We start from the raw sequence: 121,896 nt of genomic DNA on the forward strand, positions 1-121,896 counted from the left end.
GAGCAAAAATTAATTTAGAGGAGAATAAAATAAGCAAATGCAGGTGATCAGATGTTTGAAATTCATGTCCTTTTGAAGCTCCAGTTCAACGACACACTTATAGTAATAACTTAATGTTAATCCTTTGGATTAGCTCATCTGTGCAACCAAAAAAGGGTTAGAAATAAAAATGGATTTCAGCCATTATTCCAAATGCTAACACCAAAAATGTCAGAGGTTCAAAATTCCGATATATATTCAGCCCTAGATTTTGCTGCTTGAATTACAAATAGATACTGATGTTTAGTTATAAACTGTCACTTGTAACTAGTTTATAAGTATCTACTCATTTTTCTCTAGTTGAGAGCTCTTCTTTAAAAAGTCCAAGTTAAAAGAAAAAAAAATTCTTCAGATTTCTTCTACTCTTCACAACATCAGACTTTATGGCCATTTCATTCTTTTTTCTTTTAAGCACTTTTCTGAACTTTTTTGAAAATCTTCTAAGAGGATGGAGTGCTTTTTAAAATATTTGTTTGCTTCAAAGAATTCTGCTGGAAGGAATCATTGCCATTCGCATGCTGTAAATCTTTATACTTACAAGTATTTATTGGATTGTTATAGTAGTTTTATGTTTTGCAGGAAAAACTTGTGACAAAAAGAATGCCTGTATCTTTTGGATAACATGAGAAACAGGTTAGGAAGCTTAAGATTGGAAATAAAAATAAAAATCAAGCTGCTTTAAACAAAAGAAATCATAAGTAGTTGTCCACTTCTATGATAGTAATTTGTTTCCACTGTGACAGTTAAACAAATCGTTGTTAGTTTGCAGCACGAGGATATAATATTGAATCTGAAGGAGTGTGTCGTGTGTGACGCAACATAACATTTTCAATTTCCTGGGAGACAACATTTCCTGGGGTAACTGACAGGTCCTTTGGTTCTTCATTAATGCCTGATTTTGGGGGCGCTAATCTGATTAGCATTTTTGAATGTCAGGCCACCAACTTTTTACTAAAACACTACTGGATATCTAGGTCTATCTGAACAGCTGTGTCAGTGATACAATATAATATGTCTATCTAGGGCAGTGGTTCTCAACCCATAGTCCATGGGCCACTTGCAGCCCGATCAGCACACAGATGCAGCCCATGTGACATCCTTAGGGCCATAAACGTAGCATTCATATTATTTGGAGGCAGCCCACATAACACATAGAGAGCTGCATATGTGGCCTACAATGGTAAATAGGTGGAGAACCACTGACCTAGAGAGACTATAGTGTAGGCATGGGGCAATGGATAAGAGAGCCATTGTGTATACCAATTGTTAGCTGTACCCCAACCCATCATACCAACAGATCTAAGACTCCAAAAAGGTAATCCTGCTAGATAGCAACGAGACCTGATGTTGTATATATTTCTGAGAGACAGAAAGAATACATCAGGGTGGGGTATGATAGAAAGGCTTTATTGTTGTGAGTTTGGAATGGCCACTTTAGTCATGAATGGCTCCGCCATTCCTTCCTTATGCAGTCATCTCAAACAAGTACCAATAAAACAAACATACCAATAACATACCATGCATCATGGATCTGTATACATCACATATTAGTATTGTTTATATCTAATAACTTTGAAAATGTACATGGAATGCTCCACTGGTAATGTCTTAGACATAATTCCCAAATCAACATAACTTTATTAATTAACATATTTATTTAAACACTGGTGCCTTGCTAAGAACTGATCAGCTTACCAAACATGGCTAGAAAAAACAGGCATTTAGAGGCTAAATTTTCAAACACAAGCAAGCAAAAATGCACATGAACACAGCCATCCGCAATTAAATGCACAGTACATTTTTGTGTGTTCAAACACAGAGGTGTTTTGTTTGTCTGTTCGCAGAAGCAACTTAAGTCAAAACCATCTTATCAAATGTATTGAAGCATAAATCACGGGAGAGAGCATAGCTCTCTAGCTGGAACCAAATGTGATAGGCCACAATGAAAAATTATCTTAAAGTTCAAAAGTAAGTGATTCTTGAGGTTTGTAGTTAAAGTGCTATCATGAGCTGGAAGGGAGCACTATCCACTGGTTAAAGAACATGACTGAGAGTCAGGATTTATGGGTTCTATCCCTTCCTCTGCTACTAACTCATTCTGTGGCCTTATCCAAATCACTAATCTCTCTGTACCTCAGTAAACTGAGGACTTACCATGCTATTGGCAAAACTGGCATGATAATATTTGCCTCACTAGAGTGTTTAGGCTTGCTACTCTAATAATATTTGTAAAACACTTTACAATCCTCGGAGGACAGGTGCTACATAAAGGTCAGATTCTGATCATTTTTATGTTGAATAGTACCTGACTGTACAAGTAGGCCCTTGAAAGTCAGTGGAACTCCTAATAGAGTAAGGGTATCAAAATCTGGTGATGATTGCAAAATATTCTATAAGCAAGTTCCATTTTGATGCATGTATGTGCTTGTGATGGGGTGTGTTCCCCTCACAAGTGATGAAGAGATTAATGGCAGTCAGAGAACTTAAGTAGCCCACATGGCTGCACCTGGAGAGTGGTCCAGCCCAGCACTAATTAAAGATGAAGCCCAGATGGGGAGGAACTGGGCAGTGGTTATAAAGACAGGAAGTTTGGAGCAGAAAGAGGTGGTAGGCAGATAGGTAAGAATTCTGCAGTCACTCTCTTGTCACATTCTGGGGAACAATCCAGACCAGTGAGAGGTTGTATCACAGCCTGCCTCATAACCTGGGGTGCCTCACAATGCTTTGCTGATGTAACTCCTAACCTGGGCTGCTCACAAACAGCCCACCAGCATGCAGGTCATACCCTGAGTGTCTGTGTACAGCTGCAGCCCTGGTCTAGTAGCTCTGATCCCAGCAGCCAACCAGCAACACTCCAGCCACACTCTGGCTTCCACCAACCTTGCTTACTACTTGCAGGGTGACCCCAACACACTCCCAGTCCTGAATATTCCCAAAAATGTGTGTTCTACACTGTCCAGCCCTCTCCTGGACAGTTCAGATATTAAATGTCCATTGCCTCTGTAAAGGGTCAATATTCAACCGTTTGCCCCTTTAACTGGAGTTACCAAATAGTTCACACAAGACTGGATTTGTTTAGATTAAAAATAAAATAAATTTATTTAACTACAAAGATATTTTAAGTGAATACAGGTATAAGGTAGCTAAAACTTAACAAGCTAGACTTGGTTCAAGATTCCCTTACCACACGTTCCCAGCAACACAGCTGACCAAATCCTCAGGCCAGGATCTCCTCCCAAAATCAAAGGGCTGCTTCCTGTGACTTCTTAAGTGAAAGAGAAAGAGAGAACCTGGGGTATTTTTGCCCCTCACTTCTATAATCCAGTCACCCTTTGAAATACATTTTCCTGAGGGTTACCCTAGATAAAGTTCATTCCAACTGTGAGGATGGAGACATGATGTCTCATGGTGAAAGAGGTTCCATGTTGTTGTTTACTAACATGCAGATCCATCTATTCCTGCCCCCCTTTGTTGACAAAGAATGGCCACTTGATAGGTGATTAACAATCAACTTTGATGATATCTGGCTAAGATGTAAGCATGTCCTTTGTCTTTGAGAAACCAGTTTACCCCCTCCCCAGACTTGTCTGGTAAACACATTATAGTCAGAATTTCAGCTTATGTTCATAACGCTTAATACGCAGTTTGTACATACATTAAACAAGAATATTGCTGACCCTTGTGGTATTTAGTTTTTAAGTGGTACTTCACATGAGGCATATTTTGCAAAAAGAGTTTTGCAATAGCGTGTAGGGTGTGAATACAGGGGTGCTTTCAGTACAGAGTGAGAAACCTGTGGAGAACAGGAAGGCTCCCACAGGACAAGGAGGAGCCCAGGGATAGACAATACCTGGGAGACACTGGACTGGAGTAACCTCCTATAGCTGACCCTGACACAAAGTTAGGAACTGGACCTCTGGGGAGAAGCCCTGGTTGGTATTGCTCATTACAAAGAGCCCAAGAAGGGGCTGGGGGAAAGGCCTGAGGAAAGACTATGGTATGAAGGAGTCCAAGGAGGTAGCAGTGGCAAGGTATCTGGCAGAGCACACCTTGGCTGCTCATCCCAGAGTCCCTGGACTGGAACCCAGTGTAGAGGATGGGCTTAGGTTCCCCTACCAGAGAAGGTGGCAAGAAGCTAGGGTTGCTAGGTGTCCAGTTTTCAACCGGAACACCCAGTAGATAAGGGACCCTGGCGGCTCCGGTCAGCACTACGGACTGGGCCATTAGAAGTCCAGTTGGCGGCACAGCAGGGCTAAGGCAGGCTTCCAGCCTGCTGTGGCTCCGCACAACTCCTGGAGCAGCGGCTTGTCCACCACTCTGGCTCCTACACGTAAGGGCAGCCAGGAGGGTCTGCAAACTACCACCGCCCCAAGCTCCAGCTCCACAGCTCCGAGTGGCCGGAAACCATGGCCAAAGGGAGCTGTGGGGGTGGCACCTATGGACGGGGCAGTGTGCAGAGCCACCTGGCCACACTTCTGCATAGGAGTTGGAGGGGTACATGCCACTGCTTCCGAGAGCTGCTTGAGGTAAGTGCCGCCTGGAGCCTGCACCCCTCACCCCCCTTCCATGCCCCAACCCCCTGCCCCAGCCCTGATCCTCCTCCCACCCTCTGAACCCCTCAGTCCCAGCCTGGAGCCCCCTCCTGCACCCCAAATTCCTCATCCCCTGCCCCACCCCAGAATCTGCACTCCCAGCTGGAGCCCTCACACCCCCCCCACACACACCCCCTAACCCCCTGCCACAGCCCAGAGCCCATACTCCAAACCCCTCAACCATCCCCCAGCCCAGAGCCCCCTCCCGCACTCTGAACTCTTCATTTCTGGCCCCACCCCGGATTTGGCCTGAACCCCCAGCTGGAACCTTCACTCCCTCCTGCATCCCAACCCCCTGAGCCAGCCCAGTGAAAATGAGCGAGTGAGTTAGGATGGGGAGAGCAAGCGACAGAGGGAGGGTGGGATGGAGTGAGCCGGGGCGGGGCCTTGGAGAAGGGGTGGGATGGGGGCAGGGCCTCAGAAGAGGGGCAGGGCAGCAGGTGGGGCAAGGGTGTTCAGTTTTGTGCAAGTAGAAAGTTGGCAACCCTACAAGAAGCCCCCTGACAAAGGGGTAGAAGGACAATTCAGAGTCTGAAGAGAGGGGCGTAAGGCTCACTGTCCCAGAGTCAGGCCCAAGGACATTAGACTGTTATTTGCTGGACTTTTTCTTACCCCAGAAGGGATGGACTTAAATATGACTTGGCTGGAGGGCCAAGCGATATGAAGAGAGATCACCGAAAGGCTAGCGCAGTGGTTAGTAGGGGGCACTAGGTGACAAAAGAGCTGCTACACCATGCCTAGCTATGAGGGGGCATACCTGCCGTGAGTGCACTCTTTCCCAATGCTGCGTCTGGGTTATGCTCTCTGCTAGATAAGACAGGAGCTGTACAAATTAACTGTTCATATGGAAAAACAATAGAACCCTTGACATAGGAATTTGAAGATGAAACCTGGCTGTGTGACGAAAGAATCCATAAATCGTTTCTCAAGTGAGTCAATGTAGTAATGATGCAAACTTCTTATATGGCAAAAATAACTACAGTCAATGAGTTAAATGCCAACAGTCAAAAAGACTGTGCATAAGTTAATACTATATTCCTCCCTTTTTTCCATCACTTCAAAAAGACACAGCATTGCCTGATGAAATCAATGACGTGGCATTTCATGTGGTCATATAATGTGAAGCTTCATTTGACATTGCATATCATGTCACTTCCTGTCAGGTGATGAGCAAACTGACACTGAAAATTAAGAAAGAAATGTCTTTTGTTCAAATCAATCATTGTCACTTGGAGATTAATGGATTGTAACCTGACCTATTTTATAAACTGCTGTCATACCAATGGATAATGGAAACTGGTCACTGATATCTCAGAAGAAAATGGTCTCAAATGCTTATAGATCAGTGTCCTAACAGATAAAGCACAAGATGGGGTATTATTTATTGGTCTGTTCTACAGAAAACCAAATTACACTAGGGAGCAGGATATGACTGCCTTCTTACACAGCTATGTATAATGTGTAGGAAAAATACACTGTGTGATCATGGGGGGGCCTTCAGTTTGAGTGGCATATACTGGAGGTCTCATGCTGCCAATACTAAAACATCCTTGGAATTTCTAAATGTTGTAGATGACAATTTCTTATTTTCCTATTTTCATAGCTGCCTTTGCTTTCCCTTCCATTCCACTAGTATCTCAGGAGAATGTTAAACAGCAGCTACTAAAGTTACCTTTTTAAGTCAGCAGGTCCAGGTAACTTGCATCCAAGAGTTTAAAAGAGCTGGCTGAGGAGTAACCTGGATCATTACGTTGATTTTTAATACATCTTTGTACACTGTTCTAGAAGACTGGAAGAAAGCTAATGTGCCAGTATTTAAAAAGGGTAAACAGCATGACTCAGGAAATTATAGGCCTGTCAATCTGATATTAATCCTGGGCAAGATAATAGAGTGGCTGATATAGGACTAGATTACTAAAGAAATTAAAGGACAGTAATATAATTAATGCCAATCAACATGGGTTTATTGAAAATAGATTGTAAAATAACTTTATCTTTTTTTGATAAGATTACAAATTTGGTTAAGAACATAAAAATGGCCATACTGTGTCAGACCAAAGGTCCATCTAGCCCAGTATCCTGTCTTCCAACAGTGGCCAATGCCAGGTGCATCAGAAAGAATGGAAAGAACAGGGAATCAAGTGATCCATCCCCTGTTGATGGTATTTTATGACTTAATCTCATTTGATAAGTGCAAACGGAATAAGTCTCACCCAGTAATATATATATATACTTGGTACTTTAAAAGGGCCAATTTCACATAGCTGAAAACAATTATGAACCAGTTGATAAAGTAAATAGTGTTGATGTAATATACTTAGATTTCTGTAAAGCATTTGACTTGGAAGGGCATGGGATCCTGATCTGACCCAGAGTCAGAAGAAAACGAAGGAAAAAAATGAGGGAGTACTGGGTGATGCTAGAAATGTACTGAAATAAAATAGCTGCCAATGCAGGAAAGGTGAGGGTCTATTGCACCTATCTTTAGACCCTGCATAGATTTCTGGGAATGGCAGTGACCAAAACTCTATATGAACAATCCACTTGCACACTGAGGCAATAAGGGACAGGAGCTTTTGAAGAAAAAAAGTTCCCGTCACACATTAGCTGAGCAGGTACAGCCGGTGTCAGAGGAAATACAGACCCTACAAAGGAAGCGTAGTACAAATGGGAAGTTGCAGAAGGGCATAGGCTGTAGTAGTCAGTTGGAATATTTCATCAAAGATTATTTGAGGCACCATTTGCCTGTAGGCTACAAAAAAAAGGCTAAAATAGTACGAGATCTGGAAAACTATTGGTTACTTTTTAAGGAAGGGCATTTTGCTGTAGATATTTGAAGTGCAGTTAACTATGGGTGAGTTGATTCAGTATTTCAGGGGTTCTCTTGGATAGTAGCGCTGTGTAAAATAAAAGCACTTCAGAAGCATGATTAACATCAGGGCTTTTAGGAATAGTCTAAATCTTCTGAAAAAAATTAAATTATAGAAAATATTAGATTGGAGACCTTTTGAAAAATGTTTCTCTAAAATGGCATCTTTATTTTATTAGAGAAAGAAGATGTTGAGAGATCATCATTCTAACTTCTTCTACACATGCTTTTAAAACAAAGACAGATGTTACTGAATATCAGATACTTCAAAATGACTAATGCACCACTCGGTCTTCTGTCCACACATCCTTTAGATAGAAATAAATCTATGTATTCAGCCTGTCTATCAGGCTACACTGTAGGCTGAATTTTCTGTTCAGCTGGAGAAGAACAGATCTGTACACTTGACTTTAAATAGTCAGTTAATATAAGATACTAGAATTCCAGTAGCATCCTTCTTTCAGATATAAGCCATGCTACATCCTCATTAAGACAGAGACAGATAATGCTATATATAAAAACTGGATATTTTTCATTTATTTAAGCCTGAAAAAATGAATAATATTTTAAAGTCTACTTAGGATCACCGGCATAGGCATACCAGAATAGACCAATGATCCATAGCACCCCGGATAATAGTGGGAAAGACTGGGACAGACAACAGTAAAAAGGAGCCAGGGGGAGAAAACATGACAAGTAAAAATAGACATAAGAAGAAAGGGCAGAAAAAGAAAAGTGACTTTGAGTGGAAAGGTTTGTAGGGAAAGGGGTGAAATGAATGAGAAAAATTAGACTGTGGGAAAATAGAGACACTGAAGAAAACTGGGGAAAAATACCTCAAGACATTGTAGAGAGAGGGAAGAGGAAATAAGACAAGAGAGATAAGGAAAAATCAGCACTGAGAGTCAGATTTTACCACACTCACTCTTGTTGAGATTCACCTTGCTTCACAAGTAATTCCATTGATTTCAGTAGGACTGCTTGTGAAATAGGGTGCTAGTCCCTCTGAGTCAGGGTATCAGAATCTGGCCCTTAGATACTGTAGGACAAGATTGTGAGCCCTATACTCCCTGTGTTGAAGAGTTACTTGCCCAGAGAGTACAACAGGAGTGACTGGGGCTAAAGCAAATAAGGGGTTCACAATCGGGTCCTATCCAACAGGCACTATAGATAAAATAAAGATAGAGAGATTGAAAACTGGGACTTGCACCCACTGTATACTGTTCTTGAAATGTAAAGGGTCCTTAAGGAAGCCCTTAGTGTCATTGAGATTCAGGCCCATGGAGCATAAATCCCCAGGTGGACTGGTGTAAGTAACCCCATTATCCTAGTGTCATTTAACTGAGAATAGAATTCTACCCATTGTCATTTATGAAAACATTGTTTTGTACACAGGCTCATTTGCACAATATTTTGACTCTGGCTTCATGGTGTCCTGGTTGTTTCTAGGGGGAGGCAAATAAAACAATTCTAAAACATTTCCCAGCTTTGTACTCAAAGTGCGTGGCACTGTACAGAAGGCCAAAACAAATGAGCCCTACACATGGAGTCCTCCTCAAAAGAAAAAACAAATCTCTGTGTCAAAGATTTTCCTTTTCAGGCCTTCTAGATTGTTGCATGGATTGGCTACATAGTTCTCCTCCTCTAAACAAAAATGTGTACATTAGACAAGTATACCAAACAAACCAGGTTATGCCCCCTTCTTCTAGGAGATAAGTCTCTCCCTTTGTGGATTCCTGAAACTCTTTTCACTTCTCAGGATAAGGAGCACTTTTCATACCCCTTCCCATTCCCATCATGCCTTGCCAGACTCTAAACTATAGTTCCTAGCTGCCCTGGGAAATACATATTAATCCTTTCACACCCATAGTGCTTTGCAAAGAAGGGAGCTCCAACCCACCTTGAACTTTGGAACTCCAGCCTTGGGCCCTGAATAGAGACAGCAGTCTGCAGTTCTTCCTCATGTGCCAAGTGCCCTCTCAAAACCACTTCTTCCCTCTCTCAGAAACCATATTCTCTGACCACAAGTGCTTCTTCTAGAAACTCAAGTGAAAAACAGATGAAATGGAGAGCTGAATATATATATAAACTGCTAGTTATGAGTCTTCCAAAAGTTCAGACATGCCATAAAACCACTTACTGGCTCAATCTGCATTCTCAGAATAAATCTGAAAAACATAACTGTTTAGTAATAACTAAATTTTGTTCAGCCCACCAAACTGCACAGTAAGAAAGCAGTCTTCTTGTTGATTTTTTTCAGCCATACAAGTCTCTGAATAGTGGTGAGAAAGCAGAGTTCCGAGCAATATACCTGGTGGTGGAGCAGTTTTTTGAAAGCACGGGGGGGGGGGGGGATCTTAAATAATAGAAATATATTATAGACCTTTTGTTTTTTCAAATAAGCTTGTTTTCTCAAGAGGTAAGAATCCTCTCAAATGTAGCTCTATTTTGGCATTTCCCAGGCATTTGGGGAAAACCCTTTCCTTTAATCTCAAAGATGTGCAAAAGGGCTGCAGCTGACTCACTTCTGAATTTTGAACAATGCAGACTGATCAGTGTTGAACCAAAAAATGCCCACTGGTTTTGGCTGCTTATCCAAAGCAAACTTCTTCTAATTCCATATGGAACTGCCCTTGTTTGAGTGAAAGATATTCTGGGGGGCAGAAGGGGAAGTTATATCAGCATCCAAAATTCTCTAGATGTTTAGTGGTATTGATACTCGGTGGTTTGTCAGCAAATGGCCTCAGGCAGTTCTCAGTTAGAAAGTAAATAATAAGACTGACATACTCTGAGAGTTATAGGAGATGGAGCAATACCTTATGCACTTCCAGGAATAAAAAAAGTTACTATTGCACACAGCAAATTTTTAGAAAGCAGAACATACACTGTACTTCGATTTGATTTAATTGTGCAGCCTTTCTTTCAATGTGGGTTGAACAAATTCTTGCTGGGGCCCCATTTCTGTCTTTTCTTCATTATGTAACAGGCAAATCATGTTTGTTTGACCCCTTTACAATTCATTTTTCTTTCTTATTAATAACATCAAAGAAAAGAAGAAACACATCGCTGAAATATTTGTTCCATGCTGTCCAAGAAGAGGGCCTCTGCCCTCTCCTTTCAATGGAAAATGGCCTCACAAGCACACATACAATCTAGGTTTGAACTGAGTAATTTTCAGAAAGGATAATAAAGCCCTTATAGTAGACTCCAGGGATACTTCCCATGGGAAATTGTTGTGAAACTACCTGCCATTTCATGCAATCAGATTCATTCCAAAGGCAAAAAAGAGAGAGAGAGCTTTTTAAGGAGTATCTCTATCAGCTAAGTATAAAAGTCATTCTTAGTAGGGATGGTTTGACAATAGCCAGAGAGTGATATGATAGGTTAAGGGCCTTGGGGTAGTCCTATGCATATTGGTGAATTGGATCCATTGAGAGTACCCGAAAGTAAATACAAATCCTAGGAACTAATCCCTGTAAATTTCTAATAGATGTATGACATTCTGGGGTGCAATCCAGATCAGTGAGGGGTGTTACTCCTGCCCTGCCAGCTGTGGTGCCTCACAATGCTTTGCAGCTTTAGGTCTTGACCTGGGCTCCTCACAGCCCAAGACAGCCAAAGAGCCTGTAGGTTACACCTGCGTGTCTGTGTAAAATCACAGCCCTGGTCCACCAACTCTGACCCCAGTAGCCTGTTAGCAAACACCACTCACACTGTGGCTTCCAGCAACCATGGTTACTACTTGCAGGGTGACCCCAACACTCTCCCAGTCCCAGATTTTCCCAAAAAAGGGTGTTCTGCATTGTCCAGCCCTCTCTTGGACTGTCCAGATATTTTAGGTCCATTGTCCCTCTAAAGGGAACAATATACAAGAGTCTGCTACCCTAAATGGAGTTACCCACACTGTTCACGACACTGGATTAGTTTTCATTAAAGAATAAAATAAGTTTATTTAACTACTAGGAGATAGATCTTAAGTGAGTCCAAGGGATAAGGTGGCATTAAAGTCAGAAATTGCTACTAGAGAAATAAAGATAAAACACTTTCTAAACTTAACAAACTAGGCTTGGTTCAAGACTTGATTCTTCCCACATGGCCCCAGCAACAGGGCAGACCAAATTTCGGGTCAGAATCTTCTCCCAAAGTCTATAGGCTGTTTCTTTTGTCATTTTAGGTGGAAAGGGGAGAGATAACTTGGGGTGTTTTTGCTCCTCACTTTTATATGCCTTTTCCTTTCCCTGAAGGTTACCCCCAGACAGAGTTCTTTCCAGCTGTGAGTATGCAGACATGGGGTCTGGTAGTGAAAAAGATGGCACACTGTTTCTTCTCACCTCTGTTTGCTGAATGCAGATTTTCCTTGTCTCCTGTCTTCCCCCTCTCACTGTCCAAGGACCCTGTTTACAACTTATATGTAAACTGAGGTAAACACACATTCCTTTGTTTAAGAGCTGTTTGACCAGTCCTGCCTAATCAGGGCTACGTGAGTTTGAACATGTGCCCAACATCATTCCGATGGGAATTCATCACTTTACATACAATGCTGTTATATACATTTCACCATGATATTGTTGACCAGCAAGTTATTAGTTTTCAAACGATACCTCACAGGGCATGTTCTGTACACAGATTACTACAATAGTGTGTAGAGTGTGGATACAGGCCTGCATGCCATCACAAGATGTCTGGGTGCTTACTTGCCATCAGGACCATTTTATTATTATTTGTTATTATTTTGCAGAGAATTCTTAAAAGATAGATAATGTAATTTCTGATTTTTTTGTTAATGTAAATTGTCAGGCCATGTTGTGTTGTGCAGCTACACAGTTACCAATGAACAACTTCCCCTAAGAGTCTCCACATGGCAGCAGTTTACAATTTTAGTCCTTGTATCCCCTTGAGCACAAGGAATACTCTTAGAGACGGCCTCTAGTGGTATTAATTATCTCAAGGAAGCAGATGATTCTGCACCCTCTCAATACTGCCTGGCTGCAGAGAGGAACTTACCTTGCACCTCCTTAAAGTAACACTTCTCCAGCAGGCATGCTTCCCCTGGGCACCTGGCAGTTTAAGGAGCCATTGTTGTACATTGCCTCCTGAACAGTTCCACATCATCCCAAATGCAGATCAGTCCCTTATGGTATGATTAAGCTCTCATGTAGCAGAATATTCCTTTTGCCAACATGTAACAATGCTACCAGCATTTTGACCACATTGATCTTTGTCAACATGGAACAGACACAATGAAAGTCACACACTTCACTTTAAACAATACTGAAAACATTATTACCATGGAGATGGAAAATGTATCATTAGCAGTGAAGTGTCATTGAAGGTAGTATTGCTTTCACTTCTGCCTTTTAAAGTCTGTTCTTTTTATTTATTTAAGAAAAGCATGCAAAAGGAACCGTATACACACTTACAGAAACAGTTCAGAATCATTTTTAAATGTGTGAAAGGAAGATAAAACAGAGCAGAAGTAACTTTAATCCTTGCTAATATATAGGGTGCTACTCCACCATTTAACACCGCTCATAAAAAGTGTATTGTTGCCATAACAACTGCCACATCACATGCCAAACTGTCTGAGATACTGTACCCTTAACAAATAAGATGCATGCACACACACATCTTAAAGTATCTCATACACTACCAACTCTGTTTTCTGGTAAATTGTATCCCCATGTGAACTTAAATTCCCCCTGCCCCTCTTTTATAATCATTACTTTTAAAAAATGAATCTACACTCTACATATTTTAATGATCTTTCTTTTTACTACTGGACAATTTAACAATTATACCAAAAATAACCTCAAAGAATAGAGAACTCCTTTAAGCTAAATGGGAGATCTGCGTGTATGCAATGTACATTCACTTCATTTTCATCATTTTGCTGAGGTTTAGCAAAAAGTAACAAATGGCTAGTTCCACTCATCATTTGAGTAACACTCAACACAAATCCCAGATAGTGACCCTGACTACAAACTGGATCCAGATGGGCAGGTCTCTGCACCCACACAGGGACCCACTGAAGTTGAGGGGACTACTTCTCTGAGAACTGCACACAAGTGGGAGCAAGAGGAATGCAGTCTGGCTTTATATGACAAAAGCCTTACTATAATGTTGCCACACATCCCAGTCCTGAAACACTGCTACAATGTAGGTCCCAACAGAGCTACCATTTTTTCTCTCTGTCTTTGCATGGCCATGGTGTCCAATGTCCATTGGCTCTATTTGTAACCTACTTCTTCTTGCAATAGAGATATTGCTTTAGCACCTAGCTTCTTTTCAGTCTTTAAGATGACCACCTTGGTTTGTAACTTTCGGCAAGTCACTTAATTTTTTTTTGCTCCACTTTCCCCTTCTTATGAAAAGTGCTCTGAGATTTAGAGGTGAAAATGTTTGTATAAACATAAAGTACGTTTCCATGTTTCATTCTCCAAAATGGAGCTTCTGATTTTGGGTGGCTTGTTTTGTTTTGCTTTAGAGAGTGGCCATATTTCTGCTTATATAATCATTCTTAGGTAGGTGTCCAAACTCATTTTTTAATTATAAGGAATGTTGATTACAATTCATTACACTGTTCAGCCTTCAGCAGAGGTTCCATTTATTTATTTTATTGATTGATTGAGATGGAATGGTCCAGAAATCTGTTCCTACTTCACCTGAAATGCCTCAGGTATTCTGCCGCTGCATACAGATATTCGTACTTCTACTGCATATGCAAAGGCCATACCTGGAGTCTACTACAAGGTGAAGAATTTAGCAAGATTCTGCGTGGGACTGGACATTTATATGAATAACAAGAATATCCAGAATGCAAATATTTTGGAAGCGACATAAGACCTTATGCTTCGAGGTTTAAGACCATAACTAGCTATTAAGGATTAGGGTGAGACCTTCATAGGGAGCAGACTTTCTGCATCTGCTTACTGTGGGGTTTCTTGCACCTTCTTCTGAAGTGTCTGATGTTGGCTACTGTTGGAGATAAGAACTGGACTAGACGAACTATCAGTCTGATCCATTTTGATTATTCCTGTGTTGTCTATGTTACTCTACATGAAGCACGTGGGCTTGTAGTAGGACACCAACTAGAAGAGTGTTCCCTGTCCTGCTTCAGGCATTAGAGTAATCCTGTGAACCACACTCCACTCCATGATTTGACTGCATGTTTCCAGGCAGAGCAAGAAATGGAACAGAGCTGGTTATGTGGTAACTTCCTGTGCAGTGCTCCTAACAAGAGAGAGGGGATGAGAAAGGAAGGGAGAAACAAAGAATGGAATGTGGAGACGTGGTCAGAAAGGAAGAGTTGAAAGTGGTCAGAGAGGGAGTGATTCCGTCATGGCTGTTTATGGAATACAAGGACACAAAGAAAAAGTGGCAAGAAAGATTCTAATTTAGCTACTAATAAACAGACTGCTTCTCTCATGAATAATTGCCAGAATACATGTCCTGTGTCACTGGTACTATAACCAATCATTATAGAGTACTGACCTGTTCTGTTTATAACCCCGGGACAGGTCTATAAAGCCACTTGTTTGTTGCTGGAAATGTTTTCAGTCATAAAGGGGGAAAATACACACACACACAATCCAGACCTCAAAAAACATTCAAACTATAAACGGCTTCCTTCCCTTGTACTGTAAATGTTATGTGTTAAAGTCAGTGCTAATTAAAGAAAAAAATAGTGGTGTTCACCCAAAAAGAACTCCCTCGAGAGCTCTTTGATGTAAGCGTCCAGATCTTTATGCAAATGTATTTCAGATTTACACACGGGCATATTGTAGTCGCATATTTAAATTTGTTTTCCAATACAAAACCTGCTTTCTGTCTTACAGACTAAATCACCAGTTCGAACGTCCCTCCTGGCCATTTTAAAACCTTTATTATAATTCTTGATAAAAGAGAGAAGTGAACATTCATTTTATTTAATCATAATCGATTAAATTAATGAGCTTCCCTGACAAGTCTATTCATTTTCCTATGGACGTAACTCTGTTAGTTGATCATATATAACAGAGTAAGAAAATTTCTTATATAAAGAAGTTTAACATTTCTAACTGATAAATGTTCCAGTTACTGTAGAACATATATTTTCCTGAGGAAGGTTGAGTGAGTTTGTGTACTGTTTCTTTACGTTTGTAGCTGGAGGTCAGAAAAGAGTGGGACTGGGAGAGGTTCTGCGCCAAAATTCCATAAAGAATCAGAAAGATCTAGATTAGCTTTAGAGATAACGTTGTTGTTCTCATAACATTCCTTGTTCAGCGTTAGAAGGAAGCAACTTTATGAAGGACAAATTTATGAGTGCAGTTGTCTGACAGGGCTGCTTGTGATGGAAGGGGGACAGGGCTCAACTGCCCTGGGACTCCCTTCTAGTTTATGTCTGATGTTCCTAAAGTTCATGCTTCAGGGTTCAGCCGACCAACAGCAGAATTCAGGAAGGGATTTTTCCCCCCAGTGTATTCTGGGAGAAGTTTTAAACAATCTCTTTCCTCTGAAGCCTCAGGGATGGCCACAGCTGGAGATGGGACATAGGGAGGGGTGCCAGCACGGTGAGGTGGCACTGAGCATGCGCTCTCTCTTAGGTACTTGGCTGGCTGGTTTTTGCTCACATGTTCAGGGTCTAACTGATCTCCGTATGTGGGGCCATGAAGGAATTTTCCCATAGGTCAGATTAGCAGTGACCTTGGGGATTTTTTGCCTTCTGCAGCATGTGGGTATGGGTCACTTGCCACAATTATCTGGGTGTATCTGACTAAATTATTTTTCTGCCATTGCAGGACCCTCAAGCACCGGTGCATGTCGGTCCCTCCTTTTCTCTACCCGAGACACATCATAGTCTACTCTCCTGTGGGCTGTAATACTTTGGTCTCATTTCAGTGGTTGGGTTAGTGTGCAGGTCCTGGGTGGTGCTGATGTCCTGCAATATACAGGAGGTCAGACTAGATGATCTGAGGGGGAAGGGGTCCCTTCGTTGCCTTAAACTCTGACTCTTCTTGTGATTATTGATCGTTGTCACATGACAGGATGTTCTTGTGGCTAAGGCACAGGACTGGGAGCTGGCAGATTTGGGTTCTATTCTTCACTCTTACATGGATTTTCTGTGTCACCTTCAGTGAGTAATTCAATATCTCTGTGGTTGTAAATGCACACCTAATGAAGGATTCACTATGCACACAGGCATGGTGGCACAGTGACAAATGTGGAGCCAGGAGACTGAGCCTCACTCTGATTTACTTTGTGAGCTCCACTGCTGGGGAGAGTGCAAAGAAGTCATGGAACAAGATCATGACTTAACACTGTGGGAAGAGTAGGCTGATGGTGGAAAAGACATCAGGTATTTGCCAATGTGAAGTGACTGTCCCACTGGGAGAGATGTGACCATTCGAGGACTGCCTCAGGCTTCAGCCAGCAGTAGGCCAAGGGAGGGACTGAAGAGGGTGAAAGAATTAAATACAAACAAGAGTTGGAGCTGCTGAGGACATGTGGAAATCCCTACGCTTGGGATTCAAAACCTCCAGCAGATTTAGCTTTTCTCCCTTGCCATCTTTTCTCTCCATCCCACCATTTTCCCCCAAGCAGCTGAGTGTTCTGACTGCCCGTAGTTCTTTGCTGGGAGTTTGCCCCCTCCCCTTTGCAGACCTAAGCAGCCTAACAACATCCTTATGCTCACTATACGTTCCTGGGTTTCCATTCAGATTCATGGACCAGAGCACTTGCACTTTCATAATTCACCATTGCTGCTCTCCCTCTTCCCTCCCCACTTTATCCACCTTCAAAAACAAAAACTTTTGGAAATAACCAGAGCAAAAGAGTGACCAGACAGTGAGAGTTACTGTGACCAACTCATTTAAGCCCAAACAAATTCCCTACCAAGTGACCGAGACAAGAATCACATCCCATCGTGACTCAGACTCAGGGTCGTGGTGGGAAGGGGAGTGGGAGGCATGCCCCCTCCAGTAACAGAAGAAGAGATTAACTGTACACTCATGCTCTCTTTGCAACTCTTAAAAAGGAAAATAAAACTGCCTGCAGCTGGGTAAGAATCACAACACCAAATCAAACGCCGCATGCACACACGCTGCTACAGATCCTGTACACACCACTTGCTAGCTTCTTCATGCTGCTTGTTGAAGCCAGTAGTTCAAAACAAGAGACCCTACAACTTCGGTTCTAAAATACCCTGGCCACTGGTGTGTTTTTAACCATTTCATTCTCAGATTCCTGCTTTGTATTAACGATTTCATCCCTGATCACATTATTAAATTTTAATCATTCATACATAGTCCAGCTCTGGCCAGTCATTTTAGACTGAATAATGCAGGTTTCAAAAATGTCATCTACATTTCTTTTCATAGGTATTTTGTGGAGCAGGCACCTCATTAGAGGAAGCAGGTAACTTTGTTTTTTACCTGCAGCCAGCAGAAGTTGTTCCAGTTCCTCATCTGTGAATTCATTCAGAGGGTTTCCTATGGCATGGCGCCATTGAAGTTTTGATGAATAAATCAACTGGATGCTAGTTTGGGAGTGGAGTCTCTCTTTATTTTTTCTTAATTTTTCTTACCTGTTGAGTTATAGGTAAAAGAAAAGTCTTTCATCCAGTAGTAAACCAAGGAACTCAGGGACTACGGTGAGTAAGAACCTAGACAGATAGGTTAGACTAGTAATATAAAAACGTGATTTTGTAGTAGTGGAGCTCAAACTATGACTATTTAAATTCATTAGGTTTCACACACCGGTTTTCTCGCTTGCTAAGCCTCTGTTCAGACTCCTATTTAAATTCTACTTGAGAGCTAGAAATGGTGTGCTATCAGTCTATTTACTGACGCCAAACACATTATCAGAAACAACGTTTAAGCAGGGGCAATCATGTGGAAGTCAATGGTATACTCTGAATGTGGCTCATTCTGTGTTTAGTATAAGGGCTAGTGCAGATTATAACTATAATTTAAAAAAAATACAGCATTTAAAATGAACCAGTACAAGAAAAATCCCCACTAACATAACATGCATCCTGAATCCCTTTTCTTAGAGCTTTACTTTTTGATTACTGAATGAAGTAAAGTTAGCAAGAAAATAAATCATAATTGTCTCAAGTTCTGTTTAATTCTTGCTGGTAAATATTGTGCCCTTAAGATGGTTAATAATTCAACTTTAGTACTTTGAAATAATTTCATTAGTGTATAAAAGGTTACCTTCGGGGCATATTCTAACTACAGAATACATCCTGCATAAAAATATGCAGAATTATTTCAAAATGTTTACTATCCAAAGCCCCAAAGCTGTTGCTCATTTTGCAAGGATGGTTTAACTGCAACGTATTCATCTACCCTTGTTTAGTTTTCAGATGTTAACATTAGGTTATTTCATCTGTGGATTTTCTAGAAAGGAGGTCCCTACCAGGTGGCTGTTAGACTAAGTTCTGCTTGAGAGGATAGTATTAATCAGTATATTGCAAAACACTTAAGAACTGAGTCCCATTAAATCCATGCTTAGTCTCATAAGACACTAATTATGAAAATGCATTCATATATTTCAATGATATTAGTTACACATCCAAAGCTGCCTCAGACAAATGAAACATTAAAAGAAGTCTTAACTGAAAGACAATTAAAGATGCATGTTAAATCTATAGCTTCTGCTGGTTTGTGAAATAGATGCAACACTGCAGGCTTGCAATAAATATAATGGATAGTTGTAATAAAACCATAATTTTCCTGCAGCTGATCCAAAAGAATGCAAACAGATACTAGCCAGGTTTCAGCAGTAGTTCTCTAGGAAAATAATCTCACTAACAGTATTTTTTCAGATGATTTTTACCCTATTTAGAGTTTTACGATAGACCCACCATTGTCCTAGCTGCTGTTTGTTTTTGTGATTAACAGTCTAGCAAGCACAGTTCACTGGCAAAATAAAGATACTTAAAATTCAATTATAACATTCCTTTATATTATATAAGTAGGTCCTATTACATATCATTAGCATACCTATAATATATCATTCTCTTTGTATAGATTTGAAGTCACTTGCTGATTTAGTGAAGAATCAGGTAAGTTAATAAATTATGGCATAGTTAGTTTGATGATGATCAGCAGAATCTTCTGGAGCCCTGCCTCATCTATACATACCTTCCCTTATCATAGTCACATGTTAAAGGGTCAGTTTGATACCCAATACAGTCAGTGGAAAGACCCACATTGATTTTAATTGGTATTGGATCAGGCCCAGAAAATGAAATTCCACTCAATTAATATGCTCAGAACCCAGGGAATGCTGGCAGATCATTAGTTTAAAAGAAGAAAAATCAGCTATATTGCAGATTATTATATTGTTGCTATTATTATAGGGGGTTGATATGAACACATTTAGCACAAAATTGAGATATTCAGAAAAAAAATTAAAGAAGCAAAGAAGGTGAAGAGAAGAAATTTTGTAATTGCCTATACACCATTGCTGGGGAGCATGGGTAACAAACAAGAGGAATTGGAATTGCTCATTTATGAGCATAAATTCAATCTAGTTGGTATTACTGAAACCTGGTTGGATGAGCAGCATGACTGTAATGTTAAAATCAATAGTTATAACCTACTGTATTTAGGAAGGAAAAAGTGGGCAAAAGAGGAGCAGGAGTGCCACTCTGCCAAAAATGGTATTACTATTTCTGAGTCACTGATAACTCACAAAAATATGGTCTTAAATGCTTATGAATCAATGTGCTAACAGGTAAAGCACAAGATGGGGTATTATTCTTTGATGTGTGCTACAGACCACCAGATCACACTAAGGAACAGGATGACCGACTCCTTAAGCCCCTATCTGTAATGTGTAGGGGAAAAAAGCTATGTGATCATGGGGGACTTCAATCGGAGTGACATATGCTGAAGGTCTCCTGCTGCCATACTAAAACATCCTTGGAATTTCTAAATGTTGTAAATGACAATTTCCGAACTTAGAAAGTGTTGCATCCAACATGGGGGAATTCTATAGACTCTGTCTTGACAGATAAAGAGGAACTGATCACAACTAAAATGTAATAGTAGCTTAGGTACAAGTGATTCATAGATTCATAGATATTTAGGTCAGAAGGGACCATTATGATCATCTAGTCTGACCTCCTGCACAACGCAGACCACAGAATTTCACCCACCACTCCTGCAAAAAACCTCTCACCTATGTCTGAGCTATTGAAGTCCTCAAATTGTGGTTTAAAGACTTCAAGGAGCAGAGAATCCTCCAGCAAGTGACCCGTGCCCCATGCTACAGAGGAAGGCGAAAAACCTCCAGGGCCTCTTCCAATCTCTCCTGGAGGAAAATTCCTTCCCGACCCCAAATATGGCGATCAGCTAAACTCTGAGCATATGGGCAAGATTCACCAGCCAGATACTACAGAAAATTCTTTCCTGGGTAACTCAGATCCCACCCCATCTAATATCCCATCAAAGCCCATTGGGCCTATTTACCATGAATATTTAATTACCAAAACGATGTGACCTGATCACACTTGTTATGTGCAAACAGAATAAACTCCAACCCAGTAGTATATTTACTTGCTTTAAAAAGGCCAATTTCACAATGCTGAAAACAATTATGAACTAGAAGGAAGAATTTAATCAGAAAAATGTGAATGATAATTATAAATTGTTTAACACTTTACTGGGTGTCCAAAAAGCAACAATTGAAGAAGGACATATTGGTTAAAAAACTGACCTGGTTTAGAAGGGTAGTGACGGCACCTGTAAAAAATAATATAACAAATGAAAGAAAGGGGAATTTGATAGTAATGAATATAAATTGGAAGCTAGGAATTGTAGAAAATTAATGAGGGAAGCAAAGGGACAAAAGGAGAAATCTATGGCCAACAGTGTTAAGGACAATAAGGGATTTTTGTTAACTAATTAGGAACAAAAAGAATCCTGACAATGGTACTGGTCTATTACTACATGGAAATAATACAATTATCATTCTGGACCACGAATGTTGATTTTCAGAAAGTCTTTGGAAAACCGGAAGAAAGCTAATTTTGTGCCAATAGTTTAAAAGGATAAATGGGATGATCCGGGTAACTATAGGCCTGTCAATGTGATATTGATCCCAGGCAAAATGGGGGAGTGGCTGATAGGGGACTCGATGAATAAAGAATGAATGGAAGGTACGATATAATGCCAACTGATGTGTTTATGGAAAATAAACCCTGTCAAACTAACTTAGTTTTTTAAATGAGATTACAAGTTCATTTGATCACAGTGATCGTGTTGATGTGCTATACTTAGACTTCTGTAAGGCATTTGAGCTTGTACTGCCCTGAAGTTTGATTAAAAAACTAGATTGATATTAATTTAATATGGCACACAAGCGGAGTAACTGATAGGTCTCAAAATGTAAATGCAAGCTTGGAATCATCGTCATCAAGCAAATGTGTTATACAGGAAATTATTAGACGAGATGATCAGTCCCTTCTGGCCTGGGAATATGTGAAAAATTGCTGAGGTGCTACAACTATCTTAAACTAAAGAGGCAATTTTTTTTTTAATAACAAAAGTGGTTTTCTCTGTTTGTTTTTTTCTTCAGATTTCAAAATGTCTGATCCACTTTTGCTCAAACCTAAAAAAAAAAGTCATCTTGGCTGAGATCAAGTATGTTCAACTTCAGCCTGAAAGGTGAATGTTTGACAAAGTTGTAAGCAACTGAGAAAGACCCTTTCAAATGACATCGCTATGACTGTAATTACTTTACATCCACCCAGTTGTTTAGCCTCATTAGCAGGAGTGAACTAGAAGGCTGTGGAGCATGGGCAAGGGGCCGATCTGCAGCTAATTTCAGAATTTTCAGACCTAAAACATTTTTGTAACAAAGATAGAAGGAGTTCAAATGTATGAACTAGAATGGAATCAGCCTGTTCAACCTCACCATTGTCATGACTTTCTAATAAGACACATACTATGTCAGGAGCTGTGGAGCTTTTCCCTGGTCCAGACTGTGCCAGCACAGTGAGAGCTATTCCACCTTCATCCATCTATTGCTATGCTCTACGTCACTTCTTCTTGCCAGGCAAGTGTCTCTAAAGTTGTGGTGCACAGACTGCAGCCCACTACTGTCTCCTGTGGTCTACTCATAATGACAGGTTTCAGCGTAGCAGCCGTGTTAGTCTGTATCCTCAAAAAGAAAAGGAGGACTTGTGGCACCTTAAAGACTAACCAATTTATTTGAGCATAAGCTTTCGTGAGCTACAGCTCACTTCATCGGATGCATTCAGTGGAAAATGCAGTGGGGAGATTTATATACACAGAGAACATGAAACAGTGGGTGTTACCATACACACTGTAACGAGAGTGATCAGGTAAGGTGAGCTATTACCAGCTATTACCAGCAGGAGGGGGGGCGACCTTTTGTAGTGATAATCAAGGTGGGCCATTTCCAGCAGTTGACAAGAACATCTGAGGAACAGTGGGGGTGGGGGGAAGTGGGGGAATAAACATGGGGAAATAGTTTTACTTTGTGTAATGACCCATCCACTCCCAGTCTTTATTCAAACCTAAGTTAAATGTATCTAGTTTGCAAACTAATTCCAATTCAGCAGTGTCTTGTTGGAGTCTGTTTTTGAAGTTTTTTTGTTGAAGAATTGCCACTTTTAGGTCTGTAATCGAGTGACCAAAGAGATTGAAGTGTTCTCCGACTGGTTTTTGAACCAGTTAAATTGGTTAGTCTCTAAGGTGCCACAAGTACTCCTTTTCTTTTTGCGAATACAGACTAACACGGCTGTTACTCTGAAACCTGGTTTTTGAATGTAATAATTCTTGACGTCTGATTCGTGTCCATTTATTCTTTTACGTAGAGACTGTCCAGTTTGGCCAATGTACATGGCAGAGGGGCATTGCTGGCACATGATGGCATATATCACATTGGTAGATGTGCAGGTGAACGAGCCTCTGATAGTGTGGCTGATGTGACCACACACCACACAACAAAACCACTAACCCAGGAACCTATCCTTGCAACTAAGCCCGTTGCCAACTGTGTCCACCTATCTATTCAGGGGACACCATCATAGGGCCTAATCACATCAGCCACACTATCAGAGGCTCGTTCACTCTTGTTACAGTGTGTATGGTAACACCCATTGTTTCATGTTCTCTGTGTGTATAAATCTCCCCACTGTATTTTCCACTGCATGCATCCGATGAAGTGAGCTGTAGCTCACGAAAGCTTATGCTCAAATAAATTGGTTAGTCTCTAAGGTGCCAGAAGTACTCCTTTTCTTTTTGCGGATACAGACTAACACTGCTGCTACTCTGAAACCAAAGATTTTGAGTGAATGGGATTGGTGGCACTGCAGGGAAGTTCACACTATACATTCTTCTGAATTTTTAGAAAGGTCTTCAGTTTCCATTTCAAATGTTGCCTTGAACTTTTGTTAATTATTGAAACTTGATAATTAGAGAAACAAATATGTTTAAATAAAGACTGGGAGTGGATGGGTCATTACACAAAGTAAAACTATTTCCCCATGTTTATTCCCCCACTTCCCTCCACCCCCACTTTCCTCAGACGTTCTTGTCAACTGCTGGAAATGGCCCACCTTGATTATCACTACAAAAGGTCGCCGCCCCTCTTGCTGGTAATAGCTCACCTTACCTGTTCACTCTCGTTACAGTGTGTATGGTAATACCCATTGTTTCATGTTCTCTGTGTGTATAAATCTCCCCACTGTATTTTCCACTGCATGCATCTGATGAAGTGAGCTGTAGCTCACGAAAGCTTATGCTCAGATAAATTGGTTAGTCTCTAAGGTGCCACAAGTACTCCTTTTCTTTTTGTGGTCTACTCATGACTCCATTAGCGACACAGAATTAAGTTTTCATTTTAAAAAGAAACCGTTTCGCCTTAGCTAACCTTCCTAACATGACTTGCTGCCACACGCCTGCCTGAGTAAAGAATACCCTTTCTCGGAGATATATTTAGGATCCAATTCTGAGCTCTTCAGAACTGAACTCAGAGAAGTTTGGGGTGGGGAAGGACAGCTCTAAATTAAGGGTTGTTCTGATCTGTGGTCACCTGTAATGGCCTGGAATAGCTTGCTTGCCGTGTGTTCTGGTCACATCTGCTCCCTCCCCGATACATCCTCTCCCTTCCTCCTTGTGATATCATTGAGGCCTAAGTGTTCTCAGCATTGCAGAAACCTGCATTGTGGCCTACATCATCACCAGCTTAAGGCCTGCCTGAGGAAATCAAGCTGAATACAGTGACTCGCTTTACTACCCTGCAGTTTAATGGCTCTGCAGATGAAACATTTTGGAAGAGATCAAGGCTTGTATGATAAAGAAGAGCCAATTTGTGCATATGCCTGAACACTGCAAGCAGCTCTGGGCTCCTTTATTTCACACTGACATGACGTTACACCTAAATGACTTGAATCTCCAACTTCAGGGCAAAAATCAGCTAGTTTCTGATCTTTTTTGTCTTCCAAACAGAGCTTTAGCTTGCTCCTGGGCAGATTCAGTGTAATGAGTATTGGCAGAATAAAGGGTGTTAAACAAAGCACAAAGATGGAGATGGACATCAAGAAGAAGTCAATACACTCTTTTCCCCTCCAGTCTTTGGAACATATTTTATGTGTGTCATCTACAAAGCACATACTTCTCTGGATCAAGAGGAGCCAGTTGAGGTGGTTCAGGCACCTGATAAGGATGCCCCCTGGTAGGCTTCCTTTGGAACTCTACTGGGCACGTCCCACTGGAAGAAGGCCCTGAGGCTGACCCAGGATGTGCTGGAGGAATTATATCTCCGGCTGACCTGGGAATGCTTGGGAATCCCCCAGAAGGAGCTGGAACCTGTTGTGGAGGAAAGGGAGGTCTGGTCCTCCCTATGCTGCATGCTGCCGCCACGACCCTCACCAGGAAGAGTGGCATAAAAGAAGAAGAAGAATGCATAAATAAAGAAGAACCACGTGCATTTATTGCTGATGAAATACAATGTAAATTCCTATGCAAAGTAGGAGTAACCCTCACCCCAGGTACATTCCCTGCACAGTCTTTAGTGTCTGTAAAGATTGTGTTTGAGTGTTCTAAAGAAAACTTGTCCTCATTGGCTACATCATTACGATATTCCTAGTGACCCCCTTGAACTAAAGGCAGGAATGAAATTAAATGAAACAAACAAAGGCAATTTATTACAGATTCACCATATCTGTTACACCAAAAGTACAAACAAGAACATAAAAGCCCTCTACTAGGATGTAGTAGTTCCAGATCCCCCTCTCTAGACTGGGATTTTAGCAATTCCCAGCACATTGCTGCTCTCATTATGACTCTCTCCCTTTAAAATGTCAAGTGCAGGGAGTGCTCTTAAGACTGTAGTGTAATTATTACAGGGGGTATTTTAAAAAATAGGTTCAGTATGCATAATACACATGTGAGAATATTTTGTAATATTTTAATGAGGCCTATTTGTGCCTCAGTTTCCCCATATGTTGCATTGTTCCCGGGCGGGGAGGAAAGGACTGTTTGCCCTTGGGGCAGGCTAAGAGAGAGAAGTGTGGGTGTTGCCTAGCTTTCTGGGCCTTAACCCCCATGTCAGTGGAGCATCTGAGAAGATAATGGAAAATCCAATCGCCAGGACATTGACACCTAGCAACCAGTGACCCAGAGGGATAGGGAATTCCCTGCCTCTCCTTAGGGAAGCTGAACAATAATTCCCCAGCTCGACGTCAAAGGACTGGGAATGTGGGAGTTGGGGGATAAGAGTTGGCTGCTGGAAGCAGTCAGGGCTCTCACATCGAGACAAAGGAGGTCAGATAGAGAGAGAGAGACAGAACTTTGAACCAGAGGGTTCACTGCAGCTTGGCTAGGCTATGGGTTAACCAGAATGGACGATGCTTTAACCTTCATTTCTCCAGACCACCCTAAGGACTTTGTATGCTGTGTTCCAGTTAACAAATAAACCCTACTGTTTTAACAATGCTGTGTGAGTGTCACTGCAAATGCTTGGTGAGGTGCATTGATCCCCGAAGAGTCTCCATCAGGTTCTGTCGCAGTTGGACTCGCTGAATTCAGCTTATGGTGTGAAGGAGGAGTGCTGCAGGCCCAGAGGGCAAGTCTAAGGAGGCAGTGAAGCTGCATGATTTACCCTGGAGGAAAAGTGGGACCCCAGGGCTCCGACACACACCATTCCAAAGCTTGGACTAGAGCACTAATCCTGTGGCTCTGTGACAACACATTATTTCAGATACATAAATTTCCATTGTTCTGCTGGGGTTAAATCCTGATAAAAAATATAGGGGGACAGATTCATTTTGGGGAAATCTTTTTCAATAATCCAATGTCCTAAATTCAGAAGTACCAAATATTTAGCCCCACTTATAAAGGGGTATATTTATCTCTAATTTTTATTTTGCGAAGTTTGACACAATGTTACTTTATAGGTCGGTGTCTTGCTGCCTGATGGGTACCATACGAATAATAAAATATTAATAATTATTAGTATAAATTATATTTTATGCACGTGTATGTCCCATTCTCAGGAGCCCAATTCTCCCTCACTTACACAAGAGTTACTCCATTAACTTCAGTTGATTTACTCATAATGCTATTGTAAAGGAGTGGAGAATCAGACACAGAGATGTTTGTAAGTTTACTGTAAGCCAATTCTTTATTTCCTTATTAAATATTGTAAGCAACTTGGAATGCTGGGACTTGAATTGCAGTGTCCAGACTGGTTATGTGGTGGTTTTTATCTGACAGTTTAGTCTTCACTTCGGGCATTTAATTACACCTGTCAATGGACTGGAAAAGAACTTCTCCATCCAGCCTTATCTTTTAACACAATATCAGTTTGCTTTCAACTATAGTCTGTCCATGTTCCCAGTGTCTGACCCTCATGTTCTTTCGCTCCCTATTTCTAACGTGAGCATTACTGTGGTATGTGAGCACCTTTGCAGGAGGAAAAATAACATGGTATATTTTGAACAAGAAAATACATATTACTGTTTCTTTAACCTTACATAAAATTTGTGATTCTATGGATGTTGGTAAGGGCATGGAGGCCGTGTCTTTAAAATATTCACTCTGGGCATGATCTAAAGCTCACTGAAATAAATGGAAAGACTCCCACTGACTTTCCTGGGCTTTAGATCAGGCCCTAGATTAAGGGTTGCCAACCCTCCAGGATGGTATTGGAGTGTCCAAGAATTAAAGATTAATCTTTAATTAAAGATTATGTCATGTGATGAAACCTCCAGGAATAAGTCCAACCAAAATTGGCAGCCCTACCTAAATGCCTTCCAGCCATCATTTTCCATCATGTTTTTGTACTTTCATGCTAACTGAAGATGTGTGCTTACCAGAGGAATATAAGTCTGTGTCAGTGTAGAGCAGGAAAAAGAAATACATTTTCAAAGAATAGCTATTACTAAAAAAAAAGTGTTCTATTAATATTTTACCATTAAACTGCGACACTGTAGAAGACAGCTTATGGAAACCTTGAACAGTGACATAAGAAATCCATTAAAATCCTAATTAAAGTGCATTTTGCATTACAGCAAGCCTTGGTGATGGAAGTAATCTACCAAATACTATTAAATGCATTTGAGAATTGGGAGGTAAATTTGTAATCCTTAAAAAAATCAGGATATAATTTAATTCATGAGGGAAAGAAAATTAACAGCATTTGACTCACCCAGTATTTTAAGTTTGACTGAAATTATGCATTCGTTACGTAAGCAGATGCTTACTACAATTATTATTTCTACTGTAATAGTGCCCAAAGTCTCCAATAAGGCTTGGAGCCACAGTGTGCTCAGCACTGTACAAACATATGGGAAGACATGATCCCTTCCTTGAAGAGGTTACAGTCTAAGGCCCTGAACATCAAAGCCCAAGCTCTGGTCTACACTTGAATAACGTAGCTGAAGTTGACGTACTTAGATCAACTTACCGTGGTGTCTTCACCACAGTGAGTTGACTGTTGCCGCTCCCCCGTCAACTCTACCTGCGCCTCTCGCGGCAGTAGAGTACAGGAGTTGACAGGAGTTGATTTATCGCGTCTAGACTAGAATTAATGGGACATGTGCCTTTTAAAAAAATATATAAACTAGACCCAGTTACATTAAAAAAATTAACTAACAATAACTTAATATATGAGTATCTGCTTTTCTTTGCCTGTTTTTAAAAAACAGATTCCAAACATTACACATCTGCCTTTTTGTTTATTTTTGGAGGTTTGACAGGGTTTTTTTTTTAATGGAAAAAATAGTAAATTTCCTTCCAATGCCAAAGTCTCCTCTCTCAAGACTCTGTTCAATGTCCACTGAAGCAGCAAATCTTCTCCTCTCTAAGGGTCCTTCATAAGCCTCCATGTCAGCAGCAACGCCATTCCCTCCACATAATGGCCTGGGCATTTTTGATGTCCAAGGGGAACTCCGAGGATTAGGACAGCGTGTTCTTGCTCCTCATCCTGCTTCTCTAGCAACCACCTGAGTCAATCTCTGGCTTGCCAGGGGGGCTGGGCTTCAGCGCAGAGGGCTGGTGGGAATTCCTAGTGCACATGGCTATCCTGGAGTAGATTGAGCATCTAAGGTCTATGTCTAGGATTCAGGAATGGCTTAGAAAACTGCTCATACCTGAGCTAGCACATCACAGTCACACATAGGCAAAAGAGAACACTGTTTACTTCTTTTTAAAAAGGGTTACTGTATCCTTGTGAAGAAACGTTATGAACAAGGAGATATGTAAGTACTCTGCCAGAGTCAACACTTGTTTCTAAATCCTGAGCCTTTGAAGATAGCAAGTGTCATAAATATAAAGGGAAGGATAACCACCTTTAATCCCTCCTGGCCAGAGGCAAAACCCTTTCACCTGTAAAGGGTTAAGAAGCTACGATAACCTCGCTGGCACCTGACCAAAATGACCAATGAGGAGACAAGATACTTTCAAAGCTGGAAGGGGAGAACAAAGGTTCTGTATGTCTGTGTGATGCTTTTGCCAGGAGCAGATCAGGAATGCAGCTCAGAACTCCTGTAAAAAGTTAGTAATTAATCTAGCTAGAAATGCGTTAGATTTCCTTTTGTTTAATGGCTGGTAAAATAGGCTGTGCTGAATGGAATGTATATTCCTGTTTTTGTGTCTTTTTGTAACTTAAGGTTTTGCCTAGAGGGAGTCTCTATGTTTTGAATCTGATTACCCTGTAAGGTATTTACCATCCTGATTTTACAGAGGTGATTCTTTTACTTTTTCTTTAATTAAAATTCTTCTTTTAAGATTGTTTTTCCCTTGATCTTAAGATCCAAGGGTTTGGGTCTGTGTTCACCTGTGCAAATTGGTGAGGATTTTTATCAAACCTTCCCCAGGAAACAGGGTGTAGGACTTGGGGGGATATTTTGGGGGGAAGACATCTCCAACTGGGCTCTTTCCCTGTTCTTTGTTTAACGCGCTTGGTGGTGGCAGCATAGGGTTCAAGGACAAGGCAAAGTTTGTACCTTGAGGAAGTTTTTAACATAAGCTGGAAAGAATAAGCTTTGGGGGTCTTTCATGCAGGTCCCCACATCTGTACCCTAGAGTTCAGAGTGAGGAAGGAACCTTGACAGCAAGTATGATCATAATTTTCCTTTGGCTGTAAAAATCAACGCACTTAGGGGGTGGCAAGATAGCACGTCACATATCATGGCTAGAGAAGAATTTCTTTATTTCAAAACATTCAGTCAAACCTTTGACAAGCTGAGAAAGAACAGCTTCCAGAATGGCTGTGAATTCAGCAAATTACCCCGAGCCCAAGAAGAAGAGAGCTGAAAAAGACATCAGCAGGATTTCATGACAGTGCTAACTTTAAGGCCCGCATTTTCAAAAGTTTCAATGTACATCCATAGACAGTGGCACACAGGCTAAAATCTGCCTGTGCACCTATTAACCGATCCAGGGGGGAGGGGTTCAAAAAGTTGGAGTGTAAAAACATTTAATAGAGAAAATACAGCCATAGGAAAAATGGAAAGGCCTCCTTTTACTTGATTAGGCACCTGCCCAAGTGACATAGCTGGCCTGACACAGTCATATTTGAAAACACCCTGTGGAATTGCAAATTGTACCTTTAAGTGGGTTTTCTTCTCAGACAGAAATCTGGGGGAGGGGTGCTACAGAAGCCCCTTGGGCTCAAAGTGGTTACTGACCACCACACCCCAGGTAACTTGAGATGGTGGAACAAGGGAAAAGGCCATAGAAGTTTCAATTCAGAGCAGCAGAGTCAGGTTATTAAATCTTAAACTGTGGTGCTGCCAGGGGGTGTCACTCTGATGCTTTCAGATTCAACCCAGACCAGTAAGGGATACACTTCCTGTACTGTAGCTCTGGACATTTTTAATGCTCTGCTGCTGTGGTTTATAGCCTTGACACCAACAGCAAACAAGTGTGCAGATCACATCCTGCCTTCCACTGTCCAGTTACTTTATGTAGGGAAACCCCAACACTCTCTGTCCCAAGTTTCCCCCAAACTGCCTGCCTTCTCGCTGAACACTTACACAAGTTATAAAGTTTGCTGCTCCCCTTAAGAGACAGTACCCAGCAGCTTATTACCTTAACTGGGGTTAACACTGGGAGTTTCTTTCAAAGCACTTAATTGGTTTACAGTAAAAGAAGAACAACTTTATTTAATAAAGAGTCACATTCTATCAAACGCTGATTTAAGAAACCAGAGTCTTTTGTTCAAAGGAGAGTTTCTCACCAAGTCTCTTTTCCAGCATGGCTGGCCAGGCACTCTGGTCAGGACCCTTCACAGAGCTCAAAGTGCTCAGGTCCTTTGTCTCCTCAGGTGAAGAATAATTGTGGGGTTCTCTCCCTGTAAAACTTAGAAATGTATTCTTTGAAAAATAAGCCCAAAGCTTCTTTCTTTGTTTATATGATATGTAAAGTGACCTTCGTTGTCTCCACCTGAAGACCAGGCTGCTCAGAAAAGCAAATACATATTCCTTTAGCTAGGGCAGAGTGTCTTTATGCATTGTTTGCCAAACACATCAAGAACATAATTTCAGCACGTTTATAATTCTTTGTACACTACCCATATATACATCATGCAAGAATATTAATGATCAGTGAGTTATTAGTTTTCTAATAATATATTACATGCCACCTTTTGGGTATATATCATGACAACAGTGTGTCAGATGTAGTGAGTTTGTCAGGCCTGACAGAAGTTGCTGACACAGAATAGTGAACTATCAATGGGCCTCTGTGTTACAGTCACCCCAGGCATGACCAAGTAATAATTTCCAACCAAGATCTTATTTTCTGCTGCTTTCTCCCAAGTGTTGCCATTGGCACCTGTGCAAAGTTAGTGTAAAATGTCACCAACTCAGAATTGCTATGGTGATGAGGGCTATATAAGTACCTAGACTGATTCCAGGCACCTGAACCAATCACTGAAAGGCCAATACTATCTACTGTAGACCAGCCCCTATATTAGTTTCTGGGTTAACAGGGAACTGAGTAATGTTGAAAAAAAAAACCCCACAAGAAGGTAGGATTAAATGAGGTAGGTAGATAATTTAATTAAGTGTGGACATCTTGGATTTGATATACTGTGGTCTTATTAGATAATGTATATTCGGGATCTGAACTGCTTTCTACTTTACTTTTCAGACTCTTTCTACAGATCCCAGTCTCAATTCTACTTCATGATGTAGCAACGTTTATACTGCCACCACAGACTATGCCTCTCTAAAGGAGGCTCTCTAGCCAGTGGGGAGATAGCATAATAGCTCAACATCCACCACCTTCCCAGTTTTAGGAGCCTGTCAGGACAAGCTGGAACCAGAACTGGGGGGGACCAAGGGACCATGCCCCCACCATATTTTAACATGGGTGTAGCTTGGAGGTGGTAGAGCGACACTGGGGAGAAGGGGCACAGGAGTGCAGGGGTTAGGGGAGAAGGGGCACAGGAATCCACTTTGGCCTTGGCCCTCCCCGACCCACATCTACAAAGGTTCCAGTACCCTTGAGGAAGTGTGGTCAGCTAGCAGCAAGCTCCAGCTATTCTGCACCAGCATAATGTGCTATGGTGGGCTCTAAAAAGCCAGCACAATTTAGAACAGCCCCAGATATGCTGCAGAATTAGGTTTGCTCATTTTGTGGGCCTCAGTATCTTTCAAAAGATATTGGGGTGGGTTTCCTGTTAAGGTCTTTTTTTAACCATTACACAATAATCTAGCTGAAAGAGTACATGCATTTCAATACATCCTTTGGTTTTCTCCAGATGCTCTTCACACAGATGGCAATGTTTTATCTATTTTTATACATGTATTTTACTTTGAGGTGGTAAGAAATTGTCACTAATACTATAAAAAATATTTCTTTTGGTATGCAAAGTTATTTTTAATCCTCTGATTGGTTTGGATGCTTACATATGTCTTCTTAGAGCATTGTTTTTGCAGGCCTAATGGAGAAAAGATATGCATTTGGGCAAACTAATTGGATTCTAGCTAAGAAGCAACATTTCTGAATACAATCAGTAAAGATTTTTGTCATCTAATATTTTAAGTTTTGTATATTGTGCATACTGTAGGTCAGTGTACAATTATTAAAAATTGATGGAATGCCTCTTGAATGCATTGGGATATCCTGGGATGACATGGAAGACATTGCCTAGGAAGCCAGAGATGAACCTTTGAGCATCTTTTAGGTGTTTTAAATTAATAGCTATGTTCTATTGAGATTATCAGACATTGTAATACAAGAAGTTGTCATGGAAATGAAGTTCAGTAAGTAGTTAGTGAATAGCCAAGTTAGACAATTACTGGAAGTGGCAATGTCAAAATCAGTACAGAATTAAATAACCCTGAAAAATTTCAACCCAAAACTGTGTGGTGTTTTTCCCCCTATGCAAGAAGGATCACTGCATGGTAACAGACGTCTTAGGAAAACAGTCAATAAGTAAATTTCTTTTTAATCTGGATGATAATTTTCCTGCACCAAAACTCCTTGACTGACATCTGGAAACTTCTCAATAGCCTGTTTTGATTATTTCAGGTTCTAAATATACCTCTGTTCTGTCATTGCTGTTATATTGAGCACAATGTTTGGTGTGTGATATTTTTAAAACTAGATTTCTTTTCTTGATTGGTCTCTTCTATCTGCCAAGGTTTGTTTTGTTGTTGTTGGGGTTTGGTAATTCCCTGTCTCCCCCTGCCCCTTAATAATGTTTTCCTGTTGCAGTTACTTTAATCCCTGTAGCTCCTGTGGCAGAGCATATTGATTGTTTCCCATCACCACCCTACATAGAGAGTTAGCATTTTATCTCCCTTTGTTGTTGTATTTGAACGCCTCCATTTTTCTTTGCATCTTTTCCTCTCTCTTTATTAGGAATCATCTGTTTCTTAGGTTTACTCACACTGCTATGAGGCTCTGTTTTAACTCGATACTTTTATAATTGTAGCTTTCAAATTCAAAAAATCTGCAATCTCTCTTCTTCATAATTTAAATGAATCCCTGGCATTGACACACTCAGGGAGGTTGGCTGACATAAATACCACAGCTGTAGGGGTACAGAGCACACATTAATTCTGTCAGAGACAAATAGGGTAACATTTCCACTTGGAAATTCTTTTCCCAAAGCTGCCCACGATTTACCGTAATTGTTGTTTCTCAACAAACAAAATAAATTAATCTCTTCTTTAGCCCTCTAATATTAGTCTGCTAGCAAGTTTTCCTCTCAGATCAACTGTTTCAGAAAGACACAGTATCCCAGTTTCCATAAAAATCGCTGATTGCTACCTTTTAGAACTAGCACTGTTATGTTAGTTGACAAATACAACAATTTACTGAAAAAAAATTTGTTATTTTCATGTGCCTACTAATACCAATAATTTTAATTCACTTATATTTAAAACCATACACTCTTTTCCCTTGACCTTGGAGGCTCCAGGCAAGATGCATCCCTGCACAGGGATGGAGGAGGTACAGTTTACTATATAGAGGGCTGCCAGAGACCCTATAGGGCATTCATGGGTAAAGGTTTTCACTGACCATGCTTCCACCCCCACCACAGAACACTGCTGTGCTGCTGGAGAAACAGCTCAGAGTTGGTGGAGCTTCACCTGCACCTCTTAGGGAGCCAGACTAGGCCATCTGGCCCCTTTGCCGTTACTGCACCAGCTGAATTGATGCTTGCTGGTGCAAAGTGACCACAAAGCAGAGGTGAATTCCTCCCTCCCTGTATCCCACCTATCTGTTGCATTCACAGCCTCCTGTCCATTCCCTCATCCTACCTTTCACTGATCAGAAGATGCGATAATGTAAAACTGGTCTATTAAAGTAGAGAATCAGGTCCAAAGATTGCAAAGTGTTTTAACAAGACAGGGTGTGGTTCTCCAGCCATGTGTATTCTTTTACACCTGTGTAAAATGCTAGGAAATTAGTTTCAGCTTTCTATACCCTCCTCACACTCAGCTTGCACAGGTGTAAAAAAGGCTACACAATTGTAAGGCATCCCCAGTGTTGGCAACTCTGGTTATATTTAGTCTTTCCTCAGCTCCTGGAATCATATTACTTCATAAGGCCTGGTCTACACTACAAATTTGTCGGATTTAGTAGGGTTAAATCGAATTAATCCTGCACCCATCCACACAACGAAGCTGTTTTTTTCGACATAAAGGGCTCTTAAAACTGATTTCTGTACTCCTCCCCAATGAGGGGATTAGCGCTGAAATCGACATAGCCGTTTCAAATTAGGGTTAGTCTGGATGCAATTCGAAGGTATTGGCCTCCAGGAGCTGTCCCACAGTGCACCATTATGACCGCTCTGGACAGCACGCTGAACTCGGATTAGCTGGCCAGGTGTACAGGAAAAGCCCCGGGAACTTTTGAATCTCATTTCCTGTTTTGCCAGGCGAGCTCATCAGCACAGGTGACCATGCAGAGCTCATCAGCACAGGTGACCATGCAGTCCCAGAATCAAAAAAGAGCTCCAGCATGGACCGAACGGGAGATACTGGATCTGATCGCTGTATGGGGAGAGGAATCCATGCTATCAGAACTACGTTCCAAAAGACAAAATGCCAAAACATTTCAAAAAACCTCCGAGGCCATGAGGGACAGAGGCTACAGCAGGGACGCAACACAGTGCAGCGTGAAACTTAAGGAGCTCAGACAAGCGTACCAGAAAACCAAAAAATCAAATGGACGCTCCGGGACAGAGCCCTAGACATGCCCCTTCTACGCTGAGCTGCATGCAATTCTGGGGGGCCGCCACCACTACCCCACCCCTGTCCATGGACTCCGATGATGGGGTATTCTCCGCCATGCCTGAGGATTTTGCGGAAGGGGAGGAGGAGGAGGAGCTTGAGGAGCGCACACAGCACACTGTTCTCCCCGACAGCCAGGATCTTTTTATCACCCTGACTGAAATACCCTCCCAACCCAACGAAGCCGGAGAAGGGACCTCTGGTGAGTGTACCTTTTTAAATATAATACATGTTATAAAAGTAAGTGTTTTTAATGATTAAGTAGCCCTGAGGACTTGGGATGCATTCGTGGCCAGTACAGGTACTGGAAAAGTCTGTTAACGTGTCTGGGGATGGAGCGGAAATCCTCCAGGGACATCTCCATGAAGCTCTCCTGGAGGTACTCTAAAAGCCTTTGCAGAAGGTTTCTGGGGAGAGCAGCCTTATTCCGTCCTCCATGGTAGGACACCTTACCATGCCATGCTAGTAGCAAGTAATCTGGTATCATTGCATGACAAAGCCTGGCAGTGTATGGTCCCGGTGTTTGCTGGCATTCAAGCAACATCCGTTCTTTATCTCTCTGTGTTATCCTCAGGAGAGTGATATCGTTTATCGTAATCTGGTTGAAATAGGGGAATTTGATTCAGGGGACATTCAGAGGTGCCCGTTCCTACTGGGCTGTTTGCCTGTGGCTCAAAAGAAATCCTCCCCGCAGTTAGCCATGCACTGGGAGGGGGGGGCCATTGGCACTGAGCTGTTCGCGTTTGGCTAGCAGGAATCTTCCCTGATACTAGCCACATGATGGGGTGAGGTGTAAAGCAATCATCCAAGAGAATTGGGTGGGGGGTGGGGGTTAGTTTGGTTTCTGCTGCTGCACGTTAACAGGAAAACCACAGCACTAAATGGCCAACTCAACATGCTTTGCTTGGTATGCGAGAGGAGGGTGCTGCTGTTATGAAGGTTGCAGAAGCCAAAAGACTATGGCTTACCATGGCCACCTGCAAGCCGAATTCTGTTGCCCGGCACTGCGTGTGTGATCTCTTAACACCAAAGCCGCAGGCGCTCAATATAAGATACAAAATGCGACCTTGTTCCAAAATCACATGTGCTATGTAATGCTAATAGTGTTGTTCACTGTGAAAGAGTATAGCCATTGTTCTGTAAAATGTATCTTTTTAAATACTTCACTCCCTTTTTTTCCTCCTGCAGCTGCAAATGTTTCAAGCCTCCCTCCTCCATTCCAAAGGCTATCTCAGATAAGGCGGCAAAAAAAAAAAAAAAAAAAAAAACACACGCACAGTGAAATGTTCTCTGAGCTCATGCAGTTGTCCGGCACTGACAGAGCTCAGCAGAAAGTGTGGAGGGACACAACAGCAGAGTACAGGAGAGTGGCTGATGAACATGAGGAGAGGTGATGGCAGGAAGATCAGAGGATGCATGAGGCAATGCTGGGGCTACTGCAGAATCAAATGGACATGCTCCAGCATCTGGTGGAGGTTCATGAATGGCAGCAAGCTCACAGACTGCCACTGCAGCCCCTGTTTAACCGCCCTCCCTCCTCCCCAAGTTCCATAGGCTCCTCACTCAGACACCCAAGAACACAGGGCGGGGGGGAGGCTCCGGGCACCCAACCACTCCACCCCAGTGGACAGCCCAAGCAACAGAAGGCTGTCATTCAATAAGTTTTAAAGTGGCCTTTCTTTCCCTCCTCCCACACCCCACCCAGGCTACCTTGTGAGTTATCTCCCTATTTTTATAATTAATTAATAAAGAATACATTTTTTAAAATGATAGTGACTTTATTTCCTTTGCAAGCAAGCTGTGATTGAGGGGGGACGGCGGGTGGCTTACAGGGAATTTAGAGTCAACCAAGGGGGCGGGTTTTCATCAAGAGAAACAAACAGTGTCACACAGTACCCTGGCCAGTCATGAAACTGGTTTTAAAAGCTTCTCTGATGTGCAGCACTTCCTGCTGTGCTCTTCTAACTGCCCTTGTGTCTGGCTGCACGTATTCAGTGGCCAGGCAATTTGCCTCAGCCTCCCACCCAGCCATACACGTCTCCGCCTTACTCTCACAGAGATTGTGGCACACACAGCAAGCAGCAACAATGGGCATATTGGTTTCGCTGAGGTCTAAGTCAGTCAGTAAACTGCGCCAGCAGCCCTTTAAATGTCCAAATGCACACTCTACCACCATTCTGCGCTTGCTCAGCCTATAGTTGAACAGTGCCTTACTACTGTCCAGGATGCCTGTGTATGGCTTCATGAGCCAGGGCATTAAGGGATAGACTGGGTCCCCAAGGATAACTATAGGCATTTCAACATCCCCAACAGTTATTTTCTGCTCTGGGAAGTAAATCCCTTCCTGCAGCTGTTTAAACATAACAGAGTTCCTGAAGATGCGACAGTCATGAACCTTTCCCGGCCATCCCACGCTGATGTTGGTGAAACATCCCTTGTGATCCACCAGTGCTTGCAGCACCATTGAAAAGTAACCCTTGCAGTTTATGTACTGGCTGCCCTGGTGGTCTGGTCCCAAGATAGGGATATGGGTTCCGTCTATAGCCCCACCACAGTTAGGGAATCCCATTGCAGCAAAGCCATCCACTATGACCTGCACATTTCTCAGACTCAATGATTGCGCTGGCTACTTGCATCACAGCAACCCCCACAGTAGATTTGCCCACTCCAAATTGATTCCCGACTGACCGGAAGCTGTCTGGCATTGCAAGCTTCCACAGGGCTATTGCCACTTACTTGTGAACTGTGAGGGCTGCTCTCATCTTGGTATTCATGCGCTTCAGGGCAGGGGAAAACAAGTCACAAAGTTCCATGAAAGTGCCCTTATGCATGCGAAAGTTTCGGAGCCACTGGGAATCATCCCAGACCTGCAACACTATGCGGTCCCACCACTCTGTGCTTGTTTCCTGGGCCCAGAATCGGCGTTCCACAGCATGAGCCTGCCCCAGTAACACCATGATCTCCAAATTGCTGGGGACCGCGGTTTTAGAGAAATCTGTGCTCATGTCCTCCTCACAGCGCTGCTGTCGCCTCCTTGCCTGGTTTTTCAGGTGCTGGTTCTGCATAAACTGCACAATAATGCGTGAGGTGTTTACAACGGTCATAACTGCTGCGGTGAGCTGAATGGGCTCCATGCTTGCCATGCTATGGCGTCTGCTTGGGCAATCCAGGGAAAAGGGCGCAAAATGATTGTCTGCTGTTGCTTTCACGGAGGGAGGGAGGGTGGACTGACGACATTTACCCATAACCACCCGCCACAAATTTTTGGCCCCATCAGGCATTGGGAGCTCAGCCCAGAATTCCAATGGGCAGTGGGGACTGCGGGATAGCTACCCAGAGTGCACCCCTTGGAATGTCGACGCTTGCCACGGTACTGTGGACACACACCGAATTAATGTGCTTAATGTGGACGCCTGCACTTGACTTTATACAATATGTTCCCAAAAATTTACTTCTGTAAAATCGGAGTAATATCGTAGTGTAGACATGGCCTAAGACTCTCAGCTTTCATTTCAAAAGTGTCTAGCCCACATAGTTGTGGAGAAAAGTTTAAGAACATAACCCAAATGCATCCTAAAGCTTCAAAATCCAGAAAGAAAAAAAATACAAATTGTATTATTTTAAAAAATATTTCATGATGTTGTGGGGGCCTGACTTATGATTTTTTGAATGGTTGGGTTTGGCAATTTTGAAAATCAGGCCTATAAATGTTGCACATTTTTGGCATGAATGTATGCACTTGGACAAGACACTTGACTTCCTTTTGCCTCGTTCATCCCAGCAGAAAAATGGAATAAAATGGGGACAATACTGAGTATCTGATGCCATACCTGCGCTGTGTAGGCTAAAATAAGTTAGAAAAAAAAATCACTCATTGTCATTACAATGCCATGGTTAAGACTACTTTGTCATCTTGAATGTATTTTGCAACTTGCATAATTCTGTAATCGCACAGCTTTGTGTTAAGCATAATAGAACAACCTTGAATCATGATGTCTGACAACAGCCAGTTAACTATTTACATGTGGACAAATGCTTGACTATTTTCTATTGCCTCTTGATGGTACCTTAAGCTCCTTTCGCACATTGCATTCAATGAATTCAAGGCTGTTGATTGTTCCAACACAACACATCCAAGAAGTTAAAGTGCTTTTGAGGAAGGGCACTTGCCTCTTATGCATCAACATTTTCAAGCTCTCTGACCCTGAACACTGTGGAGATTTACTTTTAACTTTAACTTTTAACATCACATTTAAAGCTGAGAAGCTTGGGGTTTTTTAATGTTAAACTTTAGTTTGAGACACTGAGGAAGGGCAGCAAACCAGTGTTCAGGATTCAGGGGAGGTTCAGTGATAGCCAGACAGAGACACATAAGTCTGTGGACAAAAAAGGTTCAAATGGACTTTGAAGCTTTTTCCTGTTTGCTTTTACCTTGGAAACATCAGAACTGTTGGGTCTTCCTTGGTTTTGCTTGCATCCTTACAAATATCCATTGTGAGCTTTCCATCCCCTTTAATTAAGGTCTAAATATGTGTGGAATCTTAAACAAAGTTAGTCTTTCTCCGCAGGGTTTCTCAGATGTTAAAATTAAATGGGTGTTAACAAAAAGCAAAAGGTCCAGTTGGGAAAACTTTATTCACGCCGGTGGTGAGCACTTACACAAGCAAGGAGTCCTAATGATATCAATGACACTACTTACATGAGTAGCTGTCACCAATGTGAGTAAAAGTAGCACAGCTTGGCCAAAGCATTCTTAACACTCTGTATAAAAACCACTTGCCCTCTTAGTTATTCAGGTTTCAGTTCCTTGGTACTCATAATGTAATTATGCTATCAGTTTCCAGTCCCTTTTAGGGTAGATAAGACCTGATTTTCTATATAAAAAGAATGGGGGAACTCTTTAATAATAGGAAAATGGTTAGTCCTTCCTCATGTATCACACAGAGACCAAAAAGGATACACCCCATTTCTTTCATATTTGTGGGTTACACTGAGCCCAGGGTTTGAGGTGCACAGGGTCTGTACATTGGGGTGAATTTCACCTTTAAGTTGTCTCTATTTCAGCTTGCAAAGCCTGAATAAGGAGTGGTGTTGAGGAAATTCTATTCATAGAATGGCTAAAGAGCTGCCAGTTTGGTCTCAGATTAATCAGCACAGTCTTTAGCTGAGAATCAGGTTTGGGGTTTGTTTGGTTTTTAAATAAAATTCAAAGCACAATCCAAAGACACACACAGCTGCTTCTGCAACTTGAAAAATAAGCAAAGAAAACAATGCATGATCAGTTCCCCCATTCTCCACCCACCCTAAGGATATGATACATTCCATACCATACCAGTGAGCAGTGCAGAATTCACATTAATGCACTGTGTAATAATCAAAACAGACATTAAAATCATTTTGCTGTTAGCATTCCAATGGTTGCTTGCAGTAATGTGGAGGAGTTGTCCCTGTGCAGTCTGAATTTCAGAGTGAAATGAAAAGTCTCTAAGATGATTGATGTCTTGGTGACCTTTTCATAAGGATTCATTCTTGAGAACAGATTAACAGCACCAAAGCCTGTCTTCACTGCCCTTTGCAGGGACGTGGAATGCCTAAAAGGCAGCAGAATCACCAAGGTTCCATAAAATGAGGAAGCCCAGTAGGAAGATTCTACATGTCCCTGAGCACCTGGGTCTACCGCACAGGGCAGAGGCTGTCTGCACCTGCATGCAGGAAAGTTAGAAACAGGATGAGGTGGTAGAGTAGACACAGTAACACTACTCCGATAATCCTAGTTGCAGAACTTCTACTTGGTGGTTGGGAAGTTCCCCTTCACAAGAGTCCCATGGTTAGACTGTCATGAAAAACTATGGAGAGACTACTCATAATCAAGTGAAATAGTTTTAATTGTTATTGCACAGGATTTTCTCAAGTGTCACAGAGATCTGCTAATTTCTATTAGATTAACATCACAGCTAGAGTAAATACTGCAAACAAAAATTGCAGCTATTCATTTGAATTTTTAACCCAATTTGCTTTATCTTTGTTTGTATTTGTCACCGGGTAAGATGTCCCTTTAAGGTTTAGGGCTCAGCTTTATCTGTAACAGGTTTGGCCAGCCTCCCCAGGTGAAGGGAATGGCACCAGGGTCATGTGATTGTAGCAGGTGACTAGAATCCAGGCTTTCTGGAGACTATAAGTGTGGCTTGCATTCCACTAGATAGTTTGAGGGTAGGGGCTTGGTGATAGCTCCTTAGAGCTGCCAAGCAGATTTGCAAGGAAGCCTGTTGAGTGATAAGCCTTAGCTGAATAGCCTGCACGGTGAGAAACTACAGATAGGAGGGCTCTAAAGGACCATGCACCTGGAGGGAGGACTATAATGAAGGGGAGGACTTTGTAAAGAACTGACCACTGTTTTGAACTAGGGGAACAGCTATATGAATGCTGAAGGCAGTTGTTTCAATTTATAAACAGACTGTGCTAGGGGAAGAGGTTTGGAAGGGTCTGAGTGTTCTATTATGGTAATAAACCAGACCTAGTGTTCTCCAAGTAATAGCCCCCTCCTAAGTGTAGTGGTTTGTGTAATGTAAAATGGAAGGCAAACTGAGGCAGTAGCATAGCCTAAAGCCCTGTGACAGTACCCCTCTTGTGTTCACTTTCCATAAATATTCTAAGGAACAAACTTCACTCCTGTGAATACTAAGAAAAAGTGAATTTTAAATCTAAATGGTTGAATAATCACTGAAAGCAAATATCTGATTGTATAACTAAATGGGAAGAGTTCAAAATTTTACTCTTGAATATGCATTTTAGAACTGCTACTATTCTTGGTCTTTAGATAAATCATCCTGTCATGGAACTAGAAGTAATACCCCAGGCTTTTGTGTAACTAATACAGTATGAATTTCAGATTTTGAATATTCACAGTGAACTGTTTGCAAACTTCTGTGGGCCAAGAATTATTCACTGAAGAAATACATGAATAAATCTAAGAAGATTGCAACTTGTTTGTGCACAAAAAGGCAAAATTCCTCAAATTATTCATTATGAATTATCCATCCAGCTCTAATCAGGATAACTGAACATTTAAAAATATCAACAATGCAAATTTCAGTTAGCATAATTCTCCAAGTGTGATCATTCATGTGTTTTTATTCTTGACAAATAGTCTGAGTGTTCAGAACAGTGCTACCTTCCCCGGAGGTATGTGTTAAATGATAAACATAAAACCAATCACTTCCAGGCTCTTCAAACCAGGAGCAAAATAGAGGAAACTTGCAGTTGTTAATCAGTACATTGGAATTGGTGCTTCAGCCCATTAATATTCACTTGTGCAATTTCAGGTGTTTTGTTTTCTGTGTTATGTGTCATTCAAAGACTCCATAAAGGAGGAGAAGTCTAAAATAGTTCATATGTAACACCCCATTAGAAAGAGTATGTTTAGACAGACAATCTTGGTAAATAAAAAAAGGAACATTAAGGTTGTACACCAACCCATGAAAGAAAGGGAATTCTTCACAATGAAACAGGAATTTATCACGTTTCCACAACATAGAGGCAAATCTTACCATTACTTCCATACCCCTAGAAAAGCAGTGTGATTCTGCAGCAAAAGGGAAAGGTTTAGGTTTAGTGAGTAGGCGTGCAAATTATTGTACTCCTTGCACTGTGTGGAGCCCTGCTCTGCAGTAGATCTTTCTCCAAGGGGCTAGGAGAACCAAGCCCAGCAAAAGGTCTGGGTGGGGCCAGAGGATCTGCTGATAAGAAGATTCCTCCAGTCCTCCCCTGATTCTCCCTACAGGACAGACCTGTAAGGGGTGTCATAGGCTACCCCAGCCACTGGGTTGCAGTAGGCTCCATTGTCACTCTACCCTCTGAACCTGCTTCCTACTTTTTTCCTGTCTCATCAACAAAGAAGGACATCCCCTGTGCCAGCTCAGCTGCATTGGCACAGTGGTTTGGGAGCAGGACCACAGCTCTGTACATTCCCTCACCCACTTGCTCCAGAGTTAGTAAATAGGCATGTAGTGCCCGCTATCCAGAGTGCCTAGATCCGAGGTCTGAGTAGCTCATCTAGTATGTTCTTATGGCTCTGCAAGAGCATGTGATCCATGATATAGGCCTAGCCATAAGCCATTTAGCCAATGCCATCTGGTATCTAGGATTTGAAGATATAGCTTGTTTTTCACTGTGTTGCTTACTTTTAATGGATTGCATCAATACCGTTTCTTCCAATGTAGTGTGTGTGTATGAATACTTTCAAGAGATAGGTCTGTATTGAATTATATGACTCATCTGGCTCGCTGGGGCTATTTGAAAAATGTAGGCGGATGTAACGGGCCGCAGACTCACCCAGTGGCGCCTCCTGCTGGCTGGCTGGGAATTAGCTCTTTTTACCAGCTCTGGAGCACCCTCTGCCAGCATCTCGCTGTTGCTGGCCCCTGTGTCCCTCCCGGACCCCAGTGCCCTTTTACCTGGGGTGCTGCCCCTCCAGGCAATACCCCACAGATCTGGGTCTCCCCTCCCCTCCCCACCCCAGGGAACCCCCCACCCTCTATCCCCACCTTGCCTCAGCCTATGGGCTACTGCCAGTCACCATCTTTCACTGGGGCTGACTGCAGTCTGTATAAGCCAGACATCGTAGGCAAGGGGGGTTTGGACCTGCTGCCTCTGCCAACCCTTGGGCTGCCCTGTTGCAACCCCAGTACCCCATCTTAGGCCATCTGCCAGGCCTGCAACCTGGGGCTTTTCCAGACCAGAGCCTCCCAGCGCCTCTAGCCTTCCCCAGCCCTGCTTCACCTCAGGTACCCTAGTACCCTTCCCAGCACCCAAGCCCATCTCCCTCCACCACTAAAGGAGACTCTGTGTGCTCCTGGCCCACTGCCCTCTTATAAGGGCCAGATGGGCCCTGATTAAGCCAGCCACAGCCTGATTGGGGCATGGCCCCCAGCTGAGGCTGCTTCTCCCAGTCAGCCCTGCTTTTCCTTCCCTGCCACAGCTCTCTCCCTGGGCTGTTTTAACCATTTTAAGGCAGGAGCAGGTGACCAACCTGCTACAGTGGGTAACAAGGTAACTTCATCTAGCTTGTCCTGGAAAACTGCAGGTTTAATGTGCAGCATACAAATTTGGTGTAGTACCATATTTTTATTGTTCTAATTTACAGTCGCTAGCATCAAAGGAGGGAAAGAGTGAAACAGAGAGAGGAGATGAAAAAAGAGAAATGTGCATTTTCTTTCTTCCTCCTGATAATCCTTGTGTCAAAAAACACATGATATTTTTGGAGGCTGGATCAGCAGTTCACACATGAAATACAAGGTCCCTGTTTCTTGTACATGCCATACATGTTCAAGATTGTAGTTTTCAGCTAACCAGTGGACAGTGTTGGGTGGAGGGAACAGGAAATGGGTGTCAAAATCACCCAGTTTGTTTATGAAGGAGAAAGTACTGGCCCTGTCCAAAGTCACTAATTATAATAATAACTTAAAGCAGGCTGAGGAGTGAGCTTGAGACACTTTTCTCAATTCCCTTTCCACTGTCTTCTCATTCCTCAGTGTCAGATTCTTTAACTTTTGCCACAACTTGCTGGTAACTAGTCTGGGCTGAAATTAGGTGTTACCATCTGCTCTGTGTCACTAGTTCCTGATGGCCCAACAAAAGTTATTTTTGAGGCTGTTTGTTAATTTCCAGGGGATGAGGATGAAGGGCCTGCCATGCCACCATTAGTAGTTTTCAATATTTGCTACTTTTCTTAGGTTGGCAGTGAGCATTGCCATAATGCTGTTTTTTACAAGGACAGTAGCCCAGCGATGCGCGTCTCAAGCACCAATAGTCGAAGAAGAGGCAGTAAAATACCAATCAAGTTTAGGTTTGTTTTATAACCAGTGTGTCTCCCTTCAGTATAACTGTGGATAATTTTCTCCTTTGTGATTCTTCCTTCTCTCTCTTTCATTATGTTTGGCACTTGAATCAGAGCGTGGCTGGTGAGATGAAATATCACTCAGACATGAAGCAAAATATATGCCAGTTGCAACTACAAACTTAGGCTGACAGCAAGTGTTGATGTATGATAGCCTAGGTAGCTTGTTGAATGCTAGAAAAGATAGCACATTCAAGCAAAATAATAGTTGTTCTGTTATATTAATTGTGAGGGTCCCTAGATCTTTTTTGTTCTGGTATTTTTATTGTTTAAATATAAAGAAATAAGTAAAGTATTCTTATTAACACAGGCTGCATTTTCAAAGGAGTTTGAAGGAATTAGATGCCCAAATCCTATTGAAATTGAATGGGATTTAGACACTTAAATCCTTTATGCTCCTTTGAAAATCCCAGCCTTAGTGATTTGATCTCTAGCATGAAGTGGTAACGAGATCAGCTGCTATTCCCAGTGCAGCATGTTGCATGTTTTCGGAATGTTTCATTAATATCTAATGTAATGTAATCTCTTTCAGTTACTTTTAGGGTATCCATCATTATAGCATCTAGGTACAATCATCCATGCTTTTTGTTATCCTCATGCTCACCAGCATTAAACTTAGGGTCACAGGTATTTTAATTGACATCTGACTTGGACGCTCTATTTTCATTCTCCCATTAAAAGCATCTCCAGTAAGGATGGAGCAGGTAAATCGTATGAGTTGCTCAGCATATCTGATTATAATCCAGCTAATTGGCTCTGATAATGTAGGAGGAATTCCTTTAAAAATGTCAGCTGGAGCCCTGAGTTACCTTTCTGACATCTTCCATCACACATGGTTGAGCATGTTCTACCACACATGATTGAGCATGCTACCCACTTAAGCTGGTGAGACATTCATCTACAAATGAATTAAAATTGTATAAGTTAGGGTAAAATTTTCATTAGAAGTGAACCTTTTCCAGAAATGTATGAAAGGTTCACTAAGGTCAGCAATTAAACGAGTTGGAGAAAGTCTATATCTATTGTGTTACAGTCAAACTTCCAGTTATTCAACTACCATTAAATTCAGGATTCTTGTCCACACCTTGAAGCTCTACGCAAGTCTGCCCCTCTTTATATGTCTTGTCACACAGCATCCCCCACACCTTTGTTCTGTGACTGATGCCTTCTTTGATTCCTCATTGGTCTGCTCTTCCTAAACCTACCTGTCTGCATGCTACGCCTTATGGTTAGAATGCTCTTCCTGGACCTATCTGTAGGGCAAATACCCTCTCCTACAAAGCTCTCCAAAAGACTTCTTCCATTGCATCTACATGAAATATGCAGCTCATAAGGGACTGGTTGCGGGGGTAGTCAAGTACAGCTGTCTACAATCTCTCCATTAATGACCCAGTGAAAAAGCTGTGCTTCTCTGGGATACTGAAGTTAACAGTGCCCTTCACAAAGAGATAAGGCATTCTAATACTATAGAGGACAACCTCCCAGAGCAGATAGCAACAACAGTAAATGTGAAAAACCAACAACACTAAAATAATAAAGATACCAAACCAGGGAGAGGCAAAAAGGAAAGAGTCAACTATTGAGTCCTCTGTTAACACCTCTGTGCAAAGGTAAATTAATATGATACTTAGAGTATTATACTAATGGCTTTCCTAGAAACACCTAAGCTAGATATGAAATATCTGCAACCACAATAAACTTGTGTTTCAGATAGATAGGTAAGACACTTTTATTTATATGGATTTCTAAAAACTATGCTCATCCTTGAAAACTAGGCATACATAAATTAAATGTGAATAAATCACATTAAGACAGATGAGATAAAATTAAGTGGAAACCGTTCATAGGCCATACAGCTGCAGTGAGAGACAGGTGGACATGCCCAGTCTATGCTGCAATTCACAGGCCTGCGACACTGCATGCTTTAGCCTTACACAAAAGGCCATCCTTTCTCAAGAATAGACTGGCCTGCTAAGGAGCTTTCCATAGCCTTCTACAGCCTGAATAGCTCAGAAGGCCATAGAAGCACATGGAAAAGGGAAACATTAACATGTACCAAATTGGGGGCCACATCCTCAACTGGTACAAACCAGCATAGCATTATTAACTTAAATGGAGATCCCTTGATTTAAACAAACTCAGGATTTGGCCCCAAGAACTGTTACTACATTAAACCCAGAAAGACTAAGGGTGTCACAAAAGTGTAGTCTCTACATACAGTAGCTACTGAGAGAGAGGAAAATAACTACCAATATCCATCAGTCTCACACACACAAAGTACGCAAAATGATAAGCTCTGTTTGCTAATCCCTGACTATTGCAAATGAAGATAAGTAATCTTCTCTAATCAGATCTGTATGAGGTTTCTATTTTTTCATAATAAAGCATTTATGTTACAGATGCCCTGACAGATTTTACCATCTTGCCATTTTATTGATTCTTAAATAGGAAAGCTATCATAGTTCTGACTGCTTCTCATGAGGAGACTAATTAGATTATTTGATTGTCTGGTTCATCAAAGCAGGAAATACTTAAGTGTCACAGCTGGTCTCAGACTAAATAGCTTGTACCAAGATTTTAAATGAAAACAATTCTATCTTCACTGGGTAAGCATTTCATAAATGACTAGACAGTAAAAATTATCAAGACAACAACAGATATCATCAGATGACTGCAAAGGAAGTCCAAACAGCACCAGAGCTCATGGATTTATTTTCACTTGCTCTTCTTATTACTATCATGCAAAAAGATTTTGTATAATAAACAGCCTTTAAAATATTCAGACAGCTATTTATATTTCCAGTAAAGACTTAAGATTAACTTTTAAAGACTCAGAAAGAGGCAATTTCTACATTTTAACTGATTCACCAACTCCTGTTACTGTTGCAACCTTTGCAAATTGTGTCTGTTACTACACAAGGCCCTGCTTTAATGAAAATGAAACAACCTCCACAGACTGAACCCAACTCCATCATCTCTGCTTCTCACCTCCCATCTTTCTCTCTCCAAATTTGTGGATCTGGGTGGATCTCGTTCACTCTTTAGCATACACACATCTCTATTGGCTCACAGTATAAAAATCAAACCATGGTGAAAAGAAGAAAAATCTAAATACTTACATTGTGCACCCTAACCCAGCTAAAACACGCCTTGTCTTACACCTACACATGTGATGCCAATGGGAAATTTGTTCATTTAAAGGAAAAGTTGATCCCATTGGCTCATCTCAGCTATCAGCTCATCTCAGCATTGGCAACTTTTCCTTTAATATGGAATGAAATGCCCTTCCTCTTCTTCCCCCAGGGCCAACACAAAGTCTGTGCACTCACGATCCACTTTAGGCCTCAAAATAGCTGTGTGACCTTGGACACATCATTTCTCATTTCTATGCCTCATTTCCCCCCACATGGGGATAATGGTTTGCATCTTCCTTTGTAAAGTACTTTGAAATCCATAGACAAAAAGTGTTATGTAAGAGCTAAGTATTATTATTATGTAATAACTATGCTATGGAATGATGATACAACCCTAGTCTTTACAGTGCTATAACATAGTTCTGTAATATGTTTACAGATGACATCAAATTATGTGGTAATGCTGTTCCCTCATGGTAAATGTTACTGTTCATATGGGCCCTGCAGCACTGCAAGAATTGAAAGGTTGCTCCATTGACCTTTTTTCTTTAACTTGTTGATTCTACCCTCTCTTAATTGTTTGGTTTTTGTTGTTTGCCTAGAGAAGAAAATATAATAAAGGTTCACCATGCAATGCAATTTATAGCTGTATTTAGATTGGTGTTCTGTTCTTCCTCTCTTTGTCCTTATCAAAATCCAGACATCCTTGTAACTTTGCTCATCAGTTGGCAAAAATTGCCCTTTCTAATCTAATCCAGTCCAATTTATTTGTCTTTAATGAGTTTGGCTATAGGCCTCACAGCTTTTGGGATAGAAAGCTAGAGCTGGTCACTTTGATGTGGGAAAGTATCATTTTTTATTGCAGAATTGTCTCTTTGAAGTGAAAGGAATCAGTAGATGAGTTATGAACTATAAAAAAACAGCTACTTTCTTTCTGAATTTGGCCTAGCATCAGGAGTACTGTAGTGTAAAGCAGGGGTTCTCAAACTGGGGGTCGTAAGGTTATTACCTGGGGGTTGTGAGCTCTCAGCCTCCACCCCCAAACCCTGCTTCACCTCCAGCATTTATAATAGTGTTAAATATTTTAAAATGTGTTTTTCATTTATAAGGGGGCGAGGAGATCGCACTCAGAGGCTTGCTGTGTGAAAGGGGTCACCAATACAAAAGTTTGAGAAAGTGTGTACAGAATAACAAAGGATACAAAGTTACATAGGTAAAATGATACATGTAATACTTTGAGGGGATTAACATTGTCATAATGTTATTTTCAATGAACTACCTCTTGCAATAATAGTAATTATTTACCCTAGTTTAAATATTTACTATGTATCTATTCAGCATCTCTGAAAATAAGCCAATTCTTAGATGCTTAAATAAAGACTTAAGTGGCTACCTTTAGACACCAAACTTTGAAAATTATGATCCATATGTCTGGCTGATTTTTTTTTAACCAATGGTTGTTATAAACAACACTTAACATGACTATACCTGAAAGAGATTTGAGACAAAACACTTCATGATTTTGATGTCATTTATTTCCTCTACATTTGAGAGTAGTTTGTCAGTTTCCTGTTTTGGCCACAATCCTACAATCACTATGCAGTTCACATGAATAACATTACTCACACACATTAGTGTTTGCAGATCGAGGCCTTTCTTTTATGTGGGCCTTTCACTCAACCAAATATCCTTTTTTTAAAAAAAGGAGGTGGGTGGAATATGATTGAAAAACCACACGAATTAGCAGGGGTACTCAGAGGTCAATTTGTACCTAAATCTTTTTTGACTAGATTTTCAAATTGAGGGTATCCCTTGAATTGGCAGAATATCACAATGTGCTGGGGTGGGTTGTTGGCAGCAGTGACTGAACTTAGGATCCGTGGATCTAAAAACAGAAGCTTTTGTTAAAAGACAAGCCTCTGAAGTCTGTAATGACTCAACCCTGCATGTGGTGCAGCCATTAGTGGGGGCTGGAGAGCCACACTCGGTAAATAGGTTGCAGTAGCACTTCCTGTATTCTGAAGTGTAACATTTGTTATTCCTCAGCATGCTGGATCTCTGCTTCCAGCTTCACCTTTTGTTTCCTGCTGTATATTCTCCTTTTCTTCTATATTCACTTTAATGGAAGAACTCCCTAGGCCAGAGGTGGGCAAACTACAGCCCATGGGACCATTCTGCCCAGCCCCTGAGCTCCTGGCCAGGGAGGCTTGCCCCCGGTCCTTCCCCTGCTGTCCCCCCTCCCCCATAGCCATGCCGCCATGCAGGAAGCATGTCTTGCACCCACCCACCTCCCAGGCTTTCCAGTAAGCCTGTCCTGCCGCTCTAAGTGGCATGGTAGGGGGAGGGGGGGTTAGATAAGGAGCAGGAGGTCCCAGGGGGCAGTCAGGGGACAGGGGGCAGTTGGATGGGGCGGAGGTTCGAGTGTGATGGCATGTACAAATCATGCACTGGAAAGGGAAGAGTTAAAGAGCTATGTTGGTCCCTGGCAGCTCTCATGCTGCCACACCTGCAGAGCATGCAGGAGGAGCTTAAAAGGGAGCTGAGTAACCCAGTAATAGGCAGAAAGTGGAGATGAGTTGACCTATGCTCTGAGTTTCTGGGAAGGAGCACAACACAGCACGAGCACCTACTGCCTGGCTGTGACAGCTTGGTCAAACTCACAGAGAAGGGACTTGAGACTCTCAGGTCTGAGATTTTACCTTTGATTTCAGTTATTTATAGTCTTTACTTTAGCCACTGGGGAAAAGAGGATACTAGCAGGAAGTGATCCAGGAGGCAGCAATATTGCACTTTGGGGCGAGGGATTTAGCTGTTTTCGAATGGACCCTGGATTGGAAAGTGGAGAAGAGGGTGGGCCAGGTTCATTTACCAACCCCTAGGCAGGGCTGGAGACAGTAGCCTGCCCCTGCTATGGGGAATCCAGTTGAGACAAGATGCTGCAGGAAGAAGTATCAAGATCATGAGTTCTTGATCCACTGGCAACCCAGAACTCCTTGCTTAACCCAGAAGCCTAAGCGCATTGCTGGACTCCTTATATTTCCCCAAAAGGGGTGGACATAAATATGCCAGATGAATGAGTCACCGAAGGGCAGACCACTGAAGGGTGCAAGTAGCTATGAACATGGGTACCAGGAAAGGCTCCGACCTTGCCTGACCAATAGGCAGTACCTGTGGTGAGTGATCCGATCCAAAGGAGATTCTTTTTGAATATATGACACTGTCTCATAAATGGTCGGAATAGCCCATCAGTCCAGTGTGATTACAGAATTTGCCATTTCCACCAGCTTCATTGTGGTGCAAAAAAGAAATTGATTACAGCACAAAATAACTTGTCTTTCCCTCCCTCATCTGAAAATTCTCTCTCTTCTCATGAAAAAGAGCTGAAGCAAAGGTGAATTATATTTTTACCAGTGGTGTAGAAGGATTATTATTAGTATTATATTGGTTGGTTGTGCATAAAAAAACTATAAGATGAGTTGCACAAAGAAAAATGTCACTAAAAATATCTACCTCTCACCATGGGTCTGAGTAACAATAGCAAGTTAAACATGAAGATCATGTTCTTAGATGATTTGAAATAAATGATCTGTTTGCAGTGTCTTGCTCATCATATTCCTTGTGGTCCTAGATGATACCTTGCTTTGTTCTTCTGTTATCACAGAGCATTGCTCCTGATATTTCATAAATTAATTCCACCTCATTGCATGCATTCATGTCCTATTTCCATTGAAGTTTTTCTACTCATGTCTTAATTACTGGTGGTACTTTTCAATTTCTATTATTTCACTCACATGGAGATGGTAATACATAGCAAAAATTCAAAGGCAGAAGAAACATATGGCTGAAGTATTATTAAGCATTGTGGTAGTATTTAGAAGCCCAGAATTGAGACAGGTCCCACTGTGTTTTGGCACTGTATAGCACAGAAAGAGACAGCCCTTTACTACCATGAGTAGTCCAATTGAAATGGCAATAAAATTAATGTGGATATTTTCAGGATCCATGCCTTAATAACAGTTTGTCCTCTACAGGAGAGATTTTTACTTTCAAAGAAAGTTGGGTACCTATCTGTCCTTGGAGCCTTTGAAAATCTCCCCCAGATAAACTCTTACAGTCCTTACACTCCCTCAGTAACCCCTTGGGGCCAGGATTATACCCCAACTGTGAAGTTAACAATATGTATAACTCAGGGGTTCTGAATACCTTTAAAATTATTTTCTATTACACAGATAAAAGTTGAGTGAGAAAAACTGCAGGGGGAAGGTATTCATCTGGTTAAGGAGGAGGAAGGAATGGAGGACAATGCTTATAGAAAGCTATAATTTATTTCCAGATCAAGTCTTTTTTGCACTACTCCAGTGGTGCAAAGGGGATTTAAATATACCCTAATGGGATCATTGGGTATTCCCTTGATGGGGTTGGAAGGAAACCACCTGGTTGCCTAGTTACTGATATACCACCTGCTCTCCCATGGGACAAGGGGACGATGGGGACAAGGCCACATGAAGGAACCACAATGCAACGATGATGTCTGTGTTGCTCTTTACATTACAAAATATCAATACCAGACAGATTAATAAGACTGGGAATTTTCTGCTTGGAAAAGAGATGACTATGGGGGGATATGATAGAGGTCTATAAAATCATGACTGGTGTGGAGAAAGTAAATAAGGAAGAGTTATTTACTCCTCCTCATAACACAAGAACTAGGGGTCACCAAATTAAATTAATAGGCAGCAAGTTTAAAACAAACAAAAGGAAGTATTTCTTCGCACAACCTGTGGAACTCCTTGCCAGAAGATGTGGTGAAGGCCAAGACTGTAACAGGGTTCTAAAAAGAACTAGATAAATTCATGGAGGATAGGTCCATCAATGGCTATTAGCCAGGATGGGCAGGGAAGGTGTCCCTAGCCTTTATTTGCCAGAAGCTGGGAATGGGCGACAGGGAACGGATCACTTGATGATTACCTGTTCTGTTCATTCCCTCTGGGTAAGGCGGCGTGTCTGTCATGGAGGTCACGGAGTCCATGACTTTCTGCGACCTCCGTGACTTCTGCAGCAGCCAGTGCGGCTAGCTCCGGGGCTGCTCAAGCAGATCAGGCAGCCCCGGGGCCAGCCGCTGCTGGGGCAGTTTGAGTGTGGGAGGGGACACAGGGCTGGGGCAGAGAGTTGGGGTGTGGTGTGGCACTTACCTGGGTGGGTCTCCCCAGAAGCAGCAGGCATGACCCTGCAGGGGGGCCAAAGGGCTTTGAGCGCTGCCTCTGCCCACAGGTGCCACCCCCACAGCTCCCATTGGCTATAGTTCATGGCCAATGGGAGTTGTGGAGCCAGATCTTGTGGCAGGGGCAGTGCGCAGAGCCCCCTTGGCCTTCCGTCCCCCTAGGAGCTACAGAGACATGAGGAGCTGGGTAGGGAATCTGCCAGCCACACCACTCCTCCCCCATCCCCCCACCCCCAGCAAGGGACCCGGGCCACCCCACCCCATCCCCCAACCCCTGAGCACCAGTGGGGGTCCCCGGCCACGCACAGCCACCTGGCCCCTCCTCTCAGCACCAGCGGAGGTCCCGGGCCACCCCCCAACACCCACAGTGCCCCTGAGTGCCGCCCCAGAGCACCTGTAGCCCCCCAGACCAAGTTTTAGTTAGGCGTATATAATACAAGTCATGGACAAGGCATGGCCCATGAATTTTTGTTTACTGCCCATGACCTGTCCATGACTTTTACTAAAAATACCCGTGAGTAAAACATAGTCTTACCGCTGGGGCACCTGGCATCGGCCACTGTCGAAAGACAGTATCCTGGGCTAGATGGACCTCTCGTCTGACCCAGTGTGGCCATTCTTATGTTACCATTGGTTTAAAAAAGTACTATGTGAAACATTATACCCATATCTTATAGTCTAGTCAAGAATATAGACTAGGTTTGCTTTCAGGATACGGCTAATCAAATAAATGCTTGTTTCCTTTCAAATGTTAACATTAAAAACACTGGAAAAAACACCTTCAAAAGGATCCAATTTTAAATAGTGCACAAGCACTTTTGGCTGCACCTGATTTAAACAATGTAAACTGAACTATAATGTTCCTCTCTAAACCCAGATTTTGATGCACAAATAATTCTCTGGCAAAGCAGAGGCAAAGCAGGGGTTGTACACTGTCATAGATACAGGGCTAGCTAGGATCCTTCTCTGGAACCTCCAAGTGCCCCCCTCCAGATGACAGGGCCCCTGCCTTTGCCTCCCTCAGAGTGGAATCTCACAATTCGCCCACTCTTGTACAGGATTCCCAGGCTGCAGCCTCCTGCTTATTTCCTGTGATTACTCAGCAGGCCTGACTCCTGGTTTCTCCTGTGGGACTATGACCAGCTGTTAACATGCAGTGCCCAGGCAGCCTTCTCCAAAACAAGTATTGCTTACTGATCAATAGTAGGAACACAGTTTTGCACAAGAGTGGAGTTTTATGTACTGTGCAGTACATACACACACCTAGCTTAGTCTTGCTCTCCTTCTCTCCCTCTCCCCGCAATCCTCCATAGCAGCCATGAAGGCCCAAGTTAGCCAGATCCACCCACGAGATCTGTCTCTCTAGCAGGTCACTTTTTAACTGTTTAGTGTCCATTTGATCTTTAGGTTCCAGCCTTGGCAGGACATAGGGGTAGCTGTAAGTGGGCCATTTACAGTTAATTGCTCAGCCTTGTTTGTTGGAGAAGTAATTTAGCTGCACCCATTGTCTGGCATTCTTGGTTGTTTTTTCTAACCCTCTGCTCTTAAAGTGAACTAACCTAAGTATCTAGTTTCCACTCCGTCAACATAGCTACTTCCCCTACCCCCAACTGGACCATCACAGAAAATATATAGTACTTAGGGCTGTCGATTAATTGCAGTTAACTCACGCAATTAACTCAAAAAAAATTAATCGCCATTAATCACAGTTTTAATTGCACTGCTAAACAATAGAATACGAATTGAAATTTATTAAATAGTTGAGATGTTTTTCTACATTTTCATATACATTGATTTCAATTACAACATGTAATACAAAGTGTATATTATTTTTATTACAAATATTTGCACTGTAAAAATGATAGAATAGTATTTTTCAATTCACCTCATACAAGTACTGTAGTGCAATCTCTTTGTTGTGAAAGTACAATTTACAAATGCAGATTTGTTACATAACTGTATTCAAAAATAAAACAATGTAAAATTTTAGAGCCTGCAAGTCCACTCAGTCCTACTTCTTATTCTGCCAATCACTAAGACAAACAAGTTTGTTTACATTTACAGGAGATAATGCTGCCCTCTTATTTACAATGTCAACAGAAAGTGAGAACAGGCATTTGCACGGCATTTTTGTAGTTGGCACTGCAAGGTATTTACGTGCCAGATATGCTGAACAATCATATGGCCCTTCATGCTTAAAAAAAAAAAAATAAGTGTTAATTAAATTTGTGACTGAACTCCTTGGGGGAGAATTGTATGTCCCCTGCTCTGTTTTACCTGCATTCTGCCATATATTTCATGTTATAGCAGTCTCGGATGATGACCCAGCACATGCTCATTTTAAGAACACTTTCACTGTAGATTTCACAAAATGCAAAGAAGGTACCAATGTGAGATTTCTAACCGACCCAAGGTTTAAGAATCTGAAGTGTCTTCCAAAATCTGAGAGGGACGAGGTGTGGAGCATGCTTTCAGAAGTCTTAAAAGAGCAACACTCAGATGCAATTACAGAACCCAAACCACCAAATAAGAAAAATTAATCTTCTGCTGGTGGGATCTGACTCAGATGATTAAAATGAACATGCATTGGTCTGCACTGCTTTGGATTGTTATGTAGCAGAACCCGTCATCAGCATGGATGCATGTCCACTGGAATGGCGGTTGAAGCATGAAGGGACATGAATCTTTAGCGCATCTAGCACATAAATATTTTGTGACGCTGGCTACAACAGTGCTATGTGAACACCTGTTCTCACTTTCAGGTGACATTGTAAACAAGAAGCAGGCAGCATTAGCTCCTGAAAATGTAAACAAACTGGTTTGTCTTAGTGATTGGCTGAATAAGAAGTAGGACTAAGTGGACTTGCAGGCTCTAAACTTTTACATTGTTTTATTTTTGAATACAGCTATTTTGTACATAATTCTACATTTGTAAGTTCAATTTTCATGACAGATTGCACTACAGTACTTGTATTAGGTGAATTGAAAAATACTATTTCTTTTGTTTTTTTACAGGGCAAATACTTGTAATCAAAAATATAAAGTGAGCACTGTACACTTTTTGTTGTGTTGTAATTGAAATAAATATATTTGAAAATGTAGAAAACATCCAAAAATATTTAAATAAATGGTATTCTATTGTTTAACAATGTGATCAAAAATAATTTTTTAAATTGCTTGACGGTCCTAATAGTACTCACAGATTAATGCAGAGCACCTCCATATCCCATACCCACCCACTTGCAGTGGAGTTGATGTACATGGAAAGATATAAAAGTAGCTTAATTTGGGAAATTTTGGTAATCAGGGCCCAGATGTAACCTCCTGACACAAGGTCTTACAGAGAGTCAAGCAAGGCTCTGCCACTCAATAAGGATCTGCCAATTGAGTCATCATGACTCTTATAACAGTTTGGATAAATATGATCTCAGATCTTGCCCACCTCTATCAATTTATATTTAAATTCAGGTGTAAAATAGTAAGTAGTCTTAAATGATGTGTTAAGGTTGATGAACACAATACCCAGAGCATATTTGCAGCTGTCATCCTTGTATCTCCTGAATTATCACAATATCTTGGAAGCAATTTTTCATAGCTTGTTCTTTACTGTCCTTGCCATTTACATAGACTGAAAACTTATGGAAAGAGAAAAGCACATTAGACTGCTACTTCACTTCTAAAGTTTTATCTTCTCATAACAGAAGCTTTGTAGTGTTAGTGGATAATTTCAAAAGGAGCTCATATCACAATCAACACCTAGAAATATAACTATTCCAGAAAGTATCCTAACAGTATAAAATATTTTTATTTATTAGATTTTAAAAATAAGTAAAGGTCATATGATAATTTGACATTTCCAGATCATACTCAACCCTTCAGCTTGATAAATTCTAAATATGAAGATAGCTTTAAACGACTTAATATTGCCTTTATGAGCTAATATTTTAATGTAATTATATAATTCTCTAAGGATCTTAAGCATTGACCTTCTGCAATTCTTCGTCCAATAAACCCTCATATTTTGATAAAAGGATATGCCAATTTAAAAATCTCACTTGTCTGAAAATGACCTACCAGACTTCTAAAGACCTAATATTGCAAAAAGTGAAAATGAGAAACACTGAAGAATATTTTTCTATGTTTTGTTCATTAGACAGCACTCTGCATGAAGTCAAGGTTCCTTGTTGCTGCGTTGAGACCCACGCAAACAACAAGAAAGAGGAAAACCTTTTAAAAATAGGAAAATGATGACAAAACAGAATTTGTCAGGAAAACTAAGGGGCACACATAATACATAGGCAGCTGCTGTGTATCACACTGATCTGAATTAAACTCATATCATCTTGTGCTCCTTTATGTATTTCCAACTGTTCTGTCATTTTATGCCTAGGTTGCAAGGTCTTTGGGCCAGGGATTGTCTTTTTATTCCATGTTTGTACAGGCCCTGGCACAATAGGCCGGGGTTCCTTTCGCTATGACCACAATACATAATAAGTACCTGTAATCTCTTTTAAAAAAAAAAATTAACTAGATTTCAGGCAGACAGGGGTCCACTTAAGTTCATTTGATTTTACTCTGCCCTGAATTTTCAATGTGCATCAGATATTTGTATGGACAACACAACTGGCATTATAGAATGATTTGGCAGCTGGTAAGAGACAGATGGAAACTTTTTGCAGCCAGGAAAGTGTTGGAAGCAGTTTGGGATTATGAGACAGACATAATAGCTGGCTATTTCTGCTAAAATAATCACTGACAATATCAGTGTCATTAGGTTTCAGAGTTAACTGTTCATTGAAAAAATGAGGGCAACTCATACCTTGTTAATGCCATTGTTTTAGATTGGCTGCAGACTCAGAGGACAATACATCTGTTTACACTGCTTCATGTTTGGAAGTATTTCTCCACAGCCATAAGGACCAGGAATGTAGTAGTTTTTTAAATAAATTTGACTCTGCCACATAAGACCTGATCGTGGATAAGTCACTTAAGCCTAATCTTTCAACTTTTGGCAGACCTGGTTTTCAAAGATGAGCTCATGGTGCATCTGCTGAGTTTAACTGGAACTCTGGATCCTCATCTTCTAAAGATCAGGTCCCAACTCTCTTCAGATGGAACCCTGAAACTGAGACACCTAAAACTAGTTGACATTTTAAAAATGAAGGTACCAACTCTATGCAGGTGGACTGTGGCACCCACCCACACTCCACAGGTTTCAGTGGTGTCCCTGCTGGCCCAGAGCTCTGCCTGCCTGGAGCCAATAGGAGGATTAGGCCCTCAGACTGTAATCTCTATGGGTGAAAATATGTGCTGTGTCTACAAGAGGTGCAGCACAAAACTCAACCTCTGTGGGACCTATGGGGGCTTTACGCTCCTTCTGACTTCTCCATATTCTGGACTGCTATGGCACCCAGAATAAGTCATACAGCCCTGGAAGGCAGCCTAAGTTATAGCAGCCGGTTGCCAGCTGCCTATGGGTGGTAGCAGCACCTCCAGTCCCCAAAATACTAAGTGCTGTAGCCCTTCCGCCAAAACACCCTTCTCTCTGCTAACTCCATGGCACCACACCCCCTTGCTGGCACTTGCAGTAGAGGCTTTTTAGAGCTGCATAAGATGTGTTAAACAAAGCCCAGAATAAGTCACACAGTCCTGGTATTGTGAAGCTTATATAATTACATGTTTATAAAAAAGTGTAGTGAGATCCTCAGTTTGGGAGCTGCTCTAGACATTCTGAGTTTTATATGGTATTTATTTTCCTCTTGCAGTCCTTGACATTCAACTATCTTAAAACCATATTCTACACTTACTCTGTAAGCAAAGCTCCCATGATATCAATAAAAGTTTTGCATAAACATTTTTCCCCTTTATAATTGTTCTGTGTTAATGTTTTTTTAACTACGAGTTTAGCTTCCTAAGGGAAGCCTAAACAAACCCAGGGAAAACGTAATATATACACCCAGACATATTAAAAGCAAATTATATATATTGTACATACTTAGCTTTTCCCCCCTTACACTTCGGACAATTCAAAAACCCATAACTGTTATTTAATACTATAGCCAACAGGAGGTTTTTGCCCACTGGTAGGATTATAACAGCTTGCACTTCATTGTTGAAATATTTGTGTACATTTTTTGTTTTGAAAATGACCTATCTAGCATAAAAACAACCATTATTTCAGCTTTGCTAATTCTACTGCCCAAATAAAGAAAAAAAAAGTGAAATTGAACCACAATATAAACTATAACAGAGAAATTGAAAACCCGTGCATAATACACTGACAAAACAAATTAAATTTTAAAAATTTGTGTTAAAGTTACAAAAGAGAGAACTTGTAAACATCAGGCTTTGGTTAAAAACAATCAAAAGTTTATTTAATTTGAGGTGTATGATTTATTTTGCTTCTTGTTATCAATAATGGCAATGTATCTTCTGAAGGATCTCTTTGCCTCTAATGTTGCATACAAATAGCAATGTTTCATTAAACAGTTATCTTTTTCATAGTAAAACTTAAGGGAAGCAAAGGACATATGCAGTATATCATTCTAAAAATAATTTAATTATTGCAGAAGTAGTTATCAGTTCAAAAGAAAATATATAAAACTTTAAATAAATATTTTTCAAGAACATTACAAGAAAGAGGAGCTAAAAAAAGTAAGTCAGGTATAAATTGAAACATGAAGCATAGCTTAGTTTTTAAAATGTTTTCAAGAATGAGGAAACAGTTTATAAAATATTTATATTCTGCTAAACTTTTGCAATATATATATGCCTTAATATGCAGAATTTGTAAGATGTTGAGACCATACTCAAAGTATTAACAGCATTTAAAAAAAGATGGAATGGTTGACTCTTTTAAAAGTGTAATTTTTAGAAATATAGACTATGTACCAGTCAACGTACCTTCTTCTCAGCGGATAGAAGGGCACATGACTATGTGGTAAGATATGCTGTATTTATACTTATTTACTTCAGTTTCCCCTGTTTTCTGATTTCTCACAGATCCAAAGTAGTATTTTCTTTCAGAAAAATCAATCTGATTCAGAAGCATGTACTTCAAGTGATCTGCCCTGCTTCTCAAGGGGAATCAAAATATAGGAACACCTTGTGAAACTGAAGACACCACCATAATCTAATCAGAAGGCTAAGCACTACAAGGATTGCAATTTAAGTGTCTGTTTCATTTACATTGCCTTCTGAGTGCACCCCTCATAATAAAATCGTGTTCTAGAACTATGGGGAGTGGGGCAGTTTTCAAGTTAAGCTAAAAGATCCTACTTCATTTTCGTTGTGCAGAGCAATGAAATAATCAATGTGTTGGAATTTAAGAACCTCATTTCCCCAACTGGTCCAACCAGGCTGCAGGCAGCGAGCAAACAACTCCAAACATTCCGCATCAGGTTTGATATATTCTGTCAGAATCTCTGTGCAAAAGAAAAAAAAAAGAAACAAAGATGATGATGAAAAAGGAGAAAAAAAATCAATTTCCTCTGAGCTGTTGGGAGATGAAAAAAGGAATGTTGCATTAAAAAAAAAAAAAAGACAGCAAATTAATTTCAAGGATTTCATCAACCAGCTTGACTATTTATAGTCAGAAAGTCATTTGAAATAAGTGCCCTTGAGATTTTGAACAATACTGTCAAAGCCTTCAATAGCCCTGATTTATTGGTTTTCATTTGGAGTCAGGGAATGAGGATTTCACTGCCTACACTGGTGACTTTTCAATTTCTCAATATTGTCATCGTAACATCTCCTGAGTACTGACTTGACTCTCTTTTTAAATACATGGACATTCAAAAAAATATATATAGTTTTCCTTCTTAAAGAGCAATTGCTTCTGATTATTTATTAGGGCTGCAGTACCCCCCACCTTTTGCAACACAAAAAGGATAGAGCAATTCATGATGACATCCTATAAAAAGGATAAGGAGAAACACCAGTTCAAGCATCTAGGAGGTAGTTAATACAGAGACTTCTTCATAAAACTAGAACCATTCTATCCTGGAAGCATTAGGAGAAAGATCTATTAAAGTGTTCTTTCCTTTAGTGATACAAATATAATCATATTTCTCTTACAATTTAGTATTTTTTTAAATGTTTAAATCTAAATAAATAGATATTTTCTGTTAAAATACCAATTACTTCACGGATTATGAGGAATATTTGGTAAGGGGGGGCAGGTAAGGTATCTTGATTGATTGATTTTATCTGAAAGGTATTATTTCAAATATTTCTTACATTTTTGAATGGGGTACTTGTCAGACAGATCAATATAGCTCGCTGCTGGGTCAAAGGGATTCTTAATTGTTATGTTTCAGGGAGGTTTAAAGTACAAAAAAAAAAGCTTACTAAGTAAAAGGTTTCAAAAAGTGACACAGTATGTAGGAGTGGGAAAGCCTCAAAAATACCTCTAGAACAAAAATATGTCCCAGCAATGTAATTTCTACTTCTAACTATGACTAACTACAGAATTGAAAAAACTCCCCCTTTCTCAACTTTCCTCGAGAACTCATTCAGAATATTCACTATTCCTCATGAAACATGAGGTATAGAAAACAGTTCATTATTATATCAGGCATTTTGTTACCTGAACTGATCTCTCCCTCTCACTATCATTTCAGAAAGCAGAAACACATCTAATCAGCATACATCAGAGCAAGGGTGGGAACATTTATGGCTAGAATCCATTGTTTGATTTTCAGGTCAGAGTTGCCCATCAAAGAATTACACTGTTCTATCTCATCTGTTCAAACGCACATCATGAAATGCTCCTGCTGCTGGAAGATGAATATTCTCCCAAAGATCTTACCACATGCTTTTTCTACCCAAACATTTTCCCTCCTCTGAAACCTGAAACCCACTTTAAACTCATTCTAATATTGTATTTTTAAAGTTTTTTTCCCCGTTAAAGTTTCCATACTTCTCACATTTTGGTACAAGCACAGGGCATGTAAACCTGCCCCAACTCTTTTAAAAACAAAAAAACAAAAATTCTGTAGATGACTTATTCACATTGGGTTTTTTTGCCACATAATACTGCTATTACTAATAATCTCATATCGGAAAATCTATTCCTTTTAATAAGCAGGCTAGAAAACCTAATCCAATCTAACATTTGCATAAGCGTCTGGCAGGTTTAGAACAAAATGTGCATTCTGACAGCAAGCCTGCTACACTGAACAGTGCTTTTTGGTCTCACAAGAATTTCCCTCCCTCCACCTAATTAGACAGCTAGATAGTATTCCTTGAAAAGTGTGCCTGTACCATTTTGCAAAGCCATCACCTAACAAAACAAAAAACAAACAAAAAAAGTAAAACCTGTCATTCTTTTCCATGGTTTCTTTAGTTAAGGATTGTTTGTGTAAAGATATGTTGTCAGTATTTTAACAAACATCTCCCAAAAAATCTATTCCCCCAATCTAAGAAAGCCCATCTAGTAGGGGTATGTGCCCTTCCAAAAGAGGGAAACTCTAAAGCCCCAAGCTTTCAATAAATTTGCCCTGGGAAGAATTCTGCTCTTTTGACTTCAACAGGGACCAGCACATGCAGCGCTTATTGAAACATCAGAGCTTTAGTTTCTTTTCCCCATTTAGAAATAAAACCCACTTTTCATAACCAAAAAATCCAAATAAGGAGACAATACCATTTGACCAACAAGGTTTTATTAAATATAAATTTTGGAGTACTTGTATTTTGTTTATATATGTATATATAAAAATGAGAGAGAGAGAGAATGAATATTGTTGCCACAACAGGAAGTCCAGCGGCACTAGTATTACTAATTATTGAGCACCAAAACTTCCATCTTCTGAAAATAATTTTAAAATACCTACTATCTGACACAGCACAAGGGAGAAATTACTTCTGATAGGGATTACTTAGCTGTAACCAGAGGTGTGACGCCAACCTTTCCCTCAATTTTGACAGAAATTTAACCAGGGGTTCCTAGGAGTCTCCCCCACTTTCCCTTCCCCTACAGCCCCTAAAGATCCCACTCTAGTACATGACGACTGTGTGCACAGATGCAGCCAGATTATATTTACAATAATTCAAGCTATCACAATATAATTTTTCATAGCTTGGATTGGGTATTTACATAATCACATCAGGCAGTAACCCTCAGTGCAATGAAAATTAACATATATAGAGGGCAATAACATGGCCATATTTTGTTGGTATAAAATCTAATGCCACCAGTTTACTTGAACATTAACTTATAGCTTAAAATAGAATGTTATAGTAGTATCTTTGTTAGGGTCTTATGGCCTTCCTACCTTCACAAGTATATGTTAACATACACTCGGGGACTGATCTTCAGACGTTAAGCAAAACTAAGTTTTTCAACTAAGTAAGGACTGAAGGGTCAGGCCTTTGATACCAAAAGATAAAAATATTATTTTCTCTAACAGCCACACATTAAAAATACTTTTACTTTTTCAGTTCTATTCACTATAAACACAAATGTCACTGAAAATCAATATTATTTTAACTTAAAAAGCCACTATCAACTTGCACATTTTGGGCCAAGTGTATTTTAGAACAACACTTATTTTAAATAAGAATTCAAAGAAAGGGTCGGTTTTGAAACAAGCAACCATTCCCCTGTAGTGTTTGAAACTCAAATACTGAAGTAGTAGGAACCTAGACAGGAAATGGTCTATATAAATGCAAGTGAAAAAACTTCATTGATTCATGGTCTGAAATGTAAACATAAAACAAACAGTGAAAGGAAATCAAATGACTGAAATTCTCTCATGTTTAGTAATATATTAGGAATATTGTTCACAACATGTGGGCCAGATTATCTGTGCAGACTGATTTGTGCTTAGCACAGGACCAGAAAAGGGTGGCAAGGGAGTGTTGGAGGTTGGGCAAAGGTGGCATTATGCCACCTAGCCTTTGTCTAAGCCTCCAGTTGGCTGAGTTCCAATTTATGCCTGGCTGCCAACAGCCCCACAGACTATTGCATAGCACGGTACCACATGGGACATAAGGACTCCCTGCACATGCCTTCTTTAATTCCCTCTCAGACATGTCTCTACAACATGGCTCAAGGGGCACAGAGCTGCTACAGGAAGCAGGTTTTCTCTGGGCTTCCAACTGTTTTGCTCTGCTAGAGCAGGGTAAAGTGGCTAGGGCAGACCCAAGAATAAGGCCCAGGATTTTTAAGTTGGCTGTCTCTTCATAATTAATAGCTTCTTTACAAACTGAGGAAGAAATATGAAATCTCAAGAGCCAGTATATGAACCCGTACAGAACAGTTAAAAAAAAAAATCACATTATTTGAAATTCAACATTGCTCAGTGTCCTCCATGTAAGAGAGCCACCTTTTACATATCCTAGCAGCAACAATGAATTGGACTAGAAGGAAAACCTGCTGTTATTTGAATCAAAATCATAAGTGATAAAATTTCATTTTAAAGTATTTGCATAAAGCAGTTTAAGTACATTTATAATGACATATTAAAGCTGTGAGCACTGAACACAGAACCTGTATCACCAGAAACCCCTACAGTCATGATTTCATAGTTAAATGCACTGCAGGAACCTGAATGTCTCCTTTTGATGGCTTGCTTTAATTTGCATCTTCCTCTTCCCCCAGAGAAATAAATTGTTATAATCAGTCATTAAATGGCTACATATGTACCAACATAAAACTTTACAATAGTAACAAGAAATCAAGTGCCAGACAGTAGCAATAAATACTAATATTTTTGGCTTTGTTGCTACTTAAACAAAAACACAAAGAATGTGTGTGTGAGTCATCAAGTTTCCTTCTCCCCATCCCCAAACTTCAGCTTCTGTTCATGTTGTTCTAAATAATCTAGGAATGTGGATCAGCTGCTCTCTACTGGCAAATCTAGAATACTGCCTTAAAAAAAAAAAAACAACCACTACCCTGTGTAATACTACTACTAAGAACATTTGCAATATCTTTAGACAGAGGCAACACCTTTATTCTTTAATTTTTGCTGTTCTAAGAGTAACCTTTACTTATTGAAAATATACATGTACATTAGAAAAAAAAAGTGTAAATCACTGGCCAGATCTGTACTCAATGGCAAATTTCTTCTTTCAGCAATAAAAATGAATAAAGTACAACAGGCATGCAGCAATTCTCCAAAAGAATTTTTGGCATGTAATGTACACACATCTACATCAGATATTATGTGAAAGCTTATTTTATGTACCTTTATAGGAATATGATGTGGAGCTGTCAAGTGGTGCGGTAAGGCTGAAGGACACAGTGAAGCAATGGTATCCAAAATGAGAGTGTCTTTTTTTTGCAGTTCTGGAAACACTACAATATGACTGACTATAGTTTTTACTGTTCATGTTAATGTCAACACCTTAATGTGGTGTTTTATTGGTCAAAACTACCAAACATCAATGTATTAAAGTATTTTTAATGGTTCTGCATGGGCAAATATTTTTTCCAGCAATGATTAAGCTATTTCGCACCTGGCAAAAATGGCAAATATCAACATTTTGCAATATACTAATGTGAAATGTTTTCACATCATTCTTCATTGTCAAAGTATCTCATGAGTGATAACAGTTTTCTATACTTTCAGTTGAAATTTGCTAAACTGATCAGTCTCACACTGAAGATTGTGCACTAGTAACAGTAGATTGTGTGCCTATAGTTTGTACTACATAGTGGGCAGATATAAATGTACATGAATTTTTAACATAATACTTCTCCATTTGTAAGATTTTGTACATTCAATGTAGCCTCTAGTCTGCCTGGTAGACTGTTTTAATTTGTAATTGCCTATGCATGCAGTACTAACCTTTGAAATACACTAGAAACTAGCTTTTTAATTCAGTGACACACATGCACAAGTGAGTGTTAGTGATCATAATACACAGCTTCATATTATGAAAATGCAAAAGCTATGAGAGAAAGCAGCGGCCTAATGAAATAGTGACGACAAAGTCCACAAACAAGTCCTTGCCTCTAAACTGCAGATGAAGAGCATCATACAAGAGTCTCGACTGAAAACAGCAGATGCTGAAGTATAAATGGAAAGATCTCTGTAAGGTGCATTTGATTTTCATGGGACATGTAGCTTCTTCAGCCCTGTCAAGAAATTTGCCATCAAAACATATGCTGACATGATGAAAAAGACCAAATTTAAGTCTGGCAAGGGAGGGACAATCACAGCAGCTATCAGTCTTGAAATTGTTTTCTGCAGAGCCCAATCCTTAGCAAGATACAGAGACGATGTTTCAATACCAGCTATTCTTAGTCTCCCATGGGTACCTGAGCCTATGTCCCTCTTACATGCTGATGTAACAATAAGAAGCACAGACAAAGCTGAATTAGGGAAGCTGAAAGAATCCATGAGCTAAGAGCATGCAACAAAGAAATGACAGTGTATAGCAAAGACACGATGGCTGTCATACAAATAATGGCTGGACACAAATTCCACACATTTGATGAACTGGCTCCTGAGTACTTCAGGCAGGTCCTAAAAGCTAATTCTATACCTGAAGTCTTTGACAGAAAACTGCAGAAAGACAGCATCAGACAGGATCTAAGGTTAGATGCAAGAAATACCAGGTGACTGGTGGACGCTCCATGCTTCCATGGAAAGAGTTTTTAAACATGGCATCCAAGAAGCAGTCACTTGTAAAATTTCTCTGTGAATATACAGTTCAAAATGCACTTGAGTGTGTAGGAGCATGCCAGCACAAACACTCCTCCTTGCTCGATGCATTTTCAATAATGAAGTAACAAAGTCCATCACCACTAAGTGTGTTGAAGTCCAATGGCAGGTCTACACTACGGGAGAAAGTCGATCTAAGCTACACAATTTGAGTTACATTTGTAGCATAACTCAAGTCAACATAGTTTAGATTTACTTACAGTGGGGTCAACACTACGCAATGTCGATGGGAGATGCTCTCCCGTCGACTCCCCTTATTCTTCTCGTTCCAGTGGAGTACCAGAGTTGACAGGAGAGCGATCTACAGTCAACTTAGCGGGTCTTCACTAAACCTGCTAAATTGACCCCTGGTGGATCGATAGCCGCAGTATCAATCCACTTGTAAGTGAAGACAAGCCCCAACACTTGAACAGTACTCAAAAGGAAGTGGACACAAAGATGCTTCTGCACGCTGTGCCAGAGTGGCTTTTGGGTTTCTTGGGTGTCAAAGGAACTATAACAATTAGGTCATCTGACACACATGATTTGGATGTGCTGTTCACTACTTTCCAAAAATGGAATATGCAGATAACGTGGCCTAAAACAGGCACCACTACAAGCACAACTAACAAGCATTGTTTCATACTTGTAAAAACAATTTGTGGCACACTCACTCCTGACTTCTGCAACATACCTCTTGCTATACATGCATTAAGAGATATAACTGTCTCATCCCTATTTGATACTGGGGGGAAAAATCTGTGTTTAATGTTGTCAAAACAAAGGGAGCTTACCACTTCAGAGATCTTGCCAAATTTGGAGCATCTGACAGACAAGCTTCAATTTCTGGGGCAAAGCAGTACTCTATGACCAGAGCAAGAAAAGGAAACCCACAGAGACCTGAATTGTTTGCACTTCAATCTATTCATCAAAAAAGACAAGTCACTGGCCAAATTCCCCTCACATGAAGACAGTTTTGAATAGCATGTCAAAAGAGAATCTTGCCAAACAAAGATTTGGATGTCTTTGCATATAGGTAAACCAGATATTGGATCACCATTGCAACATATATGGAAAAATGTGTATGATCTACTTCCTATATTCTTCACGGGACCAATGGTATCTCAGCTCCTGCAAGACCTTTTTTATGCCTGTACCAGTAGGCACTGCTCTACAGTTAACTGCGTCTATAGTCAGAACAATCTTTACTTCATAGAACTGCGTACATGCCAAGGCAAGGAAGACCGTGGTAACGCACACTCTCAATAGAGATCAGGAAGATGATGATAATTATGTTGACTAGAAATGTCACCAGTCATGTTTCAATGATACCAGTACAAAATGTATTAGATTTTGTTTTACCCTTTAGATTGTTGCTGTGATGCTTTAAAGTCACAAAGAAATTCAATTTTGTTTCTTGAAATACTACATAGAGCAATTACACTAACAAACAAAGGCAAATATTTCAAAGTGGTCATTTTAATGTGCTGATAGTATCACTATTTATTCCTGTTTCTACGGTAATAGCACCACTTGACAGCTCTACATCATCTCTCATCTTAAAGTAGACATAATAAGCTTTCAAAATGACGTATGTGTGCATGCACATAGTGAGGGTACATTAAGTCTACCAAATCGTGGTGCCTACCACTTGCCTACAATGGCGTTAGTACCAAATATTTGAGTGACAAGCAAGAAGCACACAAATGAAAGATGAATTCTGATCATATTTACTTGACTATAATTAATTTTGCCAAATCCCTGGCTTTAATACTTTTGCTAATCCACAAAGCACAATATTTTGTTTTTAAGCCAGTTTCAGACCTGAATTCATATACAAGAATTCACTAATGTCATTTCTATAGTTGTATCAGACACATACAGTATGAAGGAACTACTCTAGTACAGGATTCCTGTACTAATCTATACATAATAGTGTCACCATCCTGCGCAGTGTGGATATAAGGCACTAATGCAATGGTTCTCAAACTTTTGTACTGGTGAGCCCTTTCACACAGCAAGCTTCTTGAGTGCGGCCCCCTTCCCTTATTAATTAAAAAAAAAAACCACATTTTTATATTAAAAACTATTATAAATGCTGGAGATAAAGTAGGATTTGGGGGTGGAGGCTGAGAGCTCACAACCCCCCATGTAATAACCTCGCGACCTCCCTGAGGGGTCACAACCCCCAGTCTGAGAACCCCTGCACTAAGGGAAATCAGACATTTTGAGATGCATGATCACCAGTGACCTAAGTCACTTTTGTCAGAATTGGATGGCAGTCTCCCTAGTACCTGACCAATGTCCAACACAGATGCGAGATAGTTGGCTGAAGTTCAATCCAAATAAGAAACTGGTAGGTAGGGAGAAGCCTCTGGAGGGTATGGTAGTGGTGGGGCTTGCAGCTGTTCCCTTGGGGGTTCTGTCTGCTCCCCTGATTCCCACATCACCCATTTCAAGATTGCCTACTCTCCCTCCACAATACTAGGGGCTTTGTGCATCCATTTTCCCATGCCAGGGTCTCTGCCCCCCATTTCCCCTTCAGCACTGTCTCTGTCTTCCCTCCATCCCCCACCCCTCCAAGCAGAATCTCCCATTCTCAGCACAAGGCCAGGGGCTCTGTTCCCCTATTCCTCTCTTCCCCCACTATATGGGTCCTGTTCCAACCCATTCCTCCTATGCCACAGGCTGTGTGACTCCCCTCCCACAAATCATACTCACAGAATCATAACAATGTCAGGCTGGAAGGGACCTCGAGAGGCCAAGTCCAGCCCCCTGCACTGAGGCAGGAGCAAGTAAATCTAGACCATCCCTGACAGGTTTTTGTCCATCCTGTTCTTAACCTCCAGCCTCCCTTGGATACCTATTCCAGACTTTAAACTACTCTTAGAGTTAGAAAATAGTTCCTAAAAATCTAACCTAAATCTCCTCTACTTCAGATTAAGTCCATTACTTCTTGTCTGACCTTCGACTGACATGGAGAACAATTGATCACCATCTTCTTTATATCAGCCCCTAACATATTTGAAGACTTTTTTTAACCTTTCATCTTTGGCCAGCTTTTCTATACGATTTGCTATTTTTGTCGCTCTCCTCTGGACTATGTCCAGAGTACCTTTTCCCCCCCAGGATTGAAAGGAAGGGGAGCACTTCTGCCTCCCTCCCCACCACAGAGCAGGAGTTGTGGAGGCAGGACACTAGAAGGGAGGAATGAAGCCTTCTTCTCTCCCTCTGTCTGCCCCTACTGGCTGAGCATCTAACACACAGCTTTCATCAGGAAGAGAAATTATTTCTCTTCTGTCTGTCTGGAAGATGAATCAGTCAGGGTGTCAACCACATTAAATTCTATTGGGAGGATGAGCAGGGGTTATGCTGCAAGGCATTAAGGGGTACCATCAACAAGTTGCAAAAAGAAAAGGAGTACTTGTGGCACCTTAGAGACTAACCAATTTATTTGAGCATAAGCTTTCGTGAGCTACAGCTCACTTCATCGGATGCTCAAATAAATTGGTTAGTCTCTAAGGTGCCACAAGTACTCCTTTTCTTTTTGCGAATACAGACTAACATGGCTGTTACTCTGAAACCCATCAACAAGTTGTTTGAACTGCAAACAAAGTGCAGAGGTACATGAAACTGTGGCTGCACTGAACAGATGACAGCAACTCCATATATTCCCCATTTCCCCCCGATCAATAGGATTCTGCCCACTGATATCTAGATCATTTCCTGAAATTTTGGAATTGATCTAATGCACCATTCAAAAGTTATCACATTACATACACTCAACTCGATTGCATTTCTGTTTGTCTGTAAAGCCTTTCCAAACTTGGCCAGTAAAGTCTTAAGAGGTCTGAGCCCCAGCTGCCTCAGTGACCACGAATCTTGCAATCATATAGATCAGTCCAGGCACTCCCGTTAATCAACCAGAAAGACTTAAATTCTACGGCTTATTGCAGGACATTGCTGATAGATGGTCAAGGATTCAAGCTTGCTTATATTTCAGATTACTAAATTGTGCCCAATTACTTGTCTCCAGACACATGTATATTAACACCCACTATTAACAAAACAAAAAACCCAAAAATAAACACTTCAAAAACTCCCTCTCAGACAAGAGTGAAAAGGAGTTGAGACTAGTACCCTATCCACAGACAACTCTGCTCCTCAGACACAATGCAACTTTCTACCATAAGAGTAAATCTTGTCAGTGCAGGAGACAGAGCTTCTTGGGGGTTGGACCAAGAATGTGGAACAGGAACCAAGAATCACCTCCAATCTCATCACCTTCTACTCCAAGTGCAAGGCACACTTCTTCAACCTGACTTCTACACCAGAAATACATAGCATTATATGCATATGATTTTTAAACCTACAATAACCAACACTACACTGCACACATAATTTCCCCCCTTGGGAGAGGATGACCTGAAGAACGAACCACACATGACAAATGTTAGTCATGTCATTTAATGGACCACTGGAAGGCGCTCAGATACTACAGTGATGAGGTCAGTATAATTACCTATATAGAAGAGTAATCAAACTAGGATTTTGTCAGAAGTGTGTATGGAGAGAAGCGTGGGCTACATTAAAGTTGAAAGACTTCTACTTTGCACACCCTGTCCCCAAGCTCTCACACATTTAAATCCAGTAATTTAACTCAAACTGATCTCATTTATGGTAGTTCAAGGTGAGAGACGCAGTCTCTTCAACAGCCAAGACCCAAACCAGTTAGAGCTTTATAAAAATCAGTCAGTGCCTGGATTTACACCCAAAACCTAATATGGATTCGGTGCAGTGGCCAGAGAACAAGTCTAACAGGTTCCCTGTGGTTACTGGCACCTTCTGCAGATGGAACATGAAGAGTCTTCAAGTATAGCATATTTCAATGGTACAATCTATAAGTTCATAGATTCCAAGGCCAGAAGGGTCACTGTGATCACCTAGTGCAGTAATATACGTCAACATTAGATTTGGGTGAACCACAGTCTTAAATTAAGTTGGGATATTAGCATGAGCAATGGGCTCAAAGCATGTGACCAAAAAGAATCAGTTCATGTGAAAGAAGAGTTGTGTTAAACTTGTAGTGACCCTTCAAAATATCAGTGTTATCTTAAAGTATGGGCTGAAGTAAGAGAAATAAAACACAGTTAATTGGATACCAAGTGCAGTAAGTAATTTGCTATATAAGAAACTGCTTCATCTGGCCTTAACTGAGGTCTGATAATTGGCAGTGCCATCGCCTGTTTGTTAAAAAGAGTATAAAGTCAACTCTTAAAGCGTTCACGGCTAATACCTGCCTGACCAAGTTGAAGCCAACCAATATGGGTCTAAGCACTCCTGGAGTTTAGCCTATTTATAAGTATCTTGATCAAATGCTTAGAAGTGTTTTGTTACTGTTTGGATGTACTAAATTGCTTATTATTTAGGCAGGTTTAGAGCAATTATAAATAGCATTTGGCCTTTCATTTTACCCGGCATAAATAATAATACTTCCAAAACACTTAGTCTGACCTCCTGTATAACACAGGCCACAGAACTTCCAAAAAATAAATTCCTAGAGCATATCTTTTTGAAAACATCCAATCTTGATTTGAAAATTCATCATTGATCCGCCAGAGCCCCAGTTTGCAGACCCTCATGGCACTGTGCACAGGTCAAGAGATTCTTCAGACCTAGCATGAGCAAGGGCTTGGATGGCACCTTTAGTCTAACTGATTGGCTGGAGATCAACTCCTGTAATGTATAATGGTTATTGGTAATTAATATGAGTATGGTCTACTTGCTGTCAATTACTGTCATTTTGTTAAAAGTTATTTTAATTAAATCTGTGGTTTTAAAAAGATATACAACATACCCAAGGTTTTGTGCTATATGTGCATATTCTGTGTATGAAAAAATAAATAAATCTCTTCCACAATTAGGTGTCCCAGAAAGAAGACACTGGTGGTTTTAATTAAATAAGCAATAATCAGTCTATTTTATGTATTCCCAGCCAGGGAAATGATGCTCACCACACAAAGGAAAGAACTCAGGTCATCTGGAACTATTTCATACAGAATGCAGGAACAGAGCAATTTTGAAGTAGTTACAAAACTAGAAAACAAATGCCACAAATTTTTTTTTTTTTTTTTAAATTTCAGACCTCTGTCCAAAAATTTCAAACAGAGATGCCCAAACTTTGGTGCCTAACACCCATATTTAAGGAACTAAACGTGGCATGATTTTCAGAGGTGCTGAACACTTGTCATTCCTATTGACTGCATTTGCTTGACATCTCTGAAAATCAGGCCACTTATTTGGCACCTATATATGGATTTAGGTGCCTAACTTCAGACATTCAAGTTTGAAAAATCTTGGTCTATACAAACACTATACTGTAGAGAGGTGTTCAAAGAACATACCAGTAAGAGGAGGTTTGTGTGAATGAAGAGTGCAGGGTACGCTGACAATTAATTTGTGGTCTGGAATTGGAAGTACTTCCACGTCTGATTTCCTGTTGTATAAAATCGGAAGAAAATAAATGACATTTCTCAATCAATACTGTGATACAGGTACGCGTTTTCATGGGGTTTTGTCCCAAATGGGATATAAAAAATACAGAATACTCATTCACTCTCAGACTTCACTGCAAGCCTTGGGGAAGCTAAATATCTAAATGTTGAGTATATTTGTTTTCCTGAAAGATAAAGGGCAGTTTATGACATTTCAGAGGCTTTGGAGAAAATATAGGTAATAAAGGGATAAAACAAGAGGGGGAAAAAATCCAAACTAATCAATAGCTCTGTCACTTTTCAACTGCAGAATATCACCGACTTTAACCAAAAGAACCCAAACCACACCCCTACATTATGTGCATACACAAATACATACACACTGGCCCTCTGCTATGGTGAGGAATGCACAGCCCCACCCACTTGTTCCTCCTGATTGGGACCACCTGTTCATTTGACTGGTCCCCCAGTGAGAGAGAGAACAGACAAAGGACTGCTCTAACTTCTGATGGCAGTCAACAGCCCCAGGCAGGTAGGACTGCAGCTGAGAAGTGCCAGCAAGGGGAAGCCATGTCCCCCTTCCCAGAGCCATGCACCATACACTGGCAGCTGGGAGAGACAGGAGTTGCTTTGGTCACTCTGTGCCACTGGAGAATTCCCCTTTCACTAGGATGATGCTCCCAAGGGTGACTGTGCCAACTTTAGGAGCAGTATGCACCAGGTGAGGGGCAAAAAGTGACTGGTATGGCATAGATACATGCCTTAGTGTACAGGTACAGTATCACAAGTGTAATTTGTAGAGTCAAAATGACTAAGAACCTAAAAACTGGATTGTAACACATCACAAATCCCACTGATGATTACACCTGGTGATATTCTGAACAAAAAAGAGCTCTCAACCTTGCTTATAGCTGTTTCCATCGCTTCACACTGACTAAACAGAGATTCTAGGCTCCAGAGTGACACATAGTGACAACCCTGAAAGCTTATTATATAGCTTATATAAGAATGACACATGCAAAAAGAACAACCACTTAGAAAAATACTTACTAAAAATAGTCTCTCCTACCTTAATGGAAAATCTATAATTCCTTGAACTCTCCCCAACACAAGGACTTCATAGGGTTTCTTATGGGAAGAATCTAATGGAAATACAAATTCTCCAGATCTGGTAATCTGACAAAAAGAAATGAGAAATAAATTTTGCATGCGACTTGATATACAACAGGTATATTTTTTTCTATTAGTAATTATTAATCTCTTTCCCCCCTCCCCAAAATGAAGATATAAAATTTCTGCCTCCCAGTGAAGAAGTTATGACCTTTAAATACAAAAAACACTAAGGGACAGAAAAATTACAGAAATATGCAGAAAAGCACCATGTTGCTTGCCCCACCCACCAAAAGCAAACAGATTCAGAACTTACTTTCACCCAGTGCCACTCAGCAAGAGTCTTCACAGACCAATGAGGATAAAGTTCATCCCTAACAAAACGTAGGTGCTTCTGTCTATTGGTCACCCATGTGACCACAAGACAATTTGGAGCAGCTAGTGATGGTATGGGAATTTGCTTGATTTGCCAGGAAGACAAATGGTTGTATCTGTACCTCGGTATATTTCAGAAAGTGTATTAGCAAATACAAAACTAGTATAAAAAACAACAGTGCAAGGTGCTATATAAAGCCCCAACTCTGACATTCTTCTTTAAGAAACATTTCCTGAATACAAATAAAACCCCACAGTTAAATAAACTTAAATACGAGTCAAGAGTGACATCCAGTGGCCAAATATGTTGGATGCTTTTGAAAAAACCCCACACATATGGATTTTTTATATATATATATATATATATATATATATATATATATATATAGGTTGTAATTTTTATCTAAATATTTCTCCCATTCCCAAAATAGATCAGCTCTGTAAGAATTCTACTTTTGAAAAAGGCTGAGTTCCAGTCTTAATTTTGATAAAGATTACTGCTTTTAATCCAATACTCTCATTTGTCCACCAGAATAAACTATTTGATGACACAATAGTTTGTTTATATTGTAGTTTCCACTCAAGTCAATACCATTCACTCTCTAATAAGAAATCTCCCATCGGAATGAAAAGCAAACGGAGTAACCTACAAGCGCAACAGTAAGACTGTTACAGTAATCCAGGAGTTCATACTTGTTACTGGGTTGGTGAAATCTAATTATAGAACATATTGCCAGTTTGGGGCATCTGCCATGAGGCACTCATGGTTGTGAGCCACTCCAGACAACGTGACATTACATACAATTTTTTTTTTTTTTTTAAAAAAGAGAGTAGCTCCTGTTTCCCTCCATTTCCCAATGCCGCACAACCTTAACTGACTACACCAACATGTCTTACTGACAGACATACTTCACTTTAAAAGTCTGTAATGTGTTATTACTATTTAAGAACACTTGGAGAGTTAATGTTGTGCATACGAGTGTGATTTTCAGGATTGCATTGGTATGTATTGTCTGTGGCTGAATGCTAAAGCAGTTTATTTCAGAAGAGGCGTCTGGAACTGTATTTGGATTTTATGATTAAGAGGCAAGGCATGAGGTGTGGATATTAATGTTTTAAGTAACAAATTATTTAAAAAAAAATTGCAGACAGGATAGAATTGAAGTTAAGTATTTCCTGAGTTGGCAATTTTTTTGGTCTGGGTTTCAAAATTAAAAACACCAGTCTAATCCTGTGACATTAGAAGTCTGAACTTTTTTTTAATTGCAAGCTTCCAGAACTACAGGAGAGAAACTATATCAATATTCACTTTGGAAAGTTATAGGTCCAAATTCTCCACCATTTTCACCACTTCTACATGGTGGTGAGTATATGTAACAAACTGAGTCCTGGTGGAATAAAATTTATGTAGCTCACTTAAGAAATAGGGCCATAAATTCTAATGTAATGACTTTGCAAACTAGAGAGTTCTCAGCAGCTGACCCCATTATGCCTGAGAATTTCAGTACTGTATTATTAAATTTTCTATTTCTACCAATCAAGCAGAAAATCAAACCCACAACAAAAAAATTCTGAAGTTTCTAAATTAGGCCCCAGTCCCGCAAACACTTATGTAATGCACTTAACTTTGAAATCAACAGTAGTACTCAGGGTAATAAAACTGAGCACATGCGTAAGTATTTGCAGGATTGGGGTTTTGCTATAAAATTGGCTTCAAGCTCTCCTGGAAAGTAATTTAAGTGCCAGTACTGTCAACCCTTTGGCACATGCTTAATTTGAAGCATTTGACTAGTCTCAATGAAATCCATGAGATTACTCACATGCTTCAAGTTAGGCAGATGTCAAAAAAAGTGTTTGATAACTGCTAGCTTAGGCCCCGATCTTGCAATGTGTTGGATTGCATTACCATATTATAATCAACTGTATCTGTGTGGAGGTGAAAAACCAAAACTAAAACACAATCAGAACTTTGCAGGAACACTGCAATAGCACATGAACAAAATCAAAATGTGGGGTTTGGTGGGGTTTTTTTTTTGTTTTTAAAAAAAACAGTATAAAAATTTACAAAAAAGTTACCGGTTACTTCTTTTAACAGACTTGTTCTGCCATGGTGGATCTATCACAATTACATCATATTTATTCTTATCTAGAAAGAAAGTAAAATTGAAAGACTAGTTTTAAAACAAAAGCTAAAATTGTTCCCCAAAGTTTAAGCAACCTAATTACAAAGACCAGAAGACTAGACTGTGCAGAAGAGGGGCGATATTCTATTTTGCTTTTAAAAATAACTAAAATGCTTCTAACTACTTTAACTTACTACACTATAATTATCATTTTGAAGACATTGTGTCAGACTAAGATATTTTTCTGTTTTGATGGGTCACTGGGTCAGATATTAATGATTTTTAAATGGCTGATCAGTTAGAGCTATGGTTTTAGGCCACACTCAGACTCTGCTATGTTTTGTCACGTTGACTACTTATGTATTAATATTTCAGCTATTATCCTGCCAGTACTGCAACCACCACTTTAATGGTCATAAGAGGAAAAAACCCTTAAAATTCTTTATCTAAATTCAGATTTCTTTCTGATAGAATTTGGCTTAGATTACAATTTTATTCAGTTAAAAATACTGAATGAGATACCCAGTGTATTTAAAAGGCACAAACTTTAATTATTCACCGTGGAAGAGTATGTGTAAAGAATGATGCAACAACCCGTCATTCTAAGTTTTTAAGAACAAATTAGACCAGGCATGGGCAAACTATGGCCAGTGAGCCTTGTATGGCCTTTCAGACCTTTCAGTCCAGCCCTCGAGCTCCCAGTTATCTTGCCCCACTCCGATGCTCCAGCCGGGGAGTGGGATCCAGAGTTTGCCCCGCTCCGCGCCATGACTTCCAGAAGCAGCGACATGTCCCCCCACTCCAGCTCCTTCATGTAGGGGCAGCCAAAGGGCTCTTGCATGTCTTTATCAAAACATGGGTGATTTCTTTTTAATTTTAAGATGGAATATTGGAGAGTGGGAAATAAAAGTAACTACCAAGTCACAGGTTATTGGTTACAGCCTAAGTAATTTATTCTTTTGGTAGTACACATGAAGGAATTAATGCTTGGGGGAAAAAATTCTCTCTCTTCTTAAATACCTTGTCATATTGTAGTTATAAATTATTCAAATGAGTAAACAACACATTCATTTAATGGATTATTGGGGGAAGCACAGAAATAAAGTGCTTAGCTAATTAAAGCAGCATTAGTCTGTTGAGTTTCACACAATACACTGCAGATGAGATTTTCAAAGGAGCCTAAGGGATTTAGGCACCTCTCAAAAAGTTGGGCAACTAACTCCCATATGCATCTTTGAAAATCCCAGCCAATCTGCATGAAGAATAGCTCATTCTCAAACTTCCAATGGTAGCAGCTTGCTAATGTGTTCCCTACTACCAATACTTCAATCCACATTGAAGTCTAATGTCAAGATGATTACTTGAGCATTGGCTCTGTGGCTTAACAGACAACATATTCCAACAGTGAGCAGATTGATGGGCTACTGACAAAAAGAGAAAATTTTAATGAGTAAAGATACTTACAATTCATAAGTGGTTGCATGCAGGAAATATCAGATAAAAGGAAACTGCTTTTTGGCGGCACCAGGTACTTCTGCCCCATTAAATTTATTATCTTTGCATAGTCTGTATCGTTCTCTGTAACGCATGAAAGCAGATCCTGCTCTGGAACGGATGTTTCCTCATCTATAATTTGTGCAGATCTATGGTCATTTTCATTCACAGAAGGAAAATCTTTTGCCATTTCACATAATTCAGCCATCCCACAGCCAACATGTCCTGTAACAACATTCTTGATGCTACTTTGTTTTGCAGAAATGGGGTGAAGAAAACCACTTTTGAGTCCTTCTTCGATTAAACACCTGGTTCCTTCCAATAACAGCCCCCTAATCTGTACAGTAATAAGAGATACAAAGCAGAGGGAAAGGATCTTTGAAATGTCTGGTTGATATCTCTGGAGAATTAAACAGAAATTTCATACCATATTTGCTACATTGCAAATCTGCAGATCATCATCAGGACCCGTATTGAGACAAACAAATTTACAATCAGGAAAACTGAGGATGTCAGTATCCAGAAATTTTAATATGGTATCTTTCCAGAACCTTAAACTCACTTTAAACACAACAAGTTTTATGCATTAAACTAAGAATGATAAAAAAAAAGAGTTAGTGAGTCAAGTTATTATAACTTGTTTTTAGTGACCATCTAAATGACACCCTCTTAGGCCCTGATCCTGGAAGTCATTCATGCAGGCAGATCCTTGAACTTGCACAGAATCCCAGTGACTTTAATTGAGAATCTGGTTATGCACCTCTCATTGACGATTCCGAGCCTCAAATTACTACCTGCATCCATCATCATCAAGACCCCAATATCTTCAATTACCGTATATACTCGTTCATTAGCCCATTTGTTTATAAGCTGACCCGAGATGGATAGGTAAAAACAGTAAAAACTGTATGACTCTTTCATAAGTCGACCCTATATTTCAGAGGTTGGCAAATTTTGGCGCCCAGCCTGTCAGAGTAAGCCACTGGTGGGTCGGGACGTTTTGTTTACCTGGAGCGTTCACAGGCACGGAGCCCCTCAGCTCCCTGTGGCTGCTGTTCACCGCTCCCATGGGCTGGGAATGGCAAACTGCGGCCACAGGGAACTGAGGTGCTCTATGCCTGCAGACGCTCCAGGTAAACAAAACGAAAATGTATTAGATATTCAATTCAATGATTTCACAGAGTTTAAAATCATCAAATTTTGGTGTAGACCGTTTTTAAGCCAACCCCCGCTCTTTGATGAGTCACTTTTTTACCAAAAATATTTGGCTTCTGAACGAGTATATACGGTAAAACCAAAGACTACTGTCCATTTATCAGTGTTGCCAACTATCATGAATCTTACAATATTTATTATTGTTTTTAAAGCCCCAGCTCCTGGAATCATGAGATTATGTGGGAATCTTAACTTTTAAGTAAATTTCTAGTCTTTATGGTTACAATGAATTTTTAAAGGATCAAACATGAGAAGGCAAATAACAAGAACCCCATATTTATTACTTTTAAAGTCTCACGAGTAAGCCAATCTGAATATTTTTGAATACTTGGAGTTGGCAATATTGGAATATAATTATAGTCTTAGCATACACACATTCAGGAATACCAATGAATGAACAAGGGGTCCCAAAAAAAAAAACAAAACAAAACAAAACAAAACACACCTTAAAAAATGCAGTTGCTCTGTTCCTACAACAGCTATGAATAAATGCTAAAACAATTTGATCTTACTTATCCTACGGAGAGGAACAACCTGGGGAGGTTAGCTTTTACTGCTCTAAATGCAAAGTTTAATTTTCTAATGGTTTAAAAAGAGGCTAGTAGAGATGACTAGTGTTTCATTAATGGCTACTGTTTGATTACACCTTCATTAAAAAAAACCAAAGTTGTGCACATAGCTAGTATCGGCAACCAAGAGATTTTTATCACTTGTCCGTCTTTCTCACTCCCTCATGCACTGTTTTTATTTTGCCCCAATTTTGCAAAGTGCTAAGCACACATTTAACTTCACAAACAGTGATCTCATTGGATTCAGTTCATGAAGTATGTGCATAAGTCTTTTCAGAATCAGGGTCTTAAACTGTAAGCAATTTGGAGCAATGCAGTTGTATATCACCTACCATACTGAACCCCTAATCGGACTCAGACCCCTGGATCACATTATATTATAAATAATTTTAAGTTTAAAGCATTTTGAGATCTGTAGATAGATGATGTTACCTGCATAAACAGATCACAATGTTTGGTTGGAGTATACAATGGGGATCCTATAATATATTGTGATGTAATATAAAAATTATGTATCTTAATATTTTAAAATATAATTTCAAGAGAAAGATAAAATTTAATATAGTGATCACCACCAATTTCAGGAGAAAGGAATGCAAATACACCTCTCAATTGAGGAAAGTATTACTATTCAGGAAACACATAAGCATGTGCATAAGTGCTTTCCTGAATTGATGCCTTAAAAAATCTATTGCTTTATGCATTTTTTTTTAATTATGTCATATGAAAGTGCCAATGTTTAACCACAGAATCAGTGTATACTCGTTACAAATATAATATAAAAAAAACATGTATTTCTAGTAACATGATCATGTATAGGAAATATGTCACAACGGTGTTAATGAATCCATCTGACACCAAATATTAACGTCTTCACCCCATCAAAACTGTGTTTGATAATTCTTTCAATATATTTTATCTACTTTTAAAAACTACACAAACTAATGTTCTACAACTCTGATGTATTTTTTTTTGTTAGTAATAAATTATTTTGACAGTCTATATGTGATATAGATCTTGTTTGCAATCAAACAGAACTGAGGAAACTACCATTTATATAACATTTTCTTGCTTTTTACAATCAAATTTTTACATGAATTAGATTCAGTGTTGGATAGAACACAAATCATCACTTTACTGTGCATTTCTACTCTTACAAATAAAATGTCAAGACTAAAGATTCCTACGCAAAAAAGAAATTAAACTCTCACACACCCTCCCAAGTCAACTCACCTTCGAAGATGAGCACAATTTTTTTTTAATAAGCCACATTTAAGTAACTTCACATTTCTACAATTATAATTTTCCATTTACCTGACTGACATGTTCAAGCTCAAATCATTTTACAAATGTTAAAAAAATTAAATACAAACTATAAAGCTTCAAAAACTAAAGGAAGGAAAATTTTGGAAACATCATGGGCCAAACAGGATACTATATAAGATGTTAAAGAATGGGTAATTCTGCCCCCTCCAGTGGATGTGACACATCAGAGCATCTTTGTACGGAGTTGGGGAATAATCTCAGTTCAGCATCCAATATACACATCATTAGAACTGTTTATACTGCCCAGGCTCAAAACCAGCATCTGTAGCATTTTCTTGCAGACATTACCTAGCTAGCTAACTCAGTGCTTACTCCAGGAGGTTCAGCGACCTAGAATATCAAAGGTGTTATGTGAAACCAGTTTCTAGCTCTTTGAAATTTCTCAGCTGCAGTTTGATTTTTATACAAACACACACACACACACACACACACTTAAAATAGTCCCAGTATTGAGTTCTCCACTTGAGGACTGGTGAGACCAAATATTGCTTTAGCTGTAACAAACTGAAATTACAAGACTCATGCTCCATATATTTTGGAATAGTTTCAGAGGGTTTATATTCAATAAATTACCTATAGATACATACTGTACACTTGTCATTGTTACTATTGCTCAGGCTTACCTTTGTATGGTATTCTAAAGCATCCAGTTCACCTTGATTGAACACACTACACTTTCTTTTATGTTTCTGCAGTGAAAAAAATATGGCAAAAAGAAAAAAAAAAAAAAAAAGAGAGTCAGCTGTGCTACTACATGGCAAAAATATGCTAGAGAAACACACACATGCCTTCAGAGCTTGTAACAATTTGCCATACCCTTCTTTATTATGAACTTAAGTCCTTTATCAAAGTCATCTTCTGTTGGTGCAAGAGTAATTTTAAAATCTAGGCTGATACAGATAAAGTAATAAAATAATCTTACCTCACATGTTTGCCAATGCTATTCAATGATACCTATGCCACCTCACAGTTCATATTAACTCCAATCTTCACTGCTTAGTTTTTCCGTCTCCCTTGGGATAATGCTATGAAATCTTTGTTAGGTTGCCAAGCCCAGGCTATTGGCAACAAGAAAGTGTCACCTAACTCCAGAAAGCTACAATTATTGATTTACCCCAGATATCATATACGCAAAATTTAAAGGGAACAGACACACCTCATATTTCTGTATTTCAATGAACACTACATGAAGCACGTCAGCAAAACTGTCAAAAAAAACTTCAAGCCCATGCACAAAATATATTTATCCACCCTTACCATGTTAATTAAAAAAAATAACCCTCAAAACGACTTAATCATCCTTGGCAAATACACTTTTCGCAAGGCTGTATTTAAAGAAAATTTAAGTATAGTCCTGCAGTTGTAAAACAGTATTTGCAATTAAAGTAAAAAGAAAAAAAAAAGTTGGGCTTTGTTTGGTCAATAAATGAAGCGCAATAACAATTGGCAAAGTCCAGAGATCCATCATTTTGCCCATCTTCATTAATTTAATATACACAGTAGAACCTCAGAGTTACGAATACCTCGGGAATGGAGGTTGGTCGTAACTCTGAAATGTTCATAACTCTGAACAAAATGTTAAAGGTTGTTCTTTCAAAAGCTTACAACTGAACATTGACTTAATACAGCTTTGAAACTTTACTATGCAGGAAAAAATTCTGGTTTTAACCATCTTAATTTAAATGAAAAACAGAACTTTCCCTTTTTTTTTTTAGTAGTTTACGTTTAACACAGTACAGTACTGTTTTTGCCTTTTGTTTTTGGTCTCTGCTGCTGCCTGATTGCACACTTCTAGTTCCAAGCGAGGTGTGTAGTTGACTGGTCAGTTCATAACTCTAGTGTTCATAACTCAGATTCTACTGCATACACCCTAAACCTATTCAGTTACTCCAATGGACATACACTCTTCTGAGTGTGCCTGGCTATGCAGTAACAGCTTCAATATAGAATAGCAAACATGCCAACAAATGCTGTAAAAGTTGTAGTAGGGTCAGAAAACAGTGCGTAAATGAAAGGTGCTTTCTTAACAACATATCTGCACCAACAGCATTTTCAGAGATATAGCTGTTTCTTTGACTAACAATGAGTTGTTATTAATTTAAAATCAGTAGTGAGTTGCATTCTTTTCAGTCTTACATATAAATCAACAAAATTGCGAAGTTTCATTTGCAGCTTTGTTACTGATGGTTAGGCGTTAGCCAAAACACAAACAAACAAACCCCCAACAACTTGACTCTCAGATCTGAGACTGAGTTTGTAAAAAATAGTTGTTAAAAAAAAATAGATATGCCAGTTATTTATAAATTGAGCAAGTTTAACCAAGGAGTCATTCAAAGTTACTTTTTACAAAATATAACTACTGTAATGTTATCTAAGCATCTGAAGTTCCATTACAAATCTTTGTTTTTAGTCTTTCCTTCCTAACATTGCTCTTTTGGGCTGAAATGGCCGACGATGGATTTCAGGCAAAGGTACTCTTTTTAAAAAGTTTGAGTAGAAACTACCCAGCCATTTTAGAAATGCTATTTACAAGAAAAAAAATAGATGAGCATATCCTCAGATATCAACAGAGCTCCACTGAAATCAGTGAATTTACACCATCTAAACACCTGGCCACAGATTTATTTTAGAACGGAATAATTATGGGGGGGAGGGGAGGGTTAAAATAATTTTAAAATAGCAGAACACAAAAATTCAAGCTCTTCTTGACCTGCTGCTCACAAACCGGGAAGAATTAGTAGGGGAAGCAAAAGTGGATGGAAACCTGGGAGGCAGTGACCATGAGATGGTCGAGTTCAGGATCCTGACACAAGGAGGAAAGGAAAGCAGCAGAATATGGACCCTGGACTTCAGAAAAGCAGACTCTGACTCCCTCAGGGAACTGACGGGCAAGATCCCCTGGGGGAATAACATGAGGCGGAAAGGAGTCCAGGAGAGCTGGCTGTATTTTAAAGAATCCTTATTGAGGCTACAGGGACAAACCATCCCGATGTGTAGAAAGAATAGTAAATATGGCAGGCGACCAGCTTGGCTTAACAGTGAAATCCTTGCTGATCTTAAACACAAAAAAGAAGCTTACAAGAAGTGGAAGATTGGACAAATGACTAGGGAGGAGTATAAAAATATTGCTCGGGCATGCAGGAGTGAAATCAGGAAGGCCAAATCACACCTGGAGTTGCAGCTAGCAAGAGATGTTAAGAGTAACAAGAAGGGTTTCTTCAGGTATGTTGGCAACAAGAAGGAAGTCAAGGAAAGCGTGGGCCCCTTACTGAATGAGGGAGGCAACCTAGTGACAGAGGATGTGGAAAAAGCTAATGTACTCAATACTTTTTTTGCCTCTGTCTTCACGAACAAGGTCAGCTCCCAGACTACTGCACTGGGCAGCACAGCATGGAGAGGAAGTGACCAGCCCCCTGTGAAGAAAGAAGTGGTTCGGGACTATTTAGAAAAGCTGGACGTACACAAGTCCATGGGGCCGGATGCATTGCACCAGAGAGTGCTAAAGGAGTTGGCGGATGTGATTGCGGAGCCATTGTCCATTATCTTTGAAAACTCATGGCGATCGGGGGAAGTCCGGACGACTGGAAAAAGGCTAATGTAGTGCCCATCTTTAAAAAAGGGAAGGAGGAGGATCCTGGGAACTACAGGCCAGTCAGCCTCACCTCAGTCCCTGGAAAAATCATGGAGCAGGTCCTCAAGGAATCAATTCTGAAGCACTTAGAGGAGAGGAAAGTGATCAGGAACAGTCAGCATGGATTCACCAAGGGCAAGTCATGCCTGACTAATCTAATTGCCTTCTATGATGAGATAACTGGTTCTGTGGATGAGGGGAAAGCAGTGGATGTGTTGTTCCTTGACTTTAGCAAAGCTTTTGACACTGTCTCCCACAGTATTCTTGTCAGCAAGTTAAAGAAGTATGGGCTGGTGAATGCACTATAAGGTGGATAGAAAGTTGGCTAGATTGTCAGGCTCTATGGGTAGTGATCAATGGCTCCATGTCTAGTTGGCAGCCAGTATCAAGCGGAGTGCCCCAAGGGTCGGTCCTGGGGCCGGTTTTGTTCAATATCTTCATAAATGATCTGGAGGATGGTGTGGATTGCACCCTCAGCAAGTTTGCAGATGACACTAAACTGGGAGGAGTGGTAGATACGCTGGAGGGTAGGGATAGGATACAGAAGGACCTAGACAAACTGGAGGATTGGGCCAAAAGAAATCTGATGAGGTTCAACAAGGACAAGTGCAGAGTCCTGCACTTAGGACGGAAGAATCCAATGCACCGCTACAGATTAGGGACCGAATGGCTAGGCAGCAGTTCTGCAGACAAGGACCTAGGGGTTACAGTGGACGAGAAGCTGGATATGAGTCAACAGTGTGCCCTTGTTGCCAAGAAGGCCAATGGCATTTTGGGATGTATAAGTAGGGGCATTGCCAGCAGATCGAGGGACGTGATCGTTCCCCTCTATTCGACATTGGTGAGGCCTCATCTGGAGTACTGTGTCCAGTTTTGGGCCCCACACTACAAGAAGGATGTGGAAAAATTGGAGAGAGTCCAGCGGAGGGCAACAAAAATGGTTAGGGGACTGGAACACATGACTTATGAGGAGAGGCTGACAGAACTGGGATTGTTTAGTCTACAAAAGAGAAGAATGAGGGGGGATTTGATAGCTGCTTTCACCTACCCGAAAGGTGGTTCCAAAGAGGATGGATCTAGACTGTTCTCAGTGGTAGCATATGACAGGACAAGAAGTAATGGTCTCAAGTTGCAGTGGGGGAGATTTAGGTTGGATATTAGGAAAAAAACTTTTTCACTAGGAGGGTGGTGAAACACTGGAATGCGTTACCTAGGGAGGTGGTGGAATCTCCTTCCTTAGAAGTTTTTAAGGTCAGGCTTGACAAACCCCTGGCTGGGATGATTTAATTGGGGATCGGTCCTGCTTTGAGCAGGGGGTTGGACTAGATGACCTCCTGAGGTCCCTTCCTAACCTGATATTCTATGATTCCAACTTTGTATGTGGATAGTTCTCCCTCAAGAAGTTAGAAAATATTAGAAATCAAAAACAAGCAATTCATTTCTAAGCTTGCTGGGTAGGCATCTGCTAAGCAGATTTTCAGAGGGACTGAGCAACTCACACTCAAGTCAGCTCACCACTTCTGAAAAGTCAGACTGTAAGTGTTTAGCAGATGCATGCTAAATGATACAGGACCAATGGCTTGAAAATGGCGTTATGAGCTACAAGGCCCTGACATCATCTTGTTAAGGAGCTGGGTAAATCCCTGTGAATATCTAGCAAAGGCTTCAGTTTCACACAATTTTTAAGTGCAGACCTCTTTCGCATTTTGAAACCTGCTGTGGATCTACATCTCCCTCCTGCCCCCTAACAATTTGTGCTTTAAATTATTTCAGGAAGCAGCAAGACAATTTGCAAGAAGTTGTAATGGTAGACTGTTCAATGCATAGTTATTTTATTAATTGTTTGATTTTTCTATAGACCATACCTTCCTAGCACTGGCAATGGAATCTCCATCACTGTTCTTTGCTCCTTCGTGCTGCTCTGTTCCATTGCCACTGTCTTTCCCCTCCCTTGGGCCAGCATCAGAGTTTCCTTGCTGGGGCTTCTGTTGGGAAGCTGAAACTATATGGGGCTTAAAAACATGAAAGAACTCTTCCCGAAACACATATTTTTTCTTTTTCTTTAGCGTTGCTTCTGCTCTCTGTACTGCAGCTCCAGCAGAGTAAGTAACATCAACGGTTGAAGGAGCAACAAGATCCTCCGTAGAAGGGGCGGAAGAAACAGGAGCAACACGAGAAGCCAAGGGAGCAGAGTATTGGTGAGAGGGGCAAAGTTGGTATCCAGCCTTGTTGATGAAGGAAAGATGATCCAGTAGCCACCCAACTGACAGCTGATGCACCACAGACATCACATTCTCTCCTTTTCAAGGACAGTCTCTGAGAAATTGGAACTGAAATTCACACTCGCTTTCTACTTTAGATGTTTCCTATAATACAAAAGCAGACTTAATAGAATTATTAAAGTGTATTAAAACAATGCCTAAAGTGTGCTGGGCATTTCAAATATACAGTCTGTTGCTGACCTCCACCGTGCACTGTTAATAATTCTGCAGAAACTCCAGTGCTTTAAACTCCCTGGCCATAGTACTGTAACTGTATGTCTATTTCTCAAGTGTCTCTATAAAATACAGACTAAATGCCTGTTGTAACATGCCACAATTCCCTACTCCATGATTATCCCTTTAGCTTAGCAGCTCTGACCGTTTTAGGTAAAATGAGAGCTTGGGCTAGACAACCCCCGACACAGGAGTACGCAAGTCTCCCTTTGAAAATAACGTGCCACGAATTCACACACAGCTTGGACAGACTTCTGCAACTTGCTGCGCGGGCTGGGGAGGGGGCTGATCCTGCAGCCTCCAGAGAGGGTGTCGGGTCACCTCACACCTCGAAGGGTCAGGCGGGGCTGGTCCTGGGCAGCAGCGCCAATCACAGCCCGCTCGACACACACCCAGATTTTGTCCCGGGTCTTGCTAGGGCCTCGGCACCTGCCCGTTTCGCCAGCCCGTGACCGAAGCAAGGCGCCGCGACAGCGCTTCCGGCCGTAGCTCGCAGCCCGCCCGGCACCACCTCACGGCAGCACTGTGACTAGGGCGTGCGCAGCTCGGGGCCGGGCAGCGCCTTCTGGGGTGAGAGCGAGGCAGCTAGCGGGACCCCTGCTCAGGTCCCAGAGAAGCCCCATGGGGCCTGCCTGCGCGAGCCCCTCTTACTGGCCCCTCATTCTCGGACACTGACTGGCGAACGTCCGGTTGTGCGAGGAGAAGCTCTACTCACCTGAGCGATTAGACCCCACACTGAGCGCAGCCATCTTGTTGTACGGACACAGCGGCTGTGTCAGGCGGGCTTCCGCTGAAGCGCCACAGCTAGGACTGCTAGTAAACCCGATGCTAATGAGGAATTTTTTTTTAACTGCCGTAGCTATTAGAACAAATACAGTCCGGAGGAGAACGGAAGTGAGGTCACCTCCGTGAGACGGTGCTCCTCGCCACTGGCAGAGTCTCCTAGTTCGCCTGACGTAAGACGCTCGGCTGCGCGCATTGGGTAGGAGGCCGAGAGACGCCGGTGGCGGGTGGATTTGAAATTGGGACGGGAGGAAGAAAAAGTTGCGGCGGCCGTAACGACAACAGTGAGTGGGGGTGGCTCCGGCGCGTGCGCCCCCGGCCAACGGGTGGGAGGGAGCCTCTAGGGATGGCGGGGCGGTCTGGCTGGGGCTGGGACTGGAGCCGGAGCCGGAGCCTCTCGCTCAAGTTCCCTCCCGCTCTGCAGGCGTCGTTGCTGGTAGCTCCCGCTCCCTGGCGGGGCCAGGGCAGAGTCCCTAGGGGCGGCCCGTTTCCTCAGGTCTAGGGTTGCCAACCCTCCAGGATTGGCATCGAGCTGCTGGTGACTATTGAAAGCAAGCCAGGAGACTTAAGAGGGTATTTTAAGAAAATAGCATTGGGTCGGGTTGAGGGGACCTCCCGGAATAGCTTCAGTCAGAGTTGGCAACGCTACTCAGGACCCCTCTGCCTGTGAGAGAAGGAGGTGGGGGCGTGTGTCACGTGGAGCCCCCGCCCCGCCTGCCAGGGGCACGGACAGGCCTTACTGCCAACTAGCTAGTCCGAAGGCACCACTGTACTCCTCCCACCTCCCCCCATACACACGCACACACCCCAGTAGGGCAGGCCTGCCCTGCACTAGCTATGCAGGCCTTGTGGGGCTGGGGAGGGTGTTGCGGGTAAAACCAACAAGTGCCTGGTTTGGCCTGGATTTTGCAGCTGTCTCCGTCCAAAGCGCACCTGCTGCAGCAAAGAGATCGCCCAGGGGAAAGGGTTAATCTCAGTGCAATATATTAAAGTGGGGTGCATGTCCTCCACTGAGCCAAAAGGCTGGTGTGTACGCTGTCTCTTTGGCGATAGCGGACTTGATAATTTCTGGAAGTGTCCAATGACAGGGTCTGGATATTGCAAGGGAATGCTCTCTGAGGGGGGCTTGAAGGTTGGGGTGCACCTAATGTTAAAGTAAGGATAGGATTACCAGAGTCCTGAGAAGAGTGCCTGAGTTGTTGAAAGGCTGGTGTTGCAGTGGAGCTGATGCCCATCTATAATCTCATCCCCTCACAAACCCACCCCAGGGAACTTCTACATGCTTCCCAAGATGCATCTGCCTGGGTTTCCTGCTTGTATATCATATGTGGGTGTGGTATTCCTTCTGAAGCAATATCGGGACTCCTAGAACCTGTCTTTTAAACCATACAAAGGGCAAGTTTCCTCCAAGATTCAATGGACTTTCTCCAGGAGCTTTGCAACTTTAACAGTTTCCCTCAGAACACTATATTTACCACCATGGATGTCACCTCCCTATACACCAACATCCCTCACCATGACGGCATTGCTGCCTGCCTCAAATATCTAAAAGACAGATGGCAAAACACACGCATCCATCCCATCGCGAAACTCATCCATTTCATTCTCTATAACAACATTACATTCAATGACGCACACTTTGTCCAAACCATGGGAACAGACAGTGGCTCCCCAATATGTCACCCTCTTCATGGGCCACCTCAAGGAAGAATTTCTGGAAAAATGCATCATGAAATCAATGCTATACCTGAGATGCATCAATGATGTTTTCATCATGTAGACAGACAACCTAAATTCCCTCATAGATTTCCACGACAACTTCAACAGCCACTTCCCATAATCACTTTCTCTACAACACTCACATATCAGCATCAACTTTCTGGACATCATGGTTAGCTCCATCAATGGAACACTACAGATAACTATATATAAGAAATCCATGGATCACCAGATTTAACTTCACAGATCCAGTAGCTACCCCAGATGTGCCAAAAAATCTTGTATCTACACCTAAGCAAGAATATGCTGGGGGGGCGGGGGGTGGACTGGGATACACACCTTAACCCACTTAAAATCTCCTTCACCAAACAAAGACACTGCACCAGAGAAGTAGATCACATCATGGAATGGGCCACCCAAATAGCCTGAGAGAACCTGCTTCAATTCAGAAATAATAACCCCACTGACTGTACATGCTTAGTTGTCACCTAGCACCCCATACTGGAACCTCTATGAAACATCATCAAACAACTATAACCCATACTTGATGGGGACCACATCCTGAACGATTTCTTTCTGGAACTCCCTTTTCTGGTCTTTGGACACTCCCCCCAACCTTGCCATGCTCATGAGAAGCAACCTCCCTACAGACTAGGACATACCAAGTCAAAGCAACCCAGACCCTGCCAGAATAACAGATAAAAAACTTGCAGACATACCTCCCCTACTACAATGATCAATCACCATTCTCACCCATAACATATCTTTCAAGATCCATATGTCCTACAAAAAGAAAAGGAGTACTTTTCGAATGCATCCGATGAAGTGAGCTGTAGCTCACGAAAGCTTATGCTCAAATAAACGTGTTAGTCTCTAAGGTGCCACAAGTACTCCTTTTCTTTTTGCGAATACAGACTAACACAGCTGCTACTCTGAAATATGTCCTACAGATGCCTATCGCAATATGTGGTGTACTTCATCCAGTGCATCAAATGCCCCAACAACAACAATGTGGGTGAAACTAGGCAATCACTACACTCTCAAATTAACTCTCTCAGAAAAATAAGAGAAAAATACCCTATCGCCCATAGGTGAACACTTTTCACAAAGCAGTCAATCCATATCTGATCTCTCAGTCCTCATCCTCAGAGGAAACCTGCACAACACCTTGAAAAGATGGGCTTGGGAGTTTAAATTCATAACTCTCTGCTAGATACCAAAAAAATCATAGATTCATTAGATACTGGTTTTAGTTTCATTACAACATTCCGTAATCCAATAAACCTCTTTTGACTTATGGCTGCAGAAGTGTTAACTGTCCACTTCATTTTAAATGGTCTCTTGCAACATGTGTTAACTCCTCATGCTAAACAATCTATTCCTCTTTATATTCTGCTGTGACACTCAGATTAATTTTCCCTGACCTGAAGAAGAGCTCTGGGTAGCTCAAAAACTTCTCTTTCACCAGCGGAAGTTGGTCTAATAAAAGATATTACCTCACCCACCTTGTCTCTCTAATATCCTGGAACTAATACTGCATATAACACTGGTGAAATAGTTCCTTTAAATGTTTAATGCTGTTATTAGTGGCCTTCAGAGTTAGCGCATCACTAAGGTGAATCGGGCAGGTCATCCCTTTCATAAAGCTTTTGTTTCAGTCTCTATCTGCAGTTCTCAGACAGTATACATTTGGGAGGTTTACTTACTATTTTTTTTATTATACAAAACTTCAATTTCTTTGGGAATGATAGGGCCATCAGATAATTGCTGGTCCAAGATACCAACCCACCCTAGTTCAATCCAGCCTCTGCACATATTGGCTGTGATGTTACAAGAAGGATGATGTTCCTTGACACTGTGACTTTCCTCTAATACCAACATAATTTGCCTTGTAGTTTAATCACAATGCGGCGCAGCTCGAGTACCACTGGTAGCAGTGGTCGACAATCCATGATGCCTCTGAGAGTGCAGGATACCAACAAGATGGGTCTTCAGACACCACAGGCGTAAGTGTCACTGATCAAGTCATTCAGAGTGGATTTTCACAAAGTTAATTGTTAATCCCATTGGGTTAAGCATGTCTAAGTCTCTGTAGGGTCAGATCCATAAACAACAAGTTGTGTGATGGTGTTAACTTTAATGCCATAATTTATGTGTGCATGCAAATATGGTCAATGTATGATACTTTGAGAGCTAAAACTTTAATTTCCTGGCTTTCATGTGACTAAAATGTCATATTTTAACTTTTTTTGTTGTTGTTGCATTATCAAGTACAGAACATCTGGCAGTAGTGGTTTTATACAAGTGGCAGTCTCCAAAGAATATATTTAATTGGTTAGCAGCACCAAGAAGCTGTAATTCTAAAATGCTTAGTCTAGCTCAGGGTGGATAAAAATTGGTGCTTTTTAAAAAAAAAAAAAAATCTGATTTTTTAAAATTTAAGTACAGGTTTATTTTTTAAAAATCAATTTAAAATTGTCAATCTGTGCTAATGCCTTAATTTATTATACTCTATTACAGTCATTTAAATTAAATGCAAAAAATAATTCTAAGCAATATGTGTGTGTTGCCAGTTTTTAAAGAATGTTCCACCAGTTCTGTGGTTTGTCACTGGGTAAGTACCCAGAACCAGTGCTTGTTGAAGTAGCAGTTGCCTTTTCTGCAGGTGCACTGTAGAGAGAATGTTTTCTTCTTTTCAGTTTATTCAACTAGTTCAGCATTAAGAAACCAGATGGGCACTGAACCCAGAAAGCTTGTCTTCCTTTCCCAATCTAAAAATAAAAGCTTGGTGTGAGAGGATATCTATTAGTTCTAAAATCTTGCAGGACACAGTGACCAGAAACAATCGCTTCAATTCATTAACTACAGATAATACTTCCTTTTTTAATAAGTCAGTTTTAAACACAAATCATGTTAATATTTTTTGATGTTTTTTTTTCTTGTGTACCCAGCATATTTAAAGTGGTTTTATTTAATAAAAAAGTGAATGCCGGTTTTGTGCATTTTAAACTGAATTTGAATTTACACCCAAGGAGACCTTGACACATATTGCAAGTACAAAGTTCATCTAATAAATATCATTCACCATTTCTAACAATAAAAAATGTCAAATTTAAGAATCTGAGTAAATGTACCTAAAGCTATATAATTGCATAAATAAATGTATATAGGCATTTTGTATCCTCCTGGTAACAAAAAGCAGCAGCATATTTATTGTAAAGGTTATATTTAGTTGTAAATCAGTATGTTTTAATGGTTACCAATCAATGAAAATCAGCCTTTCTTTAGGACAGTAATTAAAAAGTACAAAGCAAACTGAGGTTTGCTGTTTTAAATCATGATTAAATTGGTGACATAAATCCATACACCCTGGTCTAACTTGCCTTCTGCTATGAATATGTGCTGTAGTTTTCTTAAGTGAGCATAAAGGTGAACTTATTGTAATATCAGTAACTTACACAAACTTTTTTTTTTTTTTTTTAAGGCAAGACAGAACAACCTTTGGGAAGCTGAGTATGAGTAAACCTGCATCTGGTACCTCAGAAAGAAAAGTCAGCTTCTTTGGTAAAAGGTATTGATGACAGGGCTCTGTGCAGTAAATTTAAAAAGCTGTTCAATTACTTTTTAAAGATTTCTGCAATTTATGTTTTCCCTAGAAAGATTTCTATGGGGGAAGAATGGATTTGGGGCACTTTGGAGCAGGAGCAGCTTCATAGCTCTATCTCTCCTCACAAGGGTTGAGCAATACAGAGATCATGCACCTGTGCAGATCACTGACCTCCCCTCAGAAGCCACAGCAAGGGGAGAGGCAATGGGAAAAGTCTTTAGTGGGCTGTACTGCTCTGCTCCCACATGAATTTTTTTCTCAGTTAGACCTGAGTTGGGGATAATAAGGTAGAGCAGGGGTCAGCAACCTTTTAGAAGTGATGTGCCAAGTCTTCATTTATTCACTTTAATTTAAGGTTTCGCGTGCCAATAATACATTTTAATGTTTTTTAGAAGGTCTCTCTCTATAAGTCTATATGTTATATAACTAAACTATTGTCGTATGTAAACAAGGTTTTCAAAATGTTTAAGAAGCTTCATTTAAAATTAAATGTAAAATGCTGATATTACACTGCTGGCCCGCTCAGCCCCCTGCCGGCCTGGGGTTCCGTTCACCTAGGCCGGCAACAGGCTGAGTAAGGCCTGCGGCCAGGACCCCAGACCAGCAGTAGGCTGAGCGGCTCAGCCCGCTGCCAGTCTGGGGTACCGTCCGCCGGCTCCTGCCAGCCAAGATCCCGGCTGCCAGCCCCGCTCAGCCCGCTGCCGGTCTGGGGTCCCGGAACTGTCCACATAGAGTAGGTGCATGGCAGACAGCAGAGTGCCATTAAAAATTGCTCGTGTGCCGTCTTTGGCACGTGTGCCATAGGTTGCCGACCCCTGAGCTAGAGGATGGGGACCACCAAAAACTTCCGTGATAGGATGAAGGTAAGGAAGATGAGAATTTATATTTTAAATCTAAGGATAAGGTTTATATCTGTTTGTTTTGGCTATTAGTCCAATTAACTGTTGTTATTCAACTAGTATTAAAACTAAGACTTCGTCTAAATGGAGACATTGACTAGCATAGATAATGCAGAATAACTTATTCTGCAATAACTATTTCAGAATAACTCCCTGTGTGGATAACCTGTTCCAGAATACAAATGACATAGCAGAGTAATTATTCTTTAATAAAAGTGATTAAGTGAATAAAAGTAAATAAGCTTAAGAACACTATGGTTATGGTCTACAGGTATCTAAATTTTTTGTTTCTAGAACTAGTGGTCCTGGAGGTTCACGTAACAGTCAGTATGGTGTGTTTGGTACAGAAAAGATCAAGGATCCCAGGCCACTTCATGACAAGGCATTCATCCAGCAGTGTATCCGACAGCTCTGTGAGGTATTTTGCTATTTTCTTTAAATGTTTGGTTTAAATCATAAATGGGGTTAATCAAAATCTACCTTTTTCCTTTGCCTCAAACCTAGCTTTTGTCTAGAATCTACCTACACGCACCAGTAATATGCATGTGTCTTTTCTCAGTTTCTTGTAGAGAATGGTTATGCCCATAATGTCTCCATGAAATCACTCCAATCTCCATCTGTTAAGGACTTCTTAAAGATCTTCACTTTTATTTATGGCTTCCTGTGCCCTTATGAGCTTCCTGATTCTAAGTTTGAAGAGGAAATCCCCAGAATCTTTAAAGAGCTTGGGTATGCATCAGGAATTCTTCTTGTCAATTTCTTAATGTAAAAGGGCATGGTAAAACTTAAAATTGTGTAGTTTAAACTCCCTCCCCAGTATTGTTGTTGTTCCTGTTTGTTTTGTTTAGGAGGTGGCTTGTTGAATGTAGAGGGGTTTTTGGGGTGCGTTTCACTCAAGCTGGACAATTAGCTGTTGTAATAGTAATCTTAGATGTTGCTTGGAAATAGTAGTAGGTCCAACATTTTCAAAAAATCTTAAATGTTGGTAGTCTCCAAATTTCCAACTTCATGAGGAAGTGTGAATTGCATTTAACTCATCCTGTGAGGTGCCTTGTGCTGGTAGCAAGGTGATGATTACCCTCAGCTCATATTGATATCTTTGAGTCAAGCATGCTCACCATGTCAAATACACGAGGTTTTTGGTTTCTGTTATCTAGTGGAAATTTTGAAAAGAAGGGTGCTCTCTAATGGCCTTTCTTTGTGATACTGAGAAACTGACTATTTTACTAGAGACCAGGTAACCAGAATACAATCCTGGGTAGCTGTCAAAACATAGTAACGATTCTTGTAATGAAAAGACTGTTTGAAAAACTTGTCTCCAGAGCTGGAAGATGGATTTAAATAATTCATTTTTTTAAAAACTGAGTCTGGGTGTTTAAAGAACATTTGCATTTAAAACACTTTGGCACACTTTACCAGCAAAACGTTTTTAGCTCATTGCCCTATAAATCTAAACTAATTTTGCGTACTGCAATCCAAAATCAGAAGAAAATGTGCACTTTTCCACACATTGAATTTCAGAAGATTTCCAAACTGTGTCTGTAGTTAGCAATGCAACATCCAGGTGTTATATATTTATGAACTTTCTCAGTAACTTGCATGTCAAATTTGGTCAGATTACAGATGTTGTTGTTTTATTTAGCTCCCAGCACTGTAAGTTCAACCTAGGATCTGAAAACTATGCTATTTCTGCCTCATAATATGATCTTAAGTTCACAACCACTTTTGAAAGCCAGTCTTGCATTTAGAGAGCCCCAGAAGTGAGAATTTCATTTAGTGGGGACTTGGGTGCTCTTCCTCTGTTTCTCTTGGCCAGTTGGTTAGGAGTGGATGGGCTTCAGACCTGCCTGCACCATTACCACATCCCACCGTGAGAGAGAAGATAGGTCAGTACTTCACATGTTGGAATTCTTTTTTCCTTCCTCACCTCATCATCCTCCCTTCCAGGCCTCTCTGTCTCCTTTCCTAGCACCTATTTAAATAGTTCCCTCTCCTGCCTTCTAGCACTGATGTGCATGTCTCTCTCCTCAAAATAGCCTAAAAAGGAGAAAGGGGAGAATCATTCCGAGTGGGGAGATGTCAGGTGGGGAGGCAGGGCAGCAGAGGAGAGTCAAGATCAAGAGTTGCCCCCAGCACCAGACTAAAAAGAGGGGAAAAAGGGAGGGATGTGTCTTGCAATCTGGTGAGCAAATGGGAGTTGTGGGAATAGTCTGAAGACATCCCTTCTGGCTCCAGCACTACCCTTGTCTATGCAACAAACCGCCACCTCCTCACTCCAAGAAGACATTAAACTCCTGTCATCACCAGCTGAAATATTCTGCTATTGGTACTTAGCTGGTTTTTTTTTTTTTTTTATGCATGATGTAAAATAGAATCTATTTTGCTCTTCTGTAGCTGTTCTGTAGAAGCACATCCTTGCTTTTATTGGTAAGGTTCGCCTCAAGGTGTATGTAAGAATGCCATTTTGTGTAGTCAGGGTATTTTTACCAGAACAAAACTTTTATTTGAGAAATGCTCTGATTCTTTTTCATTGTAGGTATCCCTTTGCATTGTCAAAAAGCTCTATATACACAGTGGGGGCTCCACACACCTGGCCTCAGATTGTAGCAGCTTTGGTTTGGCTAATCGATTGTGTCAAGGTACTATCTGACTTCACTGAGCAAAATAACTTTGTTTTCATGTATGGAGTGTTGTTGTAGGGTAGAATGTTAGAGGTATCTTAAGTGACTTTTGAAGTAGCCTAAACACTACAATAAGAAAGCAAAAAAAAAATTGCCAGATGACATTTTTAGTGATGATGTAACATAAGAGCTAGACTTTAGCCTTATTTTTATAATGCTATATCAGATGACTTGATTTTAATTTTATATTTACACTTCTTGTTAAGCTAACTTGTGATGTTGATTAATACCTACACTAAAACAAGGTACCTACATGTAAGTAAAAATGAAATATATGAACACTTAAAAAAATCTGGACTCAGTTCAAAGGGGGTATGTAAGATAGGGCTTGAAAAATCCACTTGCTTCTGAGGAACTTCCCTTTTGCTCCTGTTGACCTTGGCCATCTACTTCAGTTTATTAAATTTAAACTGTAAGGGTGGGATTTTCAATATGCAGGACACCTGTCCCACAATGGGATGTGTATGCCTGTGTCTTGAGCACTCTTGAAAAGCCAACCCTAAAACTTCCAGTATTTATGGCTGCAAAGATACATTTGGCTTACATTCAGAAGGTTAAATGATACAATTTTGTTATATGGAGTTTCCAGACAGTTCTTTTGCCTCTCTTGCGAGACTTAGCTTGGCAACATAACAGCAGAATTAAACTAACAAAACTTGGTATTTTCACTGCTGCTATTTAGAAACCACCTCCAAAAAAAGGAGATACTGGTCCAGTGATGCTAATTCTGCATCCATGGACTTTTTCTTAAAATTAATGTGATACTGTAATCCAGCAACTGGTAGAGGTCTTCACAGACTGCATTCTCTGGAGTACTATTAACTTCATATGGCATTAATTCCCCTTCTAGTTGTATTCTGCCATGAGGGAAAACACACCCTTTGATGAAGGACAGACCTGGGAAGGAGAAACAGAAGATGGAATTGTACATCATAAGGTACCAAAATAATTTACCAGTGACTATAGTAACTGATCATCTAGAGCAGTGGTCCCCACAATTTTCAGAGTCGTGTCTCCCCTACCCGCTACCCCCTCAAGCCAGGGCTGGCATGGCTGTGGTTCCGGGGGGGGGCAACAGAGGTAAAAGGGGCTGAGGCTGGAGGCCGGTCTGGGGCCAGGAACAGGACTGAGGTTGGGGGCAGGAGTGAGGACTGGGGCCGGGTGCAGAGGTGCAGCTGGACTACGGTTGAGGGCCGAGGCTTGGGATGGGGCTGGAAGCCGGGATCCTGGCTGGGGGCAGGGCCAGAGCAGAGCTAGAGTGGAGCTGGACGGGGCGGCGCTCCCTCTCTTCCCCCATGGCCCCACTACACCCCCTTGAATGTTTTTCCACCCCTAAGGGGGCACGCCCCACAGTTTGGGGACCTCTGACCTAGATTCTGAAGTATACTGTCATAAGACAATGTGTATAACTTAAGCTAGTTTAATTCGGCTTTCAGTTTTCTTGGTCAGTCTTACATCTTTAATGCTATTTTCACAAAATCATGAATACAATGTAAATTAGCTTAAGAAAGTAACAGTTTGTACTAGTGTCTCCTTATTTTTTTTAAAATTGTAAGATTGTACTATGTTATGTTTGCAGCATAAGCTTTATTGTATTTTCTTGATTATTGGCTCGACTGTTTACCTCAACCCAAATTAATTTTTAAAATAAAATAAATTTCTTAGGAAAGGCACTCATCCTCCTTTTGTCTGGGCACTGGTAAATTACAGCTAAAACTACTTCCCTGAATGTTGATTAACACCAGATTAATAGTCTAAGTGTTCCACTTCAGGATGGAAACTGTTTGTTAAATTAAAATAGGAATCCTTTGTTTTTTATGATTCTGTCACACAGTGCTTCTGCTCCTCAGGAGGGGTGGGGAGGAGAGAAGAGAGGATTGTCATCCTGCTTTTCATTTTCCTCTCTTGGCAAGGTCTAAAAGATTTCCTCTATTTGGAACTTGATTCTTTTCTTATTAAATTGCAATACTGTTATGAACAGTAACTCCATTTAAAAAAGGTAGGGTTTCTTTCTTCTGGGGGTGACGTTTCACAGGATTGTGCGGCACCTCACCACCATCTGCCCTTAGCATGAAGTAGTCTTGTCTGTGCCTTATGTAGATCGGTTCCCTGACTCCATCATCCTCTGGCAACACAAGCACTGCCTTCCAGGCCTCCCTAGGCCTCAATTTCTTTGCATAGGTTAGCAATAGGCACATGCTAACCCCCAAGTCTTCCAAGCATCCCTCTGGAGTGTCCAGCCCTGTTCCACTGAACACTCACAGAACTCTGAGATTCACTGCTCCCAAGGGAATAGTACACACCATTTTACTAGTTTTAATTCAGGATTACCTGCCTTCCCACTTAACCCACAGCACTCAGATATATGTATAGGAAAAACCAGAATAAGTTTGTTCTCTGATCATAAAGATTCAAATGACAGTAAGAATATTGGAAATATGGTTACACACAAAACAAAATCATAACAGGCTTTCTAGACCTAAACCTAATTCACAAGACAGTCTCTTTCTGCTGTGGGAGAGCTTACCCTAAGTCCTTTTTAAGAATTTTCAGCCAGGATGGCTGAGATCTCCCTTTTATAAAATCAAGCCCACTGGCAGCTTGACTTCACAGATTAAAAGATGCCAGGGTGTGTCTCTGCATCCCCAAATATACCAGACCAAACCTTTGATTTTTTTCACCTGAAAACAGGGTTCCTCATCCACCCTGCTTCTCCATTCCCCTCCACTCCCCACAACTGTCCATCCCCATTAGGGTTGCCAACCCTTCAGGGTTGTCCCGGAGACTTCAGGAATTAAAGATTAATCTTTAATTAAAGACTGTTATGTGATGAAACCTCCCGGAATACATCCAATCAAAATTGGCAACCCTAATCCTCATTTACCTCTTCCTGTTAATTCTCTTCTAAAGTCTCCATAAGTTCTTCATTAGCATTTGAATCAGTATGCTAATAGACTTCTATTGTGAGATACTGGATACTGAATTGTCAACCAGGGAGATAAGTGTCTCCCATCTTCTATCTGGAGAAGTTTGTCTCCAGGTACTGTATCCTTGAGTGATCTGCCTTTAACTACCAGACCTATACAGCATAATTTTCAGCATATATTCATAATTCCTCACATATTTCCTGTACGTACATCTGTCAATGATTATGATGACCAGTGGACTGGCTTTCATTAGAGACCTTACATGAAATTCTTTTGGTGAACCCAGGGGATCCCTTTATCCCGGGCCCTCTGCCAGTTGGCATCAAGAGGTCCTTTAGTCACAAATGTTTCTAGTTCAGATCTTCATTTTTACATTAAAACTGAGTAAAACTTTTTTCTAGCTGCTAGCCCTGCAACCTAACCCCAGAACTAAAAGCCAAGCTTCATTCTTTCCTCCTCTTATCATCAGTAATAAAAGTTCTGCCCTGAGTTAAAGCTATGCAGTACTTTTCAGTGGGGTTGCACAGTTTGACAGAAGGCATAATTGGACCTATAGAATTGTTATTAGCAGTGATGTACAAGCAAGAAAGAACCTTGGATGAATTTTGGATCCTGGGGTGAGGTTGCAGGGCTGGCAGTTGCAATGGAAAAAACTGTTTTAAAAAAAAAACCTCTGTAAACTGAACAAATATGAGCTGGAGTTAACGTACAAACAAAAGACACACAATACGACTTTCAGTTGCTCTTGAGAGAACTGCAGTTTAAAATTGCTAACAGATTACAATCTTTGGGGATTCCTGGATTACATGGACACCCTCCCCAACAATATAGGCTACATCATCTGTCAGGGGACTATATCAGATCATCCCTCATACATCTTATTTTTAAAACAAACAAAACCACCAAAAAATAGACTTTTTTGACCGCACTTACCTCTGCAAATACCACGTCAGCTTCCTCCCTTCTACTTTGCATCTAAATTCAATTGAATACACAATCTATTCTTTCTGTCTTTTATTCCCTTAAATCCAGTTCTGCTGCACCATTTAAATGTCTTATCAAGGTCACCAAAGACCTCATAGCCACACCAAAAAGCTGCTTGCCTAGACTCCTCTTTTGTTAATGTGGTTGATTACTCCTCCCACTTGGATTCACTCTTATATAGGTTTTCTCTTCATGCTTTGCTCTCCATGCTCACTTCTTGTTTTTTCCCAAATTTCTTGAGCATTTTGGTTGATGACTATTACTCCTGCTCCTCTCCCTTTTCAGCTCAAACTGAACTCATCCTTTTGCCTCTAATTTTTCCTCTTCTCCATTATGTACCATTGAATCCTCATCCATTCTGCCTCATTTACTGTACACCTTGCTGGTTTCTCTCTTTGCTCTCCTCCAGGCCATGCAGAATGCTGCTTCAAAAAAATTTCCCCTCATGCCTCTTATGTACCGTATAAGTCCCTATTTAAATCCTTTCATTTGATATATGAAAGTCAAGTTTTTGGACCTTGCCTTCAAACTTCTGAACTCTGCTCCGGCTTACATCACTTTATTTTCATCCTGTTCTTGTTTTCACTCCATTGCCTCTCACCATGCTCTTTGTATTCGTCTGCATTCTCATCTTTGTACCTTCTTTTTTATACTTAGAATAGTCTCTTTCCTATGCACCATATAGTTATGCTATCTTCATTCAAACTATTTAAAAATATCCTAACAGGATTAAAACAAACAGTTCTAAGAGTTAATGGTCATCTGATCAGTTGGTGTATAGTAAGTATGAACTGTATTATGTTTTTTAATTTAGAATGTAAATCACTTGGGCCAGACCCCATCTGTCTGTATTGTAAAGAGTTGAGCACATGGACAGTGCTTAGTAAATAAACTGATAACAGATCTTTTTGATTAAGATGTTCAGTTTAATTCCACTTGTGGGATGGAACTGGATATCCAGATGCTTAGAAGCTTTTGGCTTTCCTTTATGCAAGTTTTTTAAATTGTATTTTCAGCTCTTTATGGACTACACTGTAAAGTGCTATGAGCACTTCATGAAGGGTGGAGACACTTTTGAGGAGTTTGATGCAGAAGTGCAGTCAAAGCTAAGTAAGTTTTGTGTGTGTGTGTGTCGGGGGGGGGGGAAGGAGTTAATCTATATTTGGCCATAAATTGTTTCAATTAAAAGTGAAATTCTTCTCTGTAAAGTGCCTAGTTGTAACTAAAAGGTTGATTCCATATTTCTCTCCTGTTTGCAAATTAGACATGAAAATAAAAGGATGGATTTTTTTCCCCCCTCCAAACTGCCAACCATGCAAACTCAGCCTGGGCTCTGAGAGTCAGATGAGGTTGTCTTCATCTTATGTATCATCCCCAGTAATACAGGCTGGTCACCCTATGCCCTCAGCAATACTCATGCAATCCTATGTTATCAGTGGTGTTGTATGGGTGTAACTTATTGGAATGCATTATGCAATGCTGTTGATGCACAGATGAAATAGTGTTTGCTGCTCATTCTTACCTCTGGCTCAGCAGGGCTGATAAATAAAAGGCAATACAAATTTCCTTTTCTCACTAAAAGATGCAGATGTGCCTGAATACATATAGACAGCAGATTAGATGAGTAAGAAGGTTCCACTTCTGCAGTCTCTTTTCAGGGCCTGTATGGTTCCACACTGTATTGCAGAGCTTCTCAAACTGATCTGTGAAGTACTTGCTGATGGTCTGCAGAGTGTTGGCAAGTTGTATGGTGCAGCTCCTTGTTTTCACCTGCTTCTGCAGGCATCCAACAGAGAGCCTGTCGAAACAGCTGAAAACAAGGAGACAACTCAGTCCCTCAGTGGCTGCTGTTTACATAGGAGCCACTCTCAGACTAGAGCCACCAATAGGACTGGAGTTGCCTGCTAATGGAGCCATTAGTAGGAGAGGAGACATGAGTTATCAGTGAGAGGGGAAAGTTCAAAAGGAAAGAGAACCAGGCAGCTGTCCAGCGTGTGCAAGGAGCAAGGGAAGGGACAAATCAAATTGTTGGGCGGCACCTGGGAGGAAAAGAAGAGAATCATTGTTAGAGGAGCAGAGTGAGTAAGTGACCATTTCCCCCCGCATTTATCACAGTTTTTACATAAGTAACATATTGCACAGTCACAAATAGGGCTATACTTGAGAAGTTTTGAGGGACTTGGTTCATGAGGTGAACATTCTACTACAATTATGTGACCCACATATCAAAAAGTTTGAGAATCCCTGTTTACTGGAACTCGCCACATGGTAGAGCTTCTGCATATATCTGACATAGGCAAGAACTCACTTGGATTAATTTTATATTTTTTTTTTGTCTGTGTTCTAGATTGTGTGATGAGAATTAAATAAAAATTATAACCTTTTGATAAGTGTGTCTATTCAAAGCCTGGGTGTCTGGTGTGCTATAATAAAAGCAACTGCATTGGTATTATGCAGTATGGATGTTGATGTTTTACGAGAGCAGTCTAACCTTTTTTTGTTTCCTTTCAGAGGATTTGTTTAATGTAGATGAATTCCAGGTGGAGGCTCTAGCAGCAGAAAATAAAAGGTTGCAAGAAGAGATTGCAAGACTAGAAAAAGAAAGGGAAAGTGAGCCGGTTAGTAAATATACCCAAATAAGTGTAGGGGAGCTGTTTTTTAACTAGATTTATATTGATATTCCGGGTCCCCTCTCACATTCCTTGGAAATAATATTTCCATAGCAAAGCACTAATAACACAACAGTAAGACGGGCAAACTGATGTGGCTATTTCATGCTAGAATAAAATGTAAATATTCCTTCAGATGTTCCAAGTGACTCACGCTGGCCCTGGATATCATTTGCTCTATATCAATGCAATATAAAACATTTTATTGGGAAGGCTTGAGTCACAGTTGGGTATTGTGTAGATACTTTCAAATAATGGAAGACTTTGCAATGTTCACAGTTTAGCCAATGTAATTCTAAGCACTGTTTATCCAACAGGATTTCTCTCCAAGGACTTAATATCCAGAGGGTTTTGGGGGGAGAAGAATATGGGACAAGTGGCAGCAACTTATCAAAACGTTTGTTTTGTAAGAAAGCATTACGTATTTGAAAAGTCAGTTTAAGTATTTTAAATATATATATATATATACACACACACTGAAATATAAATTGGCTCAGTAGCTAGGTAACTGGCAAACTGAGACTACAGTAACTCCTCACTTAATGTTGTATCAGAGGGATAGCCGTGTTAGTCTGGATCTGTAAAAGCGGCAAAGAGTCCTGTGGCACCTTATAGATTAACAGACATATTGGAGCATAAGCTTTCATGGGTGAATACCCACTTTGTCGGATGCATGTAGTGGAAATTTTCAGAGGCAGGTATAAATATGCAAGCAAGAATCAGGCTAGGGATAACGAAGTTAGTTCAATCAGGGAGGATGAGGCCCTCTTCTAGCAGTTGAAGTGTGAACACCAAGGGAGGAGAAACTGCTTTTGTAGTTGGCTAGCCATTCACAGTCTTTGTTTAACCCTGAGCTGATTGTGTCAAATTTGCAAACGAACTGAAGCTCAGCAATTTTTCTTTGAAGTCTGGTCCTGAAGTTTTTTTGCTGCAGGATGGCTACCTTTAAATCTGCTACTGTGCGTCCAGGGAGATTGACGTGTTCTCCTACAGGTTTTTATATATTGCCATTCCTAATCTCTGATTTGTGTCCATTTATCCTTTTATGTAGGGACTGTCCAGTTTGGCCGATGTACATAGCAGAGGGACATTGCTGGCACATGATGGCATAGATTGTTGGTGGACGTGCAGGTGAATGAACCGGTGTTGGTGTGGTGATCTGGTTAGGTCCTGTGATGGTGTCACTGGTGTAGATGTGTGGGCAGAGTTGGCATCGAGCTTTGTTGCATGGATTGGTTCCTGAGTTAGAGTTAATATGGTGTGGTGTGTAGTTGCTGGTGAGAATATGGTTCAGGTTGGCAGGTTGTCTGTGGGCGAGGACTGGCCTGCCTCCCAAGGCCTGTGAAAGTGAGGGATCATTGTCCAGGATGGGTTGTAGATCCAGGAACCAATCCATGCAACAAACCTCGATGCCAGCTCTGCCCATATATCTACACCAGCGACACCATCACAGGACCTAACCAGATCAGCCACACCATCACCGGTTCATTCACCTGCACGTCCACCAACGTAATCTACGCCATCATGTGCCAGCCATGCCCCTCTGCTATGTACATCGGCCAAACTGGGCAGTCCCTACGTAAAAGGATAAATGGACACAAATCAGAGATTAGGAATGGCAATGTACAAAAACCTGTAGCAGAACATTTCAATCTCCCTGGACACACAATAGCAGATTTAAAGGTAGCCATCCTGCACAAAAAAACTTCAGGACCAGACTTCAAAGAGAAACTGAGCTTCAGTTCATTTGCAAATTTGACACAATCAGCTCAGGATTAAACAAAGACTGTCAATGGCTAGCCAACTACAAAAGCAGTTTCTCCTCCCTTGGTGTTCACACCTCAACTGCTAGAAGAGGGCTTCATCCTCCCTGATTGAACTAACCTCGTTATCCCTAGCCTGATTCTTGCTTGCATATTTATACCTGCCTCTGGAAATTTCCACGACATGCATCTGACGAAGTGGGTATTCACTCACGAAAGCTTATGCTCCCATACGTCTGTTAATCTATAAGGTGCCACAGGACTCTTTGCCACTTTAATGTTGTAATTATGTTCCTGAAAAATGCTACTTTAAGCGAAACAACGTTAAGCGAATCCAATTTCCCCATAAGAATTATTGTAAATAGGTTCCAGGGAAATTTTTTTCGCCAGACAAAAGACTATATTTTATATTTTTATATATATATAAACAATTTAATACAGAACACAGCAATGATGATTGTGAAGCTTGGTTGAGGTGGTGGAGTCAAAGGGTGGAAGAGGAATATTTCCCAGGGAACGCCTTACTGCTAAATGATGAACTAGCACTAGGCTGAGCCCTCAAGGGTTAACACGTTGTTAATGTAGCCTCACACTCTACAAGGCAACACGAATGGAGGGAGGGGTGACAGCATGGCAGACAGAGACACACACCATGTATGAGAGAGAGAGAGACGTGTATTGCCCCTTTAAGTATGCTGACTCCACTCTAAGTACATTGCCTTTTTAGGTAGATCAGCAAGTTGAGACAGCAGCTGCTGCCAGCAAGCTCCCTGACCCCTGTCCTGTCCTGTCTCATCCCTTCACCCCCCGCCCCTCCACCGCACGCTCTGTGTGGATGGCCCAATGGTATCCCCCTCCTCCCCGCTCCTTTACCCCCTGACATTAGCACACCCCCTCACCCCCCCCCTCTGCACAGCAAGCAGTAGGCTCCTGGGAGCAGCTCCAAGACAGAGGGCAGGAGCAGCACATGGCAGTGGGGGGAGGGACAGTTGAACTGCCTGGCAATTGATAGCCTGCTGGGTGGCTGCTACACAGGGAATTTAGGGGGGTTGCCGATCCACCCTGGTGCCAAGCCCCTGTCCCCCCCCCACCCCCCCGCGGCTAGCTCCAACGGGCTACTCTTTCTGCAAGCAGTGGACAAAGCAGGTGGCTGCCAAACAACGTTATAAGGGAGCACTGCGCAACTTTAAATGAGCATGTTCCCTAATTGATCGGCAACGTAATAAGGAAACAACGTTAACCGGGAGGACTTTAAGTGAGGAGTTTCTGTACTTCTCCTGTTCAAAATGTGCTTGTTTTACTGTTGTCCCCTCTCCCCTGTTTCCACCATCTGTTGTGTCTTGTCATAACCCTAAATTGCAAGTTCTCTGAGGTGGAACTAGCTTATTGCTTGTTGTTCAGTGCCTAGCACTACTGGGCCCTTATCCTTGACACAGGCTTCTAAGTGTTATTGCGATACAAACAAAAATATCAGAGGCTTTTGGATTGAAATGTTTGAGGTTAATAAAGCTGTTGGGAATGCCTAAGGCTTTAGGCAAGTTAAGTCAACTGCTAAAAAGAGGGAGCGAGTATAAAGGAAAACTTCATCAGCCTAACAAAGCTTTTTGTCGTCATGGCACAGTCCTGCGTAGAAAGTAAAAATGATTTTATTTCTACAAATTCTCTAAGTGAGAGGTTGGTGTTTTTTTTTTCCCCCCCTTCTCCTCCCCACAAAAGGATCGTTTAGTGTCATTGAAAAAACTGAAATCTTCTTTGCAAGCAGATGTTCAGAAATATCAGGCTTACATGGTTAATCTGGAGTCTCATGCAACCATCCTTGACCAGAAAGTGAAAGGAATTAATGGGGAACTTGAAACAGCAGGTGAGGAAGAAGCACTGTTCACAAATGGTCGACCATGCTAAAAACAACTTAGTTCAGCTTTAAGAGTGTGAAATATTTATTGTGCATATCATGATCCTACAGAGAAACTTTCCTATATAGATTCCTAACAAAACAGATTTTATTAGATTTGTAGCCACTCTATAGGCTCTGAAGAGGATATGGTGAGGAAATGGCAAGTGAGTGATTATTTCCCAGACCAATGTATACATCACTTTTAAAAAATGCATAGGCTGATAATTAAGAACCTATTAGTTGATCCTGATTTTTTTTATTTATTTATTTTAACATCTAGAACACAGGTTCTCAAATTGGCGGTCATGAAGTTATTACACGCTTTTAATTTATAAGGATAGCTGCACTCAGAGGCTTGTTGTGTGAAAGGAGACACCAGTACAAAAAGCTTGAACACTGGTCTAGAGCTAGGTTTACTTCAAAACTGAGTGAAAGCATCCCTATGTTGTTTGTAAAGCATTTGGGGATCCTTTTTATACAAAAATAATCCTTCTAAATGTAAAATTCTATTATTAATTTTAGTGTATATTTAGTGATTTCCTTTCCATATTAATATTTAATTGGCAAAACATCTGATTCTAACTTCTTTTAACTAGAAATTGCCCAAACTTCTGAAACAATCACCTTTTCTTTTGCTAAAAGTTATAGTATTGCTGATTTAAGTCACATTAGAGATGTTAGCTCCAGGGCTCAGAAATATACGTCAGGTATTAAATTAGGAAACTTTTAAGAAAGCAAAGTATGAACTAATATGGAGTAGTTATAATGCTTACACAGCCATTAACTAGTCTGAGTTTCTAATAGATCTAAAAAAACATTTTGTAAATTCAGAAATGGAAGTTGAAGCGATGAAGCAGGAGAATGCACGCCTCCAGCACATCTTTGATAACCAGAAGTACTCAGTTGCAGACATTGAGAGAATAAATCATGAAAGGGATGAACTGCAGCAAACCATCAACAAGCTGACCAAGGAACTGGAGGCAGAAGAACACCAATTATGGAACGAAGAGATGAAATATGCTAAAGGGAAAGAGGCGGTATGTGAAAGCACTACTATCTGTGAGAGGCAATTGTCAGTTTGCATCCTTAAAACTTAATTCAAGACACTACTGCCAATTAGTTTCCTAAATTAATTTAACAATAGCAGTAATGTGTCTTATCATTCTTAATCTGTTAAAAGGGTCTGTATTTATTCTTATCTTGAACAAACACCTTTTTTCTTGCCCACCTCTCCTTTCAAGTGGAGTGGAAATGTCTTTGTGATGCACAATGATTTGTGCATCATCTATGGGATAGCAGGTATGCACCGCTGTCAACCACTGATGTTGATGCAGAAAGGGAGTTTTCAAAGTTGCTGGCTGTCTAAATCACTTTCTTGGAATTAAATATCCCTAATGTAGTTTATGCCATTTTAGCACTTTAATTTGCATCAGTATTTCTCTGAGCTTTTAAGACCAAACTCGTCCCTCAATTCCACTGAATTCAGCCCTGCTGAAAGTATGAGTTTGGCCCTTACTATTCTAATTTAAAATGGCAGTTTTTTAAAGTTGCTGCTTGTTGGGCAAAGCACACCAAAAAAAAAAAAATTCTGTTCAAGCACAGTATAACTTTACATGTCACTTGCTTATAGCTGTAAAATTCAGAGCTAATGCGAAATACAAACAAAATAGATGTTGCACTGTTGCTAAGTAACACCTGGGGATCAGGAAACAGGCCAATTTTGAAACTCTCTAGGTATGTAATCATTAAAATAACTTGCTAGGCCATACAATTGTGTATGTGCAGTGTCCATAACTCTTGCTCCCTACATTAGAAGCATTGCAGTTATGACAGATGTTTGCCTTGTTTTGGAGCCTTACAAACTACTCATAAGTATCCATCTCCTAGCTTTGAGAGTCAGTATCCAAATGAAAACTGGAGAGTAGTTATACTTCATGATGAGAAAATACAATAAGTCAAATAAGGAAACTGTTCAATCTCACTTGTATACATTATGAAACTTCTGAGAGCCAATCTACAAGACTCACAGTGGTTAAACCAAAAACGCTAATTGGTAAGTTAACAATACCTAGAACTCTTGCATTTCCAAGAAGTGTGTGCGCTCATGGAGCAGTTGGGCACTCTTTTACTCATAGTAAGAACAATGAGCTTGCTGCAAGGCTTTGGAGTTGGATGCATGCTTGGAATTTTTGTTAATTTTTGGCTTTCCCCCTCCTCTCTCCCCCCGCAACCAAACAGATTGAAACACAACTGGCAGAGTATCACAAGCTGGCTCGAAAGCTGAAACTAATCCCAATAAGTGCAGAGAATTCCAAAGGCCATGACTTTGAGATTAAGTTTAATCCTGAAGCAGGACCAAACTGTCTAGTCAAATACAGAACTCATATTCATGTAAGTGGACACCATTGTGTTTAAAAGACTGGTAATTTTATTGCTGCTTCACTCCTAGGAACAAAGTTAGTACTTCATTTATAAGCAACTTTGTTAGGAAGTTTTAAACTACCCTTTATGTAACGTCAGTACAGTGCTTTGGGATGTACTGACGGGAATGGCAAAAGGAAATAAATGGTAAAGTATAGATGGTGTAAGTTTATAAAAAATTTAAAAAAAAAAGTATAAGGGGCGGTAGGAGTGGTAAGTCATTTTGGAAGGGAGGGGAGAAACGGACATCACTTTCAGGGTCTTTTTTCTTTTTCTTTTTCTTTTTTTTTTTTTTGGGTCTCACACACCACCCAAAGTCCTCTTTTTTGCTTATAAAGTGGCTTGGTTGAAAGCTTGAGTCTTGCTGAAGAGGTTCCAGATACCCATCCTTTGAAGTTTTAAATTGTGGTGGGGCTTTTCTCTGAGCAATAATGGTTTTGTTCAATTCTAAATTATTGTAATTCTGGAGGTTTCTGGGACAATTTCCGTATTGCAACACGCACCCCTTCTTAAATGGCTATTTCTTTTGTATGTGCATTACAGGCTCCCCTTATGGAGCTCATAAATAGGACCGAAGAAGAAATTAGAAAAGCTACCCACAAGAAAATGGGTTTAGAGGATACATTGGAACAGGTGAGCTACTCATGCTTATGGTGTCTCGATATTAAGCTTTGCTAGACCATTACCAACACTTTGACCACTTACATATTATAAAAACATTTTATTTTTATTTTTTTTTATTCTGGTAGTGCCCAAAGGCCTTTGCCAGGGTCAGTCCATCCCCCACCCCATATTGTACTAGGCACAGTACGAAACAAAGGTACCTATGGTCCATGCCTCAAAGACGCAAAAGTGATTAACAGAAGAGGAAGTTGGGTGGTCAAGGGTAACAAAAATAAGATGCCGTCACATAAGTTTGCGGAAATATTGGAAAGCTTTTTCTTTTTAGACAGATAAGTAAAATGAGCTTTCTGAGACTTCTGCCCAACTTAGCCATCACTAACTGGCTGATATCTTGTAGGTTGCAGAGTAGAACTGGGCCTAGCAGGTACCTGAAGATGTATTAGTTTGGGGAAGGTGTTCCGTGTTTAGAGGTTGTTGATTAATATTATAGCCAATTGATTTTGACTGTATTTGCAGTTGGATATTAAAAATGCTCAAGAGACCAAATAACCAAGCTCAGCCAATTTGTCTATATACAAAACAGTGTGCTACAATACGAAAGGAAGACATACATACACCTCCTGAGAACAACCCTTTTTTTTTTTCTCTCTCTCTCTCAGCATGATTATCACACAATAGGTGTGCTTCAAAGATACAGCCCCAAGACCACTTACATTTATATCATGGCTGTTTACCAGTTAAAAAGTACTTTATACATCACCTAAGATCCAACCCACCAGTTCCTTAACTTCTTGTCCTATACCTTTCCTTATCTTTGTTTTGGATACTATATTCCAAGCCAGTTGCCTGTGAAGGTACCTCTACTGGGACCTAGAACAAATGTATCTTGACTTTGACAGGCTTCCTATTTTCTAATGAGTTTCTGAACTCAGCTTTGCAAAGTGTTATGGGATACTTGACATGGGTGAACAGAATTGTGGAAAGAATAGTATAATACATTCAGTTACTATAACTTCCCAACACATATATATAATGTATATGAATACTGAAGGCATAATATCCATTAATGTGGTATATACTACACATAATATATATGTATTAGCTAACAGGAGCAGCATTTTAAAAAAAAGTGTAGACCTGTCTGGAGGAGGAGCCAACAAATGAGCATTCAAAACTGGTACCGCATCAGATAGAAGAATTGTTCTTGAAATTTCTGATGAAATAACATACTGCTAAGTTTGCTGCCACTTTAAGAAGTACTTTTAATAGGACGCCTATTACAAAATTCTCTTGTTCAGGAAATCTTTTGTACACAGAAAATATGGCTTGTCAAAGTTTATATTAGTTTTCTAATAGTTATTCATATTAAGAATATTAAGACCTGTTCTTGAAGTAGCTTATTTTCACCTCTTCCCCCAACCTCCATCCCCACTTAATCAGAGGTAATACTGAAGGCAAAGGGTACAATTCTCTCTGTATACACAGTTTGTGTCACTAACAGTTATTCCTTACACTGGTACATAATAGGAGTTGATCTAAGTATTCATCTTTGGGAGTTGAATCATGGGGGGATGTGGCTTCTATGTATATATTTTCTGTGAAGGTGGAAAGTACTCAAAATTGCAGGTTGGAATTTTTGCAGGACTACTGTTGGACTTTTTTAACCAACTGTGTACTTTCAGGTGAACACAATGGTATTAGAAAAGAACAGCAGTGTTAAAATGCTTAAGGAAGAGGCCCAAAAGCTGGATGACCTTTACCACCAGAAGCTTAAGGTAGGCACTATTTATAAAGTGAGACAAATTAAACGAAGGATTTGGATAGTGAGAATCCAAAGTTGTGTTCTGACTGGCCATTTGAGTCTTATTGGTGCTGTCACAGTCATAAACAAACTGATACACAATTGAGACTTCAGCGCTGAAGAAAGTCTTGATCTAACATCCAGTAGAACATGTTTGGTAACAAAAAAGAGCCCTCCTGTTGACTGAGTGGTCCCGTTAACATCCCCATTGCTGCTTTGGCACCTGTCACCTTGCATAGCAACCCCTTCTCTTATGTTTGTTCTTGCCCTGAGAACTATATTTCTGAGAGAGAGTGATGCACAGGAAAAAATGCTACTTCAAAATAAGCTTGTGTTAATGTTAGAGGTGTAGGTTTGAAAGAGTTAGTAGAGCTGTAAACCACAAAAAGGGTCTGCATTACTTGGCTACTGATGCACTAATTAGGAGTTGAAGGCAGCTGACCATCACACTCTTGCCTCACAACACACCTAAACTCGGCTATTGATATTGTGCTATTAGAGTAAGCCCTGGTCTACACTTGGGGGTGGGGGGGGGGAATCGATCTAAGTTAAGCAACTTCAGCTACGTGAATAACGTAGCTGAAGTCGACTTACTTAGATTGACTTACCGTGGTGTCTTCACCGCGTTGAGTCGACTGCTGCCGCTCCCCCATCAACTCTGCCTGCACCTCTCACGGCGGTGGAGTACAGGAGTCGACGGGAGAGCGCTCGGGGGTCAATTTATTGCCCCAGATAAATCGACCCCTGCTGGATCGATCACTGCCCGCCAATCCGGCGGGTAGTGTAGACATACCCCCAGTCTACAAAATATTTAACAGCTGTGATATTGGTAATAATACTTATTCATATAACTTTCAAAACACTATACAAACATTAGAAAGACTATGAACAATTTTTGAGCAGAAGTATGACTTATCTGCTATTATGAGTAACATTTAAGTTTACTAGAACTGAAAGCTCTGGAGTGCGGGAATTCTTTTTGTTGGTTTTGTGCATTTGATAGCATTATGTGTATTGCCAACTTCACTCTTTCCCTGCATATAGTCAGTCTTTCGCCTGTTTTGTTTGAGCCTTTCACAGAGGAACAGGGGAAAGAAAAACTTAAAAATGGATATTCTTGTAAAATCACAAAAATGTGCAGGAGTAATCAGGATCCCAGAGTACTCCCACTGTGAGAGAGGTGAATACTACTGCCTATCTTAATTCTTCAAATAACTTGGTGGGGGCGGGCGGGCGGGCTGGCTGTTAGACTTGGAAGGGAAGGCTGGAGCAATCCAAACTCCAGAGCTCCCTTGAACTCTCTCATTTGGTTTCCAAATAAGCTGCAGCATGGCATTACAAGTATGTTGATTTACTAATTCTAATATGAGTAGTGGTAGGAAATTGAGAGAGAACAATATATCTCTTAAAAATAAAAAATAGAAATACTAACTTATGTGTTACCATTACAGGAAGCAGAAGAGAAAGAGAGAAAATGTGCAACTGAGCTGGAATTATTGGAGAAGCATAAACACTTACTTGAGAGTGGAATCAATGAAGGCTTCAGTGAAGCTATGAACGAGTTGCATGATGTTCAGCGGCAGTAAGTCCAACAACAGCTAGGGATTGGTTTTTGAGATATATTGCACAGGTCATTCAGTGTTAAGTTTTAACACATCTAGCATTAAATGATGATATTTTTATTCCTTAGTTCCTTAAGTGAGTAAGTACCCATTTCAGTTATTTTTCATGAGACTCAATATCATTACCCTCCTTCTGCAAGCTTAGAGCTATAAAATATTTTCCCTCCACAGTAAATGTGCTTTGCCAGGATATTTAACCAGTCTGCCCAATAGTTGTGTTCAGTTGTCTTCCAGTGTACCTTCATATGATGTATTTGGTTATAGTGAGAGTGTAAATCCATCAGAGTTCAGTAAAGACATACCTGAGTGCAGTAATTCATCCAGAAAAATCCAAGAAAGCTGTATTTTGATCCTGATAGACAGGATTTTCTCAGTTGTTCTTCTTTTCCTTGTGATCCTTTACTTTTTATTGAGCAGCATAAAAATTATCCTTGTTTTTCAAAGTTAAGTTTAAGAAAACAAGTCTGATCTAATTCAAATAAATTATCCCATAAAAAGTTGTATTACTCTGATGAACCATCAGCCAGAGTAAAGTGATTCTGTTTCCACTGTTATTCAACTTGTATAATTAAGGAAAGGGTTTTTTATTCTTTAGATACCAGGTTGTTATGCAGATGACAACAGAAGAGAGTAGGAAAGTGGGTGATAATTTGAACCGACTGTTGGAAGTGATTGCTACTCATGTAGTATCAGTAGAGGTAAGTCAAACTTGTTGCTGTCTAAAATGAAATCCTTCTGAACGTGGGACTTTCCGAAGGATAACTGCATCTGTATTAAAGAGTTTGCTCCTTTGAATAAAATACCAATCATAGCATCTATAGTCCTGTTAAAAAGAGCTTGGAGCTTCTGATAATAAAGTTGATGAGTTTAATCCTTTGTTCAGTAGAAGTCAGGCATGGCAGCTGAAATTTAGTAGTCCTTCCTTGTCCATTTTAATCTTCCTCCCTCCTCCTCCTGTGTCTCCCTCAAGAATAGGATGACTTAAAATATTTCACATTTAGAAGTTGAGATAACTCAAAACACATGTAGCTTGCAAATCCCAAATACTTAAGAAGAAACCATCGTTCAACATTATTAGAGAAAGCAATAGTTTAACTAGTTTGCTGTAACTCTCTTTCAGAAATACCTGGGTGAGCAGAATGTAAAGGTTGATAGAGACTTTGAAGAATTCATGTCAGAAGATTTATTGGCAAACTTAAGAGAGATCCTAGACAACTATAAAAAGAAGGCTGATGCAGTGTAATTCTCAAAAAGGATGAAGAAGATAAAAATTTTGAATTTGCAGAGCTCTAGAGGCATCCGTCCTTCAATGTAGGCATCACCTGTCATAGATTTCCTTGTTAGCTGAATTGCTGTTATGTTTCATAGACTCTTTTACAAATGTACATAGCTTCCTTTTAGTTTTTAGTATGTGCATCATTCTGTAAAACAAATTAAGAGGTTAATCAAATTATTTGCAAATAAAGTAATGGATTTGTTTTTACTTTCTTTGTTATCCATTTATGCAACTATGGCAAGACACAACCCAGAGAACAAATTTAATTTTAATCCCTCTGTAACTAGTAGGAGGTGTTCACGTTACTTGTGCTTCTCCTAGAAATATTTAATGGGTTTAAGATACAGCGCTACCAGTCTGAAAAATGACCTGGAATGGATTTATAGATGGGACATCAAGTCCCAGTGCTTAAAGGGACATTGCCATCTGAAAACTTTGTATTGACTAATGTTGCAATAAACCTATAAGATTACTAATAACTGAGATGAAAGGGTTTTTTTTCCCATTTTTGTGTTTACTGTGCATTTGACAGTATATAGCAAATTTAACTGTGTCTATTGATGGTGCGCATCCTTCCCCACGCCCTGCAAGAGACAGTGTTTTGGTTTTTTAACCAGTGGCAGCAGCAACACCAAAAGAGAACAGGCAGTAGACAGGGGAGGAGGACTGTGCTTGAGCATGTTTGGTATTGCTCATAGACCTGCTGACACACAGAGGAAGCCACCTGGCAAAGGCTTCACTGTACTTTACAAGCAACTCCTGTCTCAGACCTGACAAACTGATTACACCAGTACCCCTCTTTCATGATATTTATTCATAAAGGATAGCATGTAAGGTCTCTACTGAAAGCCTGTAATTTATCAATACTCATAATGATTGTGAGATGTGTGCACAGGTAATAATTAAGGAATAATGTAATTATATTGAAAATTATGCCTGCTGGTCTTGAATTGGAAATTAGTCACTAGGGAATCATCTGTCTCAGTGATGGCCTGTTCAATCAGGAAAGAGTTGTCACCACACCCTGGTTAGCTGGTGATATAATGCCAGGCTCAGTAGTCTACCGTGGCCCCATCTCTTAACAGTCAAAACCATCAAAGTCCATTGCAAACATTCAAAACCATATGGAGATAAAAAGGGAACGTTATTCACAGAAATGGCGATCTCTGGTCTGTTATAAAGACAAAAGACGAATTCAGTATGTCACAGGGTGGAGAAAGACACTCTGCATCCATTCACTGAGGAGACATCTTGTTGAGTGGAGGTATTTCATAAAAGATTGGTTCCTGGAAAACCAGCCAGCTCCCTATCAGACTGACCTTTTTAGGGGGACTACTTTATTAAATAGGAAGGGTATCTATTAAGTGTAGGTCCTAGTTTGTGTTTTATTTTGTTTTATAGTGTAACCATTTGTTTCTATGACTCTTGTTTCTCATTAACTATCCATTCTTGCTTAAAGAAAACCTTTTTGTTTTATTACAAGTGCTGTGTGTTACATATCGGGCCCTACCAAATTCAAGTTCCATTCTGGTCAATTTCATGACCATAGGATATGAAAAATTAGCCAGTTGCACATTTACAGCTGAAATTTCACAGTGGGGGTCCCAACCCAAAAGCGGGTCATGGGGGGGTTGCAGAGCTGTTGTGGGCTGTTGCCACCCTCACTTCCGTGCTGCCCACAGAGCTGGGCTCTGAAGGCAGCAACCACAGAGCTTCCTGTAGCTGAAGGAGGCTTCTGGAGGTAGAGGTGAGTCTGATCTCCCCCGTGCTGCTGGGAGCACCCCAGCTGGGGTCTTCTACCTGCTAGTCCCAGTCAGTGGCAAATTAATGTGTGGGCCCACAGGGCTCATGCCCAGGACTCCCAGCCAATTTGGGGGCACCCTGGAGAAATTGGTGCCCTGAGCCCTGGAAGACGCTGCAGGGGCGGAAGCCCCAAGCCTGACTCCTGGCCAGGCTGGGGAGTGACAGAACTTGCTCTTCCCCTGCACGGCTAGTCTCGTGGGGAGATCAGACCCATGTCCAAGTACCTTCCTTGGCTGCAGGAAGTTCCGGGGCTCCTGCGGTGCAGAAGTGAGGGTGTACTGCCCTCACTTCTGCGTTGCCTCTGAAAGTTGGTCTGATCTCCCCACTGAAAGCGACTGCTGGGGAAGAACAAGTCCTGTGCTTCCCCAGCCTGGCTGGGACTAGCAGCGAGGAGCCTCCTACTGGAGCGCTCCTGGCAGCACAGGGGAGATTGGATTTCACGGGGAAGGACTTGTTTCACAGTCTGTGAAATTGGTAGGGTCTCAGTTATACAGGTGCGATGATTCAAAGTAAAACTGGTAAACTTGGATACACTTAGGAGCAGAGAATCTGGGATTTCTGTGAGTAGCCAGTATAAGGGGCTGGATATAACAGGGGAACGATTCAAGAGGACTTGGGCACTTGTTAATCTGCAAGGTAAACACAGGGATGAAATAGCCCAGAGTAGAGTGCTGGAGGGGCTGGCTGGTCGGTGGTGTTATAGAGCTAACCCCCAGCTACCTCAGGGGATAGCGAAATAACTCCAATCTGGGTACCCCAAGAACGGTCACACCTGCCCAAAGACCCTTCTCAACATAAACCAGAGTAGAAAAACCCTTAACAATTTTTAAAGAAGGTTTTTTGGAGGGGAAATAAGGACAATATTGAACCTTGTTAAGTAGTATAGAAAAAGTGAGCTTAGTCTATTAAAAAGTCACGTTGTGTCCCTTTAAGTGGTCCACATTCCCAGAAAACAACCTTATCTTGCTACCCAGATATGTCTGAACCAGAGACAGATGTAGGCAAGGCATGTTATCCTCTCTGGTAACATGGAAGCTACTGTTAGATATACTATTATTTTTACAGAAAGCTATTGGGTTGTTAAGCAAAGGCTCTCATTATAGCTTACTTTAGCACCTCTTCATCCTGTCTTCCTTAGAGGGGTTAAAATTAGTGTCTATAAGAAAGGCTCAAGCCTAAAAAACAGGAGAACATGGGTAGCTATCTTTTAAATCAGTCTTGTTTCTCTTTTTTGTTTCCTACTTTGTACAGCGGACATGGATTTTTTTTAAAATCAACATTTATTGCCCTTAGTAATTAAATGTACCACAGTATCTCCCAGCTAGCTAACAGAAAACACTTCAGTCAATATTTGGATTTTTTGATGTATCAACTGTGTATAGTAATAAATAATATCATTGGTGCTAATGAATAAGTATCTATAATAATAACTAATTACCCCATTGTGTTTTAGAGTTGCTGCTTATGCTTTCATCAAGTCTCTAGAAGGCAGATGACAAAACACAGTCCAATGTGTAAATCTACCTGCAGCTAGGTAGTGTTTGAAACACAGACCCACACAATAAAACAAAACCTGAGCTCAAATCATATCTCAACAAAGATTATGCACAGCTCTGACCTGGATGTCTCTTTAATATCTTATTTATGGCTTATATTGTGCTTTCAGATTATAGAAAATAGCCTGGAATTAATGTGGTATGTATGAGATCTTCTGGCTCACAAATGGGTATTCTGCTTCAAACATTGTCATTGGGATGGTAGCTTTAAATATTAGGTTCCTAATTATCCATTCTCCCACTTTACACTCCAATAAGTTATCCCGACCATACAGACTGTTACAAAAGTTTACAAGAAGCTAATACTCCCATTTCTCCTCTTACTCAAGGCTCTCTGTTCCCCGCTCTCTCGCTTGCCATTTTTAAGCTGTCCCCTTCTGCTTGAACAGCCTCCCTCTTCCTGTGAGCCAGACAAATTTTCTTCTTTTCAGAATGCATTTATTTTGGTTCATTTTCTACCACTTATATGCTCGCCAGAGCCATATACTCCTACTCTAATTATAAGGAAGTAACAAATATACACAACAAAGCTCCTCATATGACCTGCTATTATTAGATTTTAAAAAAGCTCTCCCAAGGGCCATGTTTTCTTTCATTGCTTACGTCTCTGTCCTCCCCTGCTTCCCTAACCAACTTGTCACTAGGTGTTTGTCTAATTTCGGGCACAACTTTCAGTCTTACTCTTAGGAGTTGTCTACTGATTATAGTGAATAAAATCAGAATAAGATTACATGAGTAAATCTCATTTCAGTGGGACTACTCACAGGTAATGGGTGAGGACTTGGAGAATCCAGGCCAGAATGTCTTGCTCTCAAGTATTCTGTAAATTTCCTGCTCAAATATTAAAGCTGCTTGAATAATGAAAAAATTTCTACATTTGAAATTAATATTATTTGCAACAAATTATTTAATCAGCTATGATTTTTGGGCTAGATCACCAGCATGTAAATTATATATATACATATTTTAAGTTAATGGAGCTGCACTGACTTCCACACCAGTAGAAGATTTGGCCCTCTGTAATGTGCTATCTACACCCATGCCACAAAGTAAGAAATGATTACCAGCTGAAGTTAGTAAAACAGGTTGCAATTTAGCTAATCCTTCTAGCTTCTTCAAACTTCCAGACTTTTTGGAGTGTGGGTGCTCCTCGTCTTTTTCTGAAAACCCAGCTTCTTTAAGGTGTCTGGAGTTGGGCACACAAAAATTGAAGCACTCATAATTAGTCATTTCTGAAAATCTTGCTCACGGAATGAGGCTTCTTCCCCAACATGAGTTTGTAATCTAATAGGTAATCTTTCTGTTATTCCAGAGGAGAAATAGGCCTTGTTGAAATGGAATGTTGCTCTTAAACTGCTGCACCAAAGACAACAGAACATTACTACTTTGAATCTATTTTGCTACTAAAGTACATTGTCTTAGTTGGAAACAAATGTATCTGCTACTGGTTATCGGTATGTAGCAATTTGTAATTGGTTCTTTGGCTTTTGTTTGGGTACAGTATACTGGTCTACTAGTTTATCACAGATATAGCTATTGTACAGAATGTGATTGCTTAGAAGTTCCTTATAGATTTTTGGGGTATTTTATATTGAATAAAATGTTAAATACCTCATTTTCCTAAATGATTCTATTATGAGAAGGGTGGGATAAACCACATAAAGAATGCACATAACACTGGAGTGTGGCTGGAGAAACTTTCTGGTAGATAAGGAGTGCCTCTTTCAACAAAAACTAAATGAATCCCCTGACTTATGTTTTGGAGCTGTATTTGTCTCTAGGAAATGCATGTTTTGATGTGAAAATATCTTCAAAAAATGGATAGGTTTCTTAAGCTGTTTAAGACAGAAAAAATAATAATAATCCAGGAAAGTATAAACTGACTTTAAGGGGGGGGTTTTAAAAGCACCACAGGGGTGTAGATGCGCACATCCAATTGACCTTAAATAGGACTTGTGTGCCTAAATCTCTTAGGTGCTTTTGAAAATCTCTCTCACTAGGTTTCCTGACCTCTTGTTATAGTTGAAGCATTAGAGATCCACCTAACTTAAATCACACTTCAGTCTGAAAGTTTGTAACCTAATATAGTTACAAGTAACACCTCTGGTTACTGAACTGAAAAATTACAATATTTTTTCCCAATGTACTTTGTGCGTTTGACAGCACTTTACAATTTTATTCTTTCCCCTATGTTGTCAGTCATTTCCCCCTGTTTGTGTGGCCAAAAACCCAGCAGGGAGTCTTTGGGACTAGACTGAAATCTGATCTACTTTTTATGAGTAAACTAAGTTTCAAGTTGACTGTCTCCTTTTATGGGCATTTAAAATTTAAAATTACACCAATTATATATGTATAGCCATTATTTCATATGTGCATTCTTTCTGCAGGTGAACTATCACTTCCTTTTTAAGAACTGACAT

At 40.6% G+C, this 121,896-nt stretch overlaps 2 protein-coding genes across 5 annotated transcripts; one reads left to right on the forward strand and one right to left on the reverse strand.

The window, feature by feature from the left end:
- Positions 1 to 60,316: 60,316 nt before the first annotated feature.
- On the reverse strand, positions 60,317 to 89,369 carry METTL4 (methyltransferase 4, N6-adenosine). Of its 4 annotated transcripts, none has more exons than XM_074944540.1 (9): positions 89,163 to 89,369; positions 87,818 to 88,318; positions 82,945 to 83,010; positions 79,182 to 79,548; positions 77,671 to 77,740; positions 75,536 to 75,710; positions 75,179 to 75,285; positions 74,020 to 74,111; positions 60,317 to 61,387 (listed from the first exon to the last, which is right to left on the reverse strand). In XM_074944540.1, the coding sequence occupies exons 2-9, from the start codon at positions 88,238 to 88,240 to the stop codon at positions 61,218 to 61,220; spliced, it is 1,470 nt and encodes a 489-aa protein (XP_074800641.1). In that variant the 5' UTR covers positions 88,241 to 88,318; positions 89,163 to 89,369; the 3' UTR covers positions 60,317 to 61,217. The 4 variants fall into 4 exon arrangements, with proteins under 4 accessions (XP_074800641.1, XP_074800643.1, XP_074800642.1 ...); XM_074944542.1 differs by lacking the exon at positions 89,163 to 89,369 and adding an exon at positions 88,840 to 89,048; XM_074944541.1 differs by lacking the exon at positions 89,163 to 89,369 and adding an exon at positions 88,776 to 89,048.
- On the forward strand, positions 88,950 to 116,577 carry NDC80 (NDC80 kinetochore complex component). The gene is made up of 17 exons (XM_074944539.1): positions 88,950 to 89,514; positions 92,845 to 92,955; positions 94,434 to 94,520; positions 95,750 to 95,873; positions 96,015 to 96,184; positions 97,992 to 98,094; positions 98,987 to 99,073; positions 103,064 to 103,157; positions 104,559 to 104,665; positions 108,196 to 108,340; positions 109,205 to 109,410; positions 110,612 to 110,764; positions 111,338 to 111,427; positions 113,101 to 113,193; positions 114,671 to 114,801; positions 115,437 to 115,539; positions 115,962 to 116,577. The coding sequence occupies exons 2-17, from the start codon at positions 92,855 to 92,857 to the stop codon at positions 116,082 to 116,084; spliced, it is 1,917 nt and encodes a 638-aa protein (XP_074800640.1). The 5' UTR covers positions 88,950 to 89,514; positions 92,845 to 92,854; the 3' UTR covers positions 116,085 to 116,577.
- The last annotated feature ends 5,319 nt before the right edge of the window (positions 116,578 to 121,896 follow it).

This window comes from Natator depressus, chromosome 2 (genome assembly GCF_965152275.1).
Source record: "Natator depressus isolate rNatDep1 chromosome 2, rNatDep2.hap1, whole genome shotgun sequence".
NCBI classification, from domain to species: Eukaryota; Metazoa; Chordata; order Testudines; family Cheloniidae; genus Natator; species Natator depressus.

Excerpts from the sequence above, each read along its gene's own strand:
- NDC80 (XM_074944539.1), top strand. The coding sequence starts at position 92,855 with ATGCGGCGCAGCTCGAGTACCACTGGTAGCAGTGGTCGACAATCCATG. Across the intron at positions 96,185-97,991 it reads AGAATCTTTAAAGAGCTTGG|GTATCCCTTTGCATTGTCAA; the intron begins GTATGCATCAGG and ends TTTTCATTGTAG. Across the intron at positions 111,428-113,100 it reads TAGAGGATACATTGGAACAG|GTGAACACAATGGTATTAGA; the intron begins GTGAGCTACTCA and ends GTGTACTTTCAG.
- METTL4 (XM_074944540.1), bottom strand. The coding sequence starts at position 88,240 with ATGTCTGTGGTGCATCAGCTGTCAGTTGGGTGGCTACTGGATCATCTT. Across the intron at positions 79,549-82,944 it reads CTTTAGAATACCATACAAAG|ATTAGGGGGCTGTTATTGGA; the intron begins GTAAGCCTGAGC and ends ATTACTGTACAG. Across the intron at positions 74,112-75,178 it reads ATTATAGATTTTCCATTAAG|GAAATCAGACGTGGAAGTAC; the intron begins GTAGGAGAGACT and ends TTTATACAACAG.